This window comes from Neoarius graeffei, chromosome 15 (genome assembly GCF_027579695.1).
Source record: "Neoarius graeffei isolate fNeoGra1 chromosome 15, fNeoGra1.pri, whole genome shotgun sequence".
NCBI lineage: Eukaryota > Metazoa > Chordata > Actinopteri > Siluriformes > Ariidae > Neoarius > Neoarius graeffei.
This window is the reverse complement of record NC_083583.1, coordinates 58888971-59033149: the sequence shown is the minus strand read 5'-3', so window position 1 is coordinate 59033149 and position 144179 is coordinate 58888971. Positions and strand designations below refer to the sequence as shown.

Below are 144179 nucleotides of genomic sequence, written 5' to 3'. Positions count from 1 at the left end.
AGCTGTAGCATAAGCAAATAAGCATTATGTGACAACACACCGTAATAAGAGCGTTAAGCTATACCAAATAACGAAGAGACTACACTATGAAAAAAAGGTTAAAAATTAAACAAACCCTTTCCAAAAATAATCCACTTAACTATACATGCTTTTCAAATTGAACGATAATGTTAGATAACATGTTGAAATAAAAAAAAAAAAACAGGAACACAATAGTAATTAACTTATTGAACAATAATTCATAAATACCAAAGAATCATGTAAAATTAATTTTTTTTACTTTCTTGTATAAACTTTAGAGTCGTGTCATTAAGAATCAATGGTTTGTGTTTTATATCCCATCAACAGTGAGGTCATATAGAGACGGCTTCGCACAAAACGTGTGATTGATATGTCTGTTTATAATTAATATCTATATGATATTATGATCCAATGGTTGTTTATTGTGAATTGTACATGAAATTGCGCGCACACACGAATGAACCCTTTATCACTGTACCAGCGAAATTGACCATCAACCTGTCCTTACATGCATACATACACACACAATTGACAAAGAGGGAGTAGACAAGACAGGAAGACAGGGATAAAAGAAAACACAGTAGTAACATAAGGAGAGGGGAGGAGAAAAAAGCAACCCCCACCCTATGCTCCTGTGAGGAGTACAGTGTGGGAACATTAAAAAAAAAAACTCAGCACATAAGCACAAAATAACACAAGTACACTTTACAACATGAAACTCGGGACTTGAGGGGGGAGGGGAAGGGGTTTTGGGGAGGAGGTAGAGGTAACCCAGTGCAACAAGCAGCCGTCCGCTCCTGCAGCCAAAATGGCACTGGTCACGCACCCGCCTGTCACACTGGGGGTGAAGCAGCAACCACGGGAAGAGGGGGGGAGGAATACGAGAGAGTCAAACAGCAATGTTCTCCAGGGGAATTGTTGTCCCAGCAATGGCCTTATAGCCTTGGCCAAGGCCAGTGCTGGGTAGGGAGCCGAAAATAGATAAGATTGGAATTTGTTTGGTCTTAGCGAGCAGACGCATTCTTTTCCACGCCTATGCCGTATGTCCACTATGTCCATCTTGGTCTCCAAAACGATCTAATTTCCATTGCAGAGCCGAAAGCTTCTCCATGATGTTATCCACATTGCGGTTCAAGTTCTGAATAGCCACAGTCTGAGTGCCGACAGCTCTGCCCACCGCTTCAATCATGTCAGGCAGCTTTATGGGGCTTTGAACAGCTGTCACCGTTTTCTGATTTCCTTGATAAACCAGGGCAATCCCTAAGCCAACCAGCAAAAGTCCTGTAATCATGGTCCCGAATAAGCAGGGCTCGACATTAATGGTTGTCCGGGACAAGTGATACTTTATGTCGGACGAGTTCATCGTCTCAGTTACTTGTCCGATCGGACAAGTGCCAAAATACGCCGATATTCGGGTTACATATCAAATTTATCAGTTTATTCACAAGATTTCCGAAGCATCTCACTCGACATATTGTTTTGATGAATCGCCGGATAAGAGCAATGTGCGCATGCGCAATATTCTACTTGCGAAACCGGCCAATACCGTTTGGCCAATGGGGTCAGAACACACAGAACTCAAGGGTTGATAGATGAAGATGAATAGAAACTTTATTTGTATCCATTCATCTGTGAGTCAATAGAGATATGGAGGTTTTCATAAGATATTTTATCTTGTCATTTGATAACTAGATTTCAGTGTATAATAACCAGTGTTTTACAGTATTAATCAATGTTATCAGTTGTTTTTATTTGTAGCATTGTTATTTTTTTCTCTTGTCCAAACTAGTGATATCTCATCAAGTCATAAATTTTATGATAATGTTAGTTTTTGTGATATTTGTTACTGAACTGCAGAGTACTGATCTGTGTGATATAATGGTTAGTGTTTCTGGATCTCATAGTATAGTTATTTTGTTCTTAAAATGTTATGTTCATAACTTCTACTCTATTGGAATATATTGCTTCTGAACTTCAGCATAATAATTGGTGAATTATGGTATCAATCAGTCTGTTTTACTATATTTTTGAACTTTTGCCTCAGTATATCAAGTATTGATTACTTTTGATTCATAGATATTATGCATATATTGTGAATTCAGAAACAAATGCAATAAAGATTGTTCGGTTACAAATAGTTTATTTGTGGGGGGGTTTCTCAAATATTTCTTCGGACAAGTCAACTTCACATTCGGACAAGTAAATTTCCTTTCAACTTGCCCGACAGGACAAGTGGTTTCAAAAGTTAATGTAGAGCCCTGATAAATAGATGTCTTCAATGTCCTCCACAGAAAGAACCGCCAGGCACACGACCCGCCACTTCTCCTCCGCATCCATCGTGTAGCCGGCTGCGAACATTCCAGCAGGACAGGCTGGTTCCCCCGAACCCAGGCTTCTCGTCAAGAAGATTGTCTCAATTGCGTGAAGAGACCAGTTTATCAATTCCATGGTTTTTAGTTCGGAGAGCAATGCGGAGAGAGTCTCTCAAAAATATAGACACTAGACAGACGAAACAGCAGAAGCAGAAAAGATAAGAAAAGGGAGAGAATGCGACCGCCTTCCGCGAGAGCACGGAGAGAAAAGTGTACATATATACACACACACATATATACATACATACAGACACACATGTGTGTGTATAGCTCTCTCTCTCTCATATATATATATATATATATATATATATATATATATATATATATATATATATATATAATGTGTGTGTGTGTGTGTGTGTATATGCGCGTGTATAGATCTATCTATATATATATGCGTGATATATATATGCATGTGTAACTGATTCTATTATGGCTCACATGTATGATGATATAACTCGCAATTCCACATGAATAGAAACTAATATATAGATTTAGGCACTGCCCAAAAATGTTTCTGGGTTGTAGAATTTTCTTATGTCATAACCAGTCTCTTTTGTTTTATTTCTTTACTGGCTAACTCTGGCCACTAGGCGGCGTATATGACTGTAATTAACACTGGCCACTAGGCGGTGTGTATGACTGGTAATTACTAACACTGGCCACTAGGCGCTGTGCATGACTAATTACTAACACTGGCCACTGGCAGCTGTGTATGACTGGTAATTACTAACCCTGGCCACTAGGCGGTGTGTATGACTAATTACTAACACTGGCCACTAGGCGGCGTGTATGACTAATTACTAACACTGGCCACTAGGCGGCGTGTATGACTAATTACTAACACTGGCCACTAGGCGCTGTGTATGACTGCAATTACTAACACTGGCCACTAGGCAGCGTGTATGACTAATTACTAACACTGGCCACTAGGCGGCGTGTATGACTGGTAATTACTAACACTGGCCACTAGGCGGCGTGTATGACTAATTACTAACACTGTCCACTAGGCGGCGTATATGACTAATTACTAACACTGTCCACTAGGCGGTGTGTATGACTAATTACTAACACTGGCCACTAGGCGGTGTGTATGACTGCAATTACTAACACTGTCCACTAGGCGGTGTGTATGACTAATTACTAACACTGGCCACTAGGCGGCGTGTATGACATTACTAACACTGGCCACTAGGCGGTGTGTATGACTGCAATTACTAACACTGGCCACTAGGCGGTGTGTATGACTAATTACTAACACTGGCCACTAGGCGGTGTGTATCACTGGCCACTTGGCAGCGTGCATGACTGGTAATTACTAACACTGGCCACTAGGCGGTGTGTATGACTGCAATTACTAACACTGGCCACTAGGCGGTGTGTATCACTGGCCACTTGGCAGTGTGCATGACTGGTAATTAACACTGACCACTAGGCGGCGTGTATGACTAATTACTAACACTGGCCACTAGGCGGCGTGTATGACTAATTACTAACACTGGCCACTAGGCGGCGTGTATGACTAATTACTAACACTGGCCACTAGGCGGCGTGTATGACTAATTACTAACACTGGCCACTAGGCGGTGTGTATCACTGGCCACTTGGCAGCGTGCATGACTGGTAATTACTAACACTGGCCACTAGGCGGCGTGTATGACTGGTAATTACTAACACTGGCCACTAGGCGGCGTGTATGACTGGTAATTACTAACACTGGCCACTAGGCGGCGTGTATGACTGGTAATTACTAACACTGGCCACTAGGCCGCGTGTATGACTGGTAATTACTAACACTGGCCACTAGGCCGCGTGTATGACTGGTAATTACTAACACTGGCCACTAGGCCGCGTGTATGACTGGTAATTATTAACACTGGCCACTAGGCCGCGTGTATGACTGGTAATTACTAACACTGACCACTAGGCGGTGTGTATGACTGGTGGTACACGTACACAGCACAAAAAATCGACTCGATGGGTTTACCATTTTTTCTTAGGTATGGTGCTCCGCTGGGAACTCCACTAAAATTAGGTATATATTTTTTCAACATGAGCATAGTACACACAACAATGACGATCTGGGTCACTTAAATCATGTTATAAAAGTTATTTTTTTTTACAGTAAAACGTATATAATAATCTACATCTGATATGTGATAGCATCATCGATAGCCACTCCATGATTGCAGTAACATAGCGAGACATTACACGGTGTTTTATTGAAAAAAATCGCTATATTTTCAAACAAGAAACTGTATCGCTGATAAAATAGACATAAATCTTACCCGATCCGAAATCCACTAAAATCGAGTTGAAGCGGTATCCACAATATGGCAGCTCTGCTAGAAAAACAATCTGTGCAGCTCAGTATTGGACAAACAATATGGCGGCTCTGCTGAAAATAATCTCCGGCGAAAGTCGGGCTGTGATTGGTCAATGGATGTGGCGCTGTGATTGGTCAATTCTTGAGACAATTTGGAACCTTTCTGGAACGAGGGGAGATACTGATTGGGACAGAGAAGTTCGGCTGCTTCGGGGCGGAAGCGAGTGTGACGTAATATTGCGCATGCGTATAAAATTGGTTGGCAAGAACCATTCACAATAGCCGACAAAGTTGCATCATCACCTAGTTTTCGTAGCGTTATCGCAGTATGCAAGTTCGTTGCCAACTGATGCTAAGCAGAGATATGCAGCACAGCTTCTGTACAACAGTGGCACCAAAGTTTTGCCTGATCCTTACGCAGTTACGGACAAATGGGATCTAAATCCAAGCACCTGGCCTGACCTGACCTTCGGCGATATCCACCTGTGTGTGATTGACGCCTTCAATATACACAAAAGAATTAATGAAAGCCTACAAGTCTCTTGATGCATACAAGCAAGTGTTAATTATTCAGTTGTTTTTATTGAAATACTCATTTGCTTTTTGTGCCTCATAATAAGACAAAGATTAAATAGGCACAATATAATCTCTGAAACATAAGTTAATGTTGTTGCTTCACACGCACACACCAAAGATATACAGTACAGTACTAAACTTAAGCAAGTTCTACATTTAGAATGCACAAGCAGTGTTTTAAATCCAGGCTATGCTATTTATCTTCAAATACATATCATGAAAAGTTCGACCAATCTTCTAAAGTCAAATATTTATACTGCAAGGGATGAGTTTAACTCCCTTGTCCAGTCCCCCCCAGGATTTCGCGGGCCTTTTTTGTGATTGTTGCGGGCTAAAATGTCTGATGTTGCGGGGGTTTTCCAAAAAATTGCGATGAAAGTTGCGGTGTTTTTTAGGTTTTTGTTGCGATTACATTGCGGGAGGAAGTGAAAGTTACGAGAAATTGTTGCGATTTTGTCTTTTTGTGATTAAAATTGAGTGATATGTTAAATATTAAGTTATTACTGAAACTATTGATTAAAAAAAACAAAGACACTGAGAAATGGTCCTATAAACAACTTTACCAATATAAAAGATTACCAGGACTACAAAAATGCAGAAAAATAGGCTTTACTTATCCAAATGCACCTGTCGGTTCAAAAGTTAAAGTGCTTAGAACCTCACAGCACAACATGAAGTTACCTTAAAATATAATATAAATGCCTCAGCTTTCATGTAAGAAAAAAAACTATTAATACTAGTACTGTGTGCAGGCAGTCTCTCCTGAAGACTAAATTAAACAATAATTATAAACTAAAAATAAATGGCTCAGGCTTCATAGAAGGAAAAAAAAACAATTTGAACAGAATCTCACAGTATGATGCTGAAGCTGCCTAAACAATGGAAAATAAAACACCATTTTGGTAAAAATGTTGGCATCCATTAATTTCTTTAATTTCTATGTTTACACTGTAAACATACACTTTCAATAACAGAATTTAAGCCTATATAAACACTGGCTCGCACATGCTGCTTCTCTTGAACGTATACATGGAAGTAAGCAGTGTTGCCAGATACTGCTGACGTTTTCCAGCCCAAAATATGTTCAAAACCCGCCAAAATGCACTTGAAACCGCCCAATCTGGCAACACTGGAAGTAAGGCGGAAGGTAGTCTGTCGACATCACCTCAAGACGACGCCAACGATTGGTCAAATTTGCAGGAAAGTTGCAGTGATTGGGTATAATTGCAACACTGCCCTGAATTCGCGGGGATTGGTTGAATTTGTGTTGAAGTTGCAAATCGCAACATCGCGAAATCCTGGAGGGTCTGACTACAGGCGAAAGGCAGGGTACACCCTGGACAAGTCACCAGGTTATCACAGGGCTGACACATAGACAACCATTCACACTCACACCTACGGTCAATTTAGAGTCACCAGTTAACCTAACCTGCATGTCTTTGGACTGTGGGGGAAACCGGAGCAGCCGGAGGAAACCCACGTGGACACAGGGAGAACATGCAAACTCCTCACAGAAAGGCCCTCGCCGGCCACGGGGCTCGAACCCGGACCTTCTTGCTGTGAGGCGACAGTGCTAACTACTACACCACCGTGCTGCCCCTAGTCATGTTGTCTGTTGCCTAAATGAGGATGGGTTCCCTTTTGAGTCTGGTTCCTCTCGAGGTTTCGTCCTCATGTTGTCTGATAGAGTTTTTCCTTGCCACTGTCGCCACAGGCGTGCTCATTGGGGATAGATTAGGGATAAAATTAGCTCATATTTTAAGTCGTTCAAATTCTGTAAAGCTGCTTTGCGACAATGTTTATTGTTAAAAGCGCTATACAAATAAACTTGACTTGACTCACCCTGCTGAATTTATCAATAACCCCGATAACATCCCAAGCCTACTCAGGGTTTTGCTTGACATGAATCGTTATTTGCCCTACAATGACAAATACTCTCACCCACATCTAACTGCCCCATACCCTCAAAAACCCACTCGAAACTAACCACCCCACCCCACAAAAAACATCCAAAACTACCTGCCGCCACACCCACAAAAAAGTTTCAGCAATTTTCAACATTTGTGTTCAAGCAAAGGCTATTTATAAAACATTTGCTAATAGAGTCAGAACGCTGTATCCGTAAACTTGCTCAAGCATACAGGCCTGATCCCTCCAGTGCAATGGACCATGATGCACACCTGCCTTCACTTTTTTTAAAAAAATTTTAAATTTAAACCCCTGCTTCTGTTAGTTTCAGGGTTCCCACGGTCATGGAAATCCTGGAAAAGTCATGGAAATTTAAAGTGTTATTTTCCAGGCCTGGAAAAGTCATGGAATTTTGTAAATTCAGTGAAAGTTTTGGAAAAGTCATGGAATTTTAGTATCTCGTTCACACAACTACAGTGTTTATTATCATTAGGCAGTGTTATCATTATTATTTATGATTATTTACGAAAGTATGCGCCAGCCGCTCCAGCATGAAATTTGACTCGCGACGGGAACGTTGACTCTACGGCCCTGTCTCTGGCTGTGAGAGAGGGGATGGGTTGCCTAGCAACAAAACTAATACTGAACAAATATATCTCTTTTGGTTTATGTAGTAATAATAATTTGTCTTAAAAACGCAATTTAACAATTAGACATACGATGAAATATTATCATTATATCATCTCATCTCATTATCTGTAGCCGCTTTATCCTGTTCTACAGGGTCGCAGGCAAGCTGGAGCCTATCCCAGCTGACTACGGGTGAAAGGCGGGGTACACCCTGGACAAGTCGCCAGGTCATCACAGGGCTGACACATAGACACAGACAACCATTCACACTCACATTCACACCTACGGTCAATTTAGAGTCACCAGTTAACCTAACCTGCATGTCTTTGGACTGTGGGGGAAACCGGAGCACCCGGAGGAAACCCACGCGGACACGGGGAGAACATGCAAACTCTGCACAGAAAGGCCCTCGCCGGCCACGGGGCTCGAACCCAGACCTTCTTGCTGTGAGGCGACAGCGCTAACCACTACACCACTGTGCCGCCCGATCATTATATCAATAATATCATTTTAAAAATTGTTTATTTGAACATAAATGAAAACTCGTCATGTGACATAGGCTATTCGTCTGCATTTGGCGGTTTCCTTTCGATGAGTTCGAGAGTTGCAAGAAGTGGCTAGAAAATGCCGGGTAAATGTTCGTTTAATGTTACGTGGTTAAGTAGTCAGAAGTATAAAAATTGGTTAGCAGCGGATAGTGACGCCTCACGAGCAAGATGTAAGCTATGCAAAAGAAGTTTTGATGTCAGCAACATGGGAGAGGCTGCTCTCGCTAGTCACGCAAAAGGCTTGAAGCACGTTAAGTGTGAGAGTATGGCGAGAGAAGGCTCACTCGATAGTTTCTTCGGAACCCGTGGAGCACAAGGAGTGAGGCCACCAACACCTCAGTCGCAGTGTCACCAATCGACGTTAAACTTGACACCAGCTCCGATTGCTTTGGCAGCATCTAATGCCGAAATCCTGTGGGCTCTGAAGGTGGCGACATCGCATTACTCGTACAATTCCTGCAGTGACATTGGACCACTCTTCTCGAAAATGTTTCTGGACAGTGAAATTGCGAGGAGGTTTACATGTGGCAGCACAAAGGTAGCCTACCTCAGCACATTTGGCATTGCACCTTACTTCAAATCGCACTTAGAGAGATATCTAGACAGTCTGGGTACTGTGTGCTGTTTGATGAATCACTTAACCGCGAGCTCCAAAGGAAACAGTTGGATTTACACGTTAGAATATGGGACTGTGGAACTGTCCAGACCAGATACCTCGGCTCTGAATTCTTTGGGCAAGCTACCGCTAGAGATGTGGTGGATAAAATGAGCGTAGTGCTAGGTGACATTGGACTGAAAAGCCTTGTACAGGTATCTATGGACAGTCCTAACGTTAACTGGAAGACGTTTGACTTGCTACAAAACGAGCCGCTTGCTGACATCAACCAATCTCTCCTGAACATCGGTTCATGCGGACTACACATAATGCACAATGCATTTCGTGGCGGTGCTAAGGCCACAGGATGGGAAGTAGACCATACTCTAAACAGCATGTACTGGCTCTTCAAGGACAGCCCCTCCCATCAAGACGATTTTACAAAAGTAACCGGCAGCAACACATTCGCCTTGAAATTCTGCCAGCACCGCTGGATAGAAAATGTGGATGTATGCAACAGGGCTCTGTCCATTTTGCCGGATGTGCTGCGCTACATGGAGGCGGCTAAGGGACGGGTCATCACTGAACCAAAGTGCAAGTCCTACGAAGAAGTCAAAAAGCAGGCTTCAAACAACATCTTCCCCGTGCATGTGGCAATATTTTCCAGCATTGCCAAACAGGTCACTCCATTTATGACAGCCTATCAGACAGATGCACCCATGCTCTCCTTCATGGCTGGAGACATGTACAAACTAATCAAAGGTACGTTTTAACATTAACACCACATTGAAATTAATTTCCTTTGATTAAAAAATGTCATGTCTTAAGGTTATTCTGATAATAGCATAAACATTTCACTATGCGTTAATTTTTGCCTTGTAGGTAGGTTACAATTTAGAAAATACTACTGTAGGCTACTTAATGGGTGAAATCACAACTATTACTAATATTTTTATAATAATTATCCAATGCCAGGATGTGATGCTACACACACACACACACACACACACACACACACATATACTCGCATGCACACACACACAAAAGCTCACCATTCTGCCATCGGTTCACATTTATGTTTTAATGTCTAAATTAATGTATATATTTACTTAACCTAGCAGTTGCAATGGACTGTATGATAATTTGTCATGTTGCGGTGTCAATGTAAAGAACCTGTCTATATTAAATTGGTATTTGTTCTCTCTTTCATAAGGGCTAATTCAATTCAATCAACCTTTATTTCAATTCGGATGGAGAGGCTCATGAAGGACACAGCGCTGAAAGAGGCTACTACCATTCAGAAACTTCTCCAGATCAGCATCAACAATCCTTCCTTCCACAAGGACGCTTCCAAAATTGACATCGGATTCCAGGCAGAAACATTAATCAGACAACTCAGAGGCTCTGACAAGATCACAGAGAGGCAGGTTCTAGATGTTAGAATGGAGACCAAGACTTTTCTTGTCGAACTTCTGACTAAACTCCTGCATAAGGCACCAGTAAATCACCTGCTGGTGAGAAATATGCAGTGTCTAGATCCCAGGATGATGGTTTCTAAGAAGAACCAATGTGTTGAGAAGATGAAAAGCATCCTGCATACTTTGGCTGCCGCTAACCAAGTGGATGTTTCAATTTGTGACAAAGTGCTGCAGGATTTTAGAGAGTTCCTTGATGTTGCTGCAGCATCATCAGCTTTTGCTGATTTTGACTCTATGTCTGACCGTGTTGACACTCTATGAGAACATTGCTTCCAAGTCTGCATGGAAAAGTCTTTGGCATGTGATCCAAATTCTCTTGGTCATGTCCAACGGACAAGCCAGTGTAGAACGAGGGTTTTCTGTGAATAAGCAAGTCATGGTGGAGAATATGAAGGCAGAATCAGTCATTGCACAGCGTGTGATTGCCGATAGCATTAGGGCAGCAGGTGGCCTTGAGAAAATTATCATCACCAAAGAGCTTCAAATGTCTGCTTCAAGTGCCAGATAAAGGTATCTCGCATATGGTACCTTGATGACCAGAGGAAGGAAAATGAAAGCAAAACAAAAGCCTCCAAGAAGAGGAGCCTAGCAGATGAACTCAAAGAACTGAGGCAAAAAAAAAATGCGTCTTGAGTCTGACATTCAACAGCTTGAGAAGTCAGCTGATGAATTGGCTATGAAGGCTGAAGCAACACGCAGTATAGGATTTGTTGTTCAGTCAAACAGCCTGCGGCACTCTGCCAAAGAAAAGAGAGCAAGCTTATTAGCTTTGGACAAGGACATTGAGTGCAAAAAAAAAAAAATGGAAGAGTAGTCCTGATGATTATTTTGATTGTTACAATTGTTACGGAATTTATTTGATTGCTGAGGGGATATGTTGTGAACAAATGGACAAGTAGTCCACGTAGGTTAACATTTCATATTATTTCTCACCTTCACAGAGTACAAATGGAATGGAGGGATGTTTCACTGCAGTGTTTTTTGCATTATGTTTTAATGTAATGTGTTACATGCATAGGTATCGTGAGTACAACCCTTAGCTTTGGGCTACAGTCTAGGTGTTGGCTCTGGGAATTGTTGTTATATACAGTACGAACACTGGTGGTAGCGGCTGGGACTTAAGTTAATAAAGTGCTTATGTGCGTACATCAGTTGCATGTGTCTGTTAATCTGTTGTTTGCCATAAATGGATTTAAATACAGTTATTCACATGCACAGTGAGGTCTTTTGTTTAATAACCACTACAGTAAATGCATTGACAGTATTTTGAATGTTAAAAAAATATAAAACCATACCATAAGGTGAGTTGAAAGGGTTAACATTTCCTATTTAGGCCTAAAAGTATGCTAAATTCTAAACATAGAGGGTGCTGTTAAGTCCTGGAAAATTCACTTCAGGTCATGGAAAAGTTTTGAAATTTTGTCAGTGAAAAAGAGTGGGAACCCTGTAGTTTATCTTGTGTTTGTTTTTATTTTCCATGCCAACGTGTGCTAGTTTCCTAACTTCTACTGCCGTGTTTTTTGTTGTTTTGTTGGAGTTCATGCCAGATCACAGGGGGGAAAGGCAATCACTGTCCAAACACAGACACCATTATGAGCAATTTCACAACTGCATTTCACTGTGCAGTTCTGTTTATGGGAAATACATAATCGGAAATGCACCTGTGAAATTACTTTTAATGTGAAATTGTTTTTCACACAAGGTGTAATGATTATCATCAATGACATCTCTCTCTTTCTTGGTCAGCTCCATCTCATCCTAAATTGAAGAAACAAGAGGCAGCTTTAACCACAGATAGATGGCCGTGCAATTCTGTCCTTGGCAGCATTACGCAATTCACACTCATCGAGTTGAAGTTCTTAGTTGATACGCTTGGTGATGTACTGCAGACAGCTGGATTTCTGCTACCCTCTGCCTCGTTGACCATGTCGTGGAACATGCAGGCAATATTGCTGTATTACAGTGCCTTGCAAAAGTATTCATCCCCCTTGGTGTTTGTCTTGTTTTGTCGTATTACAAGCTGGAATTAAAATGGATTTTTGGAGGGTTAGAACCATTTGATTTACACAACATGCCTACCGCTTTAAAGGTGCACATTTTTTTTATTGTGACAAAAACAATAATTAAGATGAAAAAACAGAAATCTGGAGTGTGCATAAGTATTCACCCCCTTTTGTATGAAACCCCTAAATAAGAGCTGGTCCAACCAATTCACTTCATAACTCATGTAATTAGTTGATTAAGCTCCACCTGTGTGCAATCAAAGTGTCACATGATGTCTGTAAAAATCAACCTGTTCTGGAAGGACCCTGACTCTGCAACACTACTAAACAAGCAACATGAAAACCAAGGAGCCTCCAAACAGGTCAGAGACAAAGCTATGGAGAAGTATAGATCAGGGTTGGGTTATAAAAAATATCCCAAACTTTGAATATCCCATGGAGCACCATTAAATCCATTATAGCAAAATGGAAAGAATATGGCACCACTACAAACCTGACAAGAGAAGGCTGCCCACCAAAACTCATAGACCGGGCAAGGAGGGCATTAATCAGAGATGCAACAAAGATAACACTGAAGGAGCTGCAAAGATCCACAGTGGAGGTGGGAGCATCTGTCCATAGGACCGCTTTAAGCCATACACTCCACAGAGTGGGGCTTTATGTAAGAGTGGCCAGGAAAAAAGTCATTGCTTAAAAAAATCATGTTTGGAGTTTGCCCAACAGCATGTGGCAGACTCCCCAAACACATGGAAGAAGATTCTCTGGTCAAATGAGACAAAAATTGAACTTTTCGGCCATCATGGGAAATGCCATGTATGGCGCAAACCCAACACCCTGAGAACACCATTCATACAATGAATCATGGTGGTGGCAGCATCATGCTGTGGGGATGTTTTCCATCTGCAGGGACAGGAAAGCTGGTCAGAACTGAAGGAAAGATGGATGGCACTAAATGCAGGGCAATTCTGGAGGAAAACCTGTTTGAGTCAGCCAGAGGTTTGAGACTGGGACAAAGGTTCACGGTCTACCAGGGCAATGACCCTAAACGTACTTCTAAAGCTACACTGGAGTGGTTTAAAGGAACAGTCCACCGTATTTCCATAATGAAATATGCTCTTATCTGAATTGAGACGAGCTGCTCCGTACCTATCCGAGCTTTGCGCGACCTCCCAGTCAGTCAGACGCGGTCAGACGCGCTGTCACTCCTGTTAGCAATGTAGCTAGGCTCAGTATGGCCAATGGTATTTTTTGGGGCTGTAGTTAGATGCGACCAAACTCTTCCGCGTTTTTCCTGTTTACATAGGTTTATATGACCAGTGATATGAAACAAGTTCAGTTACACAAATTGAAACGTAGCGATTTCCTATGCTATGGAAAGTCCGCACTATAATGACAGGCGTACTAACACCTTCTGCGCGCTTCGGCAGCGCATTGATATCTGAGCTCCGTATCAATGCGCTGCCGAAGCGCGCAGAAGGTGTTAGTACGCCTGTCATTATAGTGCGGACTTTCCATAGCATAGAAAATCGCTACGTTTCAATTTGTGTAACTGAACTTGTTTCATATCACTGGTCATATAAACCTATGTAAACAGGAAAAACGCGGAAGAGTTTGGTCGCATCTAACTACAGCTCCAAAAAATACCATTGGCCATACTGAGCCTAGCTACATTGCTAACAGGAGTGACAGCGCGTCTGACCGCGTCTGACTGACTGGGAGGTCGCGCAAAGCTCGGATAGGTACGGAGCAGCTCGTCTCAATTCAGATAAGAGCATATTTCATTATGGAAATACGGTGGACTGTTCCTTTAAAGGGAAACATTTAAATGTCTTAGAATGGCCTAGTCAAAGGCCAGACCTCAACCTAATTGAGAATCTGTGGCACAACTTGAAGATTGCTGTACACCAACGCAACCCATCTAACTTGAAGGAGTTGGAGCAGTTTTGCCTTGAGGAATGGCCAAAAATCCCAGTGGCTAGATGTGCTAAGCTAATAGAGACATACCCCAAGAGATTTGCAACTGTAATTGTAGCAAAAGGTGGCTCTATAAAGTATTGACTTTTTTTGTGTGTGAGAATACTTATGCACACTCAAGATTTCTGTTTTTTCATCTTTATTGTTTGTGTCACAATAAAAAACAATGTGCACCTTTAAAGTGGTAGGCATGTTGTGTAAATCAAATGGCACTTACCCTCCAAAAAATTCATTTTAATTCCAGCTTGTAATGGAACAAAACAGGACAAACACCAAGGGGGATGAATACTTTTGTAAGGCACTGTAGGTCTTTCTCCTGCCTCCTGATGAAATATCTGAGGAAAATAACATACAGTAAATGTTATACGCTGAAAAACAAAGCCTCAAATGCATTGCTCTTTTTTTTAACGAATTTTAGGCCTTTATTTGGCACATGTACATTAGAGCACAATGAAATTTCTTCTCTGTGTTTAACCCATCCGAAGCAGTGAAAACACACACAGAGAGGTGCAGGGAGCACTTGAGGGTTAAGTGCCTTGCTCAAGGGCACTTCAGCCATGGATGTAGAAGGAGGTGAGACTGCTGTTCATTCACTCAGCACTTTCCAATCCCTTCCTTCATTCACCAAAGCTGCTTCTTGAACCTTTAGGCCATGGGTTCCCCAAATGGGACGTTATCTCCTCATCAGTGGATTGCTTTTTCAAGATTTAAAACCCTTACTTTACATTAGGAGTGAATGTAATTTGCTGTTGCATTGTATTTTACTTTCATCACTATGCTGCAGCCGTGTTATACTGAAATGCAGTCAGTTCTCAGTCACAGGCACATAGCAAGAAAGCTCCAAAAGTGTATCCAGGATAAGGAATGCACTTCATAGGTTCATTGTTTCTTCGTTTTCACCACATTGAACCTTTAATATACAAGTTTTTCAGAATTATTTTAAAAACAAGATAAAGGTATTTATCTTGTATTTATCTATAAGTATATATAGATTTTACTGATAGCTGCCATATGAATTATGTGAACATTGATAAATTGCCTCATATGTTGGACCTGATGATAGTCTGGGGGCAAAAATTAAAAGTTTATCTTCATTAATCAATTGTTTATTCGTATACATTTTCTATTTTGTTATGAAATCATGTTTATATTATTGTGCTATAAGTTCACTTTCATCTGAAGTCAACGGAGTATCCCTCAATGGGGGGGGACTCTATCCAATCGCCTCAGAGCAGGCAGCCAATCACTATGGAACAGCGAAAAGCGTCAACCAATCACCATCAAGTACTAAAAAAGAGTCAGCCAATCCACCACGCAGAGACACCGGCAAAGAGGCGGGTGCAAGGGCAGCAAAACGGTGAGGTTGTTAGAACATTGCAGAGAGAGGAGGGGGCAAGTGGCCATGATTGATGATGATGGTGGTGGTGAATGATGATGGATGATTGGTGGTGATGATGAAGATGATTGGTGATGGTGGCGGTGAATGATGATGATGGGTGGTGGTGATGATGATTGATGGTGATGATGGTGGTGTGAGGAAGATGATGAGTGATGGTGGTGGTGAATGATGATGATTGATGGTGGTGGTGGTGAATGATGATGGTGGTGGTGGTGAATGATGAGGATTGATGGTGGTGGTGAATGATGATTGATGGTGGTGGTGATAAAGATGATGATGATGATGGTGAATGATGATGATTGTGATGATGGTGGTGGTGATGAAGATGATGATGGTGAATGATGATTGATGGTGGTGTTGGATGATGATGATGGTGAATGAGGATGTTTCTTCGTTTTCACCACACTGAACCTTTAATATACAAGTTTTTCAGAATTATTTTAAAAACAAGATAAAGGTATTTATCTTGTTTTGTATTTGTGTTGTATCGTATTTATCTATAAGTATACGTATTTTTCGGACTATAAGTTGCTCCGGAGTATAAGTCGCACCAGCCAAAAAATGCATAATGAAGAAAAAAAACATATATAAGTCGCACTGGACTATAAGTCACATCTTTTGGGGGAAATTTATTTGATAAAATCCGAGACCAAGAACAGACATTTCATCTTGAAAGGCAATTTAAAATAATAATGGATTAGAGAACAACAGGCCGAATAGGGTTACGGTATGCTACAGTGGCTTGCAAAAGTATTCATACCCCTTGAACTTTTTCACATTTTTCCACTTTACAACCACGAACTTTAAAGTTTTTTATTGAGATTTTATGTAATAGACCAACACAGAGTAGCACATAATTGTGAAGTGAAACGAAAATGATAAATGGTCTTCAAAATTTTAAACAAATAAAAATCTGAAAAATGTGGTGTGCATTAGTATTCAGCCCCCCTGCGTCAATACTTTGTAGAGCCACCTTTTGCTGCAATTACAGCTGCAAGTCTTTTGTGGTATGTCTCTACCAGCTTTGCACATCTAGACACTGAAATTTTTGCCCATTTTTAGCTCAAGCTCAGCCAGATTGGATGGAGAGCGTCTGTGAACAGCAATTTTCAAGTCTTACCACAGATGCTCAATGGGATTTAGGTCTGGACTTTGACTGGGCCATTCTAACACATGAATATTCTTTGATCTAAACCATTCCATTGTAGCTCTGGCTGTATGTTTAGGGCCATTGTCTTGCTGCAAGGTGAATCTCCTTCCCAGTCTGAAGTCTTTTGCAGCCTCCAACAGGTTTTCTTCCAGGATTGCCCTGTATTTAGCTCCATCCATCTTCCCATCAACTCTGACCACCTTCCCTGTCCCTGCTGAAGAAAGGCATCCCCATAGCATGATGCTGCCACCACCATGTTTCACAGTGGGGATGGTGTGTGCAGGGTGATGAGCAGTGTTAGTTTTCCGCCACACATAGCGCTTTGAATTTAGGCCAAAAAGTTCAGCTTTGGTCTCATCTGACCAAAGCACCTTCTTCCACATGTTTGCTGTATCCCCTACATGGCTTCTGGCAAACTGCAAATGGGACTTCTTATGCCTGTCTTTCAACAATGGCTTTCTTCTTGCCACTCTTCCAAAAAGGCCAGATTTGTGGAGTGTATGACTTATAGTTGTCCTGTGCACAGATTCTCTCACCTGAGCTGTGGATTTCTGCAGCTCCTCCAGAGTGATCATGGGCCTCTTGGCTGCTTCTCTGACCAGTGCTCTCCTTGCTCGCTCTGTCAGTTTAGGTGGACGGCCATGTCTTGGTAGGTTTGCAGTTGTGCCATACTTTTTCCATTTTTGAATGATGGATTGAACAGTGCTTCTTGAGATGTTCAGAGCTTGGGATATTTTTTTATAACCTAACCCTGCTTTAAACTTCTCCAGAACTTTATCCCTGACCTGTCTGGTGAGTTCTTTGGTCTTCATGATGCTGTTTGTTCTTCAGTGTTCTCCAACAAACCACTGAGGCCTTCACAGAACAAGTGTATTTATGCTGAGAGTAAATTACACACAGTAGGACTCTATTAACTAATCAGATGACTTCTGAAGGCAATTGATTGCACTGGATTGTATTTAGAGGTATCAGAGTACAGGGGGCTGAATACTAATGCACACCACATTTTTCAGATTTTTATTTGTTTAAAATTTTGAAGACCATTTATCATTTTCATTTTACTTCACAGTTATGTGCTACTCTGTGTTGGTCTATTACATAAAAGCTCAATAAAAAACTTTTAAGTTCGTGGTTGTAAGGTGGAAAAATGTGAAAAAGTTCGAGGGGTATGAATACTTTTTCAAGACACTATAACGTAACACATTCAGCTACATGACGCATGGACAATGAACTGAGTATGTGTCTGGTATGTTAACGTAACATATTAACAGTTATTCAGATAACTATAGCATAAAGAACATGCTAACAAGTTTACCAAACCATCAATCTCACTCCAAATCACTAAATCCATTGAATTCTTCATCCTCGGTGTCAATTCTAAACAAATCCGCCAACTCCGGAAGTAGACGAAGCGCCGCTTCCTCTTCTGCGTCACTTTCGTCAGACTCGTCATCAGTTGCAGTTCCAATTTTCCGGCCTTTCTGAATCCCGACAGGATGGTTTCGGTTATCACTGAAGCCCATGCTTTGTCGATCCATCCAATGACTTCCAGGAAAGTTGCGTGGCGCATTCTCCCGGTTGCCGTGAAGCTGTGCTCTCCATCCATCATCCACTGCTCCCACAGGTTACACAAGACTGCCTTAAAGCTCCGGTTCACAGAGATGTCAAGTGGCTGGAGTATTTTGGTTAAGCCTCCAGGGATGATGGCAGGTATGGAGTTGAAAACTTTTAATTTATCTTTGAACTGTGGCGTGACGTGCGCTCACATGCTGTCCATCACAAGCAGGACTTTGCGTGTTCTAAAGAAGCCATCCGGACGCTTAGTGTAGCACTTCGTAAGCCTTGAACTTCGTAAGTTCATCATCTCTTGATCCATCCACCCTTTCTCATTCACGGCGACGGCAACTGAGGGGGATTGGATTTTTGGCATGGTTTTTCATTTGAAAATGACCATTGGTGGCAATTTTGATCCATCTCCACAACATGCCAGCACCACTGTGAAGCGTGATTTCTCATGACCAGTTGTTATTATATTCACACTCTTTAGCCCTTTCTCTGCGACACTTCGGCCCATGGGAATGTCAAACGTGAGGGGGACCTCGTTCATGTTAATAATATGATCTGATCCGGTGTCACGTTGTGCTCAGTTACATTATTTTCAACGAACTCACGGAAACTGTTAACCATGGCTTGGAAGTCTGCTGGCAGTTTTTGGGACATCGTTGTCCTTGCTCTGATAGAGAGGCGGTTGCGTTGCATGAAGCGGTAACACCAAGAAGGTCCTCCCGCAAAGTCATTTATAGTCATCTCCTTGGCAACTACCTGGGCATGGAAACGCAACTGCACTGTTGACAAGCCTCTCCTGCCAGCATGTTGTTCAAGCACCCATGTGCAAACTCGTTCCTCTAGCTGTGGCCACCTAGCTTACCGTTTTCGGCTGCATGTTTCACTACTTGCAGCTTGTAATCTGCAGAATATGATTTTCTTTTTGATGGCATTTTTTTCAGCCCTTCTCAGTTGTCTTTATAAGTTACCGGTAATGTTGAAATTTTTAATTTCCAGTGGTACAGAAGTAGCAGGTACAGGTACACAAGCCTAGAGCGCCCTCTTGTAGTTGTCAGTGTGAAAATAACGAACATGTGAAATTATATAATAACGTGTTAATAATTTCACATATAAGTCGCTCCGGAGTACAAGTCGCACCCCCGGCCAAACTATGAAAAAAGTGCGACTTATAGTCCGGAAAATACTGTATAGATTTTACTGAAGCTGCCATATGAATTATGTGAACATTGATAAATTGCCTCATATGTTGGACCTGATGATAGTCTGGGAGCAAAAATTAAAAGTTTATCTTCATTAATCACTTGTTTATTCGTATAGATTTTCTATTTTGTTATGAAATCATGTTTATATTATTGTGCTATAAGTTCACTTTCATCTGAAGTCAACGGAGTATCCCTCAATGGGGGGGGGACTCTATCCAATCGCCTCAGAGCAGGCAGCCAATCACTATGGAACAGCGAAAAGCGTCAACCAATCACCATCAAGTACTAAAAAAGAGTCAGCCAATCCACCTCACAGAGACACCGGCAAAGAGGCGGGTGCAAGGGCAGCAAAACGGTGAGGTTGTTAGAACATTGCAGAGAGAGGAGGGGGCAAGTGGCCATGATTGATGATGATGGTGGTGGTGAATGATTAGATTAGATTAGATTAGATTAGATTAGATTAGATTAGATTAGATTAGATTAGATTAGATTAGATTAGACTTTATTGATCCCTTTGGGAGGGTTCCCTCAGGGAAATTAAGATTCCAGCAGCATCATTACAGGATAAACAGAGAAAAGAAATAGAGGAAAACTTCTACAACCCCGATTCCAAAAAAGTTGGGACAAAGTACAAATTGTACATAAAAACGGAATGCAATAATTTACAAATCTCAAAAACTGATAGACAACATATCAAATGTCGAAAGTGAGACATTTTGAAATTTCATGCCAAATATTGGCTCATTTGAAATTTCATGACAGCAACACATCTCAAAGTTGGGACAGGTTGATAGATAGATAGATAGATAGATAGATAGATAGATAGATAGATAGATAACTTTATTTAATGTCGATATGTACAGTAAGCCAAAGACTCGTAATGAATACATTCGAACATTTTTTATAAAATTTAATTAACAATCAATGAAGAATTTGTAAAATAGAAACCTAAAACTATTATACTGCATAATAATAATAATAATGAAATATATATACTGCATAAATGAATAAGTTGTGAAAATTAAGAAATTATAATCAAGAAAAAAATCATAATAAAAATCCTTATCAATAGAGAAAACAACATACGTTAAAGTTAGTAAAAATATTCATGAAAATATAAATAAATAAATAATGAATAAGTATACATATGAATATCTCACACGTCCACTACTAGTGCAATGACCACCGCACAACTAGCGGGAGTATTGCTAAACAAATAGACATCACACATAGCAGACGATTGAAGTATCCACAGCAACTATTATAAAATGAAAGAAATATGATCAAATCTATTGTTCGCATATGTTGCATTTGTGTAATGTGCCACTGGTTAGTTTAGTTTTTTAATAATTGGTAGACCGTCGATCTGACAATGTCAATGTGCAGTGGGCCTCCTTTCATGAGCACGGGTGTGACTGAAGAGACCAATTCTGGAGGCACACACTCGTGGGCAGTAAGGGCATTGGAAGGTGGCTGCTGCAGGAAGGGAGAATGTTGAGGCCTTTCTTCTTTCTCTTGCTTGGGTGATGTAATCACGGAGACTGCTTTCAAAGTTGTCCTGGGCCTGCCGGATTTGACTACGCCATGCTGGTCTGTCTTGTGCACAAGCCTCAAGGTCTTTTGCAGGGATGCCGACATATTTCAGGCTGTCTTTGATGCAATCTTGGTACCGTTTTCTCGGTCAGCCCCTGGGTCTGTGGCCCTGCCTCAGCTCTCCATAGAGTAGGTGGCGAGGCAGTCTGTAAGGCTCCATGCGAATGACGTGACCAGTCCAGCGGAGTTGAGCCTTCAAGACCATAGCTTCTATGCTAACTAGGTCTGCTGTGTCCAGGACTTCGAGGTTCGTCACTCGGTCTTGCCACTTGATGCCCATGATCGACCGTAGGGATCTCATGTGAAAACGTTCAAGCTGTTTGATTTGTTTCCTGTGCAGCGTCCAGGTCTCACAGCCGTAGAGGAGACTTGTGATCACGACAGCTTTGTACACTTTGATTTTTGTCTCGAGCCTGATGCTTTTGTGACTCATCACACGAGATCGAAGGCGACCAAGAGCCTGACTGGCTTTACTGATCCTGGCAGAGATTTCCTTGTCGAGGGAGCCATCGCTGGATATAATGCTCCCGAGGTATTTGAAGTTCTCAGCGTTCTTCAGTGCAGTACCTCCAATAGAGATGGTGGGGGGAGGGTGCACAGCAGGGCCTGGGGATGGTTGGAAGAGGGCTTCTGTTTTTCCTAGGCTGATTGTCAGGCCGAAGAGTTGGGAGGCTTCCGCAAACTTGCTGACGATGAACTGGAGGTCTGCTTCTGTGTGTGCCATCAGTGCACAGTCATCGGCAAACAATGCATCTGTAACAAGTCTCACCATTGTTCGGGTCTTAGCGTTCAGCCGGCGCAGGTCAAACAGAGAGCCGTCTAACCTGTACTTAATGTAGATGCCTCTGTCGAGATCTCTGAGGGCATGGTTCAGCACGCATGTGAAGAACAGATTAAACAGGACCGGGGCAAGGATACAGCCCTGTTTGACACCGTTTGAAATCTCAAAGGGAGCAGAAATGTCACCCCCAGCAAGTACAGTGCCAACCATGTCGTCGTGGAAGAGGCGGATGATGGTAGTGAATTTCCTTGGGCAGCCAAGCTTGGCGAGGATGACCCACAGCACTTCTCTGTTCACCGTATCAAAGGCCTTCGTAAGGTCTATGAAGACTGTGTAAAGATCCATCCGCTGCTCGATGCACTTTTCCTGGACCTGTCTCACCGAGATCATCATGTCGATGGTGCTGCGGCCTCGTCTGAAGCCACACTGGGACTCTGGCAGTGACGGTTCTGAGACGGCGCTGACAAGGCGGTTCAGGATGACCCTGGCGAGTATCTTCCCAGCGATAGAGAGGAGGGAGATGCCGCGGTAATTGCCACAGTCAGATTTGCTGCCCTTGTTCTTGAATAAAGAGACAACAATGGCATCTCAAAAGTCCTATGGCATGGATTCTTCTTCCCAAATGCTGCAAAGTATCTCGTGGAGTGTGTCCAGGGCCAATGGGCCGGCTGCCTTGTATATCTCGACTGGGATGCCGTCCATGCCTGGCGCCTTACCCGAGTTCGTCTGTTTCACTGCAGCAGTGACTTCTTCAAGGGTGGGTGGCAGGTCAAGTTCCTCAAGCGCTGGCTTCTCTGGGATTACATTCAAAGCTGTAGGGTCAACTGTGGACGGTCTGTTGAGGAGGGTGAAGAAATGTTCCCTCCAGCGTTGTGTGAGGCAGTCCTTATCTTTCAGCAAGGTCTGACCATCTGCCGATAGTAGTGGGGTTGTGCTGGGTCTCTGTGGTCCATACACGGCCTTGAGCTCACTGTAAAACTCCTTAGAGTAATTCAGGTCGGCGTAAAGTTGAACCTTTTCAGCTTTTCTATCCCACCAGCTGTCTTGCATTGCACGCAGTTCTCTCTGAGCTTTGCTTTGGAGGTGCTTGAAGCTTTCTTTCTTGGAGATGGAAGATGGGTCATTCTGCCAGATGATGTAGGCATTGTGCTTCTCCTCTAAGAGTTTGTTGATTTCAGCATTGTTCTCATCAAACCAGTCCTGATGGACACGCCTCTGCAGGCCTAGAGTGGCTTTGGCTGACTCTGTCACCGTGTGCTTGAACTGGTTCCATTGTTCTGTTGGGTTGCCAGTCAACGGTCCTTGAGCAGTCAGAGCGTCGTCTAGGTGGGATTGAAATTTCTCTCTTGTGGAAGGGTTCAGTAGCTTTGTGAGGTTGAATTTTGGACTAGCAGTTTTGGGCTTCTTGCGATGAACTGTGGCTATGTGAAGGTTGAGGATCACCCTCACCAGCCTATGGTCAGTCCAACACTCCGCTCCTCGCATGGCTCTTGTGATCATCACGTCCCATGTATCCTGCCGCCGGACAATGACATAGTCTATGAGATGCCATTGTTTGGACCCTGGATGCATCCATGTGGTCTTGTACTTGTTGGCCAGTCTAAAGAGGGTGTTGGTGATGGTGAGACCATTCTCAGCACACATAGTCAGGAGCAGCAGCCCGTTGCTGTTCATCTTGCCGACTCCCTGGGGGCCTAAAACTCCTTCCCAGCTCTGGTGATCTGTCCCAACTCTTGCATTGAAGTCCCCTAGGACTACTAGCTTATCGCTTGCAGGAGTTGACTTCAAGAGGGAGTCCAAGGCTTCATAGAAATTCTCCTTGTCCTCGTCACTGCATGTGAGGGTGGGGGCATAGGCACAAATGATGGTAACGTGCCTTGAGCGACTGACAGGAAAGCGGATTTTCATCAGCCGTTCATTGATGCCGGTGGGGAGATCAGGGAGTTGGCGTAGCAAGATGTTACGAATAGCGAATCCAACTCCATGTTGTCTGTCTTCAGCTTCTGCCTTTCCTTTCCAGAAGAAGGTATAGCCCCCATCTGTTTTTTAATAGCGTTTTTAAAACTGCTTAAAGACTCAAGATGTCTAAGTTCAGTGGGAAGGTTGTTCCACATGCGGGTGACCAGATAGGTGAATGATCTGTGGATCCATTTGCTGTTCAATGTTGGTTGTGCTAGTCTATTTCCCCCTCTTAAATTATAGTGACTTTGTTGAATTTGAAACAGTTCCTTGATGTAATTTGACCCACGCATAGAGGCTAGGGCTTGATAAACCAGGGACAAAGAATGAAATGACCGACGGTGTTCAAGAGTTTGTAAGTTGGCCATGTGTAGAGCATCTTTGTATGAACAGTCGTAAGATAATTTGAAGATGGATCTTAAGCCAAAACAATTTGCTTTCTCAAGCTTATCACACAAACCATTAGTAACACCAAGTAGTAAGGGACTACAGTATTCAAAATGTGGTAGAATAAAGGCCTTGTATAGCTTCGCGGCGATGTCGATGGAGATCAAGTTTTTAATACGTCTGATAGCGGAAAGCTTAGCGTATACTTTGTTAAGAGTATTTTTGATATGGACATTCATTGACAGAGAACTGTCGATAGTAACGCCAAGCAAGTCTAAGCACTCTTTCTGTTCAATTATATTATTCTTGATCATGAAAGAAGGCGTGAAGTCACTGCTGCCAAAGATGATAGCCTTTGTCTTTTTGGTGTTGATAGACAAATAGTTGGTAGAAAGCCAGTCGGTAATAGAAGCAAGGTCTTGGTTGATCTTTATTTCCAAGAGATAAGGAGATGGATCACTGGAATGCAGAGTTGTATCGTCGGCATAAAGTCTGAGAGATGAGTTATCGCAGAAAAAATTTATGTCATTAATGAATATATTAAAAAAGAGAGGGCCCAGCAAGCTACCCTGAGGGACATCGCTTTTAACAGTTCTCCAATCAGAGAAATTGCCACTTAGCTTGACTCTTTGAAGACGGTGGTAGAGATATGATTCAATGAGTTTAGCAGAGTTGTCAGCCAGACCATAGGCACGCAGCTTAGCAGTAAGTAATCCGTGACTGATAAAATCAAAAGCTTTGCCAAGATCGATGGTAACAGCTGCGACACACTGCTTCTAGTCAAGGGAGGAACGCCAGTCCTCAGTCATCTTAATAAGTGCTGTACAGCAGGAGTGACCTTTGAGGAAGCCCGAGAGAGTGTCGCAGAGCTTATTTTCTATCCACTCATATAGCTGGTCATAAATAACCTGCTCGGCGATCTTTGAAATTATAGGCAATAGAGATATTAGGGCGGCGGCACGGTGGTGTAGTGGTTAGCGCTGTCGCCTCACAGCAAGAAGGTCCTGGGTTCGAGCCCCGGGGCCGGCGAGGGCCTTTCTGTGTGGAGTTTGCATGTTCTCCCCGTGTCCGCGTGGGTTTCCTCCGGGTGCTCCGGTTTCCCCCACAGTCCAAAGACATGCAGGTTAGGTTAACTGGTGACTCTAAATTGACCGAAGGTGTGAGTGTGAATGGTTGTCTGTGTCTGTGTGTCAGCCCTGTGATGACCTGGCGACTTGTCCAGGGTGTACCCCGCCTTTCGCCCGTAGTCAGCTGGGATAGGCTCCAGCTTGCCTGCGACCCTGTAGAAGGATTAAGCGGCTAGAGATAATGAGATGAGATGAGAGATATTAGGCGATAATTTGTCTTATCAGTTCTATCATCCTTCTTGAAAACAGGAACAACATTTGATCGCTTCCATTCAGAAGGCCAACAGCTGTCATTAATAATCTTGTTAATGATAGCAGTAAGAGATTTAGCAATTGCAGATGATGAAATTTTGAGTATTCTAGGAGATAAACCATCAGGACCAGAGGACTTTTTAGGGTCCAGTGTAGCCAGCAATTTATAGATTGAATCAACAGAGACGTGAGTAAAATTGAACTCATCATCTATGTTATTAGACTTTATCGCTAAGACACTAGGGTGGGTAGCAAAGAAGTCATCATTCTGGTTTATCACATTCTCAAAAGCAAGATCGGTGAAATAATCATTAAGGACATTAGCTACGTCAATTTGATCAGTGATTGTCCTGGTGGAATTGACCAATGTGATGTTTTGAATTGGATTTTTCTTGCTAGGGAGTAAAGGCTTTAGTTTCTTCCAGAAATCAGGAGGCTTTGCATTGGTGGTGAAATCATTGAGGTATTGTCTCATGAGCTGTCTTTTCAAAGCGCGGACTCTATTCCTTTGCACGCGATAACTTTCAAATTTTCAACAGAATTGTGCTTGCGATATTTCTTGTAGAGCTTGTTTCGGTAATGAATCTGTTTGACCAGTTCAGGTGTCACCCAAGGAAGTTGGTCACCTCTTACACGTTTCTGCTTGAGTGGTGCGTGAGTGTCAAGGATACAACAAAAGATACTTGACCATTGAAGATACATTTCATCTACTGATTTTTGGTCATTACAAACAATTTCGTCAAGAGGAGATTTATTTAAGTCCTGAAGAAATAATTGTTGATCAAAGTTTTTCATACTCCTATAAGAGATGAATCAAGGAATTGGTCTCAGAAGTTTACGCTTCCGAATTGTGAATATAAGGTCATGGTCACTTAGTCCCAAATGTAAACAGCCACTGTATGCAAATCTGTTCTCCTGATTTGTGAAAATTAAATCCAACAAGGTAGATGAAGAACTAGTAACCCTTGTAGGTTGAGTTATAGTATTAATAAGACAAAACTGTTCACACAAGTCGGTAAATCCAGGATGAGGCTTGAGCTGATCAAAATTAAAGTCCCCCAAGAGCAAAATTACATGTCTCAATCTGTTAATTGATTCGATATAATGAGAAAGTTCTAGTATAAATTCTATTGATTTAGTTTTATTGGGTGAACGATAAACTGCAGAAATATTAAACCAAGAGTTATTACCTTCTTTAACTTCCAGGCAGATCGTTTCAATGTTCTCTGGTTCAAATTTCTTTCTTCTAATAACGGAAAAATTATCGGAAATTCGAATATAGGCCAGAAGACCACCAGCTCCTCTTTTCCTGTCCCTTCAATAAATCTTATAATTAGGATGGTGCAATAAAGAATTATTTACAGAGGAACACAACTTAGTCTCCGTGAGGAAAAATATGTCAAAGAGGTCCAGATCCAATAGGTGTTTTAACTCGTCCAGTTTGCCTACAAGGCTGTTTACATTAAGATGAGCAATCTTGATGTTGAATTTGTAATACAATAGAATGGTGTCTTTATACCAGTCAATCGGGTTATAAAAACTACTACTAGTTGTTGACGCGGAAGACCATGAAGAATTAATTACTGAAGAATTATTGCAGTTCAAGAATGACAAGTAATTCAATAAGCAGAGTTGACATTCGTCCACAATCGAAACCATTGGAAGGGAAGAGTCATGGCGTCGTTTCTTGTTGTAGGCAGCTTTACCATCAATGCATGACGTGGAAATTTTTGCAGCAGGATTTACACTGATAGGAGCGTTGATTTCTATGTATAGTTTTACTACAGGAGTAACAGGCCAATGAAGGTCCAGGATTCGGACAAATGTCTCCACATTTAAGCAGTCTCGACCAGTTAAAGGTAGCAACATAGCCGCTAATATAGTTGACTCGTGGACCAAAGAATCGTCTCTTATACGAGAATGAAATGCACTTTGACATAGAAAGATTTCTCAGTGCAATAACTGGATGGTTATGGTGGTCCTGGATAACGGCATTGAGAACTGCTGATAGAAATCTCATCTCATCTCATCTCATCTCATTATCTCTAGCCACTTTATCCTGTTCTACAGGGTCGCAGGCAAGCTGGAGCCTATCCCAGCTGACTACGGGCGAAAGGCGGGGTACGCCCTGGACAAGTCGCCAGGTTATCACAGGGCTGACACATAGACACAGACAACCATTCACACTCACATTCACACCTACGGTCAATTTAGAGCCACCAGTTAACCTAACCTGCATGTCTTTGGACTGTGGGGGAAACCGGAGCACCTGGAGGAAACCCACGTGGACACGGGGAGAACATGCAAACTCCACACAGAAAGGCCCTCGCTGGCCATGGGGCTCGAACCTGGACCTTTTGTTGTGAGGTGACAGCGCTAACCACTACACCACCGTGCCGCCCCGCTAATAGAAATACCAAGTGAAATAAAAGTTTGTAAGGAGACGAGTAAAACACGTCCGTCTCCTTTGCCATTATGCACCGCCGACCATGAACCACTCGCGGAGAAGCAGAAGAAGAAGAACGACAAGAGTCTTTATGCTATGCTTTCTAGTGCTAGTTTCCTCTGTCCCACGTATCTTGCCTGTGCCCTTATGTTTTTGATATTTTTGCTTTCTTTGGACTTTGTACCTTTTTGATCTTCTGAGCATTCAGCATTTTGCCTTTCCTTTTGTTTTTGGACATTTTACCTTTGGATATTTTTATTTTGGTTTATCTTCTGAGCGTTTGGATTTTCTTTTTGTTTTTTCCATTGGATTGTAAATAGTGTAAATATACTTTTTTTTGATACTCTACTTTCGCCTCACGCCTCTGCACTTGAGTCATCCCCCTGGTGGCCTAGTAGGGGTTTGCTGGATTATCACACCAACGACCTGGGTTCGAATCCCAGCAAAACCCTAACAATTCTGAATAAAATATGGAATTTTGAAACTTCCACATCATTGCAATTCATTTTTATTTACAATTTGTACTTTGTCCCAACTTTTTTGGAGCTTATTGTTAGGCTAGGCTACTGCTCCTTCCCGTCCTCTGTCCTCCTGTTACCCCTCCTCCCCTTCCAGAGAGGAGTTGTACAGTCTGATGGCGTGAGGGACAAAGGAGTTCTTGAATCTGTTCCTCCTGCACTTGGGAAAGAGCATTCTGTCACTGAACAGGCTCCTCTGGTTGCTGATGACGGTGTGCAAAGGGTGACTGGCATTGTCCATGATGTTCAACAGTTTGTCCATAGTCCTCTTCTCTGCCACCGTCACCAGAGAGTCCAGCTTCATGCCGACCACAGAGCCGGCCCGCCTGATCAGTTTGTCCAGCCTGGATGTGTCCTTATTGGATGTGCTGCCCCCCCCCAGCACACCACGGTGTAAAACAGGACACTGGCGACCACAGACTGATAGAACATCCACAGGAGTTTCCTGCAGATGTTAGAGGACCGCAGCCTCCTAAGGAAGTATAGCCTGCTCTGTCCCGACCTGTATAAGTGTTTGGTGTTGCAAGTCCAGTCCAGCTTGCTGTCCAGCCACAGCCTGAGGTACTTTGCTCTACACTCTGTTTACACATGACTGCTCTGCCTCCTCCTCGTTCAATCCCATCGTCAAGTTCGCTGACGACACCACGGTTCTCGGACTTATTACTAACGACGATGAGACAAACTACAGGAGAGAGGTACAACACCTGGAGTTGTGGTGCCACAACAATAACTTGGCCTTAAACACCAAGAAGACCAAGGAGATAGTCGTGGACTTTCGCAGGAAAGGACACATTGACCACCTACCTCTCTCCATAGGCAACGATGTGGTAGAGAGGGTGAGGAGTTTCAAGTTCCTGGGGGTAACAGTGACTGAGGACCTGTCCTGGGGCACTCACATTTCCACAGCCGTGGGAAAAGCACAACAGCGGCTCTATTACCTGAGGAAGCTGAGGAGCGCTAATATCCCCAGACCTCTGATGGTGAACTTTTACAACTGTGCCATCAGTAGTGTGCTGACACATGGATTTCTAGTGTGGTTCTCCAGCTGCACTAAGGCCGACCAACAGGCACTTCAGTGGGTGGTGAAAGCTGCCGGGAGAATCATTGGAACGACTCTCCCAGAGATCAGCACCATCTACTCCACTCGCTGTCTGAGAAGAGTGTGCAACATCCTGTGGGATCAGCACCACCCTGCTCATCACCTCTTCCACCTGCTGCCCTCAGGGAGAAGATACAGGTCCATACAGGCCAGAACATCCAGACTGGCCAATAGCCTGTATCCACAAGCTGTGAGGCTACTGAACTCTGCCACAACCACATCCACCAATTAATATCATTGAACTGGTTTGCATTGTTGCAATTGTCACTACTCTCTCTCCCCCTCCCCCCTCCCCCCCAGACAATAATGTTATAACATTATAATGGCACTGATCTGGTTTTTGCACTGTTTATACAATGTCGTCATACTCGGGTATCTGTCTGAATGTCCCTGCTCTGCACTTTATCAACATTGATGACTTTAGCTTATGCTGCTATTTGCTATGCTGCTTTTTGTTGTACTGATGTAATACTAGGCGGCATGGTGGTGTAGTGGTTAGCGCTGTCGCCTCACAGCAAGAAGGTCTGGGTTCGAGCCCCATGGCCGGCGAGGGCCTTTCTGTGCGGAGTTTGCATGTTCTCCCCGTGTCCGTGTGGGTTTCCTCCGGGTGCTCCGGTTTCCCCCACAGTCCAAAGACATGCAGGTTAGGTTAACTGGTGACTCTAAATTGACCGTAGGTGTGAATGTGAGTGTGAATGGTTGTCTGTGTCTATGTGTCAGCCCTGTGATGACCTGGCGACTTGTCCAGGGTGTACCCCGCCTTTCGCCCGTAGTCAGCTGGGATAGGCTCCAGCTTGCCTGCGACCCTGTAGAAGGATAAAGCGGCTAGAGATAATGAGATGAGATGAGATAATGAGATGAGATGATGTAATACTGGGTCAAATGCTTACACTGGGTTACTTAGGGGGGTATGTATTTATTTATGGGTTTGCACTTTATCAACTCTGCTGTATGGATGCTCCAAATGAAATTTCGTTGTTGTTTTTTGTGACAATGACAATAAATATTCTGAATCTACTTGTAGGAATCCACAGCCTCCACCTCGACTCCCTCGATCAGAACTGGTCGTGACCTTGGTCTGGACCTCCCAAAGTCAATGACCAGCTCCTTGGTCTTCAAGGTGTTGAGCTGCAGATGGTTCCTGTTGCACCACACAGCAAAGTCCCTCACCAGGCTCCTATACTCCTCCTCTCTGTCATCACTGATACACCCAACGATGGCTGTGTCATCGGCAAACTTCTGAATGTGACACAGCTCCGAGTTGTAGCAGAAGTCCGCGGTGTACAGGGTGAAGAGAAGAGGGGCCAGCACTGTGCCCTGGGGTGCTCCAGTGCTGCTAATCACAGTGTCAGACATGATGTCCTTCAGCCTGACATACTGCGGCCTGTCAGTGAGGTAGCTGGAGATCCAGGTGACCAGGCAGGGGTCCACTCTCATCCTGTTCAGTTTGTCCTGAAGCAATAGGGGCTGGATGGTGTTGAAGGCACTCGAGAAGTCCAAGAAGAGGATCCTCACTGTGCCATTTCCCTTATCCAGATGCGAGTGGGCTCGGTGTAGCAGGTAGAGGATGGCATCTTCCACACCAACACCTGCCCGGTATGCAAAATGCAGACAGTCCTGGGCAATGATGATGATTGATGACGATGGTGGTGGTGAATGATAATGATTGATGGTGGCGGTGAATGATGATGATGAGTGGTGGCGATGATGAGTGATGGTGGTGGTGATGAAGATGATGATTGATGGTGGTGGTGAATGATGATTGATGGTGGTGGTGAATGATGATGGTGGTGGTGGTGAATGATGATGATGGATGATGATTGGTGGTGGTTGATGATGGTGGTGGTGATTGATGATGATTGATGGTGGTGATTGATGATGAATGATGATTGATGGTGGTGGTGAATGATGATGGTGGTCAATGATGATTGGTGGTGAGTGATGGTTGTGGTGAAATGATTGATGGTGGTGGTGAATGGTGGTGGTGAATGATGATTATGATGATTGATGGTGATGGTGAATGATGAGTGATGGTGGTGGTGAATGATGATGGTAGTGGTGAATGATGGTGATGGTGGTGGTGAATGATGGTGATGAAGATGAAAAAGATGATGATTGATGGTGGTGGTGAATGATGATGATGGTAGTGAATGATGATTGATGATGATCGTGGTGGTGGAGAATAATGATTGGTGGTGGTGGTGAATGATGATGACTGATGATGGTGGTGGTGGTGGTGGTGGTGAATGATGGAGTAGTGGTGGTGATGATGGTGGTGGTGAATGGTGGTGGTGGTGAGTGATGATGGTGGTGATTGATGATGAATGATGATGGTGGTGGTTATTGATGATGGTGATTGATGATTAAGTATGGTGGTGAGTGATGATGGTGGTGGTGAATGATGATGATGATGAATGATTGATGATGACGGTGTTGGTGATTGATGATGAATGATGATTATTGATGGTGGTGATTGATGATGGTGGTGGTGATTGATGATGACGAATGATTATGATTGATGGTGGTGATTGATGAATTATTATGATTTATGATGGTGGTGATTGATGATGGTGGTGATGATTAATGATGATGAATGATTATGGTGTGATGGTGATTGATTATTATTGATGATTGTGGTGATTGATGATGATAAATGGTGGTGATTGATGATTGATCATGATTGTGGTGATTGTTGATTGTGGTGATTGATTATGATGACGAATGGTGGTGATTGGTGATTGATCATGATTGTGGTGATTGATGATTATGAATGGTGGTGATTGATGCTGATGCTGGTGGTGGTGATTGATGATGATTATGATTGTGATGATTGGTGATGGTGATTGATTATGATGAATGATGATGATGATTGATGGTGGTGGTGATTGATGGTGGTGGTGAATTATGATGTTTGGTGGTGAGTGATGATGAATGATGATGATTGTGGTGATTGATGATGATTAATTATGGTGGTGATGATGATGATAACGGTGTTGGTGATTGATGATTGTGGTGATTTGATGATGAATGATTATGATGTGGTGGTGATTGATGATGAATGATTATGATTGATGGTGGTGATTGATGAATGATTATGATTTATGATGGTGGTGATTGATGGTGGTGATGATTAATGATGATGAATGATGATTGATGGTGGTGTGATTGATGGTGATGAATGATGTTTGGTGATGGTGGTGATTGAGATGATGATGATGATTGTGGTGGTGATTGATGGTGATGAATGATTATGATTGGTGATATTTGATGATGATGATGGTTGATGATTGTGGTGGTGGTGGTGATTGATGGTGATGAATGATGATTGATGGTGGTGACTGATGATGATGATGATGATGATCATCATCATCATCATCATCAATCACCACCATTCTTCATCATCATCATGAATTATGGTGATTGATGATGATGATGGTGGTGATTGATTGATTATGATGAATGATGATTGGTGGTTGTGGTGATTGATGATGATTGATGGTGATGAATGATGTTTGGTGATGGTGGTGATTGATGATGATGATGATGATGATGATGATGATTTATGGTGGTGATTGATGATGAATGGTTAAGGTGTGGTGATGATGGTGGTGATTGATTATGTCAGTGGTGATTAATGCTGATGAATAGTGGTGATTGATGACGATGATGGTGGTGATTACGATGAATGATGATTGATGATAATTATGATGGTGGTGGTGATTGATGATGATGGTGATTGATGATGGTGATTGATCATGAATGATGATTATGGTGGTGGTGATTGATGATTGATTATGATGAATGATGATGACTGATGATTGTGGTGGTGGTGATTGATGGTGATGAATGATGATGACTGATGATTGTGGTGGTGGTGATTGATGGTGATGAATGATGATGATTGATGATGGTGGTGGTGACCTAGTTTTTCCTCGTGACGCGCGCGCGCTCGGCTCTCAGGGCGCGGCTGCTGCAGGCTGTCTGATCCACGCGCGAGCCGCTTGTTGAAGAGACCGGACGCTGCCGCCGCGGCTGTATGGTGGAGACACACTTCAGATATTTTACCTCTTTCTACGGACCGGCTTTATGGTTAAGCTACAATCTTCAATGAGTAAGCATATTCCAGTAAGTACAGTATAAAATTAAGAATACCATGACGTCCATTTGTGTGTGTTTTTGTTTGTTTTTCTGTAGAATTGATTTTCTAACCGAGCCGAGGTCATTGTCTTTAGCCCGGGCGCGAGCTAGCAAACCCGGCTTGTTAGCACTGTTAGTGTCATGAACAGACCAGTGATGTGTCTCGTAATATTTTGTCATGTATTCCTTTCTACTAATTCTCATATGTGTCTTTATCTTGCTGGATATTTAATTTTATAAATTTTCTATTATTTTTCAGCTGTTTCCGTCGACAACCGTGTGTTAGCTGGTTGTTTCCGCGTTAGCATTAGTGTAGCTAGCTAACCGGAACACTGTGACTGTAACTTTAGATATTGTGTGTTTGTGCCTGGCGATTAAATTCTCTCTTAAAATGATTGAAATGTGTCTGGAGTTAAGGTTCAGGATTTACTTAAGCTTCAAAAGCTAATAGAAATATATCTACAGACATTTCCAGGTCATTATCACTGGGGCCAGGTTGTAGACTAGCCAGGTTTTTTTTTTTTTTTTTGCCGCATTCATGTTGTTATCCGTCTGAGCTGCCAGCCAGCGAGATCATCTTCACATAAACCCGGTTTCTTTGTGAGGTCTCGAACTAACTGTAGTTTTAGTGTAGTAGTCTTTCACTTCGCTTCAATCCGAGCTAATTGCATAAACCACTACTGATCCAGATCCTGTAATTGATCAGTACCTTGGCAGGTTTAGCACAAGACAGACAATAAATAAGACAAAACAAGATATAAAACCTAATTCTAACATGCAGTGCACACTGGAAGTGTGTGTAAAATAACACGAGTGCCAATCACAATCGTTCCATATACACACACACACACACACACACACACACACATACATACATGTATGTGTGTGTATAATACGTGTGTGTAAGGGCCAGTTAAGCAATAATAATTTAAGTTAAAAATGAATGATGAGAATTCCATTTTTTATTCATACAGGCTTAGAGTATGTTAGTTTAAAATACATAATTAGTAACAAAAAAAAGGAACGTAGAAAAGAGTTTTAGAACATAGAAAAAAGAACATAGAAAAGAGTTCCATGTTCTAAATCTTATAATGTGACATCACTATAGTGGTAACTGACTGTGTATACCTTAAGTTTCGAGTCAGAACATGGTGGAAGCAGCACAGTCTTTTGACTGTGCGCCAGACCTTGTGATTTACCTTGTTTTTAAGTAAACATTTTAGAAAGACAAGGGAAGTTGTCATGTCTCGTCGCTCACATGGAAAGTGTTTTTTTGACTGACTCCAGAAGTGGTACAGTAAACAAGGAAGAGCTAACGGAGTGCCATTACAATATATATTACATTACAGATCATCTATATCAAGATGTGTATACTAATGAGGGGTAATGATGATCTAGTTGGTTAAAGATGATCTAGTTGGTTAAAGATGGCTCACTTGGTAGGAAGTAGGACATGAGATCAAGTCAAGAACTGAACCGTGATCTAGACTGGTATATTAAATATAAACGAATGAATGGACGTGTTAACAAACACATTTAAAAATGCTGCAAGTTTTTGCTGAAAAATCTCTAATCCTTGGGATCATACTAAATAGATTCACACTGATTTTGTTATGGCTGATAAATTTCCAGTGTCAGGCCTGAATATGAACATCAGGAGCGATGACTGGACCTTGTAGTGTGACATAATCGAAGAACAGTGATGTGGCATCTGGGATATTGCACAACACTCTGGTGAAAAGGCATGGTGTAGGTCAGGAATTTTTTTTTTTTTGACCTACTTTGACAGTTTCTATGACATGTTCCTTGATGACATGATTGATTCACCTCCCTAACGATATGGAAGGACCCGGGTGATGATTGGTTTGGGTCAAACTTGTAGTGTTGCCAATCTCCAGAACAAGACGCAGCAAGAATTTATGGCACTATGATTGCTCACCATGTCCGATTAGTTATTGTGGGAAAAATATTGTGTGGTCTGATCCTGGCTGAGCAGTTAGCAAAAATAAGCCAAGCTGGTTAACCATCTTTGCCAGTTTGACTGAACCTAATAATAATAATAAAAAACGCTTGAGATTTTCTAGTTAACTCAATGCCGTGGTGTTTTTCTTCAGAACAGCTTGTCTGTAGTGTAGCAGTAATTCGGCAGCTGTTTCCTTGCTACCATCTGAGAAAAGATGGTCTACCAGTTTGGTTTATGTTTTGGTAACTGGTCAGACTGAGATTTTTCAGCAGGGGAGTCAGGAGGGTGGACTCGCCCAGCAAGTATATTTAGGATGTTTTCACAACCACATATCTTCATTTATAGTTGGACACATTCCCTGTGTCTACAGCATCTCTTTATTTCTTTGCCCCGTCTCATCCCTCTGTCTCTCTGCTTTGTCCCATTACAGCAGTTCTGTGGTGTATTAGGTCACACATTTATGGAGTTTCTGAAGGGCAGTGGAGACTACTGCCAGGCTCAGCACGGCGTATATGCAGACAAGTGAGCGGCGAGCCTTGCTACCTCACTGGAAGAGAGACTCGTGTGAGTGCTTTAACGTTGGCGGGATCGGATACGGAGAGTGGGGCGTCCACAGCAGCCAGACCAGTCTGGATGGGGTAAAAAAATCTCCAGAAGCGCACTGCCCCCGTTGGCCCTCCGTTTCCTTGCTCACCTGAGGACCAGCCCTTTTTTTATTATTATTTATTATTTTTTTCATCAGTTAATTTTCTTTTCTTTTTTTCTTTCTATTTGCTCTTTTCCCACCTTTTTCCCCTGATTTTCTGCAGATTTTTCTTTTTTTGAGGGGGGAGTTGTTGAAGGTTCCTTCCATTTTTGTATATTTCTATCAGTTTTTCATTGTCAGAAATGGCTCGTATGAATCGACCTGCCCCTGTGGAGATCACATATAAAAACATGAGGTTCCTCATCACCCACAATCCAACAAATGCCACTCTAAACAAATTCATTGAGGTGAGCCTTTTTAAGCAGTGCACTTTGCAAATTTGTTCATTGCACGTTTTGGTTGAGGTTGCCTTTAAATGCTGGTCAAAAACCACAATTCATCATATTCAAACTTTAGTTACCTGTTGGAAAAGGGCACTGTGTGTTCCTTAACAAAGATTATTGGGAACCTCTGCCAAAATGCTCAGTTGTGAGGCTGCTTGTTTATTAATTCTGTGTGGGTTTTTTTTTTTTTCTTACTTTCCCTGCAACTAAATAATTCTTCATCCTCACACTGGTTTTTTAACAGGAACTAAAGAAGTATGGTGTGAGAACAGTGGTTAGAGTGTGCGAGGCGACGTATGATGCCAACTTGGTGGCCAAAGAGGGCATCCAGGTTCTGGTAAGTCCAGTCAAAGGTATCATTACCGACTTTAGAAAAGCAGTGCTCTGAATCATGCTCTGATAGTGCTTTGGATGAAAGATGAACTATTCCAACATTAAATACCTTCTCATTGCCTGTCATAAAACCTGCAGGATTGGCCATTTGATGATGGAGCTCCTCCTTCTAACCAGATTGTTGATGACTGGTTGAATCTGCTGAGGATTAAGTTTAGGGAGGAGCCGGGCTGCTGCATTGCTGTTCACTGTGTAGCTGGCCTTGGAAGGTAATGCTTTGTATACAGTGATTATGGTTGTAAGCGTGGCATGATGTGATGTTTGTTGTACAACATTGTGATTCTTTAAAAAAAAAAAAGGCTGAAGGCTACAGTGAAAATAGTGTAATGGTGTAAATAGTTTCTGCACTTCTTAAATATTTGTCTGAAGATAATGGCTGTTTCCAAGTTGAGAGATTTTAATTTAAATGTGTAATATGTGCAGTAAATTACAAAGATGCTAGCTAGGTAGGTGGTGTGTTTTGGCTGTGTTTGTGTCCTCAAGGTAAATGCAATTGAAATATTGATTTAAACCAAACTAATAAAGTGGTAAACTTTTTTTTTTTTAATTTTGCCCATAAATGTGCAAGCAGAGGTTCTGTATCAATTATAGGAGAAATGTGTAACCTTTTAACAGCAACAGTGCAGGGAGCTATGGTTACAAAAATGACAGGTCTGTCGTTTATTGAAGAAGTAGATGGAATGTAATCCCAGAAGTCACATGGAGAGCATCGCAATAAGAACCAACCTGTGTGATGCAAAGCAGAGGGATCTGGTTTATGCGCTGCATGATTGTGTGTGCGCAGCAGCAGCAATGCAATTGAATTATTCACACACTCGCTGCTTATCTCGTGTATGTCCAGGAGAGTTTAATCTGCATTCACTAGGCAGCATATCAGAGCCAAAACCTCCAAGTCCATCAGGTTTCCAAGTCAAGCTGTAAAATGTTTAGCGATCTTAAGCACAGTGATATTAAACACACCGATGAGCTCAAGCTGTGTTGTCAGATTGAACATTCTGACCTTAATTTCAAAAGCAGAAGATTGGTCTGCAAAACAGAGCTTTTGATGGGTTTAAAGGCTATGTGAGAGGTTTTTAAATTTAAACACTAATCAGGAAACTGGTTAGTGTTGCTCATTAATGTACTATAACAGGAGAGAAACTGTGCTAGATGTTGATGGCTGCTAAACTACAATAGTGCAGCATGTCAGGATGGTGAAAAGATCAAAACGTACCCTTTTCATTTCAAGTCTGAATGTGACTGCTGGGAACACTTCAAAATATTAACACATGAAATCCATCTTTGATATTTCTAACATGGGTTTTTTGGTTTTTTTTGGCTTTGTAAATGAATGCAAGTTTCTCACGACCCCATTTGTAAATGAAGCTACTCCACGTGGGGGTCATGACCCCTCGTTTGGGAACCTCTGTGCTAGATACTGTCAAACCCAGCTCGGTTAATAAGGGCAACGTTTTCCTTTTCATGCTGGACATGTTAAAGTGATGAAGAAATACACGTATATTCATATTGTTACAGCACACCTGGCCTCCAAGCAATTTGTGCATGCAACATACATACACTAATGAAAATGATTACAACCGGACTGAGAGAGAAAACAAGTCTGTGCATATAAAGTCCCACTTTTTAAACAGTGTGCATAATAACAGAAGTGTCTTCTGATTCACTGAAGGGAAATATGATGTTACACTTGAACAGGCTACATATTCTCTTCAATAGAAAATTTGCATAAGTAATGCACATTCACAGCACAGTGCTCGGTGATGGGTGCAAACACTCAGCAAAACAGTGCAGACAAAGTTTCTTTTGAATTTATTTTTAAATTTGGCTTACAGTATAGTAATTATAGCTTGAAAAAGTTCACAAAGCCTTTGCTTTAACATAGTGTGCGTTTTCCCCGCAGAGCTCCAGTCCTTGTTGCCCTCGCTATGATTGAGTGTGGAATGAAGTATGAAGATGCTGTCCAGTTCATCCGACAGTAAGTGTTTTTAAATCTGAGAGTACCGTACTGCTGGAAAAGACGAATACTGTGGAAGTAATACTCTGTAATTCCTACATGTTTTCCTCACACTAGCCCTTTCTAGCATTAGGACTTGTATTGCTGGGGAGATACCCATCAATCAGTGTGTGATCTGATGCGCACATGATCCTGATCAGTCATAAAATAGGATATATTGTAGTGTCGCTTATAAAAATTATAAGCGATTTTAACAAGAGCCAAATTGTGATGGCTAGATGACTGGGTCTGAGCGCCTCTAAAACGGCAGGTCTTGTTGGGTGTTCCAGTATGCAGTGGTTAGCACCTACCAAAAGTGGTTCAAGGAAGGACAACCAACAACAGAGTCATGGGCGCCCAAGGCTCATTGAACCAACACAGGGTCAAAATTATACATACAGGGTCAAGAATATACATAAACCCATAAAATGCTTAATTTGCCAAGCCCTCTTAACTTCTTGTTAGTGATTATGACCAATTACAGCCAGTAGCTTCTCTGTGCACAACGTAAGTGTTGGTTTGACATCAATCTTTGGATTGACCAACACGGAATACAGTGGGGAAAGTCTAAGGAGCTCAGTGCAGATCTGAGAAACAGGATTGTAGATTTACACTCAAGAATGTCTCTTGGAGCCGTTTATAAACAACTACAGATTTCACGATCAGTTCAAACAATTGTATGTAAGTACAAGTTGTTGGGAGGTGGAGACACTTTGCTGGAAGAAGACCCAAACTGTCACCCTCAGCTGAGAGGAAATTGGTTCAGATGGTCAGGAACAACCCAGGAGCTACTAAGGCACAGCCCTGCCATGAACAGGAAGCTTCTCAAAGTCTGTCTCCAATTAAGCGAGTTTTATATGCTGTTGTCCAAGAAAGAAGCCCCTGCTCCAAAATGGACCCCTTCAAGTTCAAAGTTTGCAGCTGACTATATGGACAAAGAAAATGCCTTCTAAAGGAAAGTTTTATAATCAGATGAGACAAAGACGGAGTTATTTGGCTACAAGGACCAGGGGAACAGAGGAACACTGTACCACCTGTTAAGCATGGTGGTGGTAGCATCATGCTCTGGGGCTGCAGTGTTTCCCACAGACCAGGTAGCAATTTGTGGTGCTCCACTGTGCCGATGAGGGAATCGTGCGCGGTGGTGTTGTGGCGGTCGGTGGAGTCGGTCATTGGGGTGTATGCAAAGTGTTTACAGCGGGCGGTGTTCAAACACAGAATATTTTTCTTCAGAGTCACCTGCTGGGACTATTTTAAAGCTACAAGAAGCATTTGAGATTATTCAGTTCAATCTAAATTCTTTTAAGTTCTTTAAGAGAAGACAGCTAAAACAATTTTTACCAGAACCCTGCCTGGTTTCATTCCTTGACCCAACTTTGCTGGGCTTGATGTGGGTGGAAAACCTGTCTTTTAAATTTATGAAAATTACTCACCAAAATTGAAGTTAAAGTTTAGCTTTGACCTTAGTTTTTTGCCTTTTTGGCGGCAATCTTTCAATCATTCTTTAGTTGACATTCAAGGAATAAATTGCAAAAAACAAGCTGGAGGTTTTTATTTTAAATATTGAACTCAACACTTACCTCAACCAATACTAAAATGAAATAAATAGTATAATGTAACAAAATAATAAAATATATCATAATTAGATGTAAGAAACCACTTAAGGTAACACCAAGGCAACTAACAATAATGAAAAAGCATTACCCTAATTGGTGCAAAGCCTGCATATACAGGGTGTCCATAAAGTCTCTACAATTAAAAAAAATTATTACAAAGGCAGTTGTTGAGATATTGTAACTGATTTTATTTTAATCAGTGTTGATTAGAGTTGTTATTCACATTACAATTTTGTGTTTTTGTGTTTGTGTTGATGGAAACCGAACCCCTATAAAATGGCTACTCAAGAAAAGGCACAATGTGTATCCTGGTTTGAGTACCGTCTTGATGTGCTTCGTGCAACTAATGGTGCCCATATAAAGGTCTATTAACTGCAGCTGAAAAAAATTTAATAAACACCGATTAAAATAAATCTAGTTACAATATCTCAACTGCCTTTGTAATAATTTTTTTTTTAATTGTAAAGAGACTTTATGGACACCCTGTATAATATGTATATATGTAGGCTTTGCATATCTCATCTCATCTCATTATCTGTAGCCGCTTTATCCTTCTACAGGGTCGCAGGCAAGCTGGAGCCTATCCCAGCTGACTACGGGCGAAAGGCGGGGTACACCCTGGACAAGTCGCCAGGTCATCACAGGGCTGACACATAGACACAGACGACCATTCACACTCACATTCACACCTACGGTCAATTTAGAGTCACCAGTTGACCTAACCTGCATGTCTTTGGACTGTGGGGGAAACCGGAGCACCCGGAGGAAACCCACGCGGACACGGGGAGAACATGCAAACTCCGCACAGAAAGGCCCTCGCCGGCCCCGGGGCTCGAACCCAGGACCTTCTTGCTGTGAGGCGACAGCGCTAACCACTACACCACCGTGCCGCCGGCTTTGCATATATAATAGTCAAATAAATGCTTAATTATTATTAGCCTATGGGCATCCTACAGTAGCCTATCTCAACTACTGCATTTTGTCTTTATCACATTGTTTGCTGTGTGTCCAACGTTATAGGCTGACAGCTGGATGTTCAATATTGATAACGTTATAAGGCTAGCAGCTCATAAAGCTAGCATAAGGCTACCTTTTCTGAGTTACATACTGGGCAGGTGTGTTTGAGCACAGTACATCATACTAACCTTTGGTAGACTCCAGATATCGTTGACCGTCTTCTGTGCTAAATATCACGCAGCATTGGGTTTTCCTCTTGATAGCCCTTGAGCAGTATGCGTGGAGAGGAGTGGGCGAATCAGCTGCCAGTGTGTGTGCGCATCAGTGATGCAGTGATGGTTTATCTACTTCGCCAATAAAGCTAATAAAGATGTTTCTTAAAATATTCAGATTTTGTTTCAGATAGCATCAACTAGGCATCCCCGCGAGTATTATAACATTTTATTTAGGCTAGTGGGAAATCCTTATTTATTGTGAATGTCAAGCCATTATTAATAACTTGCATGAATGCTGAAGCAGGTTAAACGGGATAATGCAATAAGGCCGGTTCCTTGTGTCAAGCTGCTACTGTATGCATCAAAATTGGTTTATAGTCTGACTCGGGGATGTCCGTTTCATGTAAGCCAAGAAGGCTATGATAAAGCTCATCACGAGCACGACATAGGCTACCTTTTAAAATAAGGGGTTGGAAGGCGAATCGGGAAGGCTGCATTATTTTTAATTAGCCTAACAGGCCTACTTGCAGTCCGGGTATATGCGCAACGGCAAGCCTGTGTTACACGCCTCTCCGTCTCCCTCTCTCTCTGTGTGCGCGTGCGTGAACGAGAAGAAAGAGCACTATGAATGAACGGAACGATACGCAACGGAATTTTTTATTTATTTTTTCAAAATCCCGAGTCTGATTGTGTGGCGATAGGAATCTATTGTGTGGTGCTGCGCCACACAATAGTCTATGTATGGGAAACCCTGGGCTGTTTCTCTTCCAGTGGAACGGGTGCACAAAGTAGATGGATTAATGAAGGACCTCAGAATTCTTCAGCATAACCTCATTCAGCTAGATGGTTAAAACTTGGACACAGCTGGGGGTTCTAATGGGACAATGACTCCAAACACGCATCAGAGCTGGTTGTGGAGGATAAAGCAGGCTGAAATTAAGCTTAAAACAAATCCTGACCTCAACTCTCTTAAACATATGTGGACTGTGCTAAAATCAGGTCTGTGCCATGAAGCACAGAAATTAAATTGAACTCTACCAATTGTGCAGAAGCTTGTTGATGGCGAACAAAAGCATCTGGTCAAGGTGAAACTTACTAAGGGATCTTTTAACCAAGTTTTAAGTGTGTTCTATGTATAATTTTGACCCCGTGTTTTATTTCAGAAAAACCAAAATAACTTTTGCACCAAATTCTTGGGTTTTTCTATTAAAGACATGCGCTGTACAATTATTCAGCCACAGAAAAAGAACAGCTCAAAGAAATGACTGAAAGCCCAATATTACCATGACCTTCATAAGTTTATGTAAACTTCTGACTGCAATGGTGTGCGTATATAAAAAAAAAAGTCTGTTCCTATGGAAGAATAAGAGGCTATGGGTAAGAGTCTGATTTCAGAGTTGCATGGATGCGGCCAGTTGTTTTGGGTATGGTTAAGAATTATCCGTTTGTTTCTGGAGTGTCAGTCCAATGCTAGGTCTGTTTTTGTTCTCAGGAAGCGCCGTGGAGCATTTAACAGCAAGCAGCTCTTCTACCTGGAGAAATATCGTCCAAAGATGCGTCTTCGCTTCAAAGATTCAAACGGCCATCGCAACAACTGCTGCATCCAGTAGAGCTCATACTGAAACCCTGCTGGAAACGCTCGGTCCAGATATTTCTGTAACGTGGGCAGTTATTACTCATAATTGGTGAACATGTAAAAATAGTGAAAAGATTAAAAAAAAAAATTTACTTGAGTATCCCCTTTTGTGTTTGTTTTACAGTGTGGCCTCTGTTGGCAAGGTCAGTGCTTGTTGTATGATCTTGTATAAATTTAGACAGATGCTAATTTGTTGCATCGCTGATTCCAGCCATCGAGTTGTAAACATATATTTTGTCAAGCTGTAACAGGAGTGCCCTCTGCCAAACAGTATTTTTTTAACAACTGTACAACAGCATAGATATCATTTAATCTTTATTTTGTTTTTGAAGATCTTAAAATGCCTTATTAAAATGAAAGGAGGCCATTTTGTGGGGATGACTCGATGGCATTTGGAGAAGCTTCACTTGTGAAAATGGCTGCAGATATATATATTACACACACACGGCAGGAAAATCATGAATTACAAAAAACAAATTGTATGTGGAAGGTATGGGGAATCTAGTTTGTGTTGTTTATCCAAACTTCGTTTACTAATTACTGCCATGTCAATAGTGTGATTTGTGTTTTGGCTTCAAACTGGACCTCTGCGATATTTTGTATGCCTTTTTATTTGATGTGCGTAACTTAAAAATACTTGGATACTTGATTTCTGTACGGTATTTGAAACGTGTACTCTTAGATTGGCTATTTATACCGTCACTGGGTATGTGTTAGTATAGTGAGAGAAGTTGTAACTGTTCACTGATGAGAGAAAACAAAATAAAGGAATACACTGAGGACACGAGTTGTCTGCACGTCGCGTGTGAATTTGTTCAATAACGCACATTCTTCATATACAAAAACATGCCGAGCTTTATCAAAACCATTTATTTACCCATTTTCACAAACGCAGGTGTGACATTTGAACCTTTTTAGAAAATAAATAATACCATTTTTAAAAAGTTCACACATTGAATGTAGCTAGTAGACTGTACTGATGGGGTAATAAGATTAACACTTACATGGAATTGAGCAAAGTGAATGTTCAAAATGATTTACACTGATTTTAGGAATTATTTTTTAATTCTGAAAATTTAAAAATTGGCATGGAGAAATATGAACAGTCAATTTGAGGTAACGATAAAACTGTATTTACATTATGTACTAGTGTATAAACATCGTGCATTTTAAACATGACTATACATGAAGACTTTAGTACATTTTTATGGTTACTCTGTAAAGGCAGGAGCGCACTGTTGCACTTGAGTTGGAAAAATCTCTCCCCAGGATGTCTTATGTAACTTCTTTTTTTCTTGCATGAGTGACCATTTACAAATGATTAATTCATGTCTTTTATAGGAAGTTCATTTCTGCACACTGGAACGTTCATCCCCTTATAAATGTAAAGATGTGTCTCAAATATTTTAAGGCTTAAAATCTTCCCATGGTCCTGTATATCTTTAAGGAAAATCAGAATGCACTGTGGACATATCGCACTGTGAGTGCAGAAAAAAGTACCCCTTGAAATAAACACTCCGTTGGTGAAGGACTTCCCTTCTGTTAGTCTTTGGACTTCAATTCTGCAGCCACTTTAAAGCCCGTCTGGTCCCTTCATGCTGTATTCTTTGGGAGATGGTGGTACTACTGCGCTGAGGGCACACTGTGTTGGCTCGCAGTATCCATCACGACCAGGAGGACCAGGAGGTCCTGGAACGCCGGGCATTCCGGGTACGCCACGAGGCCCTCTCATACCATCACGCCCATGGTTGCCATATGCAGGCAGCCCGGACTCACCTGAGAAATTACAGAGGCATGTACATGCATCTGTGTGAGGTCTTTTGATAAAGAATGGTGGATGAGTCTTAGTGGCTGCTGGACATGAAACAGGCAATTTACAGCAATGGATACTGTAACCATCTCTATTTTCACCCTCAGTGATTAGCAATATAAACAATGTTCATGGAAATAAATACAGAATTCCTTCATTTGCTTCTGAATTTTTCGGCTGCCATATGTGCATGTTTTAGTTTAGTGTATCATGAGGCAGGGAGTAAAATCGCACTGTATTATGTTTAAAAAGAACAATGGCTTTTAAACCTCACCACTGTTGAATTCGCCAGAAGGTGTTCATTCATTTTCCGATACGTTGTTTCACTGGCAGACACGCTACGTAATCTAAGGCTCGTCTTCTTTTGGCTGCTCCCACTAGAGGTCGCGACAGCAGATCATCGAGATCCATATCTTTGATTGGGCATAGGTTTTACACCAGCTGCCCTTTCTGACGCAACCCTCCGCAGTCTATCTGGGCTTGGGGCTGGCACTAAGTATGCACTGGCTTGTGCAACCTAATCTTTGGACTGTGGGAGGAAACCCACACAGACACGGAGAGAACATGCAGAAAGGCCCCCCATCAGTGGTGAGGTTCGAACCCAGAACCTTCTTACTGTGAGGCAACAGTGTTAACCACTACACCACCTATTTAAAACTAATTATAAATAAATGAAATAGCTATGAAATGAGCCTTAAGCGACAGTGCTTTGTTTCTGGATAATATGCCAAGCTATATTTTTTGTCCTTTCAATTTTGACAACTTGAAGAAAGAGAAAAAAGACAGAGAGAGAGACTAGTGCAGGATGTTTATAGCTGCTACAATGTAACAGCAACTAACAACTTTCACAGACGTTCCATAACATTAAATACAATTATAAATGGTTAAAATTCATAAATTAAAAATTGGCATCTGTTGTAGTATAACTTCACCCCGTCATATTTTATTCCTTACTTATGTCAACTTATTAAAGTGTATAAACTCACCTGGAAGACCTGGTGGCCCAGGAATGCCTTTAGGCCCTTGTACTGTAGGTCCTCTGTCTCCTCTGTCTCCCATGTCACCTTAGTTACACAATTATACAGAAATTATGAGGAATCTGCAATTTATTTTAAATGTACGCTTTTGTTGCAGTTTTTGAACGCCATGGACACGAAGAAATAAGTACTCGTGAGTGGTAATATGGCTTATGGCAAAGTTAAAGCAATTAAACTCTGTCATAAATGTATGTGTCACCCTGTACCTTTAGGTCCTTTTAGTCCGATATGTCCAGGAGGTCCTTTAAGACCTGGCAACCCTCTGGGTCCACTGTGTCCTGGGAAGCCATTCAGTCCAGACGAGCCAGGGGGACCAGGAGGGCCAGGAGGACCTTGCAAGCCAGCAATGCCAGACAGAGGCCTCATCAGGCTAGCTGCAAGATGAGCGAGCTGCTCTGTGATAGAACAGGTTCGAGGCTTTAGTCAAACTTGAGCTGGTAATAGCGGACTTATATCATGTATGATCTCATGTCATGATGTAATTTGTTGTTCGTGTATTAAACACGGACCTTGCATAACCCTCATACAGACATGCTTGATGTGTTGATCTGTTGGTCCTCGACCCTGCAACAAAGTGACAGTGATCCAGGAATAGTCATTTCACTACAGGGACTGTTGTGTAACTGTACAAATCACATGATCCACAAAATCTGGGTGGTTAAGAGGATTAGCAGCATAAAACTGTCAGCTCTCATACTTCAAATCAGGCTCCAGCTGGTCGGCTGTAGTGCACTAACGAATCTGCCTGGATATGTTAAGGATAAAGAGCGTACCGGTCGTCCTTGTGGACCAGGTAAGCCATGTTCTCCTTGGTCTCCCTGCATGCCTCTGGGTCCTGTCCGACCTGGTTCACCTTCAGGTCCCTGCTGTCCACGCATTCCGTCTGGACCTTTGTTTCCTGTCTCACCAGGTTTTCCCAGCTGAACAACAGCAAATCCAGACATGAAGAAGTGACCTGCCATGTTTTGATCTAACAATATGCGAATCCTCATGGAATTCTGAGGTTATGCCAGTACTAATGAGGCCACACTCACCGAGCCTTTCTCGCCTGGTTCCCCTTGATCACCCTGCAGGAAAGACGGAATTTCAAAAGTTAGTTGTGACTCACAAATTTTCTAACAGCAAGTCAGTAATTATGAGATTCAGCCTGTAAGCAGAAATATTGACTCCTACTAGAGCAAATAATTCAAATAATATCTTTTGAGTTACATACTACGTCCCCTTTTTCTCCTGGAGTTCCCTCTTCACCAGGGGCTCCCTAAACACACACACACACACCAGCTTCCGGATTAACATACAACAGATAAACATATAAATGATGGGTTTTGAAGGTAGATTCTACACAGATGGATAATATAGGCCTACCTGCACGCCTTTTGGACCAGTGAGACCAACTGCGCCCTGATGATGATCAGAAAAAGCAGTTAGTCAAATATCATAAGACTATTTCCCTAAAACTAAACATGCAGTTTTGATATTTTGTTTATTTTCAATGTTTTTACTGCTGTATATCAATGGATCTTAAACCCTCTCTTGCAGAAATATAATATAGTACACAATTTATTCTTTTCCTTTTACATGTTATTTACAGGCTTTTAGGTTTCATATCTTAAATTGAAGCAAGTTTGTTTATGTGAAGCAGGCTTGTAGTACTTGAGTCCGACTCATGCCCTAATTTTAAGGACTCGTGACTTGACTTAGACTTGTGCACTGATGACTCGGATTTGGACTCAGACTCATACGTTAACTGCATTGGGACTCGTAAATTGGAGACGAGGACTCGGATTTTTTCTTTATTTTTTGTAACATACCATAATAATTTGGCATTAGATATTTATATTTACATGAATTTTTGTAGGAATTTCATGCAAGAGTGTCACACCTGCATGCTTTGGCGCATGCATCAGATAGACTCTCAGACACGCTCCGGACAGCACGCGCACCAAGCAGACTCTCGCACATGCACTGTAAACGCTTTCACATAAAGGCAGCAATGGCCACTGTCAAATGGTGCGGTTGGAGTCTTGTTCTCGGACTCGACTCAAAATTTTCTTTAATGACTTCGACTTGACTCAGACTTGAACACCGGGGACTCAAGACTGGACTTGGACTCGAGGTTTAGTGATTCGACTACAGCACTGGCGTGAGGAAACATTGTCGGGTCAGTGAGTACCGAGTACCAAGGACTTGGACCTCCTGATGTAATGCGGTAGAATGGAGTACACTGGACAACTCTACAAGATGATGAAAGATACCACAGTGCTGATGAACTCTCAAATCTGATTGGACCAAAAGTGTGGATTCATTTTCTATAACAGCAGCTCTGACGGCTCGTTCACTTGGACTCTTAGATTATGGCAGATATTCGAAGGCGAATTACAAGCTGTTTTTTATTATCTCATCTCATTATCTGTAGCCGCTTTATCCTGTTCTACAGGGTCACAGGCAAGCTGGAGCCTATCCCAGTTGACTACGGGCGAAAGGCAGGGTACACCCTGGACAAGTCGCCAGGTCATCACAGGGCTGACACATAGACACAGACAACCATTCACACTCACATTCACACCTAAGGTCAATTTAGAGTCGCCAGTTAACCTAACCTGCATGTCTTTGGACTGTGGGGGAAACCGGAGCACCCGGAGGAAACCCACGCGGACACGGGGACAACATGCAAACTCCACACAGAAAGGCCCTCGCCGGCCACAGGGCTCGAACCCGGACCTTCTTGCTGTGAGGCGACAGCGCTAATCACTACACCACTGTGCCGCCTGTTTTTTATTATGTAACAAAGAAAACGTATTATTCATTGAAGGAGTCTCGAGTGTCAGCGCTTTATATTGGCCAGTGTGTTTTCCGCCAGAAGAGAATCTTCAGTACAGGGGACTTTTTGCACTTTCCTGTTTCTCAGTAACATGACAAGCTGCATTTATTTATTTATTTATTTATTTATTTATTTTTTTGGTCTTATTAACTTTCTTGAGAGACAAAAAAGAGAAGCTCATGAGGGAGCATACATTTATATCACAATATCACATATAGATCAGAATCTACAATATCATGAGCGATAACAGGAACTAACTTGCTTCACAGATGTTCCACAACATGAAATCTAACTATAAATGGTTAAAAATGACATTGTTTATTTAAAAAAAAAAATGAAAAGTTGTGGCGGCACGGTGGTGTAGTGGTTAGCGCTGTCGCCTCACAGCAAGAAGGTCCTGGGTTCGAGCCCCGGGGCCGGCGAGGGCCTTTCTGTGTGGAGTTTGCATGTTCTCCCCGTGTCCGCGTGGGTTTCCTCCGGGTGCTCCGGTTTCCCCCACAGTCCAAAGACATGCAGGTTAGGTTAACTGGTGACTCTAAATTGACCGTAGGTGTGAATGTGAGTGTGAACGGTTGTCTGTGTCTATGTGTCAGCCCTGTGATGACCTGGCGACTTGTCCAGGGTGTACCCCGCCTTTCGCCCGTAGTCAGCTGGGATAGGCTCCAGCTTGCCTGCGACCCTGTAGAAGGATAAAGTGGCTAGAGATAATGAGATGAGATGAAAAGTTGTTATTGTTGGCAGGTATATGAGAAACTTCAGGAGTGCTGTTATAGGAAAATAATCCACTCTGAGGTTGTCATGGTCCCTCACGAATCACACCAGCTTGACACTGATAATCGTCCCATAGCAACAACATACTCTGTGTTTTTGTATTAGTTTTGCATGATAAATTAGCATTGTGTGAAAAAAATGGAACTAAGCAGAACATAAAGTGACTTTTAAACTCTGACTGTTAATTATTATTTTTTAAATCCTCGCCTTACCTTGTCACCTTTCTGACCACGAAAGCCAGGTGCACCTGGAACGCCAGGTAAACCAAGATTCCCTTTCAGTCCCTACACACACACACAGAATCATTTATGCATTATGCAAACCACAAAAAAATAATATAAAAAAGGACATGACTTTGTAAGCAGTGTGCTCCTGGGGCTGTGTGCTGCTCGTTCGCTGTGTGTGAATATGGGTCCTGATTGCTTGATGCCTTTAGCCTGGCTGGTTTAAGGAATTCCTGCTGAACAGAGGCTTCTTTCAGACCCCTGATCTACCCCGAATATCCTCTTACCAAAGAAAATAAGCCTGAGCACCGCAGTTTCAATAACAACACTCTATTCATGGCTCTTTCGCAGCACTGATCACTGTGTCACAGCGAGAAAGCTCTTTATTAAGATATTTCACTACAATCGGAATGATAAACCGAGCACAAAATATGGAAATATGGACCAAGTCTTGCATGTCTGGGATTGTTAAACATTTCAACTGTATAATATATAAGACAATGTCACGGACTATAAAGAATTCTCAGCAAGGAGAGAATAAATACCGTATATTACCATATGGGCTCTTTACATAGAATGAAAGGTGGGGTTTTTTTGTATACACTAGTTATCACTATATTTGCACTTTCATAACTAAAACTGATATACTGGTTATTGCGTATATCATACTTTCAAGCAAAAAAAAAAGTTTCATGTTTCCTTTAACAGTAACGTTTTTTTCAATTGCAATCCTTTGCGCCTGTATCCTTCCTTTCCTCTCTCATTCTTATTCTTGTTCTTCTCTTTGTTGTTCTCTTCACTCTTAGTCTTTCCGTCCTTTCATTCTTAATTCCTATCGGTGCTTCTCATTATTTTCTCTCTTGGTCTTTTATCTCTACATGAAATTCTTTCTATCAACTATTAGCACTACCACTGAAATGGTACCACGATATTATTGTATTGTGGTGTTATTGATTATGTCTTTGCCTGGAGTTAAGAGATACTCACCCTTGGACCTGACTGCCCTTGAGGCCCATCTGGACCCCTCACGCCTCTCTCACCCTACAGAATCAGAGCGAGAGAGAGAGAGAGAAGAAGAAGACACAAGAATGCAGGCATTACATTATTCAAGTGATAGTTCTGTGTCTGCAGTTTGCAGTGATCTGGAAGTGGAAGCATACTCACTGGCCCACCTCTTGGTCCTACTGGTCCCACTTCTCCCTGTTCACCACGTTCACCCTGAAATCAATCAACAAGCATCGCTTAGCAGGTGAAGAAACATCCACTCGAGTAAGGCATCACTTGCCAACCGTTCTGGGTTGGGTTTCCTAAAAGCCTCTTAATGCTAAGAGCGTCTTAACTAGGAGAGAGAGTGTTCATTGTGCTGCTCGCTCTACCATTTAACAATGATCTTTGTGCTGCGATGCTTTTGGGAAACCCACCCCTGTTCATTATTCCACAGAAAAGCATTTATAATCCACTCACTTGTATTCCGCTGTTTCCAAGTGGTCCTGCCACGCCGGGCTCACCAGAGTTTCCCTACAGGAGACCAGAGAGCATAACATACACACTCTAATCTGTGCTTGTCCACAATGCGTTATTGTACTAGGTTTCTTCTTGTCTTGTCACATCTTAGTGTATCTACCTGAATACTACAATTTATAGATTCAGTCATTGTGACATGGAAAATAGTGAATGCCTACCTTCTGCCCACTCTCACCGTTTGCACCTTGGATGCCTGGCAAACCCTAAAGGAAATAAAAGACCTGTCATTGTTGATGTATTCAAATGCTTGCTTGTTACATTTATCAATCAGTCATTCTCGTTCTGTTCAAACTGATGTCACGAATTCATTTTCAGTAACCGCTTTATCCTGCTGTGGATCCAGAGCTCATCACCCGAACACCCTGGATGCGATGCCAATCCGTAACAGGGTACACAATTTCATGTGCTCATCCCACTCCACCGACTTAGCGAGGTGTGAGGAAACCAGAGAACCCAGAGGAAACCCTGTTCAAAATGATTTATTAATCTTTATCATGCAAGTTCAAAAGGTCATACGTACAGGCAGGCCTTGAAGGCCAGCTTCACCAGGAGGACCTGCTTTGCCAGGGATACCCTACAACAGAGAGTGACAGACTTGAGGAACACCTTCAGTAAAATACAAACTCGCTTACACAGGCATCTTAGTTGCAGCATAGCAAAGAAAATGACGTGAAGTAGAGTTTCCGTTTATGATCTTGTTTGAAGTTTGAATTATTGATATTACCTTCACGCCTGGCAATCCTGGGATACCCTCACGAGCATCTATTCCTGGCCAACCCTTTGGGAAAAAAAACAGGAATGCTCACTGTACTTCCTACTACACTTGTACGGAGATTTGTTGATTCAATAAGTGAAATGTTCATATTAATGAATGTGGCCTTACAGGTCCTCCTTTAGGTCCCGGTAAACCTAAAATCCCTTGAAGTCCCACAGGCCCCTGAAATAACACAAATTTCATTTCATTGTTTCATTTCTTGTTGGATTTTGTTTTTGTCTTATAATTTGATGCCCCTACAAGACAATGTACTAAAGGTAAATGTTTTGTTTGCTAATACTCACTGGAACTCCCTTTGGTCCAGTCTCACCCATTCTTCCTCTTTGCCCTCGATCACCCTAAAGACATGTTCATCATCATTATTATTCTCGATAAACTGTGTAAACATGCTCACAGGCTCGAAATTAATGGAGGAATCAGATGTTGCAAATGACTAAATTACTAATGCCAGTATGATTGTGGTGGCTCAATGACTAAGGCTCTGGATTACTGTGTTGAAGGTCATGGGTTCAAGCATAGACAAGCTGCCACTGTTGGGGCCCTTGAGCAAGGCCATTAAACCTCTCTGCTCTGAATTACTGTGCTGAAGGTCATGGGTTCAAGCCCCAGAATAGACCTGCCACTATTGGGGCCCTTGAGCAAGGTCATTAACCCTCTCTGCTCTGGAGTTCTGTGCTGCAGAGAGGTTTAATTACCTTTCTCAAGGGTCATTAAAGACCCTTGCATCAAGGGTCTTTAAGCTTAATTGCTACAATTAAGAAGGTTCTGGGCTACTGTGCTGAAGGTCAGGGGTTCAAGCCCTAGCAAAGACAAGCTTATACTTTTGGGGCCCTTGAGCAAGGCCATTAAACCTCTCTGCTCTGGGTTATTGTGCTGAAGGTCATGGGTTCAAGCCCCAGCATAGAAAAGCTGCCACTGTTGGGCTCCTTGAGCAAGGCTATTAAACCTCTCTGCTCTGGGTTACTGTACTGAAGGTCATGGGTTCAAGCCCCAGTATAGACAAGCTGCTGGGGCCCTTGAGCAAGGCTGTTAAACTTCTATGCTCCAGGAGCACTGTGTCTTCCTTGTTGGAATGATGTATGGTTTTCAGGAACCCATTTACAGTAATTCTTTTGTAAAAGTGGATTCTGTCAATGTTAACATTTAATGTTAATATTTCACTGTCAATTCTTAAAATAACTCACAATATCAGGTTTGGAAAAAGTGATTATCATGAGATCATCGCATAAAGAAAGACAACAAGCACAGGCAGGTTCATTTGGACAGAAAAACAACATGATGCATGCTCCTTGAGAATGCATGCTACAATTAAGAAGGTACTGACATTCTGGGCTACTGTGCTGAAGGCGTGCACTTACCGGAGCTCCTTGAATGCCCTGAAGACCCACGCTGCCATCTATCCCACGAGGGCCCTATTTTATATGAGAAAATGTACAGACATTTTATAGTAAAGCAGCCACTTATTAAAGTATTTCATTATGAAGCTTGGAATATGTTCGTCTTTACCCGGTCACCTTTAGGACCCATCAAACCAGTGATCCCTCTTAGTCCCTGTGGACCCTAAAATTCCAATGCACATATTCACAGTGGCTGAATAAACAAAGATGGTAAACGAAGATATTAAATTTAACAAGGGCTTCAATGATAAATAAGTATTTATTAAAAGTATGTCCATGAGAAACATTTTACAGGTTTCCCTTGTGTTCCAAGTTCTCCAGGGGGCCCTTGTTCTCCCTCTTCACCCTTAGAGAAAATATGAGCAACAGTACTTTTAAACAACTCATTCACAACCTCGACAATTAATCTCAACACGTACATATATTTTTAATGCCCGTTCAGTACTGTTTGCTGATCGCAAACTAAACATCGGTTTAAAATACTGAAATATGACTAGCACCAAACCTGAACTCATTTATAGTCGTTACCTTATGTCCTTGTCTTCCTGGTTCTCCAGATTCACCTTTGACACCTTTGTGGCCCTGCATGCACAAAGAACAGCATCAGAATCAAGTTCCTCTTTGGATATGCCAAGCGTTGCTACTTGGTAAACAAAAAAAAGATTAGCTTAGTTTTGGCATTCAGTCACTTTTTAGTTTAAGTTTAACTCACCTTCATTCCTGGTAGTCCACTATGGCCGGTCAGTCCACGTGTGCATGAATTTGGACACTGCAAAACAAAATCAAAACCATGATTAGGACATGAATACATATGACAAAAAACACACACTTTTCCATAGTCAGGTCAAGTCAAGTCAATCCTTAATAAAGATCGATTTAACTCAAATATATGTTTATAATATTGCAGTAGTGCTATGTGTAAAATTATTCATATGTTATTACAAATATAATTTTATAGTCTTTTGACATCAACAAGACAAACAAACATAACTATTATACAATTTTATGGCATCAGTGAGACACAATTTATCAGCCGAAACTTTGTAATGTAATACTTTCTTACCAATTCTTCACCGTTCCAAACCCCAGGAGGGCCCTAAGAAGTGTTTCAAACAGAGAAAATCATCCCCAATTTTAACAACACTCACACTGAGATGAATGAATGAATCACATGTAATTTAAAAAAACCCTGAAACTCATATGCGTTTAGCCTGTAAACATGGATGACAATGCAATATGAAAATGTACATACAGTATATAAACATATTTAGCCGGACTTACTCTCAGTCCTGCTGGTCCTGGAAGGCCAACAGATCCTCTCAATCCACGGCTTCCCTATTACGCATCATACACAGCATTAAAAGATCATTGTTTGGTGGCTTGATGGTAACTTTAACACTATATTTAAGAGCCTACATACTGGAGGTCCAGCTTTGCCCATTTCTCCTGGCAATCCATCTTCTCCATCTGTACCCTTCCAAGGAAACATGCAAATCATGGGAAAGACAGTCATTTAAAAACCAGCATGGCGACTACAACAGATAAATTAATATCAGTAGTAATTATCAGTAATATAAAAGAAAAATGGAGTAAAAAGAATAAACTTACAGGTTCTCCATCCTCTCCAACGCCCTAAAGTTAAAAGAGAAAACAAAATCTGAATCAGTACAGAAACAGGAATTAATAAATCAATACTTCATAAAGTAAAATCATTCAAGTGCAAAAAAATTAACCATTAAATATTTAATGTATTACTATACAGTGTGTAATCAGTAATTATATCATTAATAACTTACACTGAATAATAAACAGGAAATCTGTCGCATAATCTTTATTGCACTATACACGATGAGATTTTTTTTAACATGCATTCATTTTCTGATTTTATTTTTATGATATTTATTATGCTTTTTGAATCAGTTGGACATTTTCACCTCAAGCATTCCTCCAGAGCAAAGACATTTAAAAACTAGAAGGACACTCGGTAGAGTGTATACCTCCACCAAGCCACATTTTATCAAGGCAAGGCAAGTTTATTTATATAGCACATTTCATACACAGTGGCAATTCAATGTGCTTTACAGAAGTAAAAGCAAAACAGTAAACAATAGAAAATAAAATTACATAAAATAAATGGGGAAGAAAAATAATAAGAATTAAACAATAGTAGAAATAAAATAATAAAATGAAGTAAAAGTTCAGTAAAAAAAAACAGCAGAATAAAATAGAATAAAATTTAAGTCAAGTTTAAAACATGCAGAGACTATAAAAGTTAGGAAAGTTTAAAACATGTAAAAGATGACACTATTAATCAGTTAGCAGAAAGCATCTGAGAACAGCCTGGTCTTTAGTCTAGATTTGAAGCTACCAACAGCAGGAGCATTTTTGATGTCCTCTGGGAGTTGGTTCCATAGCTGTACTGCATAGTAACTAAAAGCTGCTTCACCACACTTTGTTTTAACGACAAGTTTTACCAGTAAATTTTGCTGCTGCGATCTGGTAGATCTGATTGGGTTAGGCCACTGCAACATATCAGAGAGGTAAATGGGCCCTGTACTATTTAGAGATTTGTACACCAGCAGCAATACTTCAAGCAAAGCTACAGTCAATTCTGTAGCTTACTGTAAGCCAGTGAAGGGACCTTAGAATTGGAGTAATGTGCTCTGTTCTTTTTGTTCGTGTGAGAACCCTCGCCGCTGCATTTTGAACCAGCTGAAGTCGTTTGATGGTCTTTTTTGGCAGGCCTGTGAAAAGGCCATTGCAGTAGTCAACCCTACTAGAGATGAAGGCATGTATAAGTTTTTCCAGATCATTTTTTGACATAAGTCCTCTTAGTTTGGAAATGTTTTTTAGGTGATAAAATTATGTTTTAGTAATTGCTTTCACGTGACTGTCAAAGTTTAGCTCGCTGTCCATGAAAACACCGAGATTTTTAACCATATCTTTTGTTTTAATCCCCTTTGTGTCAAGAATAGTGGTAATCTTGAGTCTTTCATCTTTTTTCCCCAAATAGAATTACTTCTGTTTTATCTGTGTTCAGCTGAAGAAAATTTTTTGACATCCAGTTGTTGATTTGGTCGATACACTGGTAGAGACATTCAAGGGGGGCATAATCATTAGGTGATAGAGCAAAATAAATTTGGGTGTCATCTGCATAGCAGTGATACAAAATTGAGTTGTTCTTGATAATTTGTCCAAGTGGGAGCATATAAAGGTTGAATAGTAATTGTCCAAGAATCGACCCCTGGGGGACACCACAGGTCAAGGACATTGATGTTGAGGTACAATTTCCCATGGTAACAAAGAAGCTTCTATCTTTTAAGTATGATTTTAACCAATCGATAACTTTACCAGTCAACCCAACCCAGTGTTCAAGTTGATATAGCAGTATGTTGTGATCAACAGTATCAAAAGCTGCACTGAGGTCCAGTAACACCAGGACCGATGTTTTGCCTGCATCAGTATTAAGGTGTATGCCATTTATAACTTTAATCAGTGCTGTTTCAGTGCTATGATTGGCACGAAATCCTGACTGAAAGTTATCAAAACAGCTGTTTGATATCAAGAAGGCAGTTAATTGATTAAAGACAATTTTTTCAAGGATTTTCCCGATGAATGGTAGATTTGATATTGGCCTGTAGTTGTTTAATACTGAAGCATCCAGATTATTCTTTTTAAGTAGGGGCTTTACAACGGCTTTTTTCAGGGACACAGGAACAATGCCAGTCTCAAGGGATGTATTTATGATCTGAAGCACATCTGTAATTATGAGGTGAAGAACAGACTTAAAGTTGGTGGGCAGAATGTCCAATTCAGATGTTGAGGAACTGAGATTTTGTACAGTTTTTTCAAGAGTCTCGTAATCAATCAAACAAAATTCTGACATTGTGTTGAAATTGTCTGTCTGTGTCACTGGTGATTGCAGCTTTTCAATTATTTGCAACTGAGATATATTATGAGCAATATTCTGCCGTATTTTATCAATTTTACCTTTGAAGAAGGATGCAAACTAATTGCATTTATTAACTGAGAGAAGGTCAGGTGCTGATTGTGGTGGGGGATTAGTTAGCTTCTCTACTGTTGAAAATCAAAATCAAATCACTCGAACCTTGGATAATACTAAAGCTGTGCACCAAATTTCATCAAAATCCATTCACTACTTTTTGAGTTATGTTGAGAACAGGCAAAAAAAATCCTGCACATACATATCTGGATTTCCATCAAAATCTAAACAATTGTTCCATGGCCCATGGCTCACCTTTCCTCCGAATTTGATCAAAATCCATTCACTACTTTTTGAGATATGTTGGGAACAGACAAACAAAATGGAGGAGAAAACATCACCTCCTCCAACACAGCTGGCAAAGGTAAACATTCATAAATAATCGAAATAGATGCAGAATTTTCACTTGTCTATGGCTTGTCTACTGGTGTGATAATAAAATAGATTAATTCATCCATCCATTATCTGTAGCCGCTTATCCTGTGCAGGGTTGCAGGCAGGCTGGAGCCTATCCCAGCTGACTATGGACGAGAGGCGGGGTACACTCTGGACAAGTCGCCAGGTTATCGCAGAGCTGACACATAGCGACAAACAACCATTCACACTCGCATTCACACCTACGGTCAATTTAGAGCCACCAATTAACCTAACCTGCATGTCTTTGGACTGTGGGGAAAACCCATGCGGACACAGGGAGAACATGCAAACTCTACACAGAAAGGTTCCCGTCGGCCACTGGGCTCGAACCCAGAACCTTCTTTCTGTGAGGCGATGGTGCTAACCACTACACCACCATGCCTAGGCTAATTCATTTCAAACTAATTAAGAAAACGTAAAATATGCAACAAGTTAAAGAATCTGGATTGAGTTGAAATTGTGTTTACTTACAGGTAGTCCTCTAGGTCCAGGATCACCAGGTTCACCCTAACAGCATCCAATAAATATTACACAACTCAGGAAGTGTCTGTACTTTTCATAAAATGGATTTAAATTACATTCCATATCATATCATGGATTTTTGCATTTATAACATGTGACTTACTTTTGGTCCAATGGGCCCAACTGGGCCAGAATCTCCAACAGGCCCAGTCAAACCCTGAGGAAATAAACATAGCCAATTAAAGTTTATAGAAATGAAATATACTGGATATACTTTTACATGTAGAATGTGTACAAGTGATCTATTATTTGAGAAGTGTTACACTACTGAGCCTACGCGACTCAGCACACTGACAGTATATTTCAGTGCTTAGAACTAAACTACTATACGTACTATGGCAAGGATGTGTGCAGAGAAGACAAATGTATATAACCCCATAACCTCCTGGCTTAATATTCAGTTATTCATCTTATTCAATATGTATAGTGAATGTAATAGGAAAGTTATGGCGTTACATGTGTGAGGAATACAAGTCTGGATGAGAGGTTAAAATAACATGTACTCATATAAGGCCATGTTTAGAGTGGAACTAAATGTACCAGTATGTAGTGAAGAGTCAATACTGAAAGCAGCATTCAGACTTCATCTACTGACCAAGACGTTGCTTCACAGATGTGTGCATGGGGCAAATTTAGCAAAAGGGAGTTTCTGTATTTTGTATTTTCTACATTGTAGAACAATACTGAAGACATAAAAACTGTGAAATAACATTTGGGGTTATGTAGTAAACAAAAAAAAAAAGTCTGTTTCATATTTTAGATTCTTCAGCGTAGCCAGCATTTACCTTGATGACGCTTTACACACTATTGGCATTATCTTAACCAGCTTCATGAGATAGTCACCTGGAATGCTTTTCAGTTAACAGGTGTGTCTCGTCAAAAGTTAATTAGCGCAATTTCTTACCTTCTTAATGTGTTTGAGATCAAACAGTAAATAGTAAATAATAAACATACAGTAAATAACCCTATTCCACAACTAGTAATCCATATTATGTCAAGAACTGAGCAACCAAGTAAAGAGAAACGACATTCATCATTACTTTAAGACATGAAGTGTCTTTTAATTAATAAAATAAAAAAAAACAGTGAATTAGAAGGTGTGTCCAATATACATACATACATATATATACACACACACATTATGGACATGAGTGTTTTACTGGGAAATACGCCACTCGTACTTTTTATACGAGCTCCATCCGGGACATGGAGACACAAAACTGTGACATAAATCTCTATATGTCACTCATGAGGAAATCGATGAATTGTTGTGATAAATTTGGGGACTTTTTGTTTGTGAATGTGTCGATATAATAAAAAGAAAAATCACACGTTGGCTTGAAGATATGAAGTTTATCTTCTCATGTTGAAAAACTCGCATTTTTCATATGAAACACATCCCGGATCTGAGTGGCATATTTAAATAATATTGGCTGGTGTTGAGTGGTATATCAGATATATTCTATTCAGCTAACATGATATTGAATGACTCAAAGACAAGTAGCTGAATAGAATATATTTGATAGACCACAAAAAAAAGCCAACCAATATTATTATTATTATTATTATTATTATTATTATACATACACATTTGATGGAACAATATTCTAATGACCTAATGAAGTTTTGGTAGCCTTTCAGGTGTTCAATGCGTCTTTCTCTTTCAAAATTTTCTCAATATCTTCCGTACTTAACGATGCGAACCTGAGGGCCATGTTTGTTTACATTTGCATCAGCTCTGACATGTGACATCATGTTGTCTTGACAACCAGGCAATATCGTAAACCATATTCAACGCTCATTCTCCATTGGGTAGAGTGGCGTAATACACGTAGGATAAGCGATATGCTAACAATATTGCATGCTAACAAACCAAATGAATAAAACCTGCTAGAAGGGAATAGAACACGTTTTATTCCATGGAAAAAGTGTCCTGTATGGAGAATAATTCCCGATATTTCACTCTGATGACGTCACTCCCAGTGTTTTCCTGCTGAGTAGCCAAGCATTGTCAAAATGGCGAACCGGTTCAAAATTCTTTTGATTAACTTGCAGTTGTTGTTTTTTTGTGGCTGTGTCCATATAATATAAATAATATTACACAGTCATGCAAAGATATGAAGTTTATCTTCTCGTGTTGAAAATATGTTCACCACTCAAAGATAAACTTCATATCTTCACGCAACTGTGTAGTATCATGCATATATCATATGATAGATAGATAGATAGATAGATAGATAGATAGATAGATAGATAGATAGATAGATAGATAGATAGATAGATAGATAGATAGATAGATAGATAGAGGTGCTTAAAAGTTTGTAAACCCTTTAGAATTTTCTATATTTCTGACCTAAAACGTCATCAGATTTTCTACAAGTAGATAAAGAGGACCCAATTAAGCAAACTAGACAAAAAATATTATACTTGATTATTTATTTACTGAGGAAAATGACCCAATATTACATATCTGTGAGTGGCAAAAGTATGTGAACCTTTGCTTTCAGACCCCTTGTGCAGCAATAACTGCAACTAAACGTTTCTGGTAACTGTTGATCAGTCCTGTACATCAGCGTGGAGAAATTTTAGCCTATTCCTCTGTACAGAACAGCTTCAACTCTGGGATGTTGGACCATATACAGTATACACACTGCTGCAGCTCCCTTCGGCAGTCTTTCTCACCCTTCCCACCCCTTTAATAAAGAATGTATTATTATTATTATTGTTATTGTTATTATTATTATTATTATTATTATTATTAGGGCGGCACGGTGGTGTAGTGGTTAGCGCTGTCGCCTCACAGCAAGAAGGTCCTGGGTTCGAGCCCCGGGGCCGGCGAGGGCCTTTCTGTGCGGAGTTTGCATGTTCTCCCCGTGTCCGCGTGGGTTTCCTCCGGGTGCTCCGGTTTCCCCCACAGTCCAAAGACATGCAGGTTAGGTTAACTGGTGACTCTAAATTGACCGTAGGTGTGAATGTGAGTGTGAATGGTTGTCTGTGTCTATGTGTCAGCCCTGTGATGACCTGGCGACTTGTCCAGGGTGTACCCCGCCTTTCGCCCATAGTCAGCTGGGATAGGCTCCAGCTTGCCTGCGACCCTGTAGAAGGATAAAGCGGCTAGAGATAATGAGATGAGATGAGATTATTATTATTATTATTATCTAATAACTACAGTTATTTCAAAGTGTGATTTAATCGGCTGCTACACAATTTGTATAAATGGATTTCAGGTTGCTAAACAAATTTGCAAAGACTGCAAATAATATCATGACTAGGACTGTTCTAATAAGCTCAGCTGACACAACTGAAGCTATCCTGCCCTCACATACTGCTAATAAAAAAAAAACCTAAATAAATGAAATAAAAAAACAAATTTAAAAAATAATGATTAAAAATTCAGATTTATTCAAGAATACTGAACAATACTTCAATAATCCTAATGGCCCAGAAAATTAAGTTAAGTCCCTGAATACAGAACACTTTCTTCACTTGTCTACTGATCTAGCTTACGAACTCAAGTTTCCAATTTAAGTTGTCAACTCTGAATATGGTCTCAGTATGTAAGGATATATGTACAGTGGTGCTTGAAAGTTTGTGAACCCTTTAGAATTTTCTATATTTCTGCATAAATATGACCTAAAACATCATCAGATTTTCACACAAGTCTGAAAAGTAGATGAAGAGAACCCAGTTAAACAGATGAGACAAAAATATTATACTTGGTCATTTATTTATTGAGGAAAATGATCCAGTATTACATATCTGTGAGTGGCAAAAGTATGTGAACCTTTGCTTTCAGTATCTGGTGTGACCCCCTTGTGCAGCAATAACTGCAACTAAACGTTTTCGGTAACTGCTGATCAGTCTTGCACACCAGCCTGGAGGAATTTTAGCCCATTCCTCTGAACAAAACAGCTTCAACTCTGGGATGTTGGTGGGTTTCCTCACATGAACTGCTCACTTCAGGTCCTTCCACAACATTTGGATTGGATTAAGGTCAGGACTTTGACTTGGCCATTCCAAAACATTAACTTTATTCTTCTTTAACCATTCTTTGGTAGAACGACTTGTGTGCTGAGGGTCGTTGTCTTGCTGCATGACCCACCTTCTCTTGAGATTCAGTTCATGGACAGATGTCCTGACATTTTCCTTTAGAATTCACTGGTATAATTCAGAATTCATTGTTCCATCAATGATGGCAAGCTGTCCTGGCCCAGATGCAGCAAAACAGGCCCAAACCATGATACTACCACCACCATGTTTCACAGCTGGGATAAGGTTCTTATGCTGTAATGCAGTGGTTTCCTTTCTGCAAACATAATGCTTCTCATTTAAACCAAAATTCTATTTTGGTCTCGTCCATCCACAGAACATTTTTCCAATAGCCTTCTGGCTTGTCCACATGATCTTTAGCAAACTACAGACAAGCAGCAATGTTCTTTTTGGAGAGCAGTGGCTTTCTCCTTGCAACTCTGCCATGCAGACCACTGTTGTTCAGTGTTCTCCTGATGGTGGACTCATGAACATTAACATTAGCCAATGTGAGAGAGGCCTTCAGTTGCTTAGAAGTTACCCTGGGGTCCTTTGTGACCTCGCCGACTATTAAACGCCTTACTCTTGGAGTGATCGTTGTTGGTCGACCACTCCTGGGGAGGGTAACAATGGTCTTGAATTTCCTCCATTTGTACACAATCTGTCTGACTGTGGATTGGTGGAGTCCAAACCCTTTACAGATGGTTTTGTAACCTTTTCCAGCCTGATGAGCATCAACAACGCTTTTTCTGAGGTCCTCAGAAACCTCCTTTGTTCATGCCATGATACATTTCCACAAACATGTGTTGTGAAGATCAGACTTTGATCAATCCCTGTTCTTTAAATAAAACAGGGTGCCCACTCACACCTGATTGCCATCCCAATTGATTGAAAACACCTGACTCTAATTTCACCTTCAAATTAACTGCTAATCCAAGAGGTTCACATACTTTTGCCACTCAGAGATATGTAATATTGGATTATTTTTCTCAGTAGATAAATGACCAAGTATAATATTTTTGTCTCATTTGTTTAACTGGGTTCTCTTTATCTACTTTTAGGACTTGTGTGAAAATCTGATGATGTTTTAAGTCATATTTATTCAGAAATATAGAAAATTCTAAAGGGTCCACAAACTTTCAAGCACCACTGTACATATCAGTATGTAATCATGTAAATATGCCAAGTGGAATTAAAGTCTAAAGGCTGCAAGCAAAATACTGAAGTCAAAGAAAATATTTGATATCGAGATGTTAGAGGTCAGATATCTGTGAGTGATGACAAAAAAAAAATTCTGACAAGACTCTGAATCACAGCTGCTGTGTATTTGACTCCGCCTTCTACCCCTTCAGTATATAAGGAGCAAAGCAAATTTCAGCACGACAGCAACTGAGCACATAAAGTCTAAGATACACCACTCTAAAATGTGCTCGTTTGTCTTCAACCCAATTAATATAATGGTAGGAATAAACTAGTTTGTTGCTGTTGCATCACATTATCCATTGTTATAATTATTCACAATAACACGAGGAAGTCATAGCATAGTCATATCAAATGTTAGAGAAGCAGCTTTGGGACCAAAAGGTTGTTGGTTCAATTCCCTGGACCAGCAGGTATGTCTGAAGTACCCTTGAGAAAGGCATCTAACCCCCAACTGCTCCGGGTATGTTGTATGTCGCTCTGGATAAGATCGTCTGCTAAATGCCTGTAATGTATCTCAAGAAATATTTTTTACATGATTACTCTCAATCTCTTCTTTAACAGTGAGCACCATGGCCAGTGTGGACAGCATACAGGAGCCATTTTGTCTCGTCTTCCTTAGCATGAGGCACCATTCCATCCAAAGCAGTGGCAGTCCAGACCCTCAGCCTTCCTCCTTACACACAAAAAGGCTTCTGTCTGCATGAAGCCCATATGGGGTGCGCTCTCTCTCTCTCTCTCTCTCTCTCTCTCTCTCTCTCTCATTTGCTCGCTCTGAATGGCCAAATTGATGTCCATCATGTTTTTTCAAGTTTCCTCAGCTTATTTTTTCCTTTGGGGCCAAGGTAAACTACAGAAAGTATGTGTGCTCTATAGAGCATGTGTGTCCTGCCATGACAGATATTATTCAGAAATGAAGAGCTTTCAACACCGTTATCAGACGATATTAAAATAAATGCAGAAAGAACGTATAAGACCTACGTCTGCTCCTGGATTTCCTGGTAGTCCATTAGAACCATTTTTTCCATCATCTCCATCTTGGCCCTACAATATAATAAAGAGTAAAGTGTGAAATGTTATGATGCATGTATACACGGCGGCAAGGCAGGAATTTGTCTTCAATTACAACTTGATCAACTACTTACTGGAGGACCATCTGGACCAGGGTCTGTACCCCTTTCTCCCTACAAACAAACAAACAAACAAACAAACAAACAAACAAACAAACAAACAAACAAACACAAAGTGCTCATAGAAATGATACATCACAGAGTTTTCTCTGATCATCTCTGAACTACTCAAATAAAGATATCGATAAAAGAGAAGATGTTGAAGAACATTTCCAAAGTAGGACTTACGTCAATGCCGTCAATGCCAGGAAAACCTGGAGGGCCAGGTAGCCCCCTAGGACCAACCGGGCCCCTCTAAAAGGGTGCGTGTGCACGCACGCACACACACACACACACATACACACACACACACACACATGATCGAATCATCATTTGGTAATGGTAATTCATCATAATATGTGAAAGGTTTTTCTACTGAGCTTCCCAACAATGAAAGCCATGAGAATATCATTATTATTATTATTATTATTATTATTATTATTATTATTATTATTGTCCATATCATAGAGACACTGATGTAGAAAGTGGACATAAATACTCCTTAAAATATAATTAGGTTAAAGAAAAACAACAAACAATTATAATTAATTAATTCTAAATACATCACATTAGAGACAATAAGGTCCTTCACAGTCACTCCAGACTCCATCTGAACAACAGCCCCTTGATTGTAACTTACCTGAGCTGAACAGATGAGGATTGTTTGCAGTAAAATCACCAGTAAGGAGGCCTGGAGAGTCCTGGCGTACGCCATGGTCTCCCTGATGTCTCGGAGAATGTAAAAAGTCCTTTTGGGGGGTTCACACTTTTTCTGTGAATAATCCTCCACTGGATCACCCCACCGTGCGCCCAGATGCTGGAGCGCCTATTAAAAATTCATGTTTATTCATGAGGACGTACTCAGCGTCCAACGCGATTGGTGGATACATGAAGAGTCTGCGGAAAAGTGGGTGGAGCCAGACCTTCTGCTGTGGGTCAAGACTGCTGCTTAAAACTTCCTAAAACACTGTAATAATAATATTATTATGGACTATGGCATGTCCGTACAGCTTGTGTTCATTAAACAAAAGTTGGTCTTTTTGCAAGTTAAACCGATATTCGATTATAAATACATATATCAGTACTCTCTCTCTCTCTCTCTCTCTCTCTATATATATAAGAGTGATTCCACGCTTATGGGTACTGAAATGGGGACATGAACTTATTTTTAAAAATTCACCTAAAACCATTTCTTTTTTTACCATCAGGTCACAAAACATGTAATCTTTAATGAATGATATGTTAAAAGATAACTTTAATTTTCTGAGATGTAATAAAAACATATTTATATGCCAAAGTCAGAACGTAACAGAAGTGTTGTGGACATATATATTCTCAATTTTAACAATGTGGAATTACTTTTTGAAACATAGGAAGGTGATGTTTTAGCAAATATAATTAATAAACATGTGTAGTAGAATAAACATACGCATTCTTTCAATAAGATTAACATGGTATATAGCTAGATTGTAATTAATTTGTAACAGACGCGAGATGGACAATCGTAACAGAAGTAATGTAACAGACATCATTTTGGAACTCATAGGCTTGACTTTGGCATATAAATATGTTTTTATTACATCTCAGAAAATTAAAGTTATCTTTTAACATATCATTCATTAAAGATTACATGTTTTGTGACCTGATGGTAAAAAAAGTAAAAAAAGAAATGGTTTTAGGTGAATAAGTTCATGTCCCCATTTCAGTACCCATAAGCGTGGAATCACTCATATATATATATATAATTAAAAGTAATGAGTTTTGTGGGGTCACAGTCAGCCTGGCGGTGGTGTCTCCAGGCCTTTAGGTGGCGCTGTTTCCCGAAACATGCTTCAGGACTTTCTTGGCGGAGGGTGAGGTGTGAGCCGGGATTTGCAGGAAGTGAGTGAGATGAAGGTGATGATCTAGCGTCAAGCGACTACAATGAGAGAAATACGTACTCAGGAGAATGGCAGAGGATCAATCGAGGAAGTAAGAAAAGGAAAGAACTAGAACCCTGGGAAGAGAGGAAGGGAAAAGAAATTAAATAAAAGTTATCCTTAGATTCAAATCCCCGTGTACTCTAAATCCTTTAAAAGTTGGCGACAACTTTAAAGTTGCTGTGAGGCGACAGCGCTAACCACTACACCACCATGCCGCCCGGGCCTGTGCATACTGTGGAGAAATAGAAAAGGTTGAGCATGTTCTTATACACTGTACACAGTAATCCAGTGAAAGAGAGAAGATGGGGAGGGCATTGAGAAAGTCAGCCATTCACACAATCAGCAGTAACAGCTCTAACACAGTATTTAAAGGACACTCAACTAGCAAACAGAATTCAGTTTAGGTGTTTTTTTTTGTTATAATCAGTCTGCAATTTAATATCCCTTGAGATCACACCTCAGCCCGGTAGATGGCGGTAATACACGTCGATTGTTAACCGCCAGATTGTTAATCGACAGAAGAAGACGACTTCCCTGGTTGGAGTTAGAAGGAAGGGCGTCATTTTCAAAGTGTTTTTTTTTTTTTCTAACTGCCTGTTGTTGTCTTGACGCTCGGGGAAACATTGTGCTGGATGAAAAGGTAATATATATATATATGCGCTTTGTTTCTTTTATGAAGTTTTAAATACATATAACACAAGCGAGTTAGGGTGTTTATTTTCACTCTCGCCAGCTCCAGAATGAGGTAAAATCTAGCTAGTTAAGTTAGCAACGTCGGGTTCGGTGGTGGTGTTAGGTTCACAAGCTTGCTTTATAATATAATAGAGCGGCGGCTACAATTATCGACACCATAACAATCTTTTGGCCTTTGCAAAAGTAGAAAAGACTGAAATTGTGCATGAATAATTACTCAAACTTCCACTGGGGGGGAAATTAGTTGATTCCCGATTACTGAGGGTATCAGATCACGTGACACCGTTCCATAATAATTGACGATATTTATTTTGAAAAAACTGGTATGTGGTATTAAGTTAGCAAAATGTAGTTTTTATTTAAAATTACACTCCCGTTCAAAAGTTTGGGGTCATTTTGAAATGTCCTTATTTTTGAAAGAAAAGCACTGTTCTTTTCAATGAAGATCACTTTAGAAATCCACTCTATACATTGCTAATGTGGTAAATGACTATTCTAGCTGCAAATGTCTGGTTTTTGGTGCAATATCTCCATAGGTGTATAGAGGCCCATTTCCAGCAACTCTCACTCCAGTGTTCTAATGGTACAATGTGTTTGCTCATTGCCTCAGAAGGCTAATGGATGATTAGAAAACCCTTGTACAATCATGTTAGCACAGCTGAAAACAGTTGAGCTCTTTAGAGAAGCTATAAAACTGACCTTCCTTTGAGCAGATTGAGTTTCTGGAGCATCACATTTGTGGGGTCGATTAAATGCTCAAAATGGCCAGAAAAATGTCTTGACTATATTTTCTATTCATTTTACAACTTATGGTGGTAAATAAAAGTGTGACTTTTCATGGAAAACACAAAATTGTCTGGGTGACCCCAAACTTTTGAACGGTAGTGTAGTTTTTCATATATTTTCAAAATACATTTTTACATAAATATATGGATGTCGGTGTTTACGTAAATGAGGAACTACAGTGGTGCTTGAAAGTTTGTGAATGCTTTAGAATTTTCAATATTTCTGCCTAAATATGACCTAAAACATCAGATTTTCACACAAGTTAAACAAATGAGACAAAAATATTATACTTGGTCATTTATTTATTGAGGAAAATGATCCAATGTTACAGATCTGTGAGTGGCAAAAGTATGTGAACCTCTAGGATTAGCAGTTAATTTGAAGGTGAAATTAGAGTCAGGTGTTTTCAATCAATGGGATGACAATCAGGTGTGAGTGGGCACCCTGTTTTATTTAAAGAACAGGGATCTATCAAAGTCTGATCTTCACAACACATGTTTGTGGAAGTGTATCATGGCACGGACAAAGGAGATTTCTGAGGACCTCAGAAAAAGTGTTGTTGATGCTCATCAGGCTGGAAAAGGTTACAAAACCATCTGTAAAGAGTTTGGACTCCACCAATCCACAGTCAGACAGATTGTGTACAAATGGAGGAAATTCAAGACCATTGTTACCCTCCCCAGGAGTGGTCGACCAACAAAGATCACTCCAAGAGTAAGGCATGTAATAGTTTGCGAGGTCACAAAGGACCCCAGGGTAACTTCTAAGCAACTGAAGGCCTCTCTCACATTGGCTAATGTTCATGAGTCCACCATCAGAACACTGAACAACAATGGTGTGCATGGCAGGGTTGCAAGGAGAAAGCCACTGATTTCCAAAAAGAACATTGCTGCTCATCTGCAGTTTGCTGAAGATCACGTGGACAAGCCAGAAGGCTATTGGAAAATCAAATGTTTTGTGGACGGATGAGACCAAAATAGAACTTTTTGGTTTAAATGAGAAGCGTTATGTTTGGAGAAAGGAAAACGCTGCATTCCAGCATAAAGAACCTTATCCCATCTGTGAAACATGATGGTGGTAGTATCATGGTTTGGGCCTGTTTTGCTGCATCTGGGCCAGGATGGCTTGCCATCACTGATGGAACAATTAATTCTGAATTATACCAGTGAATTCTAAAGGAAAATGTCAGGACATCTGTGCATGAACTGAATCTCAAGAGATGGTGGGTCATGCAGCAAGACAACGACCCTAAGCACACAAGTTGTTCTACCAAAGAATGGTTAAAGAAGAATAAAGTTAATGTTTTGGAATGGCCAAGTCAAAGTCCTGACCTTAATCCAATCGAAATGTTGTGTTAGGACCTGAAGCGAGCAGTTCATGTGAGGAAACCCACCAACATCCCAGAGTTGAAGCTGTTCTGTACAGAGGAATGAGCTAAAATTCCTCCAAGCCGGTGTGCAGGACTGATCAACAGTTACCGGAAACGTTTAGTTGAATAAATGACCAAGTATAATATTTTTGTCTCATTTCTTTAACTGGGTTCTCTTTATCTACTTTTAGGACTTGTGTGAAAATCTGATGTTTTAGGTCATATTTATGCAGAAATATAGAAAATTCTAAAGGGTTCACAAACTTTCAAGCGCCACTGTAATTCTGTTTGTAAACAAATGAACTGATGTTTAACCTGTCAAATCTTTTTGTTCCACTTTCTACTCATTTTAAGTATATTCATAGATCATTCATTGTTTATATAAATTTCTAGTTTTGTAGTTTACCAATAAAAGTCTACAAGCAACTGACACATGAAAATCCAGGCCAAAGGTCGCATGTCATTTCTCAAGCCAAAATATAAAATGTCTATTGATATTGTAATATGTGGTAGATATTTACAACAGGCGGCACGGTGGTGTAGTGGTTAGCGCTGTCGCCTCACAGCAAGAAGGTCCGGGTTCGAGCCCCGTGGCCGGCGAGGGCCTTTCTGTGCGGAGTTTGCATGTTCTCCCCGTGTCCGCATGGGTTTCCTCCGGGTGCTCCGGTTTCCCCCACAGTCCAAAGACATGCAGGTTAGGTTAACTGGTGACTCTAAATTGACCGTAGGTGTGAGTGTGAATGGTTGTCTGTGTCTGTGTGTCAGCCCTGTGATGACCTGGCGACTTGTCCAGGGTGTACCCCGCCTCTCACCCGTAGTCAGCTGGGATAGGCTCCAGCTTGCCTGTGACCCTGTAGAACAGGATAAAGTGGCTAGAGATAACAAGATGAGATATTTACAACAAACTGCAAAAAAACCTTCTGAATGGAATAGAAAAGTCTGAATATTTCAAGTGTGTAATTTTTTTTTATATGCTAGGAATTTGATTCTGGTCTAATTCTATTTATTGCAATCGGATTCCAAATACTCTGTAAATATTCCATTCTGTTGTGAATCAGAAAAAAATTATTATAAATCACAGCACTTTTTATTTATTTATTTTTAAAGTACTTCATCTACTTCAGCAATGTTACACAAAGATGGATCCATAACAGTTGTAAATGTCACTTAATTCCACAGGGTGTTGATAATGGAGACCGGTGCAAGTGATCACTATTATCGACACCTCACGTGACTTCTCAAATGCGTGTTTAGATACAAAACAGCGACTGTCAAATGAAAGAGTAAGAAACAAAGGTTTCAACAAGGAGATCATGAAATATTGGTGAATTTGATCAGTAAAAACACGTCCATGATCTTTCTACCATGCTTACTTGCGATGATAACGTCCGGGTTTTTCTCAAATTGCTGATCGTGCTAAAAAAAAAAATTTTGTCTCGGGTAATGAGCTGAGTCATCAGACGACAAGATCAAAGGGTGAGGGCGGGTGTTCTGGTTGATGAATTAACCAATAATAACTGTTGGAATTGAAACTCAGCTTTGTAAAAAAAATTAATTGGTAAATCTGAAAAGGTGTCAATAATTATGGACTCTCGATAATTGTAGCCGCTGCTCTATATTAAAATAAATTTTAATAAAAAAAAAAACCTTCCAAGCCCAGCCTTTATTTATTTTTTTTTTTGGGGGGGTGGGGGAGAAAAATGAACGAGTTATTTATCTCATGAACACTGGTCAAATATTAATCTCAATATTCAAACTATACACAGTATTTTGGCTAGTTTTTGGAGTGGTGTAGAGCTTTTATTTATTCATTTATTAAATTGGCGCTACATTCAACTTTATCAACTTTTGTTACTTGTTTTGCAGTTATTAAATTTATTCAGTTGAAATGAACTCCAGAAATATATAAATCTTTGATACTGGGTGTTTGTGATTTATACCAATAATATTTTAGTTTTAGTCAGATTTATTTATTTTCATCTTTATCACCTGTATACTCAAGCACAGTGAAATTCCTCCTCTGTATTTAACCCATCTGAAGCAGTGAGCAGCTTTTGCTGCAGTGCCCAGTTGGGAGTTGGGTGCTTTGCTCTTCAGCAATCTCATCTCATTATCTCTAGCCGCTTTATCCTTCTACAGGGTCGCAGGCAAGCTGGAGCCTATCCCAGCTGACTACGGGCGAAAGGCGGGGTACACCCTGGACAAGTCGCCAGGTCATCACAGGGCTGACACATAGACACAGACAACCATTCACACTCACATTCACACCTACGCTCAATTTAGAGTCACCAGTTAACCTAACCTGCATGTCTTTGGACTGTGGGGGAAACCGGAGCACCCGGAGGAAACCCACGCGGACACGGGGAGAACATGCAAACTCCGCACAGAAAGGCCCTCACCGGCCACAGGGCTCGAACCCGGACCTTCTTGCTGTGAGGCGACAGCGCTAACCACTACACCACCGTGCCGCCCCGCTCTTCAGCAATGATACAGTTAATTCACTCAACTCCCCTCACGTTTTTCCTGCTGGTCCTGGGAATCGAACTGGTGACCCTTTGGACCCAAGGCTGTTTCTCTAACCTTCAGGCCATGGCTGCCCTGTTTGCATTCCAGTATAAAGATAAACAATAATTTAGCTTACTGTCTACAACACTGTATTGCTCTGACGTTATAAACAAGTTGCACACCTGTAAGAGGAAAGATTGTTTCCTTGATTTTATTTATTTTTTTCATAGGAAATGGAAGACCTTGACTTCTCAGAGGAAGAAATCCAAGAGCAGTTAGCTGTGCTTGGATACACCAACGTCCCGAAACAAAGACTGCGTGAATTCAAACGAGGTGGGATTATTATTTTTTTAAAGGCACTTTTATTTTAACTTGTAAGTCTGTGAATGTTGGTCGTAAAAAGTCATCTTTCCCAACTCGGTCATCACACATGAGGTGATTTCTCAAGTGGATCTGTGGAATGTCTAAGCAGAATGTTTGATCACCTGTAAGAAATTTATGAGAAGTGGTATTAGAGAGGGGCGGTAGATTGACATAGGAGCTGTGTTCTTGTAGAATCTGAAACTCCCATTATGATGATTGTTTTACAGTGGGATTAGTTTTATCTAATCCCACTGTAAAACAATCATCTTTGCAGGTAGAATTAAAGTCAAGTCAACTTTGTCAAATATGCTATACATGCTCGACATACAGGACTGATATTTCATCCGTGCTGTATGTCGAGCATGTATAGCATATTTGACAAAGTTGACTTGACTTTAATTCTACCTGCAAAGATGATTGTTTTACAGAGGGATTAGATAAAACTTGAATAAAATCTTCAGTTGTGAACAGTAAATGTACAGAAGGGACAGTGTACGTGATTGTATCCTAAACACTCAAGAATCACATGCACAGTGCAGTGCCCGACGACTAATTGTATTAATGTGATTATACATCAAAATGTTACTCTAATGAGCAAGATTGTGCGATGTGTATACACGTTAATGCATTATTTATATAATACCGCTTTTCCATGTCCACAGATCTTGACTTGCTGATTCGTCATGAAAAGTCCAAGAGTAGCACTTCAGCTGAGTGGAGCTCTCCAACATCTCACAGTAGTTCATGCAAGAGTCCACCAGCGTTTACTAAAGAGAAAGGTTGGTGGTTGCATCGCTAAAACAACCGAGTGGATTGCCATATAGCTGCAAGATACTTGAACCGTGTTTTTATTTAGTCCAGGTACCCAGTGCTGCTTCCAAGTACAACTACATTTACTCTGGCAATAGTGCAGCAGATCAGCACAGACAGGTATGTGCTTAATAAAGCTCCGTCCGTCCATCCATTATCTATACTGCTTATCCCTCAGGGTCACAGGGGAGCTGAAGCCAATCCCAGCCAACTTTGGGTGAGATGCAGGGTTCACTCTAGGCAGGTCACTAATCTGTTGCGGGGATGAACAGCCATTCACACTCACATTTACACCTGTGGGCAGTTTAGAGTAGACAGTTGACTGAATCCTTATGTCTTTGGACTGTGGGGGAAACCAGAGCACCCAGAGGAAACCCACACAGCTATGGGGAGAACATACAAACTCCACACAAAAAGGCCCTGGTCTGCTGCGAGGTTTGAACCCAGAACCTTCGTGCTGTGAGGCGACAGTGCTAACCAGCTCTGTTATCAACGACTTTTTTTAAATATCCGTCAAAACAATCTTTCTTTGATTTAGAACAGTCGACAACACAGGCCAACATGTTTTTATGCACCATCTGTTTAAAATGCCACGAAATTGAACTTTTGCAAATTCTCCAACACAACAGGAAGTCATCCATTATCTGTAGCTGCTTATCCTGTGCAGGGTCGCAGGCAAGCTGGAGCCTATCCCGGCTGACTATGGGCGAGAGGCGGGGTACACCCTGGACAAGTCGCCAGGTCATCACAGGGCTGACACAGAGACAAACAACCATTCACAACTACAGTCAATTTAGAGCCACCAATTAGCCTAACCTGCATGTCTTTGGACTGTGGGGGAAACCCACGCAGACATGCAAACTCCACACAGAAAGGCCCTCGTCGGCCGCTGGGCTCGAACCCAAGACCTTCTTGCTGTGAGGCGACAGTACTAACCACTATACCACTGTGCCACTGGAGGTCAGCCAACTGACATATAAATCTGAAATGATTTGTACAGGTGTTTTGAACTCTCCGTAATAACTGGCATTGCCTGGAAGCCCCGCCCCCTTCCCTTCATCATACTCTAACTTTCAATCAAGGGAAATGGAGAATGAGTTCATTCATGGGAAATAAAATCTCAGTGGATGTTTGACTTGGTTAGCACGAGTTGTGCTGAATTCCAACTCCCTGGCAGAATCTGACTCCCCTTTGTGTGCTTTTGTGCTGTACTGTAGGCTATCAAGTCCTGAAGTGTCACCAGGAAAAAAAAAAATGGAGCATTAGTATGCCGATGTCATAATGAACATGAAAGGGAATGAGATCACCAGGGAATTCAGCACAAAACTGAATATCTATTGGCTCTGGACAATTAAATTGCTAATTATGATAAACGCTGTTCTGTTGTGCCACTTGTAAGCCCATGATGATGATGATGATGATTTTTATTATTTTAAATAATAAATCGCAAGCAGGGAAAAATTGATCTTGCACAAGCCTTAATTTAGGGCTAGAGACATCTGAGGGCTTGGTCCAGGCCTGTCAGATTAGCACAAAATACATGTCACCAATGCAGTGCTTACTTATGGTTTCTACCAGAAGACTTTGGGAACATATTTGCAATGCACACTACTCACAATACATGTTCTTACATATTTATCAACTCAAATGCTTTATGTTCAAGGTTCTGCCCTCAACATTTAATGATGAGAACTATAACAGTGTGAACCTGGGGCCTGGTGATTCTTACATAAAGCACTCGGTGGCTCCCCGATGCGTCAGACCCTCTACAGCTCCTAACAGGCTTGAGGTCGAGGTCCCGCCTGCGTCCTCTGACGTTTACCATTCAGCCCTGGGTGCCAGCGAACCCGCTAGGCCCCAGCGAGACCTTCACACGAACGCAAAACCGGTTCTCAAGAGAAAAGTGCTGAGGTAAGCTTTCTGTCTTTAAAGGAACAGTCCACCGTACTTCCATAATGAAATATGCTCTTATTTGAATTGAGACGAGCTGCTCCGTACCTCTCCGAGCTTTGCGCGACCTCCCAGTCAGTCAGACGCGCTGTCACTCCTGTTAGCAATGTAGCTAGGCTCAGTATGGCCAATGGTATTTTTTGGGGCTGTAGTTAGATGCGACCAAACTCTTCTGCGTTTTTCCTGTTTACATAGGTTTATATGACCAGTGACATGAAACAAGTTCAGTTACACAAATTGAAACGTAGCGATTTTCTATGCTATGGAAAGTCCGCACTATAATGACAGGCATACTAACACCTTCTGCGCGCTTCGGCAGCGCATTGATATCTGAGCTCCGTATCAATGCGCTGCCGAAGCGCGCAGAAGGTGTTAGTACGCCTGTCATTATAGTGCCGACTTTCCATAGCATAGAAAATCGCTACGTTTCAATTTGTGTAACTGAACTTGTTTCATGTCACTGGTCATATAAACCTATGTAAACAGGAAAAACGCGGAAGAGTGTGGTCGCATCTAACTACAGCCCCAAAAAATACCATTGGCCATACTGAGCCTAGCTACATTGCTAACAGGAGTGACAGCGCGTCTGACTGACTGGGAGGTCGCGCAAAGCTCGGAGAGGTACGGATCAGCTTGTCTCAATTCAGATAAGAGCATATTTCATTATGGAAGTACGGTAGACTGTTCCTTTAAAGGCAATGGGGGGGAGAGAGAGAAAGAAGACATGTCTAAATTGTAAGTGAATGGTACAAATATTATGATTTTGATGAACTGAGTTAATGAAATTATGCATCTGAGAAAAATAATGATAAAATATTAACAAGTATGCTTTTTTTTTTGTTCTCATTTTCAGTGGTAAATAAATATCATTAATCTTCAATGGAAGTGTGTGTGTGAGAGAGAGAGACACAGATTTAGGTCTGGAATTTTTCAGCAAAGTAATTCAGATCTTTTTCCCTCCAGGAAGTATAGGGGACACTCTCAGGTGTGTGATGAGTCTACATACAGCGAGGACTCTGGTAAGTTTTTCAGCATTTAGAACTACTTCGTAGTGACTGTTGTGCCTCAGTGAATGTCATTCAGTCTCGTTCCCACCATGTGGTGCCATAGACCTACAATCTCTTCAATATGGAGATCTCGGGTGTCAGTGCTAATCTTCTTACACTCACTCCACCTCCTTGGCAGCCATTTGCCAAGGCTCAGTGAAAGGACTGATATTTTCTTTGCATTCAGTCAGAAAGGAAACCTCAGAATGTACAAAATTTATTACAGCCACTTGGAAAACACCTATGAAGAGGACAATGAATCTCTGTCCTCTTCTTTCTGGACTGACCAGGAAAATGAAGACCAGGGAGAATGTTATGTCAAGGATGACCGGATCGAGACGGAGCTTGGACTCAACAAGCAGGAATTTAACGAAGAAGAGGGAGGGTATGGGAAAGGGCAGACTGGAGAAAAGCTGCAAGAGGGTGAGGACTGCATAAATGTAGAAGATGAGCAATATTATGTAAAGGAGCAAAGCAAAGATGAGGACTCTGATAACAGCAGTGTGAAAGCCACAGGAAAAGAAAAGAGAAACGGTTGTGAATCAGGAACTGAAGATTATACCAAGGAAGGCTGTGCTGGAGAGGAAATGTTAGAAAGTGATGTGGAAGAACAGAGTGAGTGCTTTGTTAATGACATGAACAGGAGTTCGTCGGAGGAGGAGTCAGAAAGCGATGATCTGGAGAGTGAAGAGGAAATCGAATATTTTGTCAGCGAGTTTAGCCAGCGTGAAATGAAAGGTCGTGAACCAGAAGGAGAACAATTGGAGAGAGATGAAGAATGGAAAACCGTTTTTGTGAACCAAGATGATGTGCGTGAACTGGTGATGAATAATGAAGAGATGTGCACAGAAGGACAGGTGTATAAGGAGGAGCAGTACAGAGAAAGGAGAATGTTGTCTTTTATGGCTGAACAACGTTCAAATTCAAGCAATAAGAACGCCATGTTGGTAAATGTAGATGGAACGGATGAAGCAGTGTGTGCTGAGGACAATGAATCTCTGTCCTCTTCTTTCTGGACTGACCAGGAAAATGAAGACCAGGGAGAATGTTATGTCAAGGATGACCGGATCGAGACGGAGCTTGGACTCGACAAGCAGGAATTTAACGAAGAAGAGGGAGGGTATGGGAAAGGGCAGACTGGAGAAAAGCTGCAAGAGGGTGAGGACTGCATAAATGTAGAAGATAAGCAATATTATGTAAAGGAGCAAAGCAAAGATGAGGACTCTGATAACAGCAGTGTGAAAGCCACAGGAAAAGAAAGGAGAAATGGTTGTGAATCAGGAACTGAAGATTATACCAAGGAAGGCTGTGCTGGAGAGGAAATGTTAGCACAGACCAAGCACAGAGAGAATAGGGGCTCTGCTGAGCAAATTTGGAAATGTGGTGCTGATCCACACGAACATGCAGTGTATGCTGAGGATTTCCATGGTAGCACGAGCAGCCTGACAGCGAGCATTTTAACTTCTGGCTATGAAACCTACAAACCAGACTCGCTGAAAGATGACCTGGATGCTAGAGATGACTGCAGTCTGTTTGGACTGGAGTTAGACCCTGAAGACCCCAATGCCCTTTCCACGCAACATGACCCCAATCCGTCCTGGTACCGAGACCATCTTTCTCCCGAAGAGGCTGAGAAACAAATTCCTTCAGTGTCACTTGATGGAGGTGATTGGACCCCTTTTGATTCGTATATTGCTGGTGATAATGCTGTGTACAGCGACCCCGACAGTGTTCAAGGCACAACTCATGAGAACAGACTGAGATCTGCCACTATATGCCCTGAGGATTCCCAAATGCTTTCTCTTTCTGCAGAAAGTGTTGATCTTCAAGCTAGTGAAGAGAGAGCCACCAGTAGTGTTCATCTTCCGGTAACAAGAAAAACCAAACGAAATGTGGTATTTTGTAGTGAAGACTGGGAAGACGTTGAAACATTTAGCATGTGCAACAATGATGCATTTAATATTATAAGACTTGATGAATACATGACAAAAGATCATAGGACTGAAGATGGACATGCAAGACAAGATTTCAGGAAGATGAAGCAAGTCAAGTCACATCTTATTAAACGTGGTAACTTTACTGAGTTTCACTTAAGTGCCCCCCCCCAAATTATTATTCAGGCCTAGTTCTTCAACCCTCTGTTAAAGGCCGAGAGAAATACGGGGCGGGGGTTGCGCTAAAACAGAATAGCGAGGTTTATTGAGTCCCTGGACAGAGGTAACTATATCCACAGACAAAAGGCAAGTCAATTCAGCCCTTTTAGAACCGCCCACTAAGCAACCGGAAGTAGCAGACGGGAGCTGTCCCATATTAACCTAACTGCATGTCTTTGGACTGTGGGGGAAACCCACACAGTCACGGGGAGAACATGCGAACTCCACACAGACGGGGCCCTGCCAGCCACTGGGCTCAAACCCAGAACCTTCTTGCTGTGAGGCGACTATGCTGATCACTACACCACCATGCCGCTCATTTACGTCCACTGTGTGGACATAAGTGGGAAAAACCGCAGGTAAAACCCACTCACACTTGTGACGTCACGCAAAAGCCAGCTAATAATGGCAACGTTGGTACCGGGATTCCCTTGGCAGGAAATTTAAACTCGACAAATTCTGAATGTTCCCGACATTTATGACGTGGGTTTCAAGGATAAGTTTTCATTGTTGGGACTTGTACTATTATCATCCAAGAAGGAAAGGGGTATATTTCTCTCGGCCTTGAAAGATTGTTTAGTTCATGCTAAGGGTGGTTCTCCACTGTAGTTGCAAATTGGGATATGGACCTTGAGCAAACTGATAAGTTTATAAGGCAGAATTCTGGTAGCCAATTTGAGTTTTATCAAAGAATCTTCTTATTGCTCGATATGGCAAAATTCAAGGTCAAAGGTCAAGGTCATTTCAAGGTTGCCCTTGTCTCTGTCAGTACACAAACAGGTCTCTGAAATGCCTAATAAATCCATAATCTCTGACCAAAATCAAAATGTAATTGACTCCAATTACAAATCTGGGCCTTATTATAAATAATTATATTTGAAAATGTATATTTATCACAATAGAACAATATATGTATTAAAAGGGTGCAGCGTTTGTGTACTGACAGCATGTTTGTGTCCTGACGTTCAAAAATAAGACCACGAAGTTGATTATTTGAGCAGAACAGTAAAGATCATTCATTCAACCAGGTAGTAAGTAGGGGAAGCTGGAAGTAAAATTAACAGTTTGTAAAGGTGAGTATGGGGGGGGAGGGGCAAATTCAAATGTTTAAGTCAGTACACAGACACTCTCAGAAATTGACTAGGCCTAATCAGAAAACCTTTAAAGATATCCTGGTAGGATACATGTACTAGGTATAGGCCTATATACTAGTAGGTTGACAAAAGGGATCGAGAGACATCAAACTGTCATCCTATCAAATTGGTCAATACACTAACACAATAGTCAGTACACAAACAGACTCCGGTGTTAGTGTATGGACTGTTAGTGTATGGACACATAGTTCATCATCTGGTCACCAGGGTGCAGATGTGCATTGTAGTCTAGTTGAAAGGTCTTCTAACTCACATTCATGGCACAAACATGTTTTCATGACAAAGCTGGGCCTACATCATTCTAGAAGTGTTGGTGTATTGACTGCTATTATAAATTCTGTTAAAAATTGCCATACAAACCTGAACAATGCTGGAAAACTACCACAATATGAAATTCAATGTTTCCCTCCCTTGAACTTGTGGGATTCCCACAATGCACTGCAGTCATCTCATTAGAATAGTTCTGTCCATTTTCCCCAGGTGTCTCTAGTAGTTAGTACTGTTAGTGTACTGACTTAATTACTTGGGACACCAAAAATCAATTTCTTGGCGGGAAAATTTCTGACTAGTATTGGAAATATTTTCAAAATGTGCTTTTCTTCATGCTGCATGGACAATATTGATCATATTTAAATGGGTGACAAAACACCAATAAATATTTTTCAGCAAGGGTTTATTTTCCTTCTGGGATGTATGAGACACGCATTTTGGACCCCCTTGGGTACTTCCAATGAAAAATTCTACCAACACTATTATATTTGAGTGGATAAAATTTAATATCAATTAATTTTTATAATCAATAGGAAGGCATATGAACACAGACACCCTGATTTTATTTCAAGGCCTGGTCTCAGAATACTTAAGTGAGGTGACACCAATTTGCAACTATAGTGGAGAACCACCCCTAAATCTGTGTAGGCAATTAAGTGCTAATTAATTAGGACTGGGTTGGTAGTATCTGCCGTAGGTGAACATCGTTTCAGTATTTACAGACTGCATTTCAAGCAAATTATTATTTTTTTAAAGAGACAGTAAGTGAGCTGGAAGAGCGCTTGGCAGAACTACACATGCTTGCTCCTCATGAGCGACATGAATTCTACTCTGCGAGTGAGGAGGCGAGCAGCTACAGCGACACACACAGCTCCGCAGCAGAGGAACTGCCCAGTGCTTTTCACGTCTATGTCAAAGGCATGGTTAGTCACCCACCCTCAGTATATCCTGTGCAGATGGAACATCAGGGCTGATTGTGCCAAACATTTGTTCTGTATTGATGATTTCTGCCAGTTTTATTAATGCTTTTGGTGATGGAAAATGCTCATTGTGTTTTATTAGACAAGATCACGCAGTGAGAATGACCTCAGACCTCGTCCCAAATCCTGTAAGATTTTAATATATATGTACTCTTTGTGCTCTTCCTCTTGAATCATCTCAATAGGTTCAAGTCCATAATCAGTTCTCTGACTTCAACTGTCCCAATAGTAAATTAAGTTAATCTGAAAATGTCTATGTAAACAAAGTAACTGGAGCCATGTGCAAAAATACTTTCTGAATTTTATTTTTTTGTACTGCGTAACTTGGCTTTTATTTATACACAGCTTGTAACCCTGTCTTCCTTGGTAAAATTAGTACTACTTGATTGAGTAGTACTAATATTTCTGGACTGATTTGTTGATTACTTAAAGCACAAGTTAGTTTTCCATTTTAGCATTCTATAATTAACAACTGTCTCCTTTATTAGTTATTCGTCCACTTATGGATCACCCACACACGAGAAACTTGAAAAAAACAGATCCTGTTGCAAAGTAAGTGCCCCCCCCCCATACACCATCATCTTGTGTGGAAGTGTTTTGACCATATATTGGTCAGATGTTGTTTTAAAAAATATATATTTAATATATATAGTTAAAAAAATAATAAAAAAATTTCATATATATATGAATGAATGATTCCACGCTTATGGGTACTGAAATGGGGACATGAACTTATTTTTAAAAATTCACCTAAAACCATTTCTTTTTTTACCATCAGGTCACAAAGCATGTAATCTTTAATGAATGATATGTTAAAAGATAACTTTAATTTTCTGAGATGTAATTAAAACATATTTATATGCCAAAGTCAAGCCTATGAGTTCCAAAATGATGTCTGTTACATTACTTCTGTTACAAATTAATTACAATCTAGCTATATACCATGTTAATCTTATTGAAAGAATGTGTATGTTTATTCTACTACACATGTTTATTAATTATATTTGCTAAAACATTACCTTCCTATGTTTCAAAAAGTAATTCTACATTGTTAAAATTGAGAATATATATGTCCACAACACTTCTGTTACGTTCTGACTTTGGCATATAAATGTTTTTATTACATCTCAGAAAATTAAAGTTATCTTTTAACATATCATTCATTAAAGATTACATGTTTTGTGACCTGATGGTAAAAAAAGAAATGGTTTTAGGTGAATTTTTAAAAATAAGTTCATGTCCCCATTTCAGTACCCATAAGCGTGGAATCACTCATACATATATGTGTATATATAAAAATTTCCCTCCCCTTATCCTCCCATTCAGGTATTTCCAGTACAAGCAGGACTGGGAGATGTTTAAGCCCCCTGGAGAGAAATGCAGGAAAGAGCTATACTGGGCCATCAGGGTACCCCCTCCTTTTTTTTTTAAACACCACCATGTAATATAAACATGTATTTATAAAGCATTGTATTTGTGGAATGTATAAAAATTAAAGCATTGTGTGACTAACAATTGACACTTTTTTTTTTTTAATCTTTAGGAACAACTTGCATACCAGCCTCCACCTGTAAGTTCCGTCCAGAGGATTAATGTTTATCAGAGAATTGCTCTTTTCTTAATTCACCTGTAGAATATGGTTTTATTAAAAAAAGTGTATTTTAATTATTTACAGCCAAAGCCTCAGAGAACCTACATCCCAAACACATATGTGGTGCCTACAGCGAAGAAGCGTTCTGCGTTACGATGGGAAATCAGACACGATCTGGCAAACGGCATCATTCCTGCAAGAGTAACTTATACGTAATGTGCCTTAAGCAAGTGACTGTTAATTTCAGGTTTTTATTTATTAACGCATGTTTTCCATGTCTTGTGAGTTGTATAATTTTAAATGAATGACACTGTTTAGGAAATAAATGTTTTTTTTTAATATATGTTTATGGCATATCACTGTAGGGCAGTTTGAAAGGGTAGAGCGGTGTGAAGCGACAGTCGTGCCACAGCAGCTTCTTTTCTAGAAACTTCACAGCCTCCAATGTGAGGACCAGACTTTCGTGTTTCAGCATGCTGTGAACATTCAGGCCTGTAAAAATGCAAATTTGAGGAAAGTGACATGAGATCACATGTATACTTTTGCAAAAGGAAAGAAACATCACCCTGTAAGGCACTATACTGAACGTACCTATGGCTGGAATGATATTTACAGTCTTCAAGTTTGCTGTGGCCTGTAGAACGTTGTGAGAGAACTCCTCCCCTCTGAATAAGATTTAAAAAAAAATTTATACATTCGTGAAAGGGAGTTAACTAAAGTATTGATGTCATCCTGAACTTAAGAACTGTTCTACGAAATCGAGCCAATAGCCGACGAGGCGCATAACACCGAGTCAGCTATAAGCCACGTACGACAAGACTGAATGAAATAACTACTGTATCCAAATTCACTGGGTTTTCAGAAACGGAACCTTTTTTTCCCCCCCAAATTTGATTATATAAAGTCTAACAAAACTAATTCTGCTTAGAATTCTTGAAAAAAAGTTCTTACCATCAAATACTTTTGTTGCGTTTCTGTATTTTGGGGGGGGGGTTGAGTAGGCTTCCCCCCCCAATCCTCTGTTGATTCAGCAGCCTGCTCCGCTATTGTTTTTCTCTACTCATGGTATATGAGCTGATAGCTTAGTAATAGAGTAGCCAATTGGAGTGCACAACTGTTCATATCCAGTGAATGTGACTGTAATAGTTATAAATGTATTGTAGGCGATATACTCACACATCCACAATCAGGACCGAATCCCCCCACTGCCTGCGTTTGAGCAGCTCCTCTAGATATTGTGGGTCTGGAGTGGGAATCTCCAATGTGTCAATAATATGAAGATAATCCTAGGAGGATAACAACAGTAAGTGCCTGAACCACTCTGGTTGAGTTTGAGACTAATTTGGTATCACAAGTGTAAAATATAATCTAACCCCCTCTGACAGTACATTCATGGGCATCCTAATTTGAAATAAATATTAAATGTTCTATATGTCCTATATTTGTAGCTCAACACTCTGTAGTGTGTAAGGGATTCTCCAAATGTCTTATGTGAAAAACCCATAACCGGAGTTAAACTGTCATCTGCCATGTTTGCTTTCATCTAAAGCCTCCCCCCACAAAAAACCTGCTCTCAGATGCGGGGCATGAGGATCACTACTGATTTGTAAAAATTGTGTAGTCTGTTACATAAAATAATTATGAAATTTTTTCCCCCTTCATTAAAACTAGCAATGAAAGCACATTAGTTCCATGACCCTTAACAGACCATGTGTATGTTTGTTTTTTGGGGGGGATAGAATGCTCCTGAGCAGAAATGAAACGCATGTTATTTAACAATCGGCAGCCTGTCATCACGTACCTGTGCAAGTTTGGCAGTCAGTGCAATTTTCAGTCCTTGTACACGCACCTTCATGGGCAGCATGTAATAATAACTGGTTGGTCCTCTTGGACCATGAGCCACTCCACCTAAAACAAACAAGGCCTTTTTTTTTTTTAACTAGATAGAACTCGACGTCAACAGCGTCGATGGAGATGCCTCCACCCGGTAGACTACATGCCTTAAGTTGTGATTTGGGGATGGACATTTGACCTCACAGTAATCTTGACCTAGTGAAATTACTTGTATCAGTCATGGAGACATTGGGTTCACAAGGTTTTCGGACAGACATTTGACCTCACAATCTAATCAGTTCATGTTTGTCCCAAAGTGCACAAATGGTGAAAGTTTGAAATTCCTTTCATCTGCCTTGGACATATCGCATTCACAAGGTTTCCGGATGGACGGACGGACAACCCGAAAACATAATGCCTCCTGCACCTTACGGTGGTGGAGGCATAAAAACTGAATTTTTTCAATTTGTTGTAAATAACGAGACTTAACGAGGGCGTGGCTCACTCCAGCTCCATCTAGTCTAGGAGGAACGATCTAAAGTGGGCCACCTTCTACTCTCGACCAGTCCAGCTCAAAATATTTAAAAAAATTCCGACATCAGTCTTGTCCATGAATTTACACCAAAATATCCCTATATATATCCAAAGGGTATAGTCTGGTAGTAGCGTTATACACAGTCTCAGTACTGCATTTTAAACTGCAGCTGCCCTCCGCTGTTCTTGTCCACAACTAGATGATAGTTCTGCTTTAAAGAGTAGGTCAGCAGTACGGACCCCACGACATGAAAGAGGCTATTGCATTGTCTTGGTACAGAAGTGAGTAGGTTCTACCGGTTGTTGGAGCACCTCTAATCTACCAGACATGGGATTGTTTTTGTGTGGAAAGTGCTTGCTAGGAATTAATTAGTCCCTATAATTGTAATGAAGTAAATCTGTGTAGAAGCAATATCCACCCTAGGAATACCGATCCATTTGCCAGAAAGAATCCAAAACAGCAAGGAATTGACTGAAGAGATTTTTGTTGAACTGCTCATTTAAGGCTTAATTAGTCCATAACTTCTTTAATAATTGCAATTAAGCAAGTTCGGGTAGAAGTTATATGCACCCTAGGTAGCCCCACCTTCATGCCAGAAAGAATCAAAATCGGTAAAGAATCAAGGGAGAAGCAGCGTTGTGTGTGGAAGCTGTTCATTAGGGATTGATTGATTACTCCATATCTTCATTATTAATTGCAGTTATGTACATTTGGGTAGAAGCTGTCTATATGCACCCCAGGCAGACCTACCTTCCTGCCAAAAAGAATAAAAATTGGTGAAGAATTGAGAGAAGCAGCGATTTTTGTGAAATGTGGATAATGCACAACACATGAAGGCATAAGCTCATGAGCCTGTCGGCTGGATGAGCTAATAACAGGACATTATACATGCAACACAATACTGAGCTGCTAGAGTAGGTCTATGATACTGTCCGTGAAGGGGTTTTTTTTTTTTGGTCCAGTATACTCTTACCTCCTCTCCATAGCGGAGAGCGAATGCTTCCATGGCGAGCACGTCCACTTCCCTTCTGCTTCCAAGGCTTTCTGCCTCCTCCTCTGACCTCCGCCCTGCTCTTCACCTTGGCGTGGCTCTATAGTTTTATAAACAAACGGTTATTAATTTTGCTTCATTACTCTGCAATAATAGTGGTGTTTATACTCACAGCACGATGAACAAATGATAGATACTATACATGTCTTCTATCCAAAGCAGGACTAAACATTTATGAGCTAGTTATCTTCATGAATGTTCCTGCTTGATGTCCTAAAAAGGCCTGCAGTTTTAACTGCCCAGGAAATTCATTTTTAGACATTACAGGGTTTCCCATACATAGACCACTGTGTGGCGCAGCGCCACACAATGGATTCCTAGCGCCACACAATCAGACTCAAGATTTTGGAAAAAAAAAAAATCCGTTGCGCTAATTAAAAATAACACAGCCTTCCCGATTCGCCTTCTGACCCCTTATTTTAAAAGGTAGCCTACGTCGTGCTCGTGATGAGCTTTATCATAGCCTTCTTGGCGCGAGGAACCGGCCTTATTGCATTATCCCGTTTATCCCGCTTCAGCAGTGACTTCCCTTACAATAGGGCACTGGAGTTTTTTTTTTTTTTCAGGAAGCCACGCAGAATTAAATGTTCTGATAGGGCATGCAGGCTTTGCACCAATTAGGGTAATGCTTTTCATTATTGTTAGTTGCCTTGGTGTTACCTTAAATGGTTTCTTACATCTAATTATGATATTTTTTATTTAATTATTTTGTTACATTATACTATTTTTCATTTTAGTATTGGTTGAGGTAAGTGTTGAGTTCAATATTTAAAATAAAAACCTCCAGCTTGTTTTTTGCAATTTATTCCTTGAATGTCAACTAAAGAATGATTGAAAGATTGCCACCAAAAAGGCAAAAAACTAAGGTCAAAACCAGAGATGCACCGATTGACCAGCTACTGATCGGAATCGGCCGATTTTCACGTGATCGGCCATGACCGGCGACCGGCCAGGTAAAATTAAAATATGCCGATTTTCTGCCGATCAAAACTTGTGTATCCCATAGAGATGAAAGTGGAAATACTCGTAATTCACAACTAAAAAGACTGCAGCTACACTGGCAGCTTGAACATGCTTTCTAGTGCAATTGTGTTGCGCTTGCGCAGAACAGTGTCAGTCCTGCGCGCCTAACGAGCTCCGGCACGCCCGCCGTTAACAAAAAAAAAAAAAATTCACTATATTTGGGTATCCAGCTTATCCAAAGCTATTGATGTTTGGATATCCAAATATAGTGAATTTTTTTTGTGTGTGCCAGATATTGGATGTGAAAAGAAGAAAATGTTTGTGGTTGTGTGAATTTCCCATTACAGGAATTAATACGTTAGCCTATTACCAAACATCTAGTTAGATTTGTACAAAGAGAGAGAGAAAAATGTCTGTTTGTTTTACAGCCTTGGTTGCACTTGATTCCATTGGAAATTACTCTACAAATACACATTTGACAAAGATGACAGAATGGCTATGGTATAAGTATGACTGGAAATTATTTTTGTATTTTGATACTGAATGAAGAAATGGGTCATTCTATAAGGCATAAGTTTTCAGATCTAAATAGGCTTATGAAAGTGTGTTCCATAGCAGTAGGCAAATAATATGAGGGGGAAGTTGTTTTTGTGCCAGATATTGGATGGGAAAAGAAAAAATGTTTGTGTGAATTTCCTATTTCAGGAATTATGTTAATACCAAACATGAAGAAAGATTTTACAAAGAACAATGTCTTTTTGTTTTCAACCTTTGAGGTGTTTTTATTACTGAATTATATACTGAATTTATTACTCAAAATCTGGCAGAATGTTCTATTAAAGAAAAGATAAAAAGAAAAGTCTTTGTGTGTGCTGTGAAGTGGTTTGAAAAAATGAAATCGGAATCGGCCAAAATCGGTATCGGCAGGTCACACTCCATGGAAAATCGGAATCGGCCCAAAAATTGCAATCGGTGCATCTCTAGTAAAAACTAAACTTCAATTTTGGTGAGTATTTTTCATAAATTTAAAAGACAGGTTTTCCACCAACATCAAGCCCAGCAAACTAATGGCCTGCCCTGTAATGTAAATTTGGGTCAAGAAATGAAACCAGGCAGGGTTCTGGTAAAAATTGTTTTAGCTGTCTTCTCTTAAAGAACTTAGAATTTAGATTGAACTGAATAATCTCAAATGCTTCTTGTAGCTTTAAAATAGTCCCAGCAGGCGACTCTGAAGAAAAATACTGTGTTTGAACACCGCCTGCTGTAAACACTTTGCATACACCCCAATGACCGACTCCACTGCGCACGATTCCCTCATCGGCACAGTGGAGCACCACAAATTGCTACCTGGCCTGTAGGAAACACTGCATTACCACACTGGAGAGATTAATACTTAAATGAGTGTTTTACAGCTACTTACAATTCTTTTGAAGTTCCTCTGCCAGACCTCTACAGCATGGAGTATATCGAGCCTTGTTCATGAAATTAAAGAGGGACAGGAATAAACACAGAAGTCTGATTTTTATACATTAGTAGAGTGCATCAGTGCATTGGTTTACCTGACCGGTACAGAAAACACATCCGGGTGAAGATCAACAATCCCCAACGGCTCGCTGTCATAACTTCTTAAGGAGTGCAGCCATGTCTGAACAGGTGCGAGGTGAGCTGGAATATCAGCATCACATCTGCGCAGGACTGGAAGCTCAGAATCGGTGGGGAGGGCTGCTTCTGAAAACGTGTACATAAGGTATAAGACACAGGCAACATGGACAAGGTCCAACGAGAGGAGTTTAAATTTCTGCAGTGAACTACACTGAAAAAGTGGCCAAAACCACAACAACTTGGAAATACTTTAAAAACCATGAACCCTTGTAACTTAATCGACAAGGATTATACTGCCAGTGTGTGTGTGTTGCAACTCGGGCTGTGACACGTGATATGACTGGACAATTACCTCACTGTTGACTTTTTTCCAAAATACTGATTAAATTGCACTTCCCTCTACAATCATATCCCTATTAATGTTCCAGTTTGTTACTCCAGCGGCTCTCATTCCGACTGTGACTTCCCAAACATTTTGTGACCTCTCTCTTCTACATCGACCTCATATCCGAGCACAGACGATGCACTGGAACCGTTTGGCCATGTAATCCACGACTGTTGGACACGTTAAATTGCGACCTCTGCTGCCACTCCTTGCACATTCTGAACTTTGTCATATATCAGACCCTCCAGGATTTTGCGATTTGCAACTTCAACGCAAATTCAACCAATCCCCGCGAATTCAGGGCGGTGTTGCAATTATACCCAATCACCGCAACTTTCCCGCAAATTTGACCAATCGTTGGCGTCGTCTTGAGGTGACATCGACAAACTACCTTCCGCCTCACTTCCGTGTATACATTCAAGAGAAGCAGCATGTGCGCAGTGTTGCCAGATTGGGCAGTTTTAAGTGCATTTTGGCAGGTTTTGAACATATTTTGGGCTGGAAAACGTCAGCAGTATCTGGCAACACTGCATGTGCGAGTCAGTGTTTATATAGGCTTAAATTCTGTTACTGAAAGCGTGTGATGTTTACAGTGAAGGACTGTGTGCACTTTACATTATTTTTTTACTTAATACAAGAAATTAATGGATGCCAACATGGTATTTTATTTTCCATTGTTTAGGCAGCTTCAGCATCATACTGTGAGATTCTGTTCAAATTGTTTTTTTTTCTCTTCTATGAAGCCTGAGCCATTTATTTTATTAGTTTATAATTATTGTTTAATTTAGTCTTCAGGAGAGACTGCCTGCACACAGTACTAGTAGTTTTTTTTTTCTTACATGAAAGCTGAGGCATTTATATTATATTTTAAGGTAACTTCATGTTGTGCTGTGAGGTTCTCTGCACTTTAACTTTTGAACCAACAGGTGCATTTGGATATTTACTTAAAGTAAAGCCTATTTTTCTGCATTTTTGTAGTCCTGGTAATCTTTTATATTGGTAAAGTTGTTTATAGGACCATTTCTCAGTGTCTTTGTTCTTTTAATCAACAGTTTTTCAGTAATAACTTAATATTTAACATATCACTCAATTTTAATCACAAAAAGAGAAAATCGCAACAATTTCTCGCAACTTTCACTTCCTCCCGCAATGTAATCACAACAAAAACCTAAAAAACACCGCAACTTTCATCGCAATTTTAGGAAAAACCCCGCAACAGACATTTTAGCCCGTAACGATCACAAAAAAGGCCCGCGAAATCCTGGGGGGACTGATTATATAATGGCCATCACATCCACAGAACAACAACTCTGACAGCGTCGTCCTCAGAAATCTCCTTTGTTCATGCAATGATACACTTCCACAAACCTGTGTTGTGAAGACCAGACACTCATCATATGACCCATACAGACCCATGTGCACACTCTTCATAAAACCATTGGGAAAAATCACGTAACTGAGCACATATGGATTTTTTAATCCGGTCTGGAAAAAGCCGTGTGTGGCCCCGGACCTGTTTCCCTCGCTTCCGCCATTTTCATATATTGGTCTGAATTGTTGCTCTGAAAAATGAGTGACACAAATGAGCACAGTGAAAGTTAATTTTATTATTGTATTACTTTTAACATTAATAAATATATATATATATATATATATATATATATATATATATATATATATATATATTTTTTAAATATGATCAATATCTCCACCAGTCAAGGCTTCTGTAGCATTTGGTTTGTTGCCTTTTCTGTTTTTTTTCTGAGGTCTCTGCACTTAGACTTCAGGATTTCCCTGGACATTTTAAAAAGTCTTCGTCTTTCAGGATGTTTATCTTACCGTTGTTGTCAAGGTAGCATTGAATATTTCACGAAAAGGAAGACAAAGTGTCAGGTTCGTAGTCTAAAGTTCCTTTTTTCTTCACTTGTATACAGAAACTACATAGCAAGCTGTCCAGCTCCTTAGAGGGAATGACTTCTGTCCCATTCCTCCTTAACTTCAGCAAGAAACCTTTTGAAAATATTCATGTCATACTTATTTTAACAGTGTTTTTTTTGTTGTCCTTGTACTGTATAAACAAGTGAATTTCTTCACTCGAAAGTAGCCTTTTTCATTTTCTTCGACAATTTCAGCTTGTTTAATTAGGTCTGGATAATAAAATTCACTTTCACTGTGCTCAGTGGAGTCATTTTTCGCACACCGTTGTTCATTGTTTTCCACTGTGCATGTTAGTTAAAAAAGGTCATATGATAAAATGCTTATTGACCGAGTTAGGTCGGGCCAGAGGGGAAAATATTTGGCTCTTGGTCATTTGTACGGACCAAATATTTTCCAGTCCAGCCCTCCCACTCAGTCAATAAGTACATCATATATCTTTTGTGTGTAACTGAAATACATAAGCAATTTAAACTTAACAGCATAATCCATGTAACAGCAGCAATCCAGGCAAATGATAAGATTTGAAGTCTATCAACCTGGACTTTTGTAAAACATACAAATGATTTATAAATATATCCAGCTTGATAAATGAGGCCTAACCTATACCACTAAAGTAAAGGTCTACAATCAATGCCTTATGCCACTACTAATGTATGGCAGTGAAACATGGACTTTGAACCATCAACAAGTTAAGCAACTCCGTATAGCTCAACAGCGTCATTTAAGGAGAATACTGAAGATAAAATGGGACCATTATATTAGCAACGAAGAAGTCCTCGCAATAGCATGTGTGGAAGACATAGAAATATTATTGGTAAGAAGTCGACTACGCTGGCTAGGCCATATGTCCAGAATGGAGGATGATCGTCCAGTGAAATCCTTACTATATGGTGAATTAACTGAAGGAAAACGTCCTGTTGGTCGTCCAAAGCTCAGATATAAAGACACGTGTAAAAAAGTGTGTTGAAATGTGGTGACGTTCTCGACCACTGGAAGACAAAAGTAGAGAATCGAATTGAATGGAGAAAGATCTCATCTCATCTCATTATCTCTAGCCGCTTTATCCTGTCCTACAGGGTCGCAGGCAAGCTGGAGCCTATCCCAGCTGACTACAGGCGAAAGGCGGGGTACACCCTGGACAAGTCGCCAGGTCATCACAGGGCTGACACATAGACACAGACAACCATTCACACTCACATTCACACCTACGGTCAATTTAGAGTCACCAGTTAACCTAACCTGCATGTCTTTGGACTGTGGGGGAAACCGGAGCACCCGGAGGAAACCCACGCGGACACGGGGAGAACATGCAAACTCCGCACAGAAAGGCCCTCGCCGGCCACGGGGCTCGAACCCGGACCTTCTTGCTGTGAGGTGACAGAGCTAACCACTACACCACCGTGCCGCCATGGAGAAAGATGATTCGTCAAATATGTGACAAAGTCAACAAGAAAAGAGTTCATGCATACGAAAAACAGAGGGACAAGAGGATAAGGAAAGGAAATGAATCAGATACAATCTCATAAACTGTTATATTATTTGTATGAACTTATACGAGTAATTTACTGTATCTTTTGTTAATTGTGTTACACCCGTTTTCGGGATTAGGCATATATGATAAATGAGGCCCAGTGTAAAGGATTAAAGCCATTCTCAAAAATATCTTTCCTCAGAAAGAACAATAATTTTGTGGTTCAGTCTTTTGCTTTCCTTTTGTTTTTGATTTGATATATACACAATTCTGTGTCAAGAGAACTTTGTCCAAAGATTTCATTTTGCCTTTAATTTTCACCACTGGGTTGTGCATCTGTTTTTTTTTTAATTAATGGTCAAGCAATACTTTGATAACCGTAAACATTTTTACCCTAGGTTTTCATACTGTGAAAATCAATCTGTAACGCCCCTAGTTTCACCTGGACTGTACTAATGTCTGGGTTAAACCGGTAGAAATCTGACATACTATGGGTCAGACATGTTGAAACCAGTGATAAACCAAACCAAAGGTATTTTCACTTAAAAATAATCAGCTGCAAAAGGTAGTTACTAAAATGACGTCACATCATGGGTGTACCATCTGAGCAGCTTACTTTGTCTTGGAGCCCCTATTAGATTTGCTGGAAGACGTAAATTTGACGGAAGACTGCTTTCTCCAGAGATGGAGGAGATTAGCTAGTTTGGGAAGACAAACAAACAAACAAACAAAAATTAGTCAACCCACTTGTGAAAAGTCTGTTAGCTGTAATGGCAGCACAATGTTTCTGAAGCTAATAACAGCACATATTATTTTAGACAAATACAAAAAGCACTAAAGTATGTAAGCCTGTTTCTGCCACTACAATGAGAATGTTTCTCATAATTATTACCCAAGTTCTCATAATAATGACTTACTATCTCATACTAATGAGATAATTCTCTCATACTTATGATTAAGCTCATAATAATGATACTCTCTCATTATTTACTCTCTCATAATTATGATTTTCAATTGAATAATGAGATACTATCTCATGATTATGACGGTATCCAGTGATCATGACTTAAGTTCTTGTAATAATGACTTACTATCTCATAACTATGACTTTCAGCCTAATAACGACTTACTATCTCATAATTCCGACTTTCAACCTAATAATGACTTACTATCTCATAATTCTGACTTTCAGCCTAATAACAACTTACTATCTCATAATTCCGACTTTCAACCTAATAATGACTTACTATCTCATAATTCTGACTTTCAGCCTAATAACAACTTACTATCTCATAATTACGACTTTCAACCTAATAATGACTTACTATTTCATAATTTCGACTTTCAACCTAATAATGACTTACTATCTCATAATTCCGACTTTCAACCTAATGACTTACTCTCTCATAATTCCGACTTTCAACCTAGTAATGACTTACTCTCTCATAATTCCGACTTTCAACCTAATAATGACTTGCTCTCTCATAATTCCGACTTTCAACCTAATAATGACTTACTATCTCATAATTCTGACTTTCAGCCTAATAACAACTTACTATCTCATAATTACGACTTTCAACCTAATAATGACTTACTATTTCATAATTTCGACTTTCAACCTAATAATGACTTACTATCTCATAATTCCGACTTTCAACCTAATGACTTACTCTCTCATAATTCCGACTTTCAACCTAGTAATGACTTACTCTCTCATAATTCCGACTTTCAACCTAATAATGACTTGCTCTCTCATAATTCCGACTTTCAACCTAATAATGACTTACTATCTCATAATTCCGACTTTCAACCTAATAATGACTTACTATCTCATAATTCCGACTTTCAACCTAATAATGATTTACTATCTCATAATTCCGACTTTCAACCTAATGACTTACTCTCTCATAATTCCTACTTTCAACCTAATGACTTACTCTCATAATTACGACTTTTAACCTAATGACTTACCATCTCATAATTACGACTTTCAATCTAATGACTTACTACCTCATAATAATGAAATCCTATCTCATGACTTTCATCATTATGACTTAGTGTCCAGTAATCATGACTTAAGTTCTCATAATAAATGACCTCTCATAATAATGAGGTACAGTATTAGTCATAAGTTGAGAACACGTTCTCATTATTATGAAACAGTAAATCATTGTGACAGTAATAATTTCCACACAGTATCCCATCACTATATGCGCTCATTAATAGGACATACAGTACTATGTGACTTCATTGTTTTTGGCTGAAACAGGCTTCCAAACTAAAGATCAGCCAGTGAGTGAGTGAGTGAGCTACAGTGTATTATGCTAGCTGAGCTAATAGTAATTAGCACTCCAGGGCGTAGTATTATTATTATAGCGTGTTCATAAACACATTTCTGGTTACTTACCCGAGTCGCCACGCCCCTTGTGCATATTGTGAAAGTAGCACGAAACATGATTCTGACCAAATAAACACGACCACACTGCACTGTCAAACCTTCTGTTAGAAGGTCGGGTTGCGTGTGCCGTCGCTAACATATGACGTAACAGCGTGGCTTTGGGCGCCTGAGTTATACGTATCTCCAATGGACAGGGGCGCTGGAGTCAATTACTTTCCAGGGACTACAACACAGATTTCTTTTCATTTATTTATTTATTTATTTATTTTAAATTAAGCTTTATATTCCCTTATTAAATTATTCAATGTCATCCAGATGTATTAAAAACATTTCCTGATTTTAATAAAATTCTAGGTACTTTACAGTTAACATTATTTCTACTTCTTTTTAATTGTCAATTATTGATTGATTATGAGAAAGCATTCGACAGTTTGGACAGACAGTCACTATGGAAGCTACTGAGGCACTATGGCATACCTGAAAAAGTCACCATTGTCATCAAGAACTCCTATGAAGGGATGAGGTGCAGGGTAATCCATGGCTAACAACTCACAGATGCCTTCCAAGTGCGGACGGGGGTGAGGCAAGGATGCCTGCTGTCCCCATTCTTGTTTCTTCTGGCCATAGATTGGAGTATGAAGACATCCACAGACGGTAAGAACAATGGAATAAAATGGACAGCTGGGAAACGGTTGGATGATCTGGATTTCGCAGATGATCTGGCTCTTCTCTCTCTCACACAGCAACAAATGCAAGAGAAGACCAACTCAATAGACGCGAGTTCAGCTTCCCTAGGCCTCAAGATCCACAGTGGAAAGCGCAAGATCCTCAAGGTCAACACAAACTGCAATACTCCCATCACCTTGTCAGGAGAAGCACTAGGAGAGGTGGATAATTTCACTTACCTAGGAAGTGTCATCGACAAACAAGGTGGGACAGATGCAGATGTAAAGGCACGGATAGGAAAGGCAAGAACAGCTTTCCATCAGTTGGATAAAGTCTGGAGATCATCAGAACTGACTACCAGCACTAAAATCTGGATGTTCAACACAATGGTAAAACCTGTTCTATTGTATGGTGCAGAGACATGGCGAACAACAGCCAGCACAATGTGGAAAATACAAGCTTTCATAAATACATGCCTTAGGAAAGTTCTTAGAATCTACTGGCCTAACACCATCAGTAATGAGGACTTGTGGCACCGCACCAGGCAACAATCAGTAGGGACTGTCATTCTACGTAAACGCTGGACATGGATAGGGCACACCTTGCGCAAACCAGTAACAAATATCACAAGAGAGGCCTTCACCTGGAACCCCCCAGGGAAGCGGAAGAGGGGAAGACCGAAGAACACATGGAGGCGGGACCTGGATGCTGATATGAGGGCAACCGGCTACACATGGGAACAGCTGGTAGAGAGGGCCGAGGACTGCATGAGATGGAGGGATCTAGTCCGTGGCCTATGCCCAAGGTTGGGCAGTAGGCCTAAGTAAGTAAGTTAATTGTCAATTAGGCTTTTAACTATAAATAACCATCACAACCTTGGTACTAGTTCATATTAATGTCCACCACTGTCACATGATAAGAGTGTGAATATACTGTATACACTATAGAGCCAAACGTTTGTGGACACCTGACCATCACACCCATATGTGGGCCTTCTCTAAAGTCTTGCCCCAATATTATAGAATGTTCTTTGTATGCTGTAGCATTACACTTTCCCTTCAGTGGAGCTAACAGACCCAAACGTATTCCAGCATGACAATGCCCCTGTGCCCAAAGCAAGCTAAATTAAACACATGGTTCATCTGCCAAGGCTGGAGCAGAAGATCTCCAAATGACCTAACTTCAAACCTACTGACCACCTTTGAGATGAACTGGAACACTGACTGCACCACAGACCTCCTCGTCCAACATCAATGCTTGACCTCGCAGCCGAATTACCACAAACCCCCACAGCCACGCTCCAAAATCTAGTGGAAAGCCTTCGCTGAAGAGTGGAGGTTATAACAACAGGAAAGGGGGACCAACATGGTTTTGGAATGGGCACATACATGGTCAAGTGTCCACATAGGATGCGTTACAGATCCCAGGGGTCCCCACTTTGAGAACCATGAAAAGAAGGTCTCATTTGAAGTCAAAGTTCAAAACAGCTTCACTTAGTAGGACTCATTTGAATGGGATTAACATATTAAAAACATTTGACGTGTTCAAGATTCCACTAATTTATTGATGTGAAACAAATGGCAACCATTGTTGGAGGTAAATATAAAGTACTCACAACGATAGCCTGGAAAACTACTCACTTCTGAAACTGAAATATATTGTTTACTATAATTTTCTGGATACAAAAAAAAAAAAGGAAGAGAGCAGTTTGCACAAGTGACTGACTTTATTTGAAAAATGTTACAAATGTTATGGTTGCATCATATCATGCCTCTCCATTTCTTACGGAAAGGACTCTGATAAAAGGCACAGTTGTTATTTATTTCCAAAAGCTGATTTGGGTGATTGCATAGGGCTCAGAACCTCAGCAGATTCAAAATAATTAGTCTATAATACATTAGCGATGGAAGTGAAAATGAATTACGACCAAAAAGACCAACTGTAGATAAGCAATCACGTACACTGACAATAAACCTACCATTTGCGTGTGGCCAAGGGAAAACATGAGTAGAGACTGTATTCTCTGTTTCTTTTAAGACAGCTGGGACCTCAAGATTAGGTTGAAATACAAATTAAACCGTTTACCAAAAGAAAAATTCCCTCCAGTGCTTGTGTTACTTTGGCCGTGTATTTAATTACTCTTTTCTAAGATGCAAAAATCACATCAATGATCAAAACAAAATTTCAAGTATTATCTTCAGGATCCCAATGAGAATGGTCCACAGGATGGGCTCCTCTTCCTCAAGTTCCTCCCCAGTGCCTGTCTGTGGGTATTTGGACTGTTCATGATTCTGCTCTGGAGAATAAGAATTCTTTTGAAACAGGTCCTCGGTTAAAGCGGACTGATCATAAAACACCCTCATCTCAAACTCGCTCTCCAGGTGAGAGGGGTGCCCATAGATCCCGATGCCCACCGGTCTAACAAAGTCACCTGGAACCACAACCACATCGTGGCCGCAGGTGACCGACTGAAGTTTATAGGTATCGAAGTCCGGTCGCAGCGTCTTGTCAGAGACGTAGAGGTCGGCGTCGCCTTTGAGGCTGAGCATGTGCAGGATGATGCGTCCATCATGGTTGAGGCGCAGGTAGCTGTAGTTGCCGGCACCGATGTGACCTTGAACAACATGAAGCAGGACCCATTCATCAGGCACTGAGAATTCCTCAGAGGCCTGGATGGATTGGTGGACCTGAGAGAGGAGTACCAGCAAGAACGGAATATGGAAACACAGCATGGTCACTGCTGCCAGCCACCAAACACATCTGTAGCCTTCCTGTAAAGATAAAAATAAAAGAGTTTCTGTGCACAAATATGCCTCGTAAAGTGGTTTTTTTTAAGAATGTGACTGCAGACACTAAAAGTCCTTGTCTTTACAAGAAATTAAAGTGTATAATGAAATCAAAAACTTAAGAAGCAACTTTAACTTTATTTAAATACTCCAATTACTGTGCATAAGGTTTTTCTGGTTTAATAGAACCATAAATTGGCTGACAGCAGTAGCTAGCGTTGTACTACTTGAGATCAGTCTTGGTTTTGAGACCAGTTTTTGAAGGGCTCGTCTCAAAGTCGACTGCATTTTTACTCGGTCTTGTCTCTGTCTTGCATATAGAGGACTTGGGATTTTATTTCAAGACCGATGAAGAGCATAACCACAGGGATATCATTAAATTGCCAGTGCATTGTCCAGTTTTTCTTAGCATCGTTACTGTGATTGGATGTAAAACTTCCTGCTTCAAATGCAACCATTAACATGACTCGTCGCCAATTTGAAATTCTTGTTCCTAACACCTGTCACCCCACCCCAGTCTGGTCTTGGTCTTCGACTCAGTCTCAACTCCTCCAGATCTTGGTCTTTTACTGGTCCTGACTCGGTCTAAACCCATCCAGAACTTGGTCTTTTTCTGGTTTTGACTCGGTCTAAACCCCTCCAGATCTTGGGTTTTTTTTTTTACAAACCCTCTAGAGCTTGGTCTTTTTTTGGTTTTGACTCGGTCTAAACCCCTCCAGATCTTGGTCTTGACTCCATCTCAATACACTCTGGTCTTGGTCATGGTTTAGATGGTCTTGACGACAACACCACTAGTAGTAGCTCCAGTAAACCTAATTAACAATACATATAACCTCACTGGGCATTTTTATTAGGAACACCTGTACATCTGCTTATTCATTCAATTATCCAATCAGCAAATTATATCACACAGATACAGGCCAGGACCCTCAGTTATCACTCCAACCAACACTTACTTTGATATAGAGAACTAACAATGCAGAATTTATCCAGAAACTGTTATTTCAGGGTAATGGTTGTTTTCTTTTGATACTTTTCAGGATAATTTGGCGTTCACTGAATACATATTTCACTACTGATTGGGTCCGACCAGTAATGAGCTGATATTTAGCATTCTTCCGATTATCAGAATCATCACTTTGACTTGTGCTTTTTCGTTATGTATGGGCATATCTGACACACCCACAGTATTAAAAAAAAAAAAACAGAAAACAAAACCTACACAACACAAAATACATTTCTGTAGTGTGGCCCAGTGTCCAGTGCACAGCATGATTGAATTGCCTGAAATATGCTTGATGCATCGAGTACAATCAACAATTTCATAGTGCCTCCATGTCCTGCCTGCAGAGCTATTGGACTGGAAGGAAAACACACATACCACGTGTCGAGTAAATCGAATTAAACATGCTTTCCAGTGTTTGTGAGAAATGTGGGAATGACGCAGAACCTGCATTCACTTCTACAGTGAGATGAAAGACAAGAACATGTTGATGTTGAACAATGCTCGATGCACTCGGTCATAGGATTTCGCTCATTTGCTCACTCCCTCTCTCTCTCACACACACACACACCTTGAGATGACGACTGTCGTCAGGATATGTTTTTTCAAAGTTTTTTAATATATATAATGCTCCAATATTAAACCTTATGTTCAATTAATGCAAGTTGTGAGTGAGAATTTAATTTTTGTATCGGCCCAAAGATCGGTTATTGGTATCAACTCGGGGGGGAATCTCATATAATCTCTAGCCGCTTTATCCTGTTCTACAGGGTCGCAGGCAAGCTGGAGCCTATCCCAGCTGACTACGGGCGAAAGGCGGGGTACACCCTGGACAAGTCGCCAGGTCATCACAGGGCTGACACACAGACAACCATTCACACTCACATTCACACCTACGGTCAATTTAGAGTCACCAGTTAACCTAACCTGCATGTCTTTGGACTGTGGGGGAAACCGGAGCACCCGGAGGAAACCCACGCGGACACGGGGAGAACATGCAAACTCCGCACAGAAAGGCCCTCGCCGGCCACAGGGCTCGAACCCAGACCTTCTTACTGTGAGGCGACAGCGCTAACCACTACACCACCGTGCCGCTGGGAGAAGAAAAATGCATCAGTTAACCTCTGAAAAGGGCAACTGGACTTGCTTGAAGATTCTTGAAAACGTTTCACCTCTCGTCCGAAAGGCTTCCTCAGTTAGACTTTCAACAAGGTTAACTTCCTGGGTGATGATGTCTCCTGCATTATTATTATTATACATGAATTTACAGCATGAATATCCAGTAACTCCTGTCCCCCCCCAAGCATTAACTCAGAAATCAGTCAACTTTTTTTTTTTGCAGTCTGGTTCCCCTTTAACTCTGAAATAAATTTCACAGACTCCAACTACTCAGATATTATTCTAATATCATGTGTGTCCTGTAATATTTTTGGCTGAATATTGAAGCCACAGAGCTTTTAATTCCTGCATTAAGTCCAAGTTCACATGACTCTAAAGGTTTAGTTAGTGTTAGTGAGGTCTGGATTAAAGCCATGACATTCAGGAAAAGAAAAAAAAAAACAGTTCAAATCTTTGCAAGAACCAGCAAGTGAAACAACCTGCTAACCAGCATTATATAAACAAAACAAGGCTTGTAGCTTTGCCACACATTTGTAAGATGTGATTTGTAAGATCTCAAACACCACACGAAACTTCTCGCTATATTCCAGATAATCCTCTACAACACTGTGAACTTAAATAAAAAGTTTAATTAATTATTATAAAACCTTCCTCTTGGCTAGAACAGTGCGCGAGACGGCAGCTGGGTTAGCTTTAGCTAGCTGTCTGGCTAGCAATAAGTATATTCTGACAAGCCGGATATGCATAAACAACTAATATCAGTTTCACAAAAACACAACTACATATTATTAACGAATACCATGCTTCACAACTTCAGAATGTGTGACTGTATAGGAATTATATCTCACCAGTGCATTGTCAAAAGTAACCTGCTAACAGCGCTACTCAAATTCTGTCTGTTCTTCGTGCCTTTGGCAAAACAAAGGTGCTTTATCGCCACCTGCCGGCGGACCAGGTGAATTCCTCATCACAACCCTCATTATTATTATTATTATTATTATTATTATTTAAACACATCTAAGGTATGTAATAAAGATGATTACTATCTTCACTCTGAGGTATCCCCACAATATATCATCAAGCAGGAAAGTAAAGTCGGTGTAATTCCTATTGTGCCCACTAGAGGGCTGTAGCTCAGAGCAGGTTTGTGTTGAAATGCTGCTCAGCTCTGCACTGCTCTTGCCGGGCGCGGTGGCGCGTGCCTGTAATCCAAGCTACCGGGAGGCTGAGGCTGGCGGATCGTTTGAGCTCAGGGGTTCTGGGCTGCAGTGGCCTATGCCGATCGGGTGTCCGCACTAAGTTCGGTATCGATATGGTGCTCCTGAGGGAGCTCGGGACCACCAGGTCGCCTAAGGAGGGGTGAACCGGCCCAGGTCGGGAACGGAGCAGGTCAAAGCCCCCGTGCCGATCAGTAGTGGGATCGCGCCTGTGAATAGACACTGCAGTGCAGCCTGAGTAATACAGCGGGACTCAGTCTTTTACACTTACTTTTACAACAAATACTTCAACACAACAACATACTGTCCTTTCACCAACACACTGCTCATTCACTCATCCGAAATACACACATATTACACTCTACACCACACCTACACCTAAACACACTTTACACAGCTTTTGGCTTCAGTCACCACAAACACAAATAAAAATCCACAAAACCATCAGGGAGCATTTTAAATCATAAACTCGCTTGGTTTCTCGTCTTTTATCCAGTTTATGTCTCTTATTGCAGTGTTGAAAGGTATCTGACTATCAGCTCTACACTGCCTCCTGTTGGACAAAGATTGAAATTACATCTTTACTTTCCTCAAGAAAAAGTCACGACCAGTAGGAGGCGCTGTTTGACCCAAACTTTTGCCCTTAAAACAATGTCAGAAGCAACTTTTAAGAAGCCAATCCAAGCACGAGAATTACATTTTTTCTAAAGTATCTCTATGATTATTGATCATTAATGTTGAGTTATGTGATGCAGTTTTCTCACCTGTTTTTATGATTTAATTTTGCATGGAAATCTTTTTCCAGCATCAGAATCAAGTTTATTGCCAAGTATGTTCTCAGATACAAGGAATTTGCTTTGGTGATTGGTGCTTGAACAGTTTACATAGAATAATTTAGCAAAGGCAAAAATATCTATATACAATAAATAAGAAATAGAAGAATCTGAAATATGCATATTTGAAAAGTGGACATATTTAAGGGGTATGTGCATGAGTTGTTGGAGTCCAAGCTGTACAGTATGTCCTGAATGTGCAAAAATAGGTCACATGATGAAGATGGAGAAGAGACATGATAAGAGCGTGTGAGAGGAAGAGAATGTGTGCAGTGGGCTAAGTCAATAACCAAGCTGTATAGTGTATGCCGGAATGTGCAATAAAGGTTCTCAGAATGGAGATGTATGACATGACCTTGAAATGTGCAAAATTGCAGTTCATAGCCAAAGTGCATCAGTGTCACAGATTGAGAGTGTGAGGTTAGGCATTAGAGCCAATGGGGGTTTTATTTTTCTTTATTTAAGAGCAATTTTTTTTATTTATTTTTATTTATTTTTTCTTTATTTAACAATCATTATACCTAATGATTGTTCCAGACCAAGTATTCACGGCAATGGTATTCCCTAATAGCAGTGGCCTCTTACAGCAGGATAATGCACCCTGCTACACTGATATTAGGTATAATGATTGTTCCAGACCAAATATTCACGGCAATGGTATTCCCTAATAGCAGTGGCCTCTTACAGCAGGATAATGCACTCTGCTACACTGAAGAACTTGTTGAGGAATGGTTTAAGGAACATGACAAAGGGTTCAAGGTATTGACTTGGTCTCCAAATTCCCCAGATCTCAATCTGATTAAATATCTGTGGAAAGTGCTGGACAAAAAAGTCTGATCCATGGAGGCCCCAACTCACTACTTTTTAGTTGTTGTGAGGTTTGAAGGAGGTGGTGTTAAAAATATGGGCCCAATAAAACTGACGAATATACTTAAAACCAGGTTGGGACAATAAATAATGCCAGAATATTGGATGATGGTAATTTATTAATTGGATGTGTGTCTGAGGAACAGATAGCGAAGGTTGAAAGGTTGCAAGTTGTTGGGAAGGCAAAAGTTGTGCGAGTGGTGAGAGTTGGTAGTGAGGGAAGTAAAGGTGTGATATATGGCATTCCTCTGTCAGTGCAGATGAGCGATTTGGTAAAGAATCTAAAAGAAAAGTGTGAAGCAGTTCAGAGTGCAACTCGATTGACCAGGGGAGTTGAGAAAAAGGAGACTGAATCAATTCTGATTCAGTTTAGCACTAGAGAAGTACCAACTGAGCTTTATCTTGGGTACATGAGGTATAAGGTGAGGGAGTTCATTCATAAGCCTATGAGATGCTTTAAATGTCAAAAATTCAGTCATATTGCCAAAGTTTGTAAAGGGGTGCAAACATGCGCAAAATGTGGGGGAGCTCATGAATACGGAAAGTGTGATGTGGGAACGAGTCCTAAGTGTTGTAATTGTGGAGGAGCGCACAGTGCAGCATATTGGGGATGCAAAGTCATGAGAAGGGAGACTGAAATTCATAATGTAAAGTTGAAAAACAAAATAACGTATGCGGAAGCAGTTAAAAAGGTGGATCAGGCTAGAAAGGACGGAAGAAATGTCAGAGGGGACTTGGCTGCAGCTAAAGATGGGGGGTGGGGCTAGCATCTGTTAAAACAAAGGAATATGAATGGAAGGAGAAAAGAGACCTGGTTATATTTATTGCAGGTGTGATAAATGCAACAGCGGAGGTCAAATTGAAGACTGAAAGAATTCAGATTATTACAAAGGCAGCAATCCAGCATCTGGGTATGGTGGGATTGAAATGGGAGGAGGTGAGGGATGGTCTTAGTATAGTACTAGCAAATCCGGAGGGAGGCACAGAATGATCTTTTACATTATGTTAATTCTTCAATGGAATGCAAGGAGTTTGCTTGAAATGGGCAAGAGTTTAAAAAGTATATAGATGGTATGATCATAAAACCAGATGTTATTTGTGTCCAAGAAACATGGCTTCAACCCAGGTTTGACTTTGTTTTGGTTAATTATATAACTGTAAGGAGGGACAGAATGGGAGGAAATGGAGGGGGATGTGCTACCTTTGTGAGGCAGGGGATGCCATATAGGGTATTGGGTGTAGGGCAAGAGCAGGAATATGTGGTGGTGGAAATTTGGGCAGGTAATAGAAATATAGTAATTATAAATTATTATAATCCTTGCAAACAGTTGGGACTAACTGATCTAGAGGGAATAGAAGGACAGGATAGAGGAAATGTGATGTGGGTTGGGGATTTTAATGCCCACAGCACATTATGGGGTGGAGATAGAACTGACAGCAATGGTCAGGTAATTGAAGATTTGGTAAATGATAGGCACCTAGTTTGTTTAAATGATGGTAGGGGAACTAGGTTTGATGTGAGGACGGGCCGTGAGTCAGTGTTAGATCTCACACTCTTATCAAATAGATTAGCCCCAAGGTGTGAATGGGAAGTGTGTGGACATACTTTAGGGAGCGATCATTATCCTATTGTTTGTACCTTGGATGTTGAGATAAGATTAAGACCAGGAGTGAGGTCAGGGAGGTGGATATTCGAAAAGGCAGATTGGGTAAGGTTCGTGGAAATTAGTGATTTATATCTTAGGTCAGTTTCAGACACAGATGATATTGAGGGACATGAAATGGAGGTGCGCCAGAGGATTTGTATGGCTGCGATGGAAACAATTCCCAAAAGTTCAGGGAAATTGGTTAGGAGTGCAGTACCATGGTGGAATGATGAGTGTGAGAAGGCTGTGAAAGGTAGAAACAGGGCTTTTAGAAGGCTGAAAAGAACACATAATTTTAAACATTTAATTGAATATAAACAGTCGCAAGCAATAGTCAGGAGGGTTATCAGACAAAGGAAAAAGACCTACTGGAGAGATTACTGCAGCTCAATAGGTAACAGTGTTGATATAAATGAAGTATAGGGCATGATTAAAAAAATGGAGGGTAACAGAAGAGAATGGAACTATCTAATTCTTTCAGATGGAGACCAGTTGGCCGTATCTAACATGGAAAAAGCAGAAATGTTTGTGAAGACTTTGAGCAAGGTTCATAGCTCTGATAATCTGTCAGAAGAGGAAAGACAGGGTAGGGAAGAGACAATGAGGGTTTATGGTGAGGTTGTTCAAAGAAAAGAAAACTCTGAGGACAAGTATAATGTTCCTCTCACACTGTTGGAACTTAAAAATGCTTTAGAAAGGTGTAGAAATTCAGCCCCCGGCCGTGATGAAGTCTGCTATAAAATGCTGTGTCATCTGAGTAATGAGAGTTTGAAGACACTCCTAAAATTGTATAATAGGGTGTGGGAGGAGGGACGGATTCCTGCAGGCTGGAAAGAGGCTGTCATTATTCCGATTAGAAAACCAGGAAAAGATGCAAGTAACCCTGCCAATTACCGGCCGATAGCTTTGACATCCCAGTTGGGTAAATTGATGGAAAGATTAGTTAATGGGAGATTAATGCACTTAATTGAGGAGAAGGGGTTGATGACAAAGTATCAGAGTGGTTTCAGGAAGGGGCGGAATACAACTGACTCTATTCTATGTCTTGAAGATGCAATTAGAAAAGCACAGGTAAAGAAAGAAACTGTTGTGGCAGTGGTTTTAGATATTGAAAAAGTGTATGATATGCTTTGGGTGGAGGGACTTTTAATTAAGATGCATTTGTTGGGCATTGGGGGAAATATCTTTAACTGGGTAATGAATTTTTTGAGTGGCAGAAGCATTCAGGTCAAAATAGGGACAGACATATCAAGACAATGTCTAGTTGAAAATGGAACTCCACAAGGGAGCGTGATCAGTCCACTGTTATTTAATATTATGATCAATGATGTTTTTTGTAATGTTCAACCAGACATTGGCCAGTCTCTGTTTGCAGACGATGGTAGTTTGTGGAAAAGGGGGAAAAATGTAAGACACACTTTGAAGAGGATTCAGGAACCCCTAACCACTGTGGGGAATTGGAGTAGGAAGTGGGGTTTTAGATTTTCAGTTGAGAAAACCAAAGTAATGTTTTTTACCAGGAAGAAGATATGTGACAGTCTGGAACTACAACTTTACAACCGTCCCTTGGAGAGAGTTCCTTGTTTTAAATTCCTAGGTGTGTTTTTTGACACAAGACTTACATGGAGAGCACATATCTCCAGAGTGGTAGATAAATGTAAAACTGTACTGAACTTAATGAGATGTCTTACTGGAAAGGAATGGGAGGCAGATTTGACATCTTTAAAACAGATTTATATCTACCTAATTAGAGCAAGAATTGACTATGGGTGTTTGGCCTATGCATCTGCAGCAGCGACTGTACTGGCCAGGCTGGATGTAGTCCAAGCTGTTGCTTTGAGATTGTGTACCGGAGCCATACGTTCTTCCCCAGTATGTTCCTTGCAAGTTGTGGTAGGAGAAATGCCTCTTGGTTTGAGGAGAAAACAGCTGCAGGCCAATTATTGGGTAAATCTGATGGGACAAGGACCTGATCACCCTGTTAGGGGAATAACTGAACCAAGCTGGGAGAAAGAGGTGGCAAATCTGTCAAGCTTTGGATGGACGGTAGAATCTGTGGCCCAGGACATGAAAATTCTCCATAGAACCTTTTGCCCAGGAGTATTGTGGCCGTTGATTCCTGTGTGGCAGCTGGGGGTCCCAGACACTAACTTAATGTTGCTAAAAATTAAGGAAAGGGATCCTGAAGCAGAGCTGGTATATAACTTTTATTGTCATGTAGAAAATATTTACTGATGGGTCAAAGGATCAGGGCACAGGTGCTACTGGGGCAGCTTTTATTGTTCAGGGAATGAATGTGCAAGCCTTGGAGAGAACTTCTGATTTTTTAAGTGTGTTTTCAGTAGAGTTATATGCCATCCTGATGGCTGTGAGGTGGACTGAACAACTACAGAATAAGAAGGTATTAATATGCAGTGATTCAGTGTCAGCTATTAGAAGTCTTGGGAAGGGAATGTCCAAGGCAAGACAAGATTTGATACATGACATTTTACTGGCAATTAGAGATGTTGGAAGACATGGAGTGAAGGTATCATTTTTATGGGTACCTGCCCATGTAGGAATCAGACTGAATGAAAAGGTGGATAAGTTAGCTAAGGAGGCAACTCAAAGGGAATCCATTGATGTCAGTGTGAGCCTATCAGAAGGCAAGAGTATTGTGTGGCAGGAGTCTCTTTTGAGATGGCAACAACTGTATACTTGTCGCGCTCACTTCAACACCAAAATTTGCCTTGATTTTCTGCTGAACGGCTCGGGCATTCATTTCGGTGTTGGCCTTTGTCAGATCATTGATTGCAGCAAGGATATGGATGTGAAAACTAAGGAAAACATTAGAGAAATCAATTGTTTTCGTACGTACTGTAATGTAAACTATTTTACATTCCCTCAATGAGTTGGATACTTACTTCTGCAGTTTTCTGGGAGCTGAGCGTCGCGGCGGTCTCTCTTTGTAGTGATATCTCACAGCTCTCGGTGTAACGTTAATGCCCCTGCATGCCAAACTTTGCCGTATCTCTTGTGTTGACTTTCCATTTGCTCTCATTGAACGAATGTGCTGGGAACTCTCTCTGTTGATGCGCGTCATCTTGGTTGTAATGTACTGTAATCTACTGTACGCCGCGCTCGCAGACGGATGGGTTGGAAATTCTCCAAGACCCGTTTCTGCCCAATGCTGAAGGAGCGCAACAAAGAGGCGAGGCTGCAGCAAGCTTCTGAGTGGGAGACATGGTACAATGTACTCTTCACCGACGAAACGACTGTTGCACTGGAGCACTTTGCAAGGCAAAGTTTCCACAGAAAGGGCCACTTCGTTTCAAAACCACGACCAAAACACCTATTGAAGCTGCATGTATGGGGAATGATTTCCAGGCGAGGGGCAGGTCCCTTCGTCATCTTTGATGGGATAATGGACAGAACCTACTTCGAGGAGACCATCATAAAAGAATTTGTGGGGCCATATGTCAGGAAATATTTTGGGTCTGATCACTGCTTTTTCCAGGACAACGATCCAAGGCACACCGCAGCTGCAGCTTGCATGGCATCAGAGGGCATCAACTGGGTTAAAACTCCAGCAGAGTCACCGGATTTGAATCCAATTGAACTGGTTTGGCACTCCATGAAGGACTATATCCGCAAAGAGGCAAAGCCATGTACAAAACAGGAGCTAGTCCAGGCCATACATGTGTTCTGGGAGACAAAAGTGATCATGGATTTCTGCAACAGACTTATAATGGGTTTATCAAACGTGATCGATCTGGTTATTAGGAACAAAGGAGGGCATAGTGGGAAACGATAACTGTCTCTTGTCGGTTCAAATACAGTACTATACTGTCTTGTGATTACACTGTATGTGTGCACGTTTTAATAAAAATACACAAGTGGCACGAACCTCTCTACTGTCTTTCTTATAGACCCATTTACTGTTTGTAATCAAAGTCGGCTGCGCGCGCACCCTGGCAGCAGAAGCAGTAAGCTTCCCAATGGATTCTGGGACAGACTGGCCTACTGATCAATCATTTAAACGTGGATATAGACTGTTCTCAGCATCAATATGAAATAAAAATAAAAACAACAAAACAACCGGTCACTTTTCCATTTTTTGATTGCTGATTGAAAATAGAAAGAACGAATGATAGACGGATTCAAACAATTAAGCTATACTTTCATCACAAGCATGTTGTTTAGCGGGCCCTATAAGGCCTACTTCATGAAACAGTAATCAGTAGCTATCACTGAAAAAAGTAACCTATAGAATTTATCCAATAAATCTGAGGTAACAATTTGCATTGACTTATTTGGGGTGGATTTAATTCCATATATTGAGTATAAAATAACTGAAATAAAAAGCTATGAAATACTTAAATAAATTGAGTAAAATTTATCTCACATTTATGTATCTATTCAACAGCTACTTTCTCAATGAAATTGGGTAAAATTATCTCTTGTTTGCTAGTAGGTAATACCTAATCAAAGGTAATTAATATCAGTTAGTAACCATTACTTATTCGGAGAAGGTAAGATGTACCCCCAAAAAAGACTTTCAGATGGTTCATCATCTCAATGTTTATAATCCATAAAATCATCAAAAAAAAAACAGAATAAAGTACAGTACAACAGCTTCACACAACATTTCAAGTAATGTTTTTTTTAATGATATATAAGCGCCATCTAATGGCGACACTGTGGAATCGAATGAATGGGCGTGTTTAGAATTAAACTAGGAGAGGGAGGGGTCTGAGCCCTGGCTGCAGCCCGCTGGCTTTCAGCTGGAACTGCACAGCAGTCGCACAGCAGTCGCAGAGGCTGGAACAGGAGAAATTCAATGGCTTTTATGTTTAATATTTTGTTGATAGCAAGTAAGAAAGCGGCTTTCTGAAAGCCCTCACAAGAAGAGAGCCCCCCGCAGTAAAGGACTGGATTGAGGTGATTCATGACATTTATTTTCTGGAAAAACTTACATTTACTTTGAGACTTGAACAAGAGAAGTTTAAAAGCTGTTGGACACCTTGGACTGAGTATGTACGTATCTTCACATAGATCTGACTTTTCTTGACCCAAATAGATGAAAGTAATACACCACTCCCACCAGGATTCGGTTGAACTGCTCAAGTGGTAACTGTATATAGTTTATTTGTAATGTTATTATTTTTATTTATTTGTTTGTTTGTCTATTTCTCTGTAGGAGTACAGATATACAGCTGGATCCTCTTTTATACTTTTCCTTTTTGTTTAGTACAAATAAGTAAAGGGATGGGGCGGCACGGTGGTGTAACGGTTATTATTGTCACCTCACAGCAGGTCCTGGGTTCGAGCCCCGTGGCCGGCGAGGGCCTTTCTGAGCGGAGTTTGCATGTTCTCCCCGTGTCCGCGTGGGTTTCCTCCGGGTGCTCCGGTTTCCCCCACAGTCCAAAGACATGCAGGTTAGGTTAACTGGTGACTCTAAATTGACCGTAGGTGTGAATGGTTGTCTGTGTCTATGTGTCAGCCCTGTGATGACCTGGCGACTTGTCCAGGGTGTACCCCGCCTTTCACCCGTAGTCAGCTGGGATAGGCTCCAGCTCGCCTGCGACCCTGTAGAACAGGATAAAGCGGCTACAGATAATGAGATGGATGGAAGGAAGTAAAGGGATGTACCTGGATAGGTGTATTTATAAAGATGCATGTGTGTGTATGCATGTGGGTGCGAGGGTTTGCATGTTTGTTTGTATAAGCATTTATATCAGTATATACTTTTTAAAATGCATTTTGGTTAATCATTTATATATTTATTTTTAAGTATTTTTTTTCCATTATTAACATTGTTACCTTGTTAATACCAAATAGAGGATGTAAGTATGATCTGCTGTGTGTTATGTACGTTTTTTGCAACTAATAAAACATTTAATTATTAAAAAAAGGTCATTTTCTGTTTCTGACTGGACCATTTTCAAAAAATCATAATTTCATATTTACATACAATGACCTTTGTATTTTTTCATTAGTGCATATTCTTTTATAGATTATTGACAAATTGGTATATTTTATCAAAAGCTTTATATAAAAATTACAAAAATTCCCAAATGTGATAGTTATCGCTTAAAACTTTGCATTTGTGTTTTTTCTACTTTCAGCCTCAACTATTACTTCGACATAAACAAAATGTTTTATTCACTATATATAATGTACACATGCTCTTTCTGTTCATGCTGTCTAATCACGTTTCGCTAATATTTTCAGGTCGAGGTCAAAAGTCTGAAAAACTATCAAAATCGTCAAAAATGTCATTTTCACCATGAAATACTGTTTTTGGCTGATAACGTGCGACAGTAAACCACCCCAAATATACACCCATTCTACCCCAATCAACCGTCTGATTGGACCTTTGACCCACTTTCCAAGGTCAGGGAGGTCATTTTCAGTTTTTAATGCACTCATTTCTTCAGTTGTTGGCATGTCCAGATACTTTAGGGAGTGAACACAATCTTCAGTGCATACTGTAATGGAAATAAATGGCAAACAGATGGAGCTTCTATAAAATGACACAAAGTCGTCTTTAAAAAGAGAAGGGCATCAGATTTGGTCGTCAATATGTCAGAAGAGAAACTGACATCAGGATTTTAAAAAGTGTAACTGGTAAATAGTGCAGTGAAAGTGTAGATTTTTATTTTGGTCAGAACTGATATTCCGATAGATTTGAATGTAAAATATTATTGATGGAATAAATCATCATATGAAGTGACTCACGACTTGAGTCATCATTTAATATGATTCTTTTTTACACATAATATTATTATTATTATGATTAAAGTCACAATACTTTGACCCGAGTACAGTTTGTGCTTACTCTACCACCTCTGATTGTGTAGAATTTTAGGAAACGCCATGAAAAATTCCTAAATGTTCTGCAGTCGGACCCCCAGACTCCCTGCCAGATTTAGTGAGGGCCCCTCCCAGCGCTCTATTTTTACTGCTTTGGTATCTCACTGGGCTGCATGTTGCTCTCCCAGTCCTCCGGCCCCAGGTTCCAGTCTAGTGTGGGGTGACCCTCTGGTTTCTTTTTTCCTCCTCTTTGGAGGTGCTCATCCCTCAGTTTGCTTTCCAAGGCGTCTCTCGGCCCGGTCCCCTGCTCAGCACCTTGTGCACATCAGTGTTTCGTTGGTTCTGCACTTGGGTTCACTCCCCCAGTCTCAGTTCCTGGAGTAGTGGGTCGCGCTCCTTTCTTTAGGAGCCGCGACTGAAACAGTTCCCCATTACATCATCATCATCCATTACTCTTCCTCTACAGCAGTTTAATTGATGATGTCATATCCTGTGGGCGTGGTCTTCACCAGTCTGGAGGCTGAGGTTCTGACGTGGCGGATTTACGGGTCAGGGGCGAGACAGTTGATGCAGCGCACAGACGCTTTAAAATCTCCCGTGTGTTCTTCCCCTGAGTCTGCTGTGTTCTCTGAGCAGTTTACTGTCACAAACATCACCCGTATTTCTATAAACATCACTCACTCATCACTAATCCATGTTAATCATTGAGCTTTTGATGGTGTTCAGTGTTTAATGTCAAATTAAAATTCCATTTGATTGAGGTGGAATTTTGGAGCTGATTATTTGAGCGGATTTACAGCGCAGCAACTTTACTGCTGTTTCTGTGTGAGTCGTTTACACCAACATTTATTCACTATGAGAGAGACACACCATTTGTGCAGCATTTTTCAACTGAGGAGTTTATTTTTGAAAAGTTTCTCATTTCCAGTCAGGGCGTGTCGATGTTACTGAGGGACGACCTGAAAGAGAAAAGCAGAGGAGAGATTTTTTTAGAACAATAATCATCAAACCTTTTATCCTGGTATATAATATTCCCATTGCACTATTCTAGATCATATTACTGCATTCAAAAGTATTCGCTCCACATGTGCTTTGTTTAGTAGCGAGCTCCTGAGGTAATGAACAAGACCCATTCTGTAAGACATTACAAATATGACTGTGACTTATTCTGAGCTCCCTGACCACTGCACCCTTCTTCTCCTCCTCAACCTTCTCCTTTACCTCCAGGATGTCGTCCACCTGCCCCTCCATCCGTTTGGCGCCCCATTTCCTCCATTAGTTCTCCCCAAGGGAGAAATGTGGGAGTTGAGGGTCTGGATGGGATTGGGTCGACGCTGTCCATTATCTCGCCCCACATCAGTGCCTTTGGACTCAGGGGTCTGGAGGACAAAGGCTCCTCGACGCCCACAGTTTCAGGTGGCAGACTGGAGGTGGGTTGAGGTTCAGGCTCTGACTCAGCTGGTGCTGGTGTTTCTGGTGCCGCATGTAGATCTGGACAAAATCAAGGACAAGAAGGAGATAAAATGGAACGTTAAGACAGAGAAAACATTACAACATTAAAGAATGCGCAAAAGAATCCACAGCGGAAAACTGAGATATATTTTAATCTGGTTTACCGAGTGTGAGCACGTCAGTGGTATGAGCCTGAGGAGTGATCACACAGCCATCGTCTACACGTCCACCTTCAGGTGGTGTCACAGGAGACGTGGCGTTTCCTCCCAGAATCTCCTCCTGGACGGATTGGACGTGGTGTTCGTTCTTCCCCATCGTTGCGGGTGGAGGGTAGTAGGAGGCGGATCTCAGAACGGGGTGGGACGGGGGGTAGAACTGGTCCGGCATGATGAAGTAGGCCGGGGGGAAGAACTACGGTAGTAGGATGGGGTAGAACAAGGAGTCGTAGTGAGCAGCCTGAGACTGGAACTGAAGAAAGAAACAGAGTTGGATTTTAGAGAAACAAATTATTTCTTCAACAACAAAGTCCAAAAAGAAATGAACAGGTCCATACAATAGGCTACTTGTCTTACTGAATATTTCAGCGACAAAATCCCGGTGGTTCTGTCATATGAACCCTGACCATCAAATTTACTCATCAGCATCATCATCTTCAGAAGGGGATCTGGTTCCAACTTACCATTTTCGACAGAGGATGGTGTCACGCGTGAAAAGTGAAGTTTGAAGGCAGAGAGAGATGTGAAGCGTCGAGTGAGAGACGTGAAGTGTGAAATGTGGAGTGTGGAATGGAGTGGGTGTGTCATTTATATGTATTGTTTCAGGATTCCGATCTTTGAAGTTTGAATTTGAATTCGATTCTGTTTTTGTTTAAATTGTCCAGCATGAAAAACTTCATCATAGCTCCGCCCCTTTTTACAGTTATTTTTTGAAGTTTGTATTTCAATTGTTTGAGTTTGAATTGGACCCTAATCAAATCTGTATAATCTTGCCATATTAAATGGCAAACAGAAAACCCTTTTGACAGTCAATGTTTGACAGTAACTGTATGTAACCGTACTATGTTTATGTTCATAACCACATCACACAATGTGCCGAGGCTTTAAGATATGAGCGGCTCAGTCCCAAGAGGCCTCACTCTGATGTTTTTGCTGTCGAAATTAACACTAAAATTTTTTCCAAGCTCTCGAAATCAAAACGCCCTCGGTACGGTTACATACAGTTATTGTCAAAAGGGTTTTCTGTTTGCCATTTAAAATGGCAAGATACAGATTTGTTGAAAAGCATAGCCACCCCTTTTTTCTTCCCTTTCCTACATGATGGACTGTAACTCTGCTCAACCCGCTCTCTTTTTAATTTTAAGTGCTCTGTCTCAGATAAAGGAGTTTCTTGAATAAGAGCCATTGAACATTGTCATTTCTTTAGTTGCCCCATAATTTTTTCCCCTCTTGATTATGTTATTTAATTCCTCTTCTGTTATAACTAATAAATATCAAATAAGCCATAGTTTTTATTTACTTTTCAGATAAATAGCTCTTTATTCATGAACCTATACATCATCTTGTTTTATTGTTTTGTTTTATTTTTTATTGCACATACAAGAACAAAATTGGCTTAAAAACTGTAACAAATACAAGACATGCAGTGGAGGCCTGCAACCTGATGGTTTTTTGAGGGTCTCCCCTTGTTCAAATAAAAATGACAATATTAGGGTCCAATTCAAACTCAAACAATTGAAATACAAACTTCAAAAAATAACTGTAAAAAGGGGCGGAGCTATGATGAAGTTTTTCATGCTGGACAATTTAAACAAAAACAGAATCGAATTCAAATTCAAACTTCAAAGATCGGAATCCTGAAACAATACATATAAATGACACACCCACTCCATTCCACACTCCACATTTCACACTTCACGTCTCTCGACGCTTCACATCTCTCTCTGCCTTCAAACTTCACTTTTCACGCGTGACACCATCCTCTGTCGAAAATGGTAAGTTGGAACCAGATCCCCTTCTGAAGATGATGATGCTGATGAGTAAATTTGATGGTCAGGGTTCATATGACAGAACCACCGGGATTTTGTCGCTGTAATATTCAGTAAGACAAGTAGCCTATTGTATGGACCTGTTCATTTCTTTTTGGACTTTGTTGTTGAAGAAATAATTTGTTTCTCTAAAATCCAACTCTGTTTCTTTCTTCAGTTCCAGTCTCAGGCTGCTCACTACGACTCCTTGTTCTACCCCATCCTACTACCGCAGTTCTTCCCCCCGGCCTACTTCATCATGCCGGACCAGTTCTACCCCCCGTCCCACCCCGTTCTGAGATCCGCCTCCTACTACCCTCCACCCGCAACGATGGGGAAGAACGAACACCACGTCCCATCCGTCCAGGAGGAGATTCTGGGAGGAAACGCCACGTCTTCTGTGACACCACCTGAAGGTGGAAGTGTAGACGATGGCTGTGTGATCACTGCTCAGGCTCAAGCCACTGACGTGCTCACACTCGGTAAACCAGATGAAAATATATCTCAGTTTTCCGCTGTTGATTCTTTTGCGCATTATTTAATGTTGTAATGTTTTCTCTGTCTTAACGTTCCATTTTATCTCCTTCTTGTCCTTGATTTTGTCCAGATCTCCTTCCGGCACCAGAAACACCAGCACCAGCTGAGTCAGAGCCCGAACCTCAACCCACCTCCAGTCTGCCACCTGAAACTGTGGGCGTCGAGGAGCCTTTGTCCTCCAGACCTGCGAGTCCAAAGGCACTGATGTGGGGCGAGATAATGGACAGCGTCGACCCAATCCCATCCAGACCCTCAACTCCCACATTTCTCCCTTGGGGAGAACTAATGGAGGAAATGGGGCGCCAAAAGGATGGAGGGGCAGGTGGACGACATCCTGGAGGTAAAGGAGAAGGTTGAGGAGGAGAAGAAGGGTGCAGTGGTCAGGGAGCTCAGAATGAGTCACAGTCATATTTGTAATGTCTTACAGAATGGGTCTTGTTCATTACCTCAGGAGCTCGCTACTAAACAAAGCACATGTGGAGCGAATACTTTTGAATGCAGTAATATGATCTAGAATAGTGCAATGGGAAAATTAAGGTTTGATGATTATTGTTCTAAAAAAATCTCTCCTCTGCTTTTCTCTTTCAGGTCGTCCCTCCGTAACATCGACACGCCCTGACTGGAATTGAGAAACTTTTCAAAAATAAACTCCTCAGTTGAAAAATGCTGCACAAATGGTGTGTGTCTCTCTCATAGTGAATAAATGTTGGTGTAAACGACTCACACAGAAACAGCAGTAAAGGTGCTGCGCTGTAAATCCGCTCAAATAATCAGCTCCAAAATTCCACCTCAATCAAATGGAATTTTAATTTGACATTAAACACTGAACACCATCAAAAGCTCAATGATTAACATGGATTAGTGATGAGTGAGTGATGTTTATAGAAATACAGGTGATGTTTGTGACAGTAAACTGCTCAGAGAACACAGCAGACTCAGGGGGAAGAACACACGGGAGATTTTAAAGCGTCTGTGCGCTGCATCAACTGTCTCGCCCCTGACCCGTAAATCCGCCACGTCAGAACTTGAATGAATGAATTTATTTTTATTTTGAACATGTATAAAAAATGTATGTAACTATTTGTACATACAAAAGAAAGAAAACGAGAAATTAACAAAAAATAAATAAAATAACATAAAGAGCTAAGACATTCCAAAACACCGCACATTGTTCGAAAAAGGAGTGGGAAGAAGTACAATACTTTTTTAATTTCCCACCCCTTTTTAACTACCCCGAAATCCAAACTACATTAATACACCTATAAAAATATATACCATATATACACTTCATGAATATCTATATAAATATATAATTAAAAAAATAAATATATACTACATATCATATACACACACTTCATAAATATCTATCTAAATATAATATATAATTACAAAAATAAATATCTACTCCATACCTATCCCTGTAAACAGGGCCGGCTCTAGGTCTTTGGCTGCCCTAGGCGAGACTGAGTTTTGCCCCCCCCAAGAAAAAAAACCCTCTAATAACATCTAAATAACACTTTAATCTAATCACTCTATTCTATTACTATTAAACAATGTACGGTGCATGGACAATAAACAAGAAGTTATTTTTATCTTTTTCATTATGGTTATTATTGTTATCATTATTAACATAAAGTGTCACAAAGTAAAATGACCACACAAATCCAATACATATCTCCATATAATGGGCAAAAACTCTTTCGCACCCTGTTCAAAGTGTAGTGCATGGACAATAAACAAGAAATTATTTTTAGTTTCTTTTTTGCTATTAAAAGTTAAGTCATCTCTGAAGAATTAACAAATTAAATGAATAAAAAATTCTACAATTCTAAATTGTGCAAACTTAAGCACCCTGTTAGGACATCAGTGGGCTGTATTTTCAAACAAAAGTGCTATTATGGGTACATTGTTATTGAAGTTTATTGCTGTTTGCATCTAGTTAGCTAGGCAGACATTGATTCAGGCATCTAAAATATTAATTTGCCACTATAATGGTTGATATGAGAGATTAGATCAGACTTGCCTCTATACTTGGCTCTATTTGTTTCTTCCTGTAGCCGAGAGTTTGGATTTCTTCATTTAAGCACTTGTAGTCTGGGCTACTTTTTGCAGTCGATAGCCATTCTCATTCCCCGATGAACACCGCTCCCCCCGCCCCCCTTATAACCTATCATTGTGCATTTTTAGCATAAGGAAATCACCGACCACTACTGCGTAGGCTACACTTGTTTTTCAACCTTTCTGAGCCAGGGCACACTTTTTTCAATGAAAAAATCTCAAGGCACATCACCAATAGAAAATGTTGACTGAAACTAAAAGGCTGCTGCCAATATTTACAATATTCAGTCATTCTATAATTTTCCACGGTACACTTGGTGATCTCTCACGGCACACTAGTGTTCCGCGGTACTAGAGTTCGGCAGCACAGTGGTTGAAAACACTGTACACCACTGATGCACTTGGTAACATCTCCATTTAATAACTCCATCCCTCCTTTTTGGTGGGGTTTTGGTCGCGCTTGGCGCCCCTGGGCACACTTTGCGCTCTATGGCCAAAACAGAGAATAGCCGCGGATGCGCACTTGCACTGTTGAGCGCTTATTGTTTCATGATTAACAACCACCACCACACCACACCCCACCCCGCTTTTTTTTTGACAAATCGCACCCTGCTTTGCTGTACAATTAAATTAGGCTAAGACATTATAATGCTGACTCGTTTTCAGAATAGTGGAAGTCATAATGGTCCCCTGGATGGACGCAGCGCCCTTAGCATTTGCCTATATTGCCTGTACGCACGGGCCGGCTCTGCCTGTACATATGAATATATAAACTATCCCCATAAATAAATATATACCATATACTAAGTTAGTTCTAATATAACAATCAACCCTATTCTATTTATCCCTCATCATCCTCCGTTAACATACTTCCTCTTCTATATACTTGTTTAAAAATATTTTTGTACCTTTTTTAAACAGATTTATATTTGCACTTTGTTTTATTTCTGTCTCCAGTCTGTTCCATAAAGTCACCCCACAGCTCGATACGCACATGCTTTTCATATTTGTTCGAACCTTTGGTTTTTTAAAATTTAGGTCTCCCCTTAGATTATATCCCCCCTCTCTCTCACTAAACAGTCCTTGTATATTTTTTGGCAATAGATTATTTCTCACTTTGTACATTATTTGTGCTGTTCTGAATTTGACCAGATCCATAAATTTCAACATGTGTGATTTTATGAATTTGGGTTTGTGTGATCTCTGTATCCCGTTTTGTTTATTGTCCTTATTGCTCTTTTCTGTATTGTACATATCGGCTGCAGGGTGGTTTTGTAGGTGTTTCCCCAGACTTCGATACAGTAAGTCAGATAATACCATTAAAATGAATGTGCTACCAAGATTTTTATATCTGTTCCAATGTTCACCGATCTTTTTGACAAAATCCTTCTTTCTTCTTATAGACAAATTGATATCCTCATTCATAGGGAATAAGAAAAATCCACGAATACGTAAGAACATTTTAGAATGACACTGTGAACATGGAGGGTTATCCTTGCCCAACTTTCAATATTATTATTGGGCAGCCAATATACACGCCGTGTTATATTGGCTTACATGATCATGACCCAAAACGGTTACAGTTAGAGAACTTGTCAAGTCAAGTTTGTTTGTATAGCGCTTGTAACAATAGACATTGTCTCAAAACAGCTTTACAGAATCTGAATGACCCAAGACATGAGCCAATTTTATCCTAATCTATCCCCAATGATGAAGCCCGTGGCGACGGTGGCAAGGAAAAACTCCCTCAGACGCCATGAGGAAGAAACCTCGAGAGGAACCAGACCCAAAAGGGAACCAATCCTCACCTGGACAACAACAAACATGACTATAACATTAACAGTTTTAACATGAAGTCAGTTTCGTTGATGTTATAAACTCTTCATTGATGGAATCTTGAGTGCAAAACTGTTCATGACAACCGCAGTCCCAAAGTTAGCAAGTCAACTGTAGTCCTCAGCCACAAAAGCATTACTGTAAGAGTCCAGAGCGTCTTCCTAGTGTGACTTTCAACAGTCCACATGGGGCCGTCCTCCACAGGAGCGATGTGATGAGACTCCAACCAGACACAGGGCACCAGGATGGATCAGGCAGGTCCGAGGAGCAAAAGAGGTTCAGCACCTCGATCCCAGGATTGACATGTAACTCAGATGGACAGATGGGGGGGGAGAGAGAGAGAAAACAGGTTGTTAGGTATACCCAATGTCCCCTGAATAACAGGTACAGTATACATTTTGCGCTGAGTACATATCGTCATGTAGACCTGCCTCTCTACACGCTTTACTGTGCTCCAAGCTCCCACCGCCTGAACCCACACTCAGGCACTCTATGAACCCAGTGGTTAAGCATTCCTTGAAGATCTGGGCACAGTTTAGACGAGCATTTTTACTCAACAGTCTCTCAGTTAATGCCCCTACAGTGAGAAACTATATGTTTAAACCCTCTATTACAGATAGATCTTTCAGTGCTTGCATGTTGATGATAGTTTTGCATCATTTGAGCAGCTGAGATCTAAATTCAAAATCCCTAACTCTCGTTTTTTCAAATACTTGCAACTTCACAGCTTCGTATCATCAAATTCAGCTAATTTTCCACCTTTCCCATTCAGTACTCTCCTTGAATTGGTTTCAGAGCTCAGGTCCAACTGTAAAAAGAGTATTGGAAAAATCTATACTTTACTTAGTTCTTACAATTTAGAATCCCTGACACGTTTAAAAAGACACTGGAAGGAAGAATTAGATACAGAACTTTCTGAAGACAGACAGCAATCAACATTAGATAAGATGCACTCATCCTCAATTCATCTAAAACAAAGTAATACAATTCAAGATTGTATTACTTTGTTATAGATGTAAACCCCCTCTTTTTTCAATTATTTTTTCCTTTTTCTGAACTCATTTGTGGTTCGTTTTGTGTCTTCTACAAATTATATGTGCAAGGTTTTACATTTAGGACGGTGCAAAGGGGTCGGGTTGTGTGTTGGACTATATTAAACTGTATTTAATATTGTATTTTGTATAAGCTAAAAATTAATACCTTGAACAAAAAAAATTGATATTTACAAATCACGTTGTATTTTTTCTTTAGTGCATATTCTTTTGTAGATTGACAAATTAGTATATTTTATCAAAAGCTTGATATAAAAATTCCTTCTCTACCACACCTGTGACCTACGGTCTCCAATCCAAACATCACAGCTGGTCTCACTACTGTCTTATACATCTTACCTTTCACTTTTGTTGGGACTTTCCTATCACAAATGACTCCCGAAATCCTTCTCCAACTGCTCCACCCTGCCTGCACTCTCTTTCTCACCTCACTATCGCAGCCCCCATTTTCCTGCACAGTTGACCCCAGGTACTTGAATTCACCAACTTTCTTTACGTCTACTCCTTGCGTCTTCACTACACTCTCATCCCCATTCTCATTGATGCGCATGTATTCTGTTTTGCTGCTGCTCACCTTCATTCCTCTTCATTCCAATGCATCCCTCCATCTCTCCAAACCCAACTCAACCTCCTTTCTACTTTCACCACATATCACAATATCATCCGCAAACATCATGTTCCATGGTGACTCTTGCCTCACTTCGTCCGTCAAGCTATCCATCACTACGACAAACAAGAAAGGACTCAAAGCAGATCCTTGATGGAGTCCCACCTTCACCTTGAACCAACCATTCAGTCGTTCCAACTGCACACTGCTGTTTCACTGTTCTCATACATGTCTCACACCACTCATTCACTCCACTCTTTCTCATACAATACCATAACTCATCTCTCGACACTCTATCGTATGCCTTCTCCAGGTCTACAAACACACAATGTAGCTTTCTGTGGCCTTCCCTGTACTTCTCCATTAACATTCTTAAAGCAAAAATTGCATCCGCTGTGCTCTTCCTTGGCATAAACCCGTACTGCTGTTCACAGATTGCTACATCTCTTCTCAATCTCACCTCCAATACCCTTTCCCATAGCTTCATGGTGTGGCCCATCAATTTTATTCCTCTGTAATTACTGCAGCTCTGTACATCTCCCTTATTCTTGTATATTGGGACTAGCGCACTCTTTCTCCATTCATTTGGCATTTTCTCATTCTCTAGGATCTTATTAAACAATCTCGTTAGGAACTCCACAGCCATCTCACCCAAACATCTCCAAGCCTCAATCGGGATACCGTCTGGTCCGACTGCTTTCCCAGTCTTCATTCTTTTCATGGCTGCCCTCATCTCATCCTTACTAACCAACTCTGCTTCCTGATTTGCTGTCTCCAACGAACCTGACCTTTTCTCTCTTGGAGTCTCCTCAATTAATAAATCCTCAGAGTACTCTTTCCACCTTCTTAATACACTCTCTTTGTTTGTCAGCACATTTCCATCTTTCATCACTCTCACCTGCTGTACATCCCTTGCTTCCCTGTTTCTCTGCCTAGCTAGTCTGTACAGGTCTTTCTCTCCTTCTTTGGTCTCCAGTCTTTCATACAACTCCAGGGATGAGAATGAAAAATATTTAAAAAGTCTGAAAAAACTGGGGCGGGGCCCATGGCCCAGGGGTTCCAGCGGCTAATGATTTTTGGCTATTTTTTTTTTAAAACCCCCAAACCATTAATTTTATCAGCAAAAAGTTGCAATTTTGGAAATAAATTCCCCTTCTTGGTGGACTACCAGGTGAAAATGATTAATATAAGAGACTTGTTTTTAATCAATTCACATTTGATGATGTTTTTAAATCAATGCACCTTTTAATATAAATGAGCTCTACAGTATTATATTTCTGCATTTTTGCTATTCATGTCTTTGAATACTCTAATCCTTTAAAATGAAGTGCAAACCAGAAAAAAAGTTCTATCCTATAATTCTCTTAAGCTTTCTTCTGATGTTATCATGGTAGCAGGAGCTCTTGCATGTTAAGCAGGCAGCATTCAACATCACTCATCACTTCCCTTTCAACTGTTGTGTGTACTAACTAGATTTTATCTGGACAGGATGTTGTGCAATGTAATACAGATACCATATGGTCAATTTGAAGATCAAGATGGTGATTTTGAGTTAAAGAACAGGCATGTACACTTGGCATTACATATTGGAATTTTTTTTAAATCAAAAACTATAAGTTCATCTCAGCCTAAAAAATTTGGGCAGACGCTCCCGCGCGGCACATACCAGCAATTCCCCTTGTCCCCATGAAATGAGCAATACGTAGGAGAGTTATACACGATATCATACCTAAAATTTTATCAGAAATATAGATATGATACTATGATTCTCCCCAACATGCTATATTAGACAAGCTAACCTCATTTATAAAAGAAACACTTATGGTGCATTCATGTGCTATGGGAATTATAGTAAATACCAAACGCCGACATGGAAAGCACACATGAACGCCCCCTCTTGTGGCATTTTCCACTGGGCAACTCGTAGAAAATTTTGATACATGAGTTGCCGAGATGAGATGAACTTTAACCTTTTCAACATGGCAGCGAGCGGTACAAGACTAGTTTATGAACAAAGAAAGAAGTGGTTTTCACCTACGGAAAGCTGACTCTCACCTTTTAAACGAGTCATGTTATGTATATTATATTATTATAATATGTATATTATAGCCTAATACAAAATATTCTGTGGCTGTCCAAAGAACGCCAACGATGATCTAGAGACTGGATACTCTCATTGTGGCTACAGCCAAATTTCCAAAAACTGCGTGGCATTCAATGTGTTAAGAAAATCTCTACTTGTCATGATCAGGAAATATTCAGCATTTTTTTACTTTTGATAACTCATATTGGCGGCACGGTGGTGTAGTGGTTAGCGCTGTCGCCTCACAGCAAGAAGGTCCTGGGTTCGAGCCCCGGGGCCGGCGAGGGCCTTTCTGTGTGGAGTTTGCATGTTCTCCCCGTGTCTGCGTGGGTTTCCTCCGGGTGCTCCGGTTTCCCCCACAGTCCAAAGACATGCAGGTTAGGTTAACTGGTGACTCTAAAATTGACCGTAGGTGTGAATGTGAATGGTTGTCTGTGTCTATGTGTCAGCCCTGTGATGACCTGGCGACTTGTCCAGGGTGTACCCCGCCTTTCGCCCGTAGTCAGCTGGGATAGGCTCCAGCTTGCCTGCGACCCTGTAGAAGGATAAAGCGGCTAGAGATAATGAGATGAGATAACTCATATTCCTGCTGCAGCTGATGAACAAGGCAATCTATAATTGTTTTAGCCAAATAACAGGCCTGATTCTGAATCTGGTCCACCATCTTTAATTTGTCAACAACAACAAAAGCATGTGAACACAACACACTGGTAAATACCACTTCCCAACTGGAAAATATCATCTTCCCATAGCACATGAACGCAGCATTATATATGACATGTATTTGATATATATATGTCATATATATGATGTATATTAATACATTGTTACTTTACGGAAATCTTCAATAAGTTTGGTCTTTTCATGCCAGCCTGTTGTAGACCTAAATATAATGCACATGAACTGACACTCCTCACCTCAACATGTCCTTTACAATCATTTAAGTCACCATGGGCAATGCTGAAATCACTGCTGCAAACAGTACATTGCGCGAAACTGTCATTATTGTTGACCCTTATTAGACAGCGATATTATTAGACAGGGATATTATTAGACAGGGATATTATTAGACAGGGATATTATTAGACAGGGAGATTCTTTTGTGTAATCTGAGGTGAAGTGGGTTTTGTACTTTGGTTTTTTGGGGCGCGCGCGCTCTCTCTCTCTGCCATGCCGATCCTGTAGGCCGCACTGACTCAACTGAAAACTCCGGTCCTCGAGAAAACGGATACAAGCCCACCCACACTGAAAGCTGATTGGCTTATTTTGCTGAGTAACCCAATCAGGATGCTCTTTGTCTGGCATGCGCTACATGAACAGGCACATAGTCTCCCTCGCGCACGCACATTCTAAGATGCGTGATTAGACCCCGAAGCCGCCGCCAGGCGCCGCTAAAACCGCCATTTAGAATTTGAGCCGCCGCCAGCCAATAATTTTGTAAGCCAATTTGAGCCGCTATCTAATAAAATTTGGCTGAGCCACTAAGAATTGTGTACATCAAATAATGGGTTTATCCACATCATGAGCTACAAGAAAAGTGACACAAACATGATCAACTGTACACACTAGTAGTAACACAATAGAGACGTAGGCATTAGTGTTGCCACACGTCCAGGTTTTTCCGGGATTGTCCCGGTTTTTTTGTGGAAAATGGAAAATGTCCAGGAAAATGGAATAACCTTCCCGGGACACGTTTTGTCCCGGTTTTTTACTTCCTCACATTATCCCCATTGAAATAAACACAAATCATTAATGTTTCTCGCAGCCACTTAACATATTAATAGTTTTCACGTAAGCGGGCATATTGTAGGCAGCTGCTTGTGCGGCCTCACCGAATGTTTGCGCACGCAGCCAGTCGCCGTTGCTAGGTGATCGTGGTCAATACAACGGCGGCCGCGCGAAATCAAAGATACTGGAATACCGTAATACCAAACAATAGGTGAGAGTTCCCTTGGTCGGTGCGCGAGTAGGCTGGCTGTCTACTTCCTATGTTCTGATTCTGATAAAGGCTGGTTCTAAAGCCTGGGCCAATTTCATCAATAAATGAATCATTAAATAAATCATTAAATATATCAAAAAAGAATGCCTGAACACTGGCGTGAGAAATGAATAAATCAGTTGTCCCAATAACATAGCACCTCTCTCTTGTGATTAAAACAAAGGATTAGGGCTATTTGGTATGATACGGTAGTCTAACTTTTAAAGTTCAGTTCTCCAGAGAAGAGGCTAAAACAACAAAGCAGACTGAGAGAAATTATATTGATTATATTTGTATTATTTTGATTTGGAAACGGAATGGGAGGAGAGACAGACGATGAGGGAGTCGGACAGAATGAAGTAGAAGATCCGGTACCTGTCAAAAAGGAAAAAAAATATTGTTAAAAAAATATTGGCGTCCAAATAAGATCATTCCTATATGAAATTATTTTTTGTAATAATATTTGTGGTAGTGCCCATTTAAGGGTTAAGAAGACAAAATGAATTTTAACTAAACGCCTAACTGCACCAGTTGAACTGTTTTATTTTTAAACGTGAACATTCACATAAGGCATAAGGCATCGTAGATGTGCGTGTCCGCAGCCCTCAACCCCCGCGCTCGTACGTGCGCGCAGGCGCGGCCGCCGACCGATGTGTCCCGGTTTTTTACAACTTGGATGTGGCAACCCTACTCACATACTTCGAGATTGATAAAAAAAAAAAAAAAAAAGCACCACTCTACTTTCATCATAGTAAGATAGCTGCCAGTCCTTCACTGGTCATTGCTAGTGAGAGTAGATAGCTAGATGCCTTCCTCGAACAATCCAGATTAGCTTATTATTAGCATTGAACTACAATCTTGCTAGATTTATATTTACAATGAAGTAAGAGACCAGGGGACCTGTGGTAATTTGCTATTTATTCCCCCCATTTGTTTGATCCATTCGCCCGGATATATGCCACACAGTGACGTCCAGTATCAGCCATTTGTAGCCATAAACATTTTGGTGGCTGCAGCAGCCATTAAGGTTTTGGCTGAGTCAGCTAGCCAGCCAATAATTTCATCAGCCAGCCATTATCCTGAAAACAAACGGCTTCGGGGTCTATGCGTGATGCAGACCTTAATGTTGCACACGCACGCTCTTGCTCGCTTCTATCAATATGCAGGAGACTCCCGGAAGTTCCAGGAGACTTGGGATGTCTGCGTTATAAGGTGACCACAGATCGTTAATCATACCACCCCCCGAAAATTTCTCAACGGATTTACATCGATCTCAAAAACGATCATTTTGGTCTGAAAAAGTCGGAAATCCGCCGATCGACAGAAAATTCTCATCCCTGCAACTCCTAGTATGCATCTGCTTTCGCCTTCGCTACCGCTCTTTTTGCCTTCTGTCTCATCTCTCTGTATAACCGCCTGCTTTCCTCATCTCTCTGATCGTCCCAATTCTTCTTTGCTAGCCTCTTCTCTTTTATAATTTCCTGCACTTCTTTGTTCCACTGCCATGTCTCCTTGTCTTCCTTCCTCCTTCCCGATGACCACCCTAGCACCTTCCTTGCTGCCTCTCTTACTAGTACAGCAGTAGTATTCCAAGCTTCTGGCAGACTTCCATGTCCACTCAATGCTCATCTCATTTCTTCCCTAAACTCCTTCTGATGTTCAACCTCTTAGTTTGCACCACTTAATCTTCAGTTCCACTATTTCACGCTTCCTCTTTTTCACTTTAAGCTCATCCTGCACACGACCACTCGATGTTGTCTAGCTACACTCTCCCCTGCCATCACTTTACAGCCTCCAATCTCCTTCAAGTTATCCCTTCTGCAGCGTATGTAGTCCACCTTTGTAGATCTTCTTCCACTCTTAAACATCACCCTGTGCTGCTCCTTCTTCTCGAAGTATGTATTGACTATTGCCAAATTCATCCTCTTTGAAAAATCAACCACCATTTGCCCTTCCACATTTCTCTCTCTTACACCATATCTGCCCATCACATCCCCATCTCCTCTGTTTCCCTTGCCAACATGTCCATTGAAATCTGCTCCTATCAGCACGCGCTCCTCCCTCAGTATACTTTCTACCACTTCATCCATCTTTTCCCAGAAAGACTCTCTCTTCATTCTCACATCCAACCTGTGGGGTGTACGCACACACAACATTGATTACCACTCCTTGAATCTCCAACTTCATGCCTATCACTCTGACACCCTCTTCACATCAATCACACTGTTGACCAACTTAAAACAATACCAACACCATTTCTCTTTCCATCGACTCCATAATAAAACAACTTGCATCCATCTCCAATGTTCTTGGCCTTGCTTCCTTTCCACCTCATCTCCTGCACACACAAAATGTCCAACTTCCTTCTTTCCATCATACCTGCTAACTCTCTCGCTCTGCCAGTCAATGTTCCCACATTCAGTGTTCCTACCCTCAATTCTAAGCTCCTTCCCTTCCATCTTTCACACTCTCTCCTAACACGCTTCCCCCCTCTCTTTCTCCTTCTCTGTTTTGGCGCAACAGTAGCACACTTTCCACCGGCACCCTGTTGACCAACAGTAAACCTTGCTGCCTTGTCTGTCCAGTACAGGCTCCGGCCCACCCAATCAACTGCTATACACTCCGTCTTCACACCTACAAGGACACAAAATTCCAACACTTCATCTCTTCAACTTCAGTGTTTAAAGACCTTTAGTTTCGATGTTAGGCTGCACCTTGGATTAGTGTTCCTCTGCTCTTCTGCTCCAGTGTAGTCCACATCACAACGTCACCATTTATCCAGTACACTTTCTGCTCCTTCCAGTCATAATCCAGAGAGGGGACAGGTTGCTTTTCAGAAGAGAGAACTTCCAGGCTGGTGGTCTTGAGATTGATGAGGAAGATGTCCAATTACTTCAGGCAATTAGATATTCAATTACTTCAGTGTAAGAGACCCTACGTGTGGGTGGAGCACAGAGGACGGCAGGACAGAGATCAGGTTTTATAAATGGGCTTTATTGCCACACTTTTCAGTCTAACAATAATATTCACAGACACACACAACCGGCGTCTGGTTCAGGGTTGAGCTTCTTCTGCTCTCGCTCTCCCTCCTGATATAGGGCGCAGTCACTGGGAAGACACACAAACAGGTTAATTGCTCTCAGGTGACGTGATTCTGCCACTTACCTTCCCTGACTCCGCCCTCCTGTCACAGACCGGCGCTTGACCACGCCCCCGCTGCCACATACCCCCACCGCCCGACTCAGGCCGGGCGGCCGTCCGGCCTGCAGCCGACTCCCCCCCCCTTGACGGGAGAGGAAGTCCGCCACGACCATCTGCGCCCCCGGCCTGTGGACCACCTTGAAATTAAAGGGTTGGAGCGCCAGATACCAACGGGTGATCCGCGCGTTGGCATCTTTCATGCAGTGGAGCCACTGGAGGGGCGCGTGGTCCGAACAGAGAGTGAAAGGGCGCCCCAGCAGGTAGTACCGGAGGGCGAGAACCGCCCACTTGATGGCCAGACACTCTCTCTATGGTGCTGTAGCGCCCCTCACGCACCGACAGCTTCCTGCTGATATACAGGACAGGGCGGTCCTCCCCCTCCACCTCCTGGGACAAAACCGCCCCCAGCCCTCTGTCCGACGCATCGGTCTGCAACATAAAAGGGAGAGAAAAGTCAGGGGAGTGTAGAAGTGGCCCCCCACACAGTGCAGCCTTTACCTCTGAGAAAGCCCGCTGGCACTGCTCCGTCCACTGGACCGGATCTGGTGCCCCCTTTTTAGTGAGATCAGTCAGCGGGCTGGTGACGTCCGAATAATTAGGTATAAACCTGCGATAATAGCCAGCCAGCCCCAGGAACTGTCTCACCCCCTTTTTGGTCTTGGGCCTCGGGCAGGCCGCAATTGCTGCCGTCTTATTAATTTGGGGACGCACCTGCCCGTTGCCCAAGTGGAAGCCCAGATACCGTACTTCCACCCGCCCAATCGCACACTTCTTTGGGTTGGCTGTGAGCCCCGCTCGCCTCAGCGACCTAAGGACGGCCCTCAGATGTTCGAGGTGCCGCTGCCAGTCATTGCTATAGATGATTATGTCATCTAAATATGCTGCCGCATATGTGGCGTGAGGGCGGAGGACTCTGTCCATCAGCCGCTGAAACGTTGCGGGGGCCCCAAACAGCCCAAACGGAAGGGTGACGAATTGGTGTAAACCAAACGGTGTGGAAAAGGCCGTTTTTTCTCGGAATAGTGGAGTCAAGGGGATCTGCCAATATCCCTTCGTTAAATCCAGTGTCGAATAAAAGCGAGCAGTGCCGAGTCGATCGAGCAACTCATCAATACGAGGCATTGGGTACGCGTCGAATTTAGACACCGCGTTGACTTTTCTATAGTCCACACAGAACCGGACCAACCCGTCGGCCTTGGGTACCAAGACCACCGGGCTGCTCCAGTCACTGTAGGACTCCTCGACGATGCCCATTTCGAGCATGGTCTGAAGTTCTTCCCGACCCACCTTTTTTTTGTGTTCGGGTAGCCTGTAAGGGCGGCTACGCACTACCACCCCCGGGGGCGTCTCTATGTGGTGCTCTATGAGGTTAGTGCGACCGGGCAGGGGCGAGAACACATCCGAAAACTCGGTCTGCAACTGGGCGACCTCCGTGAGTTGGGTCGGGGAGAGGTGGTCTCCACAGGGGACCGGAGAGGTACGTGATGCCAATGTCCCTTTTTGAACCTCCGGCCCCAGCTCCGCCTTCTCTGGAACTACCGACACCAACGCCACGGGGACCTCCTCGTTCCAGAGTTTAAGCAGGTTGAGGTGGTAAATCTGTAGCGCCCCACCCCTGTCCGTTCGCCTCACCTCATAGTCAACGTCCCCGACTCGCCGTGTGACCTCAAAGGGTCCTTGCCACTTGGCGATCAATTTGGAGCTCGACGTGGGCAACAGTACGAGTACCTTATCTCCCGGAGTGAACTCTCTAAGGCGCGTACCCTTGTTGTACAGGCGGGCTTGCCGTTCCTGGGCCTGCCGCAAATTCTCCTGAGTTAAGTGGGTGAGCGTGTGGAGTTTTGCGCGCAGGTCCATAACGTACTGAATTTCGTTCTTACTTTGTGAAGGTCCCTCCTCCCAATTTTCCCGCAGCACGTCCAGGATGCCGCGCGGCTTACGCCCATATAATAATTCAAACGGGGAGAACCCCGTGGAGGCTTGGGGGACCTCTCGCACTGAGAACAGCAAGGGTTCGAGCCACTTATCCCAGTTACGTGCGTCCTCACTTACGAATTTTTTAATAATATTTTTGAGGGTGCGGTTGAATCGTTCCACTAAACCGTCCGTTTGTGGGTGATACACGCTGGTGCGGATCGGCTTAATCCCCAATAACCCATACAGTTCGCGCAGTGTTCGTGACATAAACGTAGTGCCTTGATCAGTCAATCTCTTTCGGGATTCCAACTCGGGAGATGACGCGGAAGAGCGCCTCTGCAATACTGCGTGCTGAGATATTGCGCAGAGGCACTGCTTCCGGGTATCGCGTTGCATAGTCCACCAGAACTAATATAAAGCGGTACCCTCGTGCTGACCGATCTAATGGCCCGACGAGATCCATCCCAATTCTCTCAAACGGGGTCTCGATTAACGGTAGAGGGCGCAAAGGCGCTTTTGGAATGGCCGCTGGGTTTACTAACTGGCATTCGCGGCATGCCGTACACCACCTACGGACATCGCCGCGAATCCCCGGCCAATAGAAACGGGCCATTATTCGGGCTAGTGTTTTATCCTGCCCCAAGTGTCCAGCCATGGGATTAAAGTGAGCCGCCTGGAATACCAATTCCCGGCGGCTCTTCGGAATTAAAAGCTGCGTGACGCGCTCTTTAGTTTGAGTGTCCTGCGTCACTCGGTATAATCTATCCTTCATAATCGCGAAGTAGGGGAAGGACGGGGTGGCGTTCGGCTGGAGCGTTTGACCATCGATTACTCTCACTTGGTCAAACGCATGCCGCAGAGTCTCGTCTCGCGACTGCTCTAATGGGAAATCCGCGAGGGATTCCCCAATAGAGAGAGGAGGAGCCGGCGGCTCCTCACTCTGACGCGGAGATGACGTAGACGGCTCTGTGACAGCTGCTCCTGCCAAAGCGACACCGGGACCTCCCCCTGTCAAATGGCAGGACCCACTCTCGACTAGGCGTGTCATTAAACCCCGAAATCCCGGCCAATCAGTCCCCAAAATTAGAGAGTGGGTAAGGCGAGGATTAACCGCTGCCTTTACTATGAATTTTTCCCCTCTGAAAATAATGTGGACCGACACCAAAGGGTAGCTGTGAACATCCCCGTGCACACAACACCTTCACCCCTTGTGCTCCCCCCAATGCCTCGTTTTGAACCAGGCTTTGGCGAATTGAGGTCTGATTACAACCAGAATCCACCAACGCCTGATATGTAGCCCCTTGGATACTCACCGGTATGCGATACGCTCCGGCCCGATCGAGGGCGGCCTCTGGCGCGTCGGGGATCCGAACCACCGCGCCCACTTCCATTGCCGTGCACTGCTGTTGAAGGTGGCCCGGTTCCCCGCAGCGCCAGCAAACCGGCCCGGGCTTTCCCTCTGCACCGGTGATCTGGGGCTCACTCACCTGAGGTGGGGGAGAGACAGACACAGAAGGGAGAAACGGGAGGGCACCGCGGGTGCGGCGGGCCGGCTGGGGGGGTGCCGGCCCCCGCCTCCGCGGAGGGGGAATGGGGCGAGGACAGGACACAGGAGGAGGGGGAGAGAGAGAGAGAGAGAGAGAGAAGAGGAGAGAAGAGATGCCATCTGCTGTCCTGCCGCCGGGACAGCCGCCAAATGATCCTCCGCCAGCTCGACTGCCTGATCCAGCGACGCCGGGCGGTGGCACTGGACCCACTCCGCGGTTCCGGCTGGTAAGCGGGCGATGAACTGTTCCAGTACCACCTGGTCGACGAATCCCTCGGCGTCGCGATCGTTGGCCCTCAGCCACCGCCAGCAGGCGTCCCGGAGCTGCTGGCCGAACGCGAACGGCCGGCCGACTTCCTCCAGTCGCAGCGCGCGGAAGCGCTGGCGCTGTTGCTCCGGTGTGCGCCCCACGCGCTGGAGGACGGCCCGGCGGAGGTCCGCGTAGGCCAGCCGGCGGTCGGCGGGGAGCTGTAGCGCGGCCAGCTGTGCCTCTCCCGTGAGCAGGGGGAGGAGGCGCGCCGCGCGCTGCTCCGTCGGCCACCCCGAGGCTTCGGCGACCTGTTCAAACAACGTGATGAACGCCTCGGGGTCGTCCTGCGGGCCCATCTTGGTGACAATGAGGGGAGACGGGCCCGCGGCCGGAGCGCTGGTGGACCCCGCCGACGCGAGGAGATGCCGGAACGCCTCGCGATCTTCCTGCTGGGCCAGCACCAGGGCTTCGAAGCGCTGCTCCTGCTCCTTTCGGAGCGTGACGAGTGCCTGGTGCTGGCTTTGCTGAGCCGTGGCGAGGGCCAGATCGGCGAACGGGGAGGATTCCATGGGGCTGCTGGTTTGGTGCTCCACTATCCCGGGTTTCAGCACCACTGTAAGAGACCCTACGTGTGGGTGGAGCACAGAGGACGGCAGGACAGAGATCAGGTTTTATAAATGGGCTTTATTGCCACACTTTTCAGTCTAACAATAATATTCACAGACACACACAACCGGCGTCTGGTTCAGGGTTGAGCTTCTTCTGCTCTCGCTCTCCCTCCTGATATAGGGCGCAGTCACTGGGAAGACACACAAACAGGTTAATTGCTCTCAGGTGACGTGATTCTGCCACTTACCTTCCCTGACTCCGCCCTCCTGTCACAGACCGGCGCTTGACCACGCCCCCGCTGCCACATTCAGGTATTATCTGTTTGAATAGACGTGCAGGTAAGGGATCTAGTACACAAGTTGAGGCTTTTGATGCCGAGATTAATGAAAGTAATTCAGTTTCTCTAAGGGGAGTAAAACATTCTAATTGATGATCTGATACAGTTATATTGTTAACTACAGGGTCACTTACATTGTCTGACCTCAAATTAGTAGTTTGAATTTTTTGTCGGATATTCTCAATTTTGTCGTTAAAAAAATTCATGAAGTCGTTGCTACTCCATACTGCAGGTGTGCATGTGTCTATAGTGGACTTATTCCTGGTTAATTTTGCTACAGTATTAAATAGGAATCTAGGATTATTTTTGTTATCTTCTGTTAGGGAGGAGAGATATGTTGATCTCGCAGCACTAAGAGCTTTTCTATACTTCAGGAAGCTCTCCTTCAACGCTAATTTGAACGCTACCAATTTTGTTTGACGCCATTTACGTTCCAATTTCCGAGTTGTCTGTTTTAATATTAGTAATGTTTTTATTAAGAATACAACTTCATATCACCACAGTCGCAGCCCAAGGGCTGAATTGATGTTGTGACATTACAAAATACGACTATTAACATTAAAAATAACGTAAAAGATCAATATTCAGGCTCATACTCCTAATTAAAACATAGGGAGAACATTTGAACAGTTAAGTGTTGATTAAATGAACCATGTGCGGGATGGCACTAGTTCTGTAACGTTCAGTTCGACACTTAAGAATGTCCAGATTGCTAGCAGAACGGGTTTGATGGCAGCTAATGTTCACTCTTGTAGGCGGTAGAAGATGGCGATATTGTTCAGACACTAAAAGTGATTTGGCAAACTTTAAAGTCAGAGTCAGTGTCATCATTATACCAGGGTGCTATTTTTTGTCTCTGACCATTTTCTTTTTAAGAGGAGCTACATTATCTAAAGTATAGCGGAACGTTGACTCTAAGCATTCAGTTGCCTGATCAAGTTCTGCAGGGGCTGACAGTGACCCAATCAAAGTTGATAACTCTGGGAGATCGTTTATAAAGCTCTGTGCAGTAGTTGACGTGAATGTATGTTTAATACAGTAGCGTGGTGAGGTGCATATATTATTACTCAGACATAGTTTGAATGAGATGAGATAATGATCTGAGAACTTCAGACTGTGGAAGTGTGACTGTATTTTCTACGTTTAACCCAAATGTGAGTATTAGATCGAGGGTGTGACCACCATTATGGGTCGGTCCTATGACATTCTGATTAATCCCTACTGAATCTAAAATGAACACAAACGCTGTTTTCAAAGGGTCTTCTGGGTTATCGAAGTGAATATTAAAATCTCCGACAACTAAAGCTTTGTCTCAGGAAATAACCAGGTCTGAGATAAAATCTGCAAATTCAGAAAGAAACTCAGAATATGGCCCCGGGGGCCTGTAAATAATAAGTAACGGAATTAACTGGGTAGACTTATTTTTCGAGGCTACATACATTATATGAGTATGAAGAACTTCAAATGTATTAAATTTATAACCAGGTTTTTGTGTTACACCTAGATAATCATTATAAATAACCGCAATGCATCCTCCTCTGCCAGTTAGACGAGGCTGGTGTATATAACTGTCTCCAGGAGGACTCGCTTTATTTAATGCTATATATTCATTTGGCTTAATCCATGTTTCAGGGAAACACAGTACATTAAACTCCTGATCAGTAATGAGTTAATTAACCATTAGCGCTTTCGATGTAAGAGATCTAATATTTAATAGCCCCACCTTTAGATCAAAGGTGCTGGCAGCGGCTGTACAGTCAGTATGATCTAATTTTATATTGATTAGGTTACTGGAACAAGCTCTCTGAATATTTCTACCTTTTTGTTGAGCTCGGGGAACAGACACAGTCTCGATGTAGTGGACCCTGAGTGACGACTCTGTGCAGCTAGCAGACAGTCGGTTTAGCCTGTTTGTCTGCTCCCTGGCTTTGGCTCAGGATTGTCAGAAATTAAATAGGCCGGGGGGTCACGTGATGGCGGTTAGCTGAGCAGATGCTTTTGCCAGAGCTCCGTGCCACTCGGTGCTAATTTTTTTCATTATCCTGACAACAACCAGGCGCTATAAGCCATTTTTGTTATGAACATAACAGGCTATGTCCTTGGAAAACTTTTGGCCACAGTCTTTCCACAAGATGGGAAGAACCAGAGGAAATAAAGACAAAAAAGACGTCCCGTCCGAGCCCGGCGACGACACACAAGATGGCGACCAGGCAGAATTTGTAGCCACAGATGGGCTTGACCCTGCCCTTGCTAAAGCCCTGAGCATAATGACTTCCAACATTATTAAAGTTATTGATGAAAAACTTAGCCCTCTGGCCGAGACTGTCCACAAGCATGCTACGGAGCTCCAGGCCGCTAGAAAGCGGCTAGATGAAGCAGAGGCTAGGTTACTAGCAGTTGAAAACTCTGCCGCAGCAGAAGAGCCGAGGATTGTGGAGCTGGAAAAGCAGGTTAGCGCCCTCACGGAGAGTTTGGACATGGCTGAAAACTATAGTAGGCGCCTAAACATTTGAGTCGTTGGCTTGGCGGAGGATACGGAGACTGGGCAGCCGGTGGAGTTTTTCGAGTCATGGCTACCCCGCGTCCTAAAGATGACCATGAAGGCCGGCCGCATAAAGCTGGAGAGAGCCCACCGCACCCTCGCACCGAAAGCGGACCCGAACAGGAGGCCCAGGTCGCTGCTGTTATGATTCCATGTGTTCAGAGACAAACAGAGGGTCATGGAAGCGGCGCGTAGGGCGAGCCAGGATGGTGGCTTAATCTACAACGGATCCAGGGTCTCTTTCTACAGCGATTTTTTTCTTCGACAGTGATGAAGAAACGCAAGGCATACGATGCGGTGAAACAGCGGCTGCGAGAGTGAGGGATGCCACACTGTAAAAAAAATCCCGTTGTTTTTACGGAAAAAAACTGGCAGCTGGAGTCACCAGAAAAAATCCGTAAAATATACAGCAAAACGGTAATTGCTTTTACAGCACAGCATGTACATTTTACAGTTTAAAGTAGCAAATATAACAGAAGTCCAGTGTTTTATATGCTGGATTTAACTGTAAAATGTACAAGCTGTACCGTAAAAGCAATTACCGTTTTGCTGTATATTTTACGGATTTTTTCTGGTGACTCCAGCTGCCAGTTTTTTTCCGTAAGAACAACGGGATTTTTGTATGCTGGTTTCAATGATCTACTAGACAGATATTTTTTTGGGGGGGCTTTTTTCACCTTTATTGAATAGGACAGTGTAGAGACAGGAAATGAGCTAGAGAGAGACTGGGAAATGACCTTGGGTCAGAATCGAACCCGGGTCCCCAGATTCACAGTATGGCGCCTTAGTCGACTGAGCCACGACAGTGGCCGTTTTTGTATTTTTTTTAACAGGGCAATTATGTAATTTTAACTATCACATTCTGTTTTAGTATTACAGTTTGTCTGTGTTTAAACTACAACAATTTGTAAATTCTACAAAAAAATATGATCAATTCAACATATTCTTACTGTTAAATTAACAGTGGTATTTGGTGAGGAGTTTTACAGTATATTGATGTAAATTACACACTGCTTCATTGTTTTTGTATTTACAGTTTTTTTATGTCATGATTTTACATAAATTCCCTGTTAATTCTACAGACATTTTTTACAGTGCATATGCTATGCTGTTCCCGGCTACTCTACAGGTGACACACAGAGGCTCCAAAAAGAGGTTTTCCATCCCGGAGGAGGTTCGCGCTTTCATTGACTCTCTGCCTGGATGATAACTTTGCGGAGCACGGAGCTCCGTTTGTCTGGTTTGGGACACTTTTTCTGGAACAGACATAGTTTTCCCACTCAGGCTGGTACGTCATGCTCCGTGTTCTAGATGTCGCCTACTCTTGAACACTCTCTTAACATTTTGAACATAGTGAACATTTCCTAACCGAGTGGCACGGCTGCTCGTAACGTGAATATTTTGTTTCCACCTTATTTCGTTCACTCCCATAGGGAGGACTTTTTTCGTTTTTTTGGCACACTATTCATCATATGCAGTCAGTTCGCGCATGGTGAGTTTGAAAGGTGCTTGTATGGTGAACAGTCCCTGTTTATTTGGGTAAAGACCCTGAGTTTGTTTTTCTCTGTTGTACGTTTGTTATGCTTGTTTAGTGTAGTTCATGTGTTTAGCTCAGGACATGACTTATGTATAAGATTTATGTGGGGTATCAGTGTGGCTTTTTCCATTCCTGTTAAATGTAACTGTCCTATGTATCTGATAATGTGGGTCATGGGATGCATATACAGGGTCAGTGTAGGCGTAAACGGCTCTGACTTTTTTATCCTGCCCTTATGGCAAATAGTATCTTATGGCCATGTCCGATTTATATAATATTAAGATCTGTTCTTGGAACATCCGTGGCCTCCAAAAACCTGCCAAGAGGACGGCAGTATTACCATTTTTGGATAAGGAAGATGTTTCTATTGTGTTCCTCCAGGAGACTCACCTGGAGGACAAGGATAATGCTAAATTGCAAAGGAGTTGGGTGGGGCAGGCCTTTGCTACTTCATATTCTTCTTTCAGTAGGGGCGTAGCCATTTTGATTAGTAAAAAGCTGGCATTTAGGTCTCTTGATTCTGTTAAAGACAGCCAGGACTGGTATATAATTGTTAAAGGAATACTTGCAGGAAAATAAGTAACATTTATGAATCTATATTGTCCCCTAGCCTATTCCCCTGATTTTCTCCCCAAGGCTTTTGCAATTTTTATGGATCGGGCCTCAGGGGAGTCTTTTGTGGGGGGAGATTTCAATTGTCACCTTAATCCCTCTCTTGACAAACTTCCATTTGACATTTCTCCCCATTCTAAACAAGCGAGGGTGCTCACTAATACAGTGGTGCTTAAAAGTTTGTGAACCCTTTAGAATGTTCTATATTTCTGCAAAAATATGACCCAAAACATCATATTTTCACACAAGTCCTAAAAGTAGATAAACAGAACCCAGTTAAACAAATGAGACAAAAATATTATACTTGGTCATTTATTTATTGAAGAAAATGATCCAATATTACATATTTGTGAGTGGCAAAAGTATGTGAACCTTTGCTTTCAGTATCTGATGTGACCCCCTTGTGCAGCAATAACTGCAAGTAAATATTTCCGGTATCTGTTGATCAGTCCTGCACACCGGCTTGGAGGAATATTAGCCTGTTCCTCCATACAAAACAGCTTCAACTCTGGGATGTTGGTGGGTTTCCTCACATGAACTGCTCGCTTCAGGTCCTTCCACAACATTTTGATTGGATTAAGGTAAGGACTTTGACTTGGCCATTCCAAAACATGAACTTTATTCTTCTTTAACCATTCTTTAGTAGAACGACTTCTGTGCTTAGGGTTGTTGTCTTGCTGCATGACCCACCTTCTCTTGAAATTCAGTTTGTGGACAGATGTCCTGACATTTTCCTTTAGAATTCCCTGGTATAATTCAGAATTCATTGCTCCATCAATGATGGCAAGCTGTCCTGGCCCAGATGCAGCAAAACAGGCCCAAAACACGATACTACCACCACCATGTTTCACAGATGGGATAAGGTTGTTATGCTGGAATGCAGTGTTTTCCTTTCTCCAAACTTAACGCTTCTCATTTTAACCAAATTGTTCTATTTTGGCCTCAGCCGTCCACAAAATATTTTTCCAATAGCCTTCTGGCTTGTCCATGTGATCTTTAGCAAACTGCAGACAAGCAGCAAGTTTTTTTGGAGAGCAGTGGCTTTCTCCTTGCAACCCTGCCATGCACACCATTGTTGTTCAGTGTTCTCCTGATGGTGGACTCATGAACATGAACATTAGCCAGTGTGAGAGAGGCCTTCAGTTGCTTAGAAGTTACCCTGGGGTCCTTTGTGACCTCGCCAACTATTACACGCCTTGCTCTTGGAGTGATCTTTGTTGGTTGACCACTCCTGGGGAGGGTAACAATGGTCTTGAATTTCCTCCATTTGTACACAATCTGTCTGACTGTGGATTGGTGGAACCCAAACTCTTTAGAGATGGTTTTGTAACCTTTTCCAGCCTGATGAGCATCAACAACACTTTTTCTGAGGTCCTCAGAAACCTCCTTTGTGGAAGTGCCATGATACACTTCCACAAACATGTGTTGTGAAGATCAGACTTTGATAGTTCCCTGTTCTTTAAATAAAACAAGGTGCCCACTCACACCTGATTGTCATCCCGTTGATTGAAAACACCTGACTCTAAATTCACCTTCAAATTAACTGCTAATCCTAGAGGTTCACATACTTTTGCCACTGACAGATATGTAATATTGGATCATTTTCCTCAATAAATAAATGACCAAGTATAATATTTTTGTCTCATTTGTTTAACTGGGTTCTCTTTATCTACTTTTAGGACTTGTGTGAAAATCTGATGATGTTTTAGGTCATATTCATGCAGAAATATAGAAAATTCTAAAGGGTTCACAAACTTTCAAGCACCACTGTAACTCACTCACTCACTCACTCACTCACTCACTCACTCACTCACACTCACACTCCATCACTCACTCAAACTCTCACTCACTCACTCACTCACTCACTCACTCACTCACTCACTCACTCACTCACACTCACTCACTCACTCACTCACTCACTCACTCACTCACTCACACTCACTCACTCACTCACTCACTCACTCACTCACTCACTCACTCATTCTCACTCACACTAACTCACTCACTCACACTCTCATTCTCACTCACTCACTCTCTCACTCACTCACTCATTCTCACTCAAACTAACTCACTCACTCACACTCTCATTCTCACTCTCTCACACTCACTCACTCACTCACTCACTCACTCACTCACTCACTCACTCACTCACACTAACTCACTCACACTCTCATTCTCACTCACTCACACTCACACTCCATCACTCACTCACTCACTCACAAAATACTTTTGTGATCGTGCAGTTTTGAAATTGTTAAAATAAACATGTTCACCTACATGTTCATCTTGTTGGGCTTGTGATTTTGACTCGTTTCCAAAATGTATGAAAAGTCACCATATTAGGACTTTTTTTTGGCAAATAAGATGTATCGCAATGTTTGACCTCGGTATTTGAAAAATCCTGGTTACAGCCCTGCTGATAATTACTAATCAAAGGTAATTAATATCAGTTAGTAACCATTACTTATTCGGAGAAGGTAAGATGTTCCCCCAAAAAAGACTTTCAGGTGGTTCATCATCTCAATGTTTATAATCCATAAAATCATCATAAAAAAAAAAAACAGAATAAAGTGCAGTACAACAGCTTCACACAACATTTCAAGTAAATTTTTTTTAATGAGAGAAGCGCCATCTAATGGCGACACTGTGGAATCGAATGAATGGGCGTGTTTAGAATTAAACTAGGAGAGGGAGGGGTCTGAGCCCTGGCTGCAGCCCGCTGGCTTTCAGCTGGAACTGCACAGCAGTCGCACAGCAGTCGCAGAGGCTGGAACAGGAGAAATTCAATGGCTTTTATGGTATGTTTAATATTTTGTTGATAGCAAGTAAGAAAGCCCTCACAACAAAATGGATGACAAGAGAGCCCCCCGCAGTAAAGGACTGGATTGAGGTGATTCATGACATTTATTTTCTGGAAAAACTTACATTTACTTTGAGACTTGAACAAGAGAAGTTTAAAAGCTGTTGGACACCTTGGACTGAGTATGTACGTATCTTCACAAAGATCTGACTTTTCTTGACCCAAATAGATGAAAGTAATACACCACTCCCACCAGGATTCGGTTGAACTGCTCAAGTGGTAACTGTATATAGTTTGTGATGTTATTATTTTTATTTATTTGTTTGTTTGTCTATTTCTCTGTAGGAGTACAGATATACAGCTGGATCCTCTTTTATACTTTTCCTTTTTGTTTAGTACAAATAAGTAAAGGGATGGGGCGGCACGGTGGTGTAGCGGTTATTACTGTCACCTCACAGCAGGTTCTGGGTTCGAGCCCCGTGGCCGGCGAGGGCCTTTCTGTGCGGAGTTTGCATGTTCTCCCTGTGTCCGCGTGGGTTTCCTCCGGGTGCTCCGGTTTCCCCCACAGTCCAAAGACATGCAGGTTAGGTTAACTGGTGACTCTAAATTGACCGTAGGTGTGAATGTGAGTGTGAATGGTTGTCTGTGTCTATGTGTCAGCCCTGTGATGACCTGGCGACTTGTCCAGGGTGTACCCCGCCTTTCGCCCGTAGTCAGCTGGGATAGGCTCCAGCTCGCCTGCGACCCTGTAGAACAGGATAAAGCGGCTACAGATAATGAGATGGATGGAAGGAAGTAAAGGGATGTACCTGGATAGGTGTATTTATAAAGATGCATGTGTGTGTATGTATGTATGTGGGTGCGAGGGTTTGCATGTTTGTTTGTATAAGCATTTATATCAGTATATACTTTTTAAAATGCATTTTACGTTAATCATTGATATATTTATTTTAAAGTATTTTTTTCCATTATTAACATTGTTACCTTGTTAATACCAAATACAGGATGTAAGTATGTTCTGCTGTGTGTTATGCACGTTTTTTGCAACTAATAAAACATTTAATTATTAAAAAAGGTCATTTTCTGTTTCTGACTGGACCATTTTCAAAAAATCATAATTTCATATTTACATACAATGACCTTTGTATTTTTTCATTAGTGCATATTCTTTTATAGATTATTGACAAATTGGTATATTTTATCAAAAGCTTTATATAAAAATTACAAAAATTCCCAAATGTGATAGTTATCGCTAAAAACTTTGCGTTTGTGTTTTTTCTACTTTCAGCTTCAACTATTACCTCGACATAAACAAAATGTTTTATTCACTATATATAATGTACACATGCTCTTTCTGTTCATGCTGTCTAATCACGTTTCGCTAATATTTTCAGGTCGAGGTCAAAAGTCTGAAAAACTATCAAAATCGTCAAAAATGTCATTTTCACCATGAAATACTGTTTTTGGCTGATAACGTGCGACAGTAAACCACCCCAAATATACACCCATTCTACCCCAATCAACCGTCTGATTGGACCTTTGACCTACTTTCCAAGGTCAGGGAGGTCATTTTCAGTTTTTAATGCACTCATTTCTTCAGTTGTTGGCATGTCCAGATACTTTAGGGAATGAACACAATCTTCAGTGCATACTGTAATGGAAATAAATGGCAAACAGATGGAGTTTCTATAAAATGACACAAAGTTGTCTTTAAAAAGAGAAGGGCATCAGATTTGGTCGTCAATATGTCAGAAGAGAAACTGACATCAGGATTTTAAAAAGTGTAACTGGTAAATAGTGCAGTGAAAGTGTAGATTTTTATTTTGGTCAGAACTGATGTTCCGATAGATTTGAATGTAAAATATTATTGATGGAATAAATCATCATATGAAGTGACTCACGACTCGAGTCATCATTTAATACGATTCTTTTTTACACATATTATTATTATTATTATTATTATTATTATTATGATTAAAGTCACAATACTTTGACCCGAGTACAGTTTGTGCTTACTCTACCACCTCTGATTGTGTAGAATTTTAGGAAACGCCATGAAAAATTCCTAAATGTTCTGCAGTCGGACCCCCAGACTCCCTGCCAGATTTAGTGAGGGCCCCTCCCAGCGCTCTATTTTTACTGCTTTGGTATCTCACTGGGCTGCATGTTGCTCTCCCAGTCCTCCGGCCCCAGGTTCCAGTCTAGTGTGGGGTGACCCTCTGGTTTCTTTTTTCCTCCTCTTTGGAGGTGCTCATCCCTCAGTTTGCTTTCCAAGGCGTCTCTCTGCCCGGTCCCCTGCTCAGCACCTTGTGCACATCAGTGTTTCGTTGGTTCTGCACTTGGGTTCACTCCCCCAGTCTCAGTTCCTGGAGCAGTGGGTCGCGCTCCTTTCTTTAGGAGCCGCGACTGAAACAGTTCCCCATTACATCATCATCATCCATTACTCTTCCTCTACAGCAGTTTAATTGATGATGTCATATCCTGTGGGCGTGGTCTTCACCAGTCTGGAGGCTGAGGTTCTGACGTGGCGGATTTACGGGTCAGGGGCGAGACAGTTGATGCAGCGCACAGACGCTTTAAAATCTCCCGTGTGTTCTTCCCCCTGAGTCTGCTGTGTTCTCTGAGCAGTTTACTGTCACAAACATCACCCGTATTCTATAAACATCACTCACTCATCACTAATCCATGTTAATCATTGAGCTTTTGATGGTGTTCAGTGTTTAATGTCAAATTAAAATTCCATTTGATTGAGGTGGAATTTTGGAGCTGATTATTTGAGCGGATTTACAGCGCAGCACCTTTACTGCTGTTTCTGTGTGAGTCGTTTACACCAACATTTATTCACTATGAGAGAGACACACACCATTTGTGCAGCATTTTTCAACTGATGAGTTTATTTTTGAAAAGTTTCTCATTTCCAGTCAGGGCGTGTTGATGTTACTGAGGGACGACCT

General features: G+C 41.5%; 5 protein-coding genes across 6 annotated transcripts; 2 read left to right on the top strand and 3 right to left on the bottom strand.

The window, feature by feature from the left end:
- Window positions 1-36563: 36563 nt before the first annotated feature.
- On the top strand, window positions 36564-44636 carry ptp4a1 (protein tyrosine phosphatase 4A1). Its single transcript, XM_060941728.1, has 6 exons — window positions 36564-36648; window positions 36820-37003; window positions 37284-37376; window positions 37511-37641; window positions 39333-39407; window positions 43706-44636. The coding sequence occupies exons 2-6, from the start codon at window positions 36899-36901 to the stop codon at window positions 43821-43823; spliced, it is 522 nt and encodes a 173-aa protein (XP_060797711.1). The 5' UTR covers window positions 36564-36648; window positions 36820-36898; the 3' UTR covers window positions 43824-44636.
- A 682-nt stretch (window positions 44637-45318) lies between these two features.
- Window positions 45319-66263, bottom strand: col9a1a (collagen, type IX, alpha 1a). The gene is made up of 32 exons (XM_060940603.1): window positions 66189-66263; window positions 65738-65803; window positions 65525-65563; window positions 65361-65423; window positions 59254-59307; window positions 59100-59135; window positions 55817-55840; window positions 55629-55682; window positions 55490-55543; window positions 55272-55304; window positions 54921-54977; window positions 54737-54790; window positions 54501-54554; window positions 54318-54371; window positions 54170-54223; window positions 53096-53149; window positions 52920-52973; window positions 52761-52814; window positions 52557-52610; window positions 52195-52239; window positions 51977-52030; window positions 51677-51730; window positions 51500-51553; window positions 50501-50572; window positions 48062-48097; window positions 47910-47954; window positions 47731-47763; window positions 47470-47616; window positions 47206-47260; window positions 46903-47091; window positions 46646-46723; window positions 45319-45625 (listed from the first exon to the last, which is right to left on the bottom strand). The coding sequence occupies exons 1-32, from the start codon at window positions 66261-66263 to the stop codon at window positions 45423-45425; spliced, it is 2052 nt and encodes a 683-aa protein (XP_060796586.1). The 3' UTR covers window positions 45319-45422.
- A 1168-nt stretch (window positions 66264-67431) lies between these two features.
- Window positions 67432-83479, top strand: hyls1 (HYLS1 centriolar and ciliogenesis associated). Of its 2 annotated transcripts, none has more exons than XM_060941725.1 (12): window positions 67432-67519; window positions 73054-73156; window positions 73849-73965; window positions 74043-74116; window positions 75660-75907; window positions 76910-76965; window positions 81326-81492; window positions 81632-81677; window positions 82038-82101; window positions 82876-82957; window positions 83093-83119; window positions 83225-83479. In XM_060941725.1, the coding sequence occupies exons 1-12, from the start codon at window positions 67472-67474 to the stop codon at window positions 83354-83356; spliced, it is 1164 nt and encodes a 387-aa protein (XP_060797708.1). In that variant the 5' UTR covers window positions 67432-67471; the 3' UTR covers window positions 83357-83479. The 2 variants fall into 2 exon arrangements, with proteins under 2 accessions (XP_060797708.1, XP_060797709.1); XM_060941726.1 differs by lacking the exon at window positions 67432-67519 and adding an exon at window positions 67539-68110.
- Window positions 83454-95448, bottom strand: mrpl4 (mitochondrial ribosomal protein L4). Its single transcript, XM_060941727.1, has 9 exons — window positions 95326-95448; window positions 93535-93616; window positions 89082-89250; window positions 88943-88994; window positions 86482-86599; window positions 84942-85048; window positions 84317-84426; window positions 83732-83805; window positions 83454-83632 (listed from the first exon to the last, which is right to left on the bottom strand). The coding sequence occupies exons 1-9, from the start codon at window positions 95371-95373 to the stop codon at window positions 83487-83489; spliced, it is 906 nt and encodes a 301-aa protein (XP_060797710.1). The 5' UTR covers window positions 95374-95448; the 3' UTR covers window positions 83454-83486.
- Window positions 95449-97689: 2241 nt separating this feature from the next.
- On the bottom strand, window positions 97690-101875 carry c15h6orf120 (chromosome 15 C6orf120 homolog). Its single transcript, XM_060940602.1, has 2 exons — window positions 101739-101875; window positions 97690-98753 (listed from the first exon to the last, which is right to left on the bottom strand). Exon 2 carries the CDS (start codon window positions 98712-98714, stop codon window positions 98154-98156), a length of 561 nt encoding a protein of 186 aa, XP_060796585.1. The 5' UTR covers window positions 98715-98753; window positions 101739-101875; the 3' UTR covers window positions 97690-98153.
- Between the last annotated feature and the right edge of the window lie 42304 nt (window positions 101876-144179).

Bases quoted from the DNA above. Each gene is read 5' to 3' on its own strand.
- ptp4a1 (XM_060941728.1), top strand. From the start codon at position 36,899: ATGGCTCGTATGAATCGACCTGCCCCTGTGGAGATCACATATAAAAAC. The intron at 37,377-37,510 runs GTAAGTCCAGTC...TAAAACCTGCAG, and splicing joins AAGAGGGCATCCAGGTTCTG to GATTGGCCATTTGATGATGG. The intron at 37,642-39,332 runs GTAATGCTTTGT...TTTTCCCCGCAG, and splicing joins TGTGTAGCTGGCCTTGGAAG to AGCTCCAGTCCTTGTTGCCC.
- col9a1a (XM_060940603.1), bottom strand. From the start codon at position 66,263: ATGGCGTACGCCAGGACTCTCCAGGCCTCCTTACTGGTGATTTTACTG. The intron at 55,841-59,099 runs GTAAGTAAACAC...TTTTAACTTTAG, and splicing joins CTGGACCTAGAGGACTACCT to GGCGTTGGAGAGGATGGAGA. The intron at 54,555-54,736 runs GTAACGACTATA...ATTTTCTCTAAG, and splicing joins CAGGAAGACAAGGACATAAG to GGTGAAGAGGGAGAACAAGG.
- hyls1 (XM_060941725.1), top strand. From the start codon at position 67,472: ATGAGAGAAATACGTACTCAGGAGAATGGCAGAGGATCAATCGAGGAA. The intron at 67,520-73,053 runs GTAAGAAAAGGA...TTTTTTTCATAG, and splicing joins GCAGAGGATCAATCGAGGAA to GAAATGGAAGACCTTGACTT. The intron at 73,966-74,042 runs GTTGGTGGTTGC...GTTTTTATTTAG, and splicing joins AGCGTTTACTAAAGAGAAAG to TCCAGGTACCCAGTGCTGCT.
- mrpl4 (XM_060941727.1), bottom strand. From the start codon at position 95,373: ATGTTTCGTGCTACTTTCACAATATGCACAAGGGGCGTGGCGACTCGG. The intron at 93,617-95,325 runs GTAAGTAACCAG...TTCCCAAACTAG, and splicing joins CAAGGGGCGTGGCGACTCGG to CTAATCTCCTCCATCTCTGG. The intron at 89,251-93,534 runs GTAAGCTGCTCA...ACACGTTTTCAG, and splicing joins AATAGGGGCTCCAAGACAAA to AAGCAGCCCTCCCCACCGAT.
- c15h6orf120 (XM_060940602.1), bottom strand. From the start codon at position 98,714: ATGCTGTGTTTCCATATTCCGTTCTTGCTGGTACTCCTCTCTCAGGTC.